The 141,047-nt window shown below is 41.1% G+C and overlaps 1 protein-coding gene across 2 annotated transcripts; it reads right to left on the minus strand.

Moving 5' to 3' along the window:
- Positions 1–3,403: 3,403 nt before the first annotated feature.
- atp6v1c1a (ATPase H+ transporting V1 subunit C1a) lies at positions 3,404–116,973 on the minus strand. Of its 2 annotated transcripts, XM_048529671.2 has the most exons (14): positions 116,920–116,973; positions 75,582–75,843; positions 57,902–58,076; positions 55,592–55,659; positions 45,928–46,013; positions 32,646–32,740; positions 23,592–23,683; positions 22,261–22,359; positions 20,074–20,142; positions 18,383–18,475; positions 18,214–18,307; positions 16,050–16,147; positions 6,764–6,890; positions 3,404–4,930 (listed from the first exon to the last, which is right to left on the minus strand). In XM_048529671.2, the coding sequence occupies exons 3-14, from the start codon at positions 58,031–58,033 to the stop codon at positions 4,841–4,843; spliced, it is 1,143 nt and encodes a 380-aa protein (XP_048385628.1). In that variant the 5' UTR covers positions 58,034–58,076; positions 75,582–75,843; positions 116,920–116,973; the 3' UTR covers positions 3,404–4,840. The 2 variants fall into 2 exon arrangements, with proteins under 2 accessions (XP_048385628.1, XP_048385627.1); XM_048529670.2 differs by lacking the exons at positions 75,582–75,843; positions 116,920–116,973 and adding an exon at positions 71,972–72,187.
- Positions 116,974–141,047: the final 24,074 nt, after the last annotated feature.

Genomic DNA, 141,047 nt, shown 5'->3' on the forward strand with positions numbered 1-141,047 from the left:
GGTAGGGTCCATTAGGGATCAAAGGGGCACCTCCCACTGTAGCCGTAGGATATTGAAAGGGTGGTACATGAATATTTCTCATTGGTCTTCACACTGGAAAAGGAGAACATTGACACAGAATTCAGGAAAAGGGCTGTGACGAACTTACACAGCTTGGCATAGGAAATTGAGGGGTATTGGAGATTGTGGGGTTAAAAAACAAATGGCCTGGCCCAGATGGAATGCACCTCAGGCTGCTGTGGGAGGGAAGGCAGGAAATTGCAGGGGCTCAGACACAGTTTTAATTTCTCTCTACCACCAGAGGACTGAAGGACAGCTAATGTGGTTCCACTATTCATGAAGGGTTTGTAGAGATGAATCAGAAATTACAGATCAATGAGTCTCACAATCAGTGGAAGGGAAACTATTGGAGAAAATTCTGAGGGAATGAATTAATACCTACTTGGGAATACAGGGCTTAATTAGGGATAGTCAGCATGGTTTTGCCAGGAGAGAGGAAGTCTTACAAATTGGTCGGAATTTTTTGAACATGTGTTTAAGTGTGTGGATGAGTAAAGTTCAATTGATGTAGTTTATATGGATTTTAGCAAAGATTTTGACAAGGTCCCACCTGGGAGACTGATTGAGAAGATTAAAACACATGAAGTTGAGGAAAATTTGGCAAGATGGATCAGAAACTGGTTTAGTCATAGGACACAAAGGGTGTGGTGGAAGGCTGCTTGAATGACTGGAGGCAAGTGTCCAGTTGTGTACAAGCTCTAGAACGAGGGCATTGTTTGTTATAAACAAAATGATGTGTATAAATTTGGCAGGAACGTTAAGTAAACTGCAGACAACACCAAGATTGGTAGAGTGGCTAATAGTAAAGAAAATGGTTGTAGATTACAGGAAGATATAGATCGATTAGTCAGATGGGCGGAAGGCATTTAACCCCAATAAGTGCATTGTTGCACTTTGGAAGATGAAACATGATGAGCGAGTGGTAGGGCACTGGGTAGCTTAGAGGAACAGAGGGATCTTGGTATAATCATTCACTGATCCCTGTATTTAGCAGAACACCTGAATAAGATCGTTAAAGTGGCAGATAGGACATGTGCTTTCATCAGCCTTGCCATAGATTATAATAGCAAGGAGGTAATGTTGAACTTGTACACAGTGCTGGTTATGCCGCAGCTGATGTACTGTATACAGTTCTGATCACCTCATTAGAGGAAGGACATGATGGCAATGGAAGGGGTTGGATAGTAGGGGTTGGAGAAATTGAGCTTTAAGAGAGTTAAGACAGACTTGGATTGTGTCAGCAAACAAGACTGAAGGGAGAAACAGGGGTTGAGCTGTACAAGATTGTCAGGGGTATGGGTAGGGTAAACAGATAAGAGCTGTTCCCCTTAGTTGAGGGGTAAAATCAAGAGGGCATGGAATAATATCTCCCTTGGTCCACACTGACCATCTGAAGAGTATCTGACCCAGACCCAACCCCCTCACTCAATCCCAGAAACTCTGCATGTCCCATGGCTAATCCACCTAACATAGAATCTTAGATCACAGAATCCCTACAGTAAGGAAACAGGCCCTTCAGCCCAACAAGTCCGCACCAAACCTCAAAGCAGCCCATCCAAATCCATCCCCTTATAACCCATCGAATATACAACTCCCTGAACACTACAGGCAATTTCGCATGGCCAATCCACCTAGCATGCACATCTTTGGACTATGGGAAGAAACCGGAGCACCCGGAGGAAACCCACGCAGACATACACGCTCCTGGACACTATGGACAATTTAGCACAGCCAATCCACCTTACCTGCACATCTTTGACCAGTGGGAGGAAACAGGAGCACCTGGAGCAAACTCACACAAATGGGGAAGAATGTGCAAACTCCACAGTCACCAGAGGGTGAAATTGAACCTGGGCCGCTGCCACCGTGCTGCCCCTAACCACTGAGTCCAGGATCAGGAGTGAAATGAGTAAAGTAGCAAAAGAGGTCAGAAAGTGAGACAAAGAAATAGAAAAGACAAACAGGAAAGACAAGTGGAACAACACAAATAGACAAAAGAATTTATTTCCCAAATCTCCTTTTATAAGGTCCATTGTTTTAAAGTCTCTGGGTCATTCTTTGCTGTTCAGCTCACAGTAATAAATTCAAATTGCAATCATCAAAAGCAAGAGTGAGCAGTTAGAAAATTAAATAACTACGAACACTGCTGGTTTGTGTTTACACAAGGACCATTACCAATATAGGTTTTTAAAATTTAATTTTGAACTTACCTTAATGTAGAGAGCATGTGTTTCAATGTTAGCAGCATGATAATATTTCCAGCCTAGGTTGTTGCAATGTTCCAGTGAAACTGAATGCAAATTAAAGGAACAGCACCTCATCTTTCACTTAAGAACTTTATAGTTGAGGAACATCAAGGATTTCAACAATTTCACAGCATAAACAATACCCTCCAACCCTAAGTCTTGTTTCTGTCTTAGTGATAATGGGAACTGCAGATGCTGGAGAATCCAAGACAACAAAGTGTGAAGCTGGATGAACACAGCAGGCCAAGCAGCATCTGAGGAGCACAAAAGCTGATGTTTCGGGCCTAGACCCTTCTTCATGAAGGGTCTAGGCCCAAAACATCAGCTTTTGCGCTCCTGAGATGCTGCTTGGCCTGCTGTGTTCATCCAGCTTCACACTTTGTTGTCTTGTTAGCTTTACTCTCAACAGAGTTGACCTATCTTTGCAAAATTTACAAGTTAAGTATTTCACCACAGACATGGCTAGCCTCTTTCAGCTTTTCTGTTTTATATCTGATTTCCAGCATTCTGCAGTATTCTGCTTTGAGATAATTTTGAGATGTTGAGTGAAAGGTTAAGTATTTGCCAAGCCACTGGTGGTTACGCTCCACTTTGAATAGTGCCATGGGATCTTTTTACATCCACCCAAGGAGGCAAACAGGGCCTCAGTTTAATATATCATCCAGATGCCACTTCTAACAATGGAGCATTCCTAGAGTGCTACACGCAGTATTGTCCTTGATTACCCAAGACTCCACAGTAGATCTTTAAACTCAAACCTCTGAGCCAAAGTTCATCCAATTGAACTAATGATAACTGATTAATTACGTGGAGAACAACTTAATGTTAAGGAATTGCTTAGATCAAACTAACATCAACATTTACTAGAATATGGGTCCAGCCATATGCTTTTTAATGGAGCTTCTCTGCATTCCTGCAATGATGGCAAACAGATAAAAAATAGCACTGACAAGACACAACTTGCTAAGATCAATGGAAAAAAGTATCAAGATGTTGTAGCTACAGAGGAATAATTACAGAACAAAAGGCAAAAGCATGTAGAGGGAATGGTAAGGAAAATGGTGAAAGGTGCAAGTACGTATTTCACAAGAGACAAGTTAGTGTAGTGATACATTTATTTTAACATTACAGGCAAGAATAATCTATTCCCATCTCCCATCAATGTGTATCAGAACAAGGAATAGGAGCAGTCCACATGGCCCTCAAGCAAGCTCTGCTGCTCAATGTGATCATCACTGATCTTCTCAACTCCACTTTCCGGCCTCTTCCCCACAATCCATCAATTCTCCAAGACACTAAAAATTTTTCTCAATCTGGTGAAAATAAAACAATAGAACATCCAGAACATCTTTGGGTTAAGGAATTCCAGAGATGCACAGCCATTGGAATGAATAATTTTCTCAGTTAAAAGATTACTTCCATATCCTGAGATTGGCTCCCCAGCCAAGGAAATTATCTTTAAGATCTTTCAAGCCCTTTTGGAATCTTTTCTGTTTCAATTCTTCTAAACTGTGCAGTCTATAAGACAAAATTACTCAGATCCTCAACAACCTTCTCATCCAAGGAGCCAAGCCAGTGAACCTTTGTTGAGGACTGAAACTATTTGGCCTAATTAACACAAATAAGACCTGCAGAATTCCAAACAGTTTTTGGCTTGCAAGTGTAGAGCCAAGCTAAAATTGATATCTCAAAGACAATGCTCGTAGAAATGTCATGATGTAAGGTTATTTCCTTTACCCAAGAAGAGTTCTAATTGCTCAGCAAGAACAATTTGCAAATAAGAAAGCAGTAATATTCAAGTTCTGCTTGCACTAGAGTTCTGTCATTTAAGCCAGTGATCATAAATTATATGATATGCAATGCTAAATAAATTTAGCTGGTATGTAAACAGAACATTTCTGTATGAACCACCTTTGTTTAAAGTTATAAAATTATTCAACATTGAAAGAGACTTGGTTCTCATGGCTTTTCCATTTATTCCATATTTTTTCAGCATGATAAATCATGAATGTAGAGAGTTTTTACACATTGGAGTCATGTTTAAAACATTAGTACAGACCCTGTACATCTCACACTTTTTCAATAAACACGATTGGTTATGACCAGTGACTATTTAAAATTCTATGTATCAAACACAGGTAAATAGGTGAAATGACAAACTCTTTTGCACTATTAATATACAGTTGTAAACAAGGTCTTTCAGAAATATTGACACCAATGCAGTTTACTACACAGCACTTCACAAATGAGTTTTTTTTTTGTTTTTAAATAATTAATTTGTTTCATAAATATAGATCCAGATTATTGCAGCACATAAATTCAATACCTGATTGGTAAAAAAAAGTACATCAATACATGTTTTTAAAGGAAACAGCAGCAGACAGATCACAGGACTGCACCTAATTGAGGACTGAGTAAGCAAACACCAGTTAACCCAGACTTAAAGATGATTAAGGGACAAGCAGGCATCTGTCCATTACTACTGTAACCCATATTCTATAAGCCAAAGTGGCTTGAGAAAATTGTATTAGTATCTATTTGAATTCAAGCAGATTGCAGTCAATCTTGTAATACACATATGGATAGTATTCCTGTTGACTTAGACCTGGTATGTCCATAGCAGCCTGCAAAGAGAGTTGAAAACTACTCAGTATTTACATTATTACAGCAAATGTTAACTTTTTAAAAGCTTTGTTCAATTTCAGATGATGTCAATGGCGCAATATATAGGTCTTTGAATCTGCAGTTTACAGAAGATAAACTTCAGAGTCATCACATATTTTGAATACTTTATTATTATTAGCTACATGGAATACTGCTCCAAAGGCAATATAAAATGAGCATAATCAAACAAAGCAATTCTCATGTTCATTGTTCAAATCTCTATTATACAACAAATGTTCATACTTCAAACAACTTCCAGAAGGAGAGCATCTCTACTTGTTGAAATTTTGTGCAAGAGTTGCAAGGGAGTATTGCAACAATGAATTACTGCTCTGATCAATACATATCTGATCTTCATGTGGAAACCATCTCTAAATATCTTTTCCTGAAAGATAGTGCTGGGTGGCTAGCAGCAAGGAGAGAATGAGTTTAAAAGAGAGTACCTCTGAGGTTTTTAAAAGAATTTCCAAAGAAATTTGCAAAACTTAAATTACAACTGCATCTGCCTTGAGCCGGTTTCAACATTCCACAGATGTCTAAATTGGGGAGTTGGGGACAGAAAGATTCAGGAGGGGTAGAAGAGTCTGTTAATAGTGAGAAACTGTGAATAGTTAATGTGTACAATATCAATCCCAGATAGTTGTGCTGTAGGGTCTATTATTTTTTTCTGTTAGTTTTGCAGCTTATTCTATTGCAAAACTAGCCAGTTCAGAGGGTCACCAGACCCAAAACATTAACTCTCGTCTGTCCTTCAAAGTTGCTGCCAGACTTGAGCTTTTCTAGCAAATTTGTTTTTGTTCCTGTAAAACTATTGTGCAGTCAAATATTTTAAAATAAAACTTCATCTCACTGCTATAATCATTGATGAACCATTCAGAAGACAGAATCATAGTGCAAAAGCAGGCCATTTGGCCCATTGGGTCAGCACCGATTCTCTGAACAGTATCCCATCCAGACCCACCCCCTACCCCAGCCCTGTAACCTCACATTTCCCATGGCTAATCTACCTAACCTATCAATCACTGGACACTATGGGCAATTGAGCATTGTCAATCCACCTAACCTGCAAGTCTTTGGGCTGTGGGAAGAAACCACAGCACCCAGAGGAAACTCACACATACAAGGAGAATGTGCAAACTCCACACAGACAGTCGCCCAAAGCGGAAATTGAACCCTGGTCCTTGGTGCTACAAGGCAACAGTACTAATTACAGCCACTGTGTTGCCCCAGCGGGAGAAATATAAACATGGGATCACAGAATCTAATTAAGGATCATGGTTAGACGTATGTTAGTAGACAAACTCTTCATTAGGCTTTGTTTAGAATGCTGCGCTCAGTTTTGATACTATTATACAGAGGTGAAATGCAAGTCCTTAAAAAACCCAGAAGGAGCCACTAAATTCAAACAGCTCAAAAGGCCTTAGTTATCTGAAGAGGCTTGGAAATGGACTCTTTTACTCTAGAACAGCATTGCCTCAAAAAACATAAGGTATTAAAAATAATAAAGATAAAAATAAAATGCATCCATGCCCATATAGAGCTACGGCACATTTATATCAAGCATAACAACGAAGAACTAGGTGCAATATCAGAAGATATTTTCTTTTCACAATGGGTCAAACTGAAGGACAAGTTTTTCGTTAAATTAAGTATCAATGAAATCAGTGCAGCACAAGAATCAAACGAAAGACATTCCCAGTCTGTATACTTATTATCTATGTTTGTTACTTCATAGGTAGCAACCACTAATACATCCACCACAAATAATACAACTGTCCCATGCATACACTTACATCAATGATGGCAGCTGCACTGCTATCCAAGTGTTTGTACAGATCATTAAGGACCTCTCGAAGCTTCTTCATCATCTTTTTATTGGGTTGTAAAAGCATTGCTTGGAAGTTCACTGGCAAGCCATATCTGGACACAAGAGACAAGACAAAAAAAGTTATAAAAATATTAGCAATCTTTTCTAGACACTATGGGGAAAATGCTGTGTGCCACGCATGGTCAGACACTTCACAACTTATACAATAAACAAAACATTAGCCAATCCCTTATCTGAAGTTTCAAATAAAAGTCTAACCATTTTAAAACTGTTGTAAAACTGAAGCAAAATCGAAGGGTGTGCAGTGAACACAACAGTTTCTCCCAAAGAATTACAAAGTTTCTCATATGCAACACAGCCATTCATTCTTTTTTGGAAGATTGCTATGCAATCTAAGATTCCTACGTAAAGTGCATACACTTGAAATCTTTTCACAACTGCACATCATACATTATCATATTGTCATACCCATGTCCCAATTTTGTCATTACTGTAAATCACTTAACTACATACTACAATTTTTTAAATTGGGTTTGGCAGCACTTCCCCTGGTCCTTCCAGCCCTGCAGCCCTTTCTTAAGGCCCATCTTTGAGCATTATCCTGAGTCTGATTTTCTAGCTGCACTGTAACTAAGATAACATTAACATAAACTGTAAATAGTTAATAATATCTAGCTCAGATACTTGAAGTCATTGAACCATAGAGCACAGAAACAGACCCTTCGGTCCAACAGTCCTTCAGTACATGCGGACCATAATCCCAAACTAAACTGGTCCTACCTGTGCGGTCCTGGCCCATATCCCTCCAAACCTTTCCTATTCATGTATTTATCCAAATGCCTTTAAACATTGTAATTGTGCCCACATCCACCATTTCCTCAGGAAGCTCATTCCACACACGATCCGCCCTGTGTAAAAAAATTTGCATTTATAAATATCTCACCTCAAAAATGATTATCCTAGTATTGAAATTCCCTTGCTAGGGAAAAGATAACTATTAATCCTAGGAATACCCTGCACCCTCTCCAAGATTTTATAAACTTCTCAACTCCTATGCTGCAGTGAAATATATCCCTCTCCAGCTTAATAGTATCCTTCTTATAACTGGATAGAAGAGGCCTCACCAACGTCCTGTACAAAAACCTCAACATGATTTCCAAACTCCTGTACTCAAAGGACTCTGCAATGAAGGCAAGCATGTTAAAACACCTTTTTAACCACCATGTCTACGTGTGACACAAACTTCAAAGAATTATGCACCTGAACCCCTAGGTCCCTCTGCTCTACAACACTACCCAAGGCCCTACCAATTAGTTGTATAAATTGTGCCCCTATCTGTTGTACCAAAACGCAATACTTTGCATTTATCCACATTGAACTCCAGCTGCCATTTTTCAGCCCTTGACCGATTCAATCAAGTTCCCTTTGTATTCTTAGAAAACCTTTTTCACTGTTTACTATGCAAGCAATTTTGGTATCATCCGCAAACTTACTGACCATGCCTTCTATATCCTTATCCAAATCATTTATGTAAATGACAAACAAAAGAGAACCCAGAACTGATCCCTGTGGAACACTGCTGGTGTCAGGCCTCCAGTCGGAAAAACAACACACCACCACCACTTAACGTCTCAAAATCAAGGTTTCCTTAAAAATTGTTGTTGAATTATATTGATTTAAAGAAAAGGTGACTGGCTATGAATTAAAGGAGTACACTTTAGAATCAGACTAGACTATAAAGCTATTTCACCTTGTTTGCAGTGCTAACGTTTCCCCAAATTAACTTGCCAATTAACTGTCAGCTGCCAGTGGAGCTGCTGGCTGTTTGTAGTAAATATCAAATGATACTACACATAAAAGTTATGCCATTTGTTCTAGAGGCATATCTTTTCAGTGGCAGGGCTCAACCTTTTTAGGACAGTGAAACAAAAAAAGGGTCTAGGCCCGAAACGTCAGCTTTTGTGCTCCTAAGATGCTGCTTAGCCTGCTGTGTTCATCCAGCTCCACACTTTGTTATCTCGGATTCTCCAACATCTGCAGTTCCCATTATCTCTGATACTAGTTTATTATACAGGTCTTTCCACATCATGTAAAACTCCATAAAGATAAACTTTTTTTCCTCATTCTCAGGGCAGCATTTACACTCCAAGTAATTTCTCACTGTCTGATGATGCACATGGGTTCCATAGCCAAAAGATTTGTGTTCCTGCTCTTTTCCTAAATCTGAGTGACTTCAGATCAGACTACATCAGAACTTAAATGACTGAGACATCTAGAAAGGAAGCCATCAATTGCGATTTACGGAATCACAGAATTATCTCCTTCTCTGCTGCATTTGCTGAGTCCAATGAGTGCATGCCAGGTCTCTGCAAGAGCCAATTCCTTTCTCCATATATCCAACAAAGTCTCTCTTCGGGTGCTTATCTTTTCAAAAGCCATGACTGAATCTGTTTCCAACACATTCTCAAGCAGTGCATTCCACTTCTTTACAAGACCACCCAGTGTAGCAAGTCTCCATTAAGTTCACTGACATTTAACTACTTGGAGACTTTAAATTAGTACATATATTTTTAAATGACAATGACTTGAAATACATACAAAAACACCTTGGGAGTTAGGAGACACTTTTTCTGAGGTCTGATGGCTTTTTTCTCCTGCACTATTACATTGCTTGAGGACATTACTTTCATGACAAGTTCAATCATGAACAAGTGTTTGGAAGGAGTCTGGGGAGGTTAAGATTAGTGGTAGTCACTTTTCACATTCAGAAACTGGATAGAAGTAATAGGAAACAGAGAGTAATGTTCACCGGTAACACAAAACTTGGAAACTGTCAGGAAGGCAGTGTAGAACTCCAAAACAAGATTGATAAATTGGTAGAATAAGACCATAAGACATAACATCAGAAGTTAGGCTATGCAGCCCATCGAGTCTGCTTTGCCATTCAATCGTGGCTTAAGTTTCTCAACCACATTCTCCTCCTTCCTGCCCGTAACCCTTGATCCCCTTGACAATCAAGAACTTATCTAACTCGGTCTTAAGTACACTCATGATCTGGTCTCCACAGCCTTTTGTGGCAGTGAATTCCATAGATTTACCATTCTCTGGCGGAAGACATCTCTCCTTATCTCAGATCTAAAACCTCTTCCCTTTACTCTAAGGCTGTGCCCTTGGGTCCTAATCTCTCCTCCTAGTATAAACATCTTCCCAACATCCAATTTGTCCAGATCATTCAGTATTCTGTAAGTTTCAATCAGATTCCCCCCCACCCTTTTAAGCTTTTCATTCCTGATACCATTCTTGTGAACCTCCTCTGAACCTGCCACAAGGCCAGCACATCTTTGCTGAGATATAGGGCCTAAAACTGCGCACACAATACTCCAAATGTGGTCTGACCAGAGTCTTGTAGAGTCTCAGAAGTATGTCCCTGCTTTTATATTCAAATCCTCTCAAAATAAATGACAAAGTTTGCTTGTGCCTTCCTAACCAGTGACTCAACATGCAAGTTTAACTCGGGAGAAAACTGGACTAGAACTCCCAAGCCTCTTTGCACTTCAGACTTCTGAATTTTCTCCCTATTTGGAAAATAGTCCATACCTCTATTCTTCTTAGCAAAGTGCACAACCTCTCTTTCCCATATTATACTCCATTTGCCACTTCTTTCCCCACACCTTAACCTGTCCAAATCCTTCTGCAGCCTCCCCGCCTCCTCAATAGTACTTGTCCCCCTATCTACCTTTGCAAACTTAGCCAGAATGCCGTCAATTCCTTCAACTAGATCCTTAATGTATAAAGTGAAAAATTGTGGTCCCAACACTGACCTTTGTGAAACACCACTAGTCACTGGCTGCCATCCTGAGAAAGACCCTTTTAACCCCACTCTCTGCTTTTTGCCAGACAGCCAATCTTCTATCCATGCTGGTACCTTGCCTCTGACATCTTACCCAGCAGCTTCCTGTGCAGTACCTTGTAAAAGGCCTTAAGTGCAGGTAGGTAACATCCATCGGCTCTCCTTCATCTAACCTGCTTGTTACTTCGTCAAAGAATTCTAACAGATTTGTCAAGCATGACTTCCCCTTGATGAAGTCACGCTGGCTTTGCCCTACTTTACCATGTACTTCCAAGTATTTAAAAATCTCATCCTTCACAGTGGACTTTAAAATCTTACCCACGACTGAGGATAGGCTAATCAGCCATTTGCTTTATTCCCCTTTTAAACAGGGGTTAAACAGGAAAGGGCAGGTAGCTGGCGGATGAGATTCAATGCAGAGAAGAAAGAGGTACTGCACTTTGGTAGGGAGAACATTGAAGAACAGTATAAAATAGGGGCTACGATAGAATTCTTAAGGGGTAAGAGAAGTGATTTACAAGAATTTCCCTAGAAATTAGACACTTCAGTTAAGACGATTGACCGATAATGATGAAAATGTTCCCCTTAGAGAGAAGGCAGCTGACAGGAGATCTGATTAAGGGGTCAAAATCATGTGCAGACTGGAGTAAATAGAGTCGACAGTAAATGGAGAGAAGCCATTTCCAGTTTTAAAAGGAACACGAATGAGAGGGTATTGACAAAGTGATGTGCAAAAGTAGTGAAGGTGATGTGAGGAAAAAACACTTACACAGCAAGTAGTTGGGTGCAAAATGCAATGCCTGAAAGTATAGTGGAAGCAGGTTCAATTGAGGTATTCAAAAGGCATTGGATGATTTTTGAATAGAAATGATGTGCAACAGGATAGGGAAATAATGTAAGACATTAGCAAGAGGTAATAATGCTCATTTGAAGAGCCAGTGTGGGCAGGGTGCACTGAATGGCCTCCTCCTGCACCATACCAATTCTGGCATATTGGGTAGTGTCTTAAAATGTGGAAATCAAAATTTCATCTCTGAAGTTGAATTTCTGACTGAAGAGCCAATTTAGAACATAGAAGAAAGAACAATACAGCACAGAACAGACCCTTCAGCCCCTGTTGCGCCGGCATGTGAACTAATCTAATAATGTCCCCCGACATTATCCCATCAACATCCATATGCTTATCCAAGGACTGTTTAAATGCCCCTAATGTGGCTGACTTAGCTACACTGGCAGGCAGGACATTCCACACCCTTACCACTCTCTGAATAAAGAATCTGCCTATGACATCTGTCTTAAATCTATCACCCCTCAATTTGCAGCTATGCTCCCTCGTACAAGCAGACGTCATAATCCTAGGAAAAAGACTCTCACTGTCCACCCTATCTAACCCTCTGATCATCTTGTCTGTCTCTATTAAATCCCCTCTTCGCCTTCTTCTCTCCAATGAGAACGGGCCCAAGTCCCTCAGCCTTTCTGCATAGGGCCTGCGCTCCAGGCCAGGCAACATCCTGGTAAATCTCCTCTGCACTTTTTCCAATGCTTCCACATCTTTCCTGTAATGGGGTGACCAGAACTGTACGCAATATTCCAAGTGAGGCTGCACTAGCGTTTTGTACAGTTGCAGCATGACATCACGGCTCTGGAACTCAATCCCTCTACCAATAAAACCTAACACACCATATGCCTTCTTAACAGCACTATCAACCTGGGTGGCAATTTTCAGGGATCTATGTACATGGACACCCTGATCCCTCTGCACATCCACACTACCAAGAATCTTTCCACTGACCCAGTATTCTGCCTTCCTATCATTCTTCCCAAAGTGAATCACCTCACATTTATCTGCATTGAACTACATTTGCCATCTTTCAGCCCAATTCTGCAGTTTATCCAAGTCTCCTTGCAACCTGAAACATTCTTCCACACTCCACCGACTTTAGTGTCATCTGCAAACTTACTAACCCATCCACCTATGCCTGCGTCCAAGTCATTTATAAAAATGACAAACAGCAGTGGTCCCAGAACAGATCCTTGAGGCACACCACTATTAACCAGACTCCAGGCTGAATATTTTCCATTAGCTACCACTTGTTGCCTTCTCACAGAAAGCCAGTTTCTAATCCAAACTGCTAAATCTCCCTCAATCCCATGCCTCTGTATTTTCTCCAATAGCCTACTATGTACACCACGTCAACTGCCCTGCCCTCATCCACATGCTTGGTCACCTTCTCAAAAAACTTAATGAGGTTTGTGAGACATGACCTGCCCTTGACGAATCCATGTTGACTATCTCCAATCAAATCGTTGCTTGCTAGATGATTATAAATCCTATCTCTTATAATCCTTTCCAAAACTTTTTCTACAACAGACGTAAGGCTCACTGGTCTATAATTACCTGGGTCATCTCTACTGCCCTTCTTGAACAAGGGCACAACATCTGCAATCCTCCAGTCCTCTGGTACTAAACCCGTAGACAATGAGGGCTCAAAGATCAAGGCCAAAGGCTCCACCATCTCGTCCCTAGCTTCCCAGAGAATCCTCAGAAAAATCCCACCCAGCCCAGGGGATTTATCTACCTTCACACCTTCTAGAATTGATAACACCTCCTCCTTAACTAACCTCAATCCTTTCAATTCTAATAACCCGCAACTCAGTCTTCTCCTCTACAATATTCTCCTTTTCCTGAGTGAAAACAGACGAGAAATATTTGTTTAGCACCACTCCAACCTCCAGAGTCCACACACAACTTCCCCCTTCTGTCTTCGACTGGCCCTATTCCTACCTTGGTCATCCTCTTATTCCTCACATACCTATAGAAAGCTTTAGGGTTTTCCCTTATACTACCTGCTAATGTCTGCTCATGCCCCATCCTTGCTCTTCTTAACTCTCTCTTTAAATCCTTCCTAGCTAATCTGTAACTCTCCATTGTCTCATCTGAACCATCTCGTCTCATCGTCACATAAGCCTTCCTCTTCCACTTAACAAGAGATACAATTTCTTCAGTAAACCACGGTTCCCTGACCTTATCACTTACTCCCTGCCTGACAGGGACATACCTATCAAGGACACACAATATCTGTTCCTTAAACCAGCTCCACATTTCGATTGTCCCCATCCCCTGCATTTTGCTACCCCATTCTCTGCTTCCTAAGTCTTGCCTAATCACATTATAATTTCCCTTCCCCCATCTGTAACTCTTGCCCTGTGGCATGTTCCTATCCTTTTCCATCGCTAAACTAAACATAACCGAATTATGGTCACTCTCTCCAAAGTGCTCACCTACCACGAAATCAAACACCTGGCCTGGGTCATTACCAAGTACCAGATCCAGTGTGGCCTCCCCACTTGTCGGCCCTTTGACATACTGTGACAGGAAACCCTCCTGGATACACTGGATGAAAACTGATCTATCCGACATGCAAGAGTTATAGCATTTCTAGTCAATGTTAGGGAAGTTAGAGTCTCCCATAATGACCACCATGTTCCTTTCACTCCTGCCCAGAATCGTTTTGCCGATCCTCTCCTCCACATCCCTCAAACTTTGCAGCGGCCTATAAAAAAACTCTCAAGTGTGTGACCTCTCCTCTCCTGCTTCTGACCTCAGCCCATACCACCTCAGTAGACGAGTCCTCGTCAAAAGTTCTTTCAGCCACCGTTATACTGTCCTTGGCTAACAAAACCACACCCCACCCCACCCCACCTCTTTTACCACCTTCCCTGATCTTAATGAAAAATCTAAACCCAGGAACCTGCAACAGCTATTCCTGACCTTGCTCTATCCATGTCTCCGAAATGGCCACAACATCAAAGTCCCAGGTACCCATCCATGCTGCAAACTCACCTACCTTATTCCGGAAACTCCTGGCGTTGAAGTAGACACACTTCAAATCAGCGTGCTGTCTGCCAGCACACTCCTGTGACAGTGAAATCCTGTCCATGTCCTCCCTACTCTCATCCTCCTGTGCACTGGAACTACACCACAGTTTCCCATCCCCCTGCTGAGCTAGTTTAATTCCACCCAAATAGCACTAGCAAATTTCCCACCCAGGATATTAGTACCCCTCTGGTTCAAGTGGAGACTGTCCTGTTTGTAGACGTCCTACCTTCCCCAGAATGAGCCCCAATTATCCATATAACTGAAACTTTCCCTCCTGCACCATCCCTGCAGCCACATGTTCAGCTGAAATCTCGCCTTGTTCTTTGCCTCGCTATCATGTGGCACGGGTAACAAACCAGAGATAACCACTCTGTTTGTTCTAGCTCTCAGTTTCCACCCCAGCTCCCTGAAATCCTGCCTGACATCCCTATCCCTCTTTCTACCAATGTCATTGGTACCTATGTGGACCACGACTTGGGGCTCGTCACCCTCCCCCTTCAGGACCCCAAAGACACAATCCAAGACATCATGGACCCTGGTGCCTAGGAGGCAACACACCAACTGTGGGTCTCTTTCGTTCCCAACAAACCTCCTATCTGTCCCTCTAACTATTGAGTCCCCACTGACTAACACTCTCCTCCTATCCCCCCTTCCCTTCTGTGCAAGAGGGACAGACTCTGTGCCAGAGACCTGCACCCCAGTGCATGCCCCTGGTAAGTCATGCCCCCCCAACAGTATCCAAAACAGTATACTTGTTTTCCAGGGGAATGACCACAGGGGATCCCTGCACTTACTGCTTTTTCCCCCCTTCTAACAGTTACCCAGCTTTCTTCACGTTTAGGAGTAACTACGTCCCTGTAACTCCTGTCTATCACTGAGTCTGCCTCCCGAGTGATCTGAAGTTCATCCAGCTCCCGCTCCAGTTCCCTAACGCAGTCTAGGAGGAGCAGGAGTTGGGTGCACTTCCTCAGATGTACTTGGATAGGACACTAATGGCATCCCTCACCTCAAACATCATGCAGGAGGAACATTCCTCTCCCTGCACTGCCATCCCTGCTAGTCCCCTTATCAAAAAGTTAAAAAAAGAGAGAAGCTTACCTGATTCATCCCTGGTGTATAAGGTTAGAAGTGGTGGATCGGTGGGAGGCCCTACAAGGGTAGAGTCTCGGGTTTAGAAAACAATCACATATGTAGCTGAGGAGGAAAAAAACCCTGTTTCCCAGAAACCTCTGCTCTCCGAGGTGCTGCTGCTGAAAACAGAAATGGAGGGCTCCAACGCTCGAGGTAAGCTTTTTAAGCTTTTAAGCTTTACCTCTATTAAGGTACCAATTGAGTGAAGAGGCTTCTGAACAGGAGAGAGATAACCAAAACTAAACATTACAAACACAGTTTAGAAGTACAAACATTATGCAATAAATATTAAAAGAATCAAACCTAAATGAAAACTACAAAACGCATTGCTGCTATATTTGTGATTACATTATGAAATTTCAAACTGGTGAATTAACTAATATGCCATACCTTAGAACTGATTCTACGAAAACCCGTAAGGCTTTCACATGAATCCATGCAATGAAAGCTTCACTAAAGTTAACTTTCAACCATCGGACCAACGGACCCTGTAAACAAATAGTTTATACTTGAAACAAAGATTAATTCATTGCACAGCAGGGACATGGAGAGTGGAAACGTAATCACTGTGAGCCATAAGAAGGCTCTACCAAAGTATTCCAACATCTCCGAACAAGTTGATTGAAAAATATCTAAACTAACAGTGTCAGGGTTCTTGTGGTGTAATGGTGGGGTCCCATTTCTAAGCCAAGGGGGCTAGGTTCAAGTCCCATCTGCTCCATATGTGTAATAACAAGCCTGGAAAGACCAATTAAAAACATCTAAAGCAGTTTCACTGGGACCACTGCAGCACAGTGGAGATGTCTTTACCTTTGAGCCAGAAAACCAGAGTTCACGTCCCAACTGCTCCAGAGATGTGTTATAACATCTCTGACCAGGCTGTTTGGAAAATATCTAAACATTGTCAATCAAACGGGGACTACCAAGAGCTCAAACGAGGGACTTTCTGCTTCATACTTTTATGGGAAATATAATTAAGGCAAAGTATATAATTTCCAGAGTCCTTGGTTTACTTTATTTTTAATTATGAAAACAATTTTCAGCAGGTAGAAAATGGGGGAATATCAGGGATAAATGAAAAATGAAAACAGAATCTTATGGAATGGCATCAAACCTAACACATTATGTGTGTCTTCTGCAAGCTTAAAATTTTATTTGTTGCATCATTTTGTTCAGCGTATAATTTTCATATTGTGATGTACTACAAACATAGTGACCACACAGGTACCGTAAAAAGGGAAACTGCAAGTCAAGCAAAACAAGATAGAAGGTATGCTGGTCAATACCATCAACCTTGCAGTTAACCATGATCCACAACAACTTTTTTTGACTAAATTCCTCTTAAATCCTATTAAATTTTAAGAGTCCAGTAATGAACCTGTTTCAAGTCACACATTTGACAGCTGTACAATGCATACTGCCCACACTCTACTGGATGGCAAAGTATCGCTAAGTCACTTTGAATCTTTTAAGACAAGTAAATAATGTGAAGCAGTGTCTGCTGACTCCTAGGGGATGGGCAAGGGACAGAGGGGTTGGGACATACTGCTCCCCACCCCAAACTCAACCCTGAGCACCTTGCTCTCACCTTAAGCCCACCATCACCTTGGTTTCCTTCTCACATCTGACTCCCAGTCCTATTGCTTTGGTCCAGGATAGGCCACCCCCTCTTCCGGGTCCCACAATAGAAGGAATTATTTTTAAATCAGCAAATAGCTCACATCTAAAATCAATAGGAGTGTGGGGGAAGGCAGATTAAATCCCTGCGTTCAAAATGGAAGTGCAGAGCTAAAATGAAAGAATAAGTGGGAGTCAGCCACAGCAACCTAATGGATTGGACACTGGCCTCTTAAGCCAGGGATTGTCAGTTCGAGTCCCACCTTGGTTTAAGGGTCATTCAGTATCATTCAAGGCCAAGGCATATAGATTTTAGGCAATGACCTAGAGGTATTATCGTTGGATTGATAATCCATAAAGCTGGAGACCCAGGTTTGAAGCTCAGCACAGATGATGGAATTTGATTCTAATGATGGCCATGAATCCATTGCCAATCAGAAAAAACCATCTGGCTCCCTGTAGGGAAGCAAACTGCCATCCTTACTTGGCTTACTTGATACCAGGTCCACAGTAAAATTGTCACTGGGCAAATGGGCAAACAAATGCTGGCCTAGACAGCATCACACTCATCCTGTGATTAAACAAGAGGAAATGGGACAAGCCAAGTTGCTACTAGAGAGGTAGCATGGACACACTGGGCTGAAAGGCCTCCCCCTCTGTTGCAACTTGCATCGTTACCCACAATTCTAAGAATAGGGCCATTTGCTAATAGAAGTTTAGAGTAGAAATGTCCAGGCAACTTTAAGATACATTGATCTTCAATTTTCATTATCGGATACAGGTGAAAAAGTCACATTGTTTTGGGCAATTTTTTTGGGTAAAAGATTCTGCATTAAACTGCACTGAATGACAGCATTCAAGACAGAATGACACCTAGTACAAGGCACACAGAAACATGACTTTTACAGCTGCAGAACGTTTAGCTTGTAATACGTACAAATTGCTTCTTTTTGTCAGTTGAAAGTCGAGTCATCTCTTCTTTATCAGCTTTGAGCTCCTCCTCGTTATACTGGAAATCCCGAACAATGAATCTGAAGTGAGAAGAAAACTGAGTGCATTCATATTGAAATGCAAAGTTCTAATGGAAACTGGTAAGAAATTCTTACTTGTTCTCCCTGGCCTTCAGTCGGAAGTCATCAACTGCCTTCCTGAATAACGTTACAGTGTACAAGCCACTATCCATGTCATCACATATTAACCTTTTAAGAGAGGGGGAAGAAATTTCATTTTTAATAAAAAGGAGTACATACCAAAATTTATAATATCATTGCATTAAAGTAAGGCTACAGAGTTTTATGCAATTAGAGTACAAAATGTTTGTTACCCTGCTCACAATTGAACTCACTCTGCAGTTACAACACACCATATGCAAAGTTATGGCTAAGATTGGCTTAATGTTGATTCCCTACAAGTTAATCATACGCAATAAGCAGATGCAACAAGTTTTAAATACAAGTCAGTTTTGTTTTAAGTAAATGCATAAAAAGCAGAATAGATTGCACGTCTACCTAACATATGAAGTTTCCATCAATGTCTCTCTTCTCATTTTGCCAAGATTGAATCAGAAAATAATACAGCACAGAAGGAATTATACAACCAACTGAAATTCCATCAGATCGTTCTTAAAAAAGTCCACCTTTCCCCATTTACTCATTCTTTTATCAATTGGTTTTTACCAGCACCCCTCCAATTTGATTTGAAAGCTACTTGAATGTGTTTCCAGCACCCATCAAGTAGCGCATTCCTAAAAGAACATTTTTATATGGCTAAGATAACAAGGTGTAGAGCTGGATGAACACAGCAGACCAAGCAGCAGAGGAGCAGGAAGGCTGATGTTTCGTGCCTAGACCCTTCTTCAGAAATTTTATATTGCATCTGACTTTTTGAACAATTACCTCAAACCTGCATACTCTGGCTAGAAACCCTTTGGCCAATGGAAATAGTTTCTCTTTACTTTCTACATTTAAACACATTATGATTTTAAAAGACACAATCAAATGGTCTTTTGATCTGCTTTGCTTCGAGGAAAACAGTCCAGTTTGTGTGGTGGTATTGTCGGTGAACTTGTCATCTACAGCCTCAAGCTAAATGTTTGGTAAACGTGAAATGTGTACTCAAATTCTGGGATTAACATCTTTCCTATTGGTGACCATTGTTGATTGCTATAAAATTCATCTGGTTCATGAATGATCTTCAGGTACGGAGATCTGCCATCCTCATCTACTCTGGCCCACGTGACTCCATATGTACAGCAATATGGCTGACTCTTACTCCGTTCTGAAATGACTGAGCAGCTGCACGGAAAGTAAGGGCAGGTAACCAATGCTGGTCTTCCACATCCCAAGCAGGAATAAAAAAATCCATTAAACACAAACCATCAGCATGAAATTGTCAATATACGCATGAATGGCTGTTAATTTAGTGTCCTGCCATTCCACTGCATATCATGCTCAAAGGTCTTTTGGTGCAGAGGTAGTGACCCTACCTCTGGGCCAGAAAGTCCAGCGTCAAGTGGGACTGGTCTCGGATGAGTCTACAATGGTTAATCCATTCTTTTTCCAATCAAAAAAAACTATACAATTTAGTTGCTAATACAGGTATAGCAAGAGCTTCCATCATCCTAAACTGAAAATAATACAATATCAGTCATTTTGAAATTAAGCTGTCATGTACCGGACAGCTTCCAAATAGTTTAAGTGGCTCCTCACCAAAAGCAAAACTAGAAGTTAGAATGGCATTTCACACAACTTCTACCAGTTAGAAAGATCACCAGAATAAAAGAGAGGAACTTCCTTACTTGCTTGACCGTGGAACCACCATCTCAGCGAGAGTTTCATAAGTCTTTTCCCATTCGAGATAATTTGTTCTAAAGAAGAAGACAATAGTGAACAATTATAAAATAGTTCAAGGATCAGGATAATCAAGGTACAATTGGCCATTTGACCAGAATCAATTTTTAGTTAAATTAGTTACGCAGTTGCTAAAGGCTACTTAGAATTCACAAAATGCCTCCTTTGTAGCTTTCTTGTTGATCACTTACTACTAGCTAATTGATACAAGTTTGATAATTGTGATAGTTTTCAGCACTGAATCCATAAAGACAACTTCCAGTTTACAACTACTTCAGTTTATAATGAAATTGTTGCTTTTAATATTTCCTAAATTGTACCATAATAACAGCATCTTACTCATCAGGCCGTCCTGTACATAATTTAAAATTACTGAACACCAATATCAAATGGCTCAATGAAGAGAAAAACACCAAACTACAGTTGAATGAGCATGACAGAAGTCTCTACTTTCCTGTATGTTTATGAATTATTAAACAACATTTCCTGACAAACTTCAAATACTGGCTTTCTTGAAAGCTTGTGCTAGTGCATGTGGTTTCACCGTAACAGCGCACTGTGTTTGAAAGAACAAAGTGACCCAGAATTTTTATTCCAAGTTTAATATCATTTACCACTATTGTTAATGGTTTATTCAGGTCAGTACTTGCACAGCTAAACAGAGAAATTTAGATGATGCTGACCAAATTATCTTGCTCCTCCACATGTTACACTAAAACAGCACCTTGTTCGTAAATGAGATAGCAAAAACTGCAGATGCTGAAGTCAGAGAAAATACGGTGTGGAGCTGGAGGAACAAAGCAGGCCAGGCAGCATCAGACGGGCAGGAAAGTTGATGTTATGGGTCAGGACCCTTCTTCTGAACGCCCTTCTGAAGGGTCCCAACCTGAAACGTCGCCTTTCCTACTCCTCTGATGCTACCTGGCCTGCTGTGTTCCTCCAGCTCCACGCTGCATTGACTTTGCTAATAATGCTTGGATTTGATTACCAAGCTTTGTCATAGAACATAGAACATAGAACATTACAGCACACTCACCGGCTACTTATCCATTAAATATTACAGAAAAAGTTAGAGTTCTTAAGCTACTTTTTGAAGTTTTGAATCTTCTACCAATATCCTTCCAGCCAACACAAATCTGGATAACAATTCTTACTTTCATTTGGCTTTTGTTTTGGCAGTTAGCTTAAATCTGCGCGCTCTGATGACCAACCCAACGCTAGTGGAAAAAGCTTTACACCATCTATCCTGCCAAAATCCATCAATTCTGCGGATCACTGTTAAATCTTCCTCTAGACCTCTGCTCACAGAAGAACAATCTCAGTTTCTCTAATTTTCTTATGGGTGAATTCCCTCATTTCTGGGGCCATTCCAGTAAATTTCCTCTGCACTGCATCAATAACCTTGACATGCCTGTAATGGAGCAAATTTAAGCTAAAGCAATTAGTAGTGACAGCCTCAGAAACAGAAATTGCTGGAAAAGCTCAACAGGTCTGGCAGCATCTGTGGAGAGAATTTACATTTCAGGTTGAGTGACATTCCCTCAGGACTGACAGCAGCTTGGAAAATGTTGTTTTATATGCAGAAGGTAGAGTGGGGGGAGGGCTTAAGGAGTAAACAATAAGTGGGGATAGAGCCCAAACAGACAGAAGAACAGCTGGACACAAAGGAATGGATAATGATCTGGCTAGGTGGGTGAAAAGCTATTAATGGGGACTGTTAGTTGCTAACAATGGGCTGTGTGGAATGGTAGGCTGAGATAACAAAGCCTTGGGTGTGGGGGTTGAGGTAAGGACATGGAAAAGCTCCAGCTCTAAATCTGTTCTACTCGATACTGAGTCCAGAAGGCTGCAGGGTCCCCAAGCGGAAAATGAGTGACAGCCTTATTGACGTGTCCCTCCACCTTCAAAGATTTGTGCATGCAAACTCCTGGATTGCATGAGCCCCTTTCAAAGTGTGAACTTTAGTTTAGTTTTAATTTCTCCTTGCAAAATACATCAATTCAAATTCCTAAAGATGTTTGAGAAATTTCAGCTGTTACCAAACATCTTTTTCGCTCCATTTCAACCAAGCATTTAAACATAGCACACACTTCAAAAGATTTCTTGTTTTTGGAAAATAATTTAAAGTTTCTTACTTTGGGACAACTACCAATAATGTGGTAAGATATTCAGAGTCCATTACAAAGTCTTCCTTCTTCACAATATCAGCCAGGCTTCTTGTCATCAAACTTCCCCTGCAAATGGCCACACAGATCAATCACTAGTCAAATACTATTGTTCTCCTGGAAAAAAGTAATACATTGATACTTATAACTGCTTCTAAAAAAGGATACAACAAAAGATTGAGACCATGGGTGAAACATTCATCTTTAGAACATCATAAAGGTATAGTTCTATTCCTAATTCAAGACAGACAAAATTGGCAACACATTGGTGTAATTCTCTCAAATCCTGGGGAGGCTGAAGCCATTGTTTTTGCTCCTGCTCCAAACTCTGTTCCTTAGTTACCAACTAGATTCTTTTCCCAGGAGACTGTCAAATTAAGTCAATGTTCCCAAAGTTGATGTCACATTTGACCCTAGGTGGAGTTTCTGAACTCACATTGGCTCATTACTAAGTCTATTTTCACTTCAAACCATATGTGGACTGCACCCACCTTAGCTCACCTGCTGCTAAAACCGTCATTCATGCCTGTCACTTCCAGACTAGATTATTCAATGTATTTCGGACTGGTTGCTCACACTCTACCCTCCATGAACTTGAGGTCACCCAAAACACCGCTGCCCATATCTCAAGTCGCAGTAAATCTCATTTCCCCACCACCTCCCCGACACTGTGCTTCATAACCTACACTGGCTTTCACTAATTAACAAACTGATGTTAAAATTCTCATTCCTGCTTTCCAATCGCTCCATGACCATAGCTGTCCACATCAGTTATCTCCTGTAGCCACAGAAAACGTATACCTATAATACTCTAATTCTAGCCTCTTGTGCCTGTCTAATTTTAATTCTGTACCGTTGGTGGCCATGCCTTTTGTTACCCAAGCCTCCAGCTCTGGACTACACTCCATTTTTCTATGCTGCTCTCCTCCTTTAAATTGCTCTTAAGATTTACATCTTTGATTAAATGTTTGGTCAATTATACCAATACCACCTCATATTTTTGATTTATAGTGCACCTATGAATTGCCTTAGGAGGTTTTGTTACATTATATATCTGTATGGATACAAATTATCACTTTTGTAACTACTGAATCCCAAAGTAGTTCCATCATAACTTCAAATAGTTCTTTGACTGTAGTCAATCTCAACTATTTGAGCAAGATCAGTACACAGTCTGGGAGTGAGAGAAAGAAGGGAACAGAAGAGAAAGTAAAAATACTTACAATTATCACTTCACAAGTGAAAATTAAAGGCAACACGATTCATTGTAAACTACAATACCCACACAAAAAATAACTTACACATTCTTCCTCTCTAAATTTTGTAAATTTCCTTTCAGATTGTTGTATGCTGATGCCCTTGCTTTCAGGTCATTGTCAATCTGAGATACTTGCTGCAAATTTATAAAGCATATTTAACACAGTTAATTGATGGTTTTGTTTGTTATCCGGAAATAGTGCACATATAAAACAAGTAAAAATAAAAATGATATCTTCTGTTACATCTGGCTATTAATTATAACAAGTTTATTTAGAAAACCTTTTCACAGACACAACGATTAATCTATAATGTTGTGTAAATTTCTCTGCAAAAGTCATAAATAATCTCAGGCAAAGTCTGTAAAGAATAAAATTCTAAAATCATAGGTCTAGGAACACTGGATCAAGAGGCAGTCATTAGGGCTTTCAAGTCTGTTCTGCCATGCAGTAGGATCATGGTTGATTTGTCTGTGGTCTCAGCTCCATTTTCCTGTCTGCCTCCCACAACCGTCAATTTCCATTAAAAAAAATCAGTTAAATTCAGTGACAAAGTCTGGCAAACAGAATTGCACATTCTAATAACTCTCAGGAGACATACTTTCAATCAGTGTCCCATAGTTCTATTCTTCCCCCTTAACAAGGGGCATCATCCTGGTATAAATTACATCACTTCCCCTCACAATCTCCAACTTTGCAATAAGGTCATCTCTCATCTCCAAATTCCAATCTGTCCAGGCCCAACCTGTTCAACCTTTCTTCGTAGGCTAAGTCTTTCAGAAATGTTTCCAATATGATTATTTTCAAATAAAGGAGACCAGGGCTCCAGAAGGGATCTCACCAAGGCCTTGTACAGCCGCAGTAAAATATCCCTACTTTTATATTCCGTTCCCCTCAACAATAAACAGCTGCATTCTAACTGCCTTCACAATCACTTGCCGTATGCGCATGCTAACTTTTTGTGACTCGTACCAGGATATCCAGATTCCTCCGTACCAATGAGATCTATTTATCTGGAAGGAACTATAGCTTGAGTATACATGAAAAAGGCTGGAAAATGCCATTTAACTCAACAGTAATAATTCCTTAGTGCCAGTTGCATATTAGCATCAAACTACTTTGTGAATGCCTTACTCTTTGTCTCAACCACAAGCCCACATCTGCTTTGTGCATTTACCAACTTAAAGTTCTCAACATAATTTCAAAATCTGTCCTCCATTAGCATTGTGCCAACATGCCCATGTCTTATTCAGAGCTCTTTTGCAATCCCTAGTCTTCCCACAAGCCATTACCAGAATCTCTAGTCACATTTTGTAAATATCAATGAGCTGGAAAGGAAACTAACTTAATAAACATAATATTCCCATAATGTATACTCTGAAAATAGTAATAATCAGATATAAAATGACTTCTAGTATAAACTTTCATTGTTCCAACAACTTTGTTTTGATTTCCCCACCAACAGAAACTTCACTCCCAACTCGGTAGGGACATATGAACATTTTGTGCAATAGAAACTGAAAACTGCAGTTTTCTGAGGGATTGCATGTGGCTAAGAAAAATGCAAGTGTTTGCTCTAAAACAAGAACACTTGAAGGAACTTGACAGTATTGACAGGATGCAGAGATGGGCTGAGAGGTGGCAGATGGAGTTCAACCTGGATAAATGCGAGGTGATGCATTTTGGAAGGTCGAATTTGAAAGCTGAGTACAGGATTAAGGATAGGATTCTTGGCAGCGTGGAGGAACAGAGGGATCTTGGTGTGCAGATACATAGATCCCTTAAAATGGCCACCCAAGTGGACAGGGTTGTTAAGAAAGCATATGGTGTCTTGGCTTTCATTAACAGGGGGATTGAGTTTAAGAGTCGTGAGATCTTGTTGCAGCTCTATAAAACTTTGGTTAGACCGCACTTGGAATACTGCGTCCAGTTCTGGGCGCCCTATTATAGGAAAGATGTGGATGCTTTGGAGAGGGTTCAGAGGAGGTTTACCAGGATGCTGCCTGGACTGGAGGGCTTATCTTATGAAGAGAGGTTGACTGAGCTTGGTCTCTTTTCATTGGAGAAAAGGAGGAGGAGAGGGGACCTAATTGAGGTATACATGATAATGAGAGGCATAGACAGAGTTGATAGCCAGAGACTATTTCCCAGGGCAGAAATGGCTAGCACGAGGGGTCATAGTTTTAAGCTGGTTGGTGGAAAGTATAGAGGGGATGTCAGAGGCAGGTTCTTTACGCAGAGAGTTGTGAGAGCATGGAATGCGTTGCCAGCAGTAGTTGTGGAAGCAAGGTCATTGGGGTCATTTAAGAGACTGCTGGACATGTATATGGTCACAGAAATTTGAGGGTGCATACATGAGGATCAATGGTCGGCACAACATTGTGGGCTGAAGGGCCTGTTCTGTGCTGTACTGTTCTATGTTCTATGTTCTAACTTGCCATAGAAATCTGAATACAAATTTGAAATATGACCATTATGCACAACAGAAAACTAAAAATGTAACTGAGCCTTTAAGAGAAGAAATTGGAAAACTGAAGAGCAAACCTGCTAACCTGACATCAATAGCGGCAGAGAAATTGCTAGAATCAATTAAAAAGCATGAGATAACTGGACACTCAAAACAGATTGAGCACAGTAAACATGAATGTATATAAAGCAGAAATTATGTCTGACAAATTTATAAGTTTTGCTGAAGGAACTCAAATAATAAATTCGCAAGAAATAATTGATATGGTGTATTTGGACTTTCAGATGGATTTCAATGAAGATCCTACACAGCATGTCAAGAAGCAAAATTAGCATTAAAAAGATTAGAAATAATATACTGGCATAGATTGGTTAATGGCCAGAAAACAATAAGAATAAATGAGTCTCCCTCAGGTTGACAAATCAAGACCAGTGAGATACCACAAGGATCAGTATTTGGACCCCAACTATTCAAAATCCATATAAATCACATGTGAAATGAATGTACAGTAACATGGCTCATTGAATATAATGGGAAAACTTGAAGTTACCCATTTTGGGAGATAGCCACTTTGCAGAGTATCTCTTAAATGGCAAAAGACTGGCAATTGTTGATGTCCAAATGAAGTTCTGTACCCTTGCTTATGGGTCACGAAAAGCATGTAGGTCTCATACTTTAGGATTTCGAAAACAAATATGTTGGCTTTTATAAAGTCATAGATTCAGAGAAGTAAAGCATGGAAACAGACCCTTCGGTCCAACTCATCTATGCCAACCAGAAATTTTCAATTAATCTAATCCCATCTGCCAGCATTTGGCCTAAACCCTCTAAAACCCTTCCTATTCATATACTCAACCAGATGCCTTTTAAATGTTTCAATAGTATCAGCCTCCACTACCTCGTCTGGCAGCTCATTCCATACACATACCATCTTCTGTGTGAAAACACTACCCCTTCGATCCCTTTTAAATCTTTCCCCTCTGGCCTTAAACCTATCCTCTCCAGTTTTGGACTCTCCCACCCCAGGGAAAGACCTACTCTATTTAACCTATCCATGCCCCTCATGATTTTACCCACCTCTACAAAGGTCATCCCTCAGCATCCATGCTCCAGGGAAAGCAGCTCCAGTTTATTCAGCTTCTCCTTATAGCTCAAACCCTCCAAATCCGGCAACATTCTTGTAATTTTTTTCTAAGCCCTTTCAAGTTTCATAATATCGTCCCCATAGCAGGGAGACCAGAATTCCAATAGTGGCCATGTTCTGTACAGCTGCAACATGACCTCCCAACTCCTATACTCAATGCACTTACCATTAAAGGCAAGCATATCAAACACCTTCTTCACTATCCTATCTAACTCCACGTTTAAGGAAGTAAGAACATGCACTCCAAGGTCTCTTTGTTCAGCAATTCTCCCAGGACCTTATCATTAAAGTGTATATATCCTGCCCTGATGAACTTTCCAAACTGCAGTACCTCATTTATCTAAATTAAACTCTATCTGCCTCTCATTGGCCCACTGGCCCATCTGATCCCATTGTACTTCAAGGTAACCTTCTTCGCTGTCCACTACACTTCCAATTTTGGTGTCATCTGCAAACTTACTAACCATACCTCTTATATCAATGATTTGGATGTGAACATAAATGATGAAAAGCAGTGGATCCAGCACTAGCTTTGTGGTATATTGCTTGGTCACGGGCCTACAGTCTGAAAAGCAATCCCCCACCAGCATCCTCTGTCTTCTACCTTCGGGCCAGTTCTGTACCAAACAGCTAGCTCTCCGTCTCATTTTGTGTGATCTAAACTTCATGACCAGTCTACCATGAAACTCCTCGGTGAAGTCCATATAGATCACATCTACTGCCCTGCCTTTACCAATCCTCTTTGTTACTTCTTCAAACAACTCAATCAAGTTAGTGAGACAGAATTTCCCATGCACAAAGCTATGTTGACTTTCCCTAATCAGTCCTTGCCTTTTCAAATACATGTAAATCCTGTCTGTCAGAATTCCCTCCAACAACTTGCCCACCACCAACATAAGGCTCACTGGTCTACAGGTCGCTGGCTTTTCCTTATCACCTTTCATAAATAGTGGCATCACGTTAGCCAACCTCCGGTCTTCCAGCAGCTCGACTGTGGTTATCGATGATATAAATATTTCAGCAAGGAGTCCAGCAATCACTTCCCTAGCTTCTCAGAGAGTTCAAGGGTACACTTGATCAAGTCCCAGCAGATGGAACATAATGGGAGAAAATGTGAGGTTAAACACTGAGAGGAAGAGTAGCTGAATATTATTTAAATGGAGGAAGACTGCAGAAAACTGCAGAACAAATGGATTTGAGTGCCCTTGTCCATGAATCACAAAAAGCTAGCCTCAAGTTCAATGGGTAATAGGGAAGACAAATGGAATGTTGGTTTATTTCAAAGGGAATTAAGTATAAAAGGAGGGAGTTTTTGCTATAACTACGCAAGCCTCTAATCAGACGGCAGTGACAGTGAACAGTTCAGTCCTCTTATCTAAGCAAAGATATACTGGCACTGGAGGCAGAGGAGGTTCACTCATAAGGGAATCAAGGTTTATGGGGAACAGGCAGGAAAATGGAGTTGAGGATAATCGGGTCAGCCATGATCACATTGAATGGCAGAGCAGAATTAATTATCTGAACATCCTACTTCTTTGTCTATGTCTTTTGGTATTAAAGAATTCCTTGCCTAATGCTAGCAAAAAGGAGCGGGGCCAAATTCAATGGATGGTGTGTGTACTCAGCACCGGGATATCTGGAACAGTGAGAGACAGAGTGTTAACTACTAGAATTCAGATCTTGGCCACACCATCCCCTTCTCAAGAGGCAAATCAAATCTGAGCAAAGTCACAATCATTCACAAGTCAGAATCTGTGAACTAGCTGTTTTCTCCTTTCAGACGGTCTCTTTCCTGCTCCTCCAATCAAATTTCTTACCAGCATTACTGGTCAGCTGACTAGTATGGAAGCATTGGGGTTTGGGAATGACATTCATGTTTAGAACTTCTTAAACAGTTTATGACACATTAGACCCCATTAATTAAATATAACTCTATTCAGACTGAAGAAGTGATGAACTACCACAGCAAAACATTCAGTCATAAGATGACAGCTCATGATGCTGGAGGTAGTATACTGACAAAGAAAGAGAATTAGCTAATTGACAAGAAATAACAAGTGGGAATAAGAGGTTCTTTTTCAGGTTGGCAATCTGTGGGGTTCCACGGGGTTCACTGCTCAGACTGCAGCTGTTTACAATACATATTAATGACTTGGGGAAAGGAAGAGATGACAAAAATATATTGAAATTCTGGCTGCAGGGGAAAATAAATAGTTTACAGAGAGAAATTGATAAATAAATGGTAAAAAGCTGGCAAATAGAGTATAATGTGGGAAAATGTGAAGTTGTTCATTTTGGAACGGACAACAAAAGAACAGTAGCATTTAAATGGAGAATAACTGCAGAAGTCTGCAACACACAGGTGCTTGGGAGGATTGGTGTACAAAACACAAAGCTAACACATAGGTGTAGCAGGTAATCAGGAAGGCTAATGGATTGTTAGCCCTTATTTCAAGGGGGGTTGCAGCGTAAGAGTGGGCAAGTCTGACTGTAACTATACATGAGACTGTATTTGGCACATGAAAGCAGTTTTGATCCTTTTATTTAAGAAAGGATATTTCATATAAGGCAGTTCAGAGAAGGTTAACGAAGATGATGCCTGGTGTGATGGGATTGTTACGAGCACAAGTTAAAGAGATTAGGATTCTGTTCATTGGAATTTAGAAGAATGAAGGGTGATCTCATTGAAACATGATTCTTAAAGGACTTGACAGAGTAAATATTGACAAGGTATTTCCCCTCATGGCAAAGTCCAAGACAGAGGCTTTAGATCCAAAATTAAGGGAGCAACTTAAGACATTAAAAGAGGAATTTCTTCGAGGATTGAGTGTCTTTGAAACTCCTTGTGCATATTGAAGGCTGAGAAGGGTAGATTCTTGATCAGTACAGGAATAAAGGATTATAAACAAAGAGCAGGAAAATAGATGTGAGAAGTGACAGGTCAGCCATGATCCTATTGAATGGCGCATAAGGCTCAAGGAGCTGAACAGCCTAGTCCTGTCCCTATTTCTTCTGGTCTTAGTATTTCAACAAATTCAAATGCCATCTAAGAAAGACCAAATTGATTGATACAAAACCACTGTAGAACTCAGCTATTGCATTTGATACCTACAGCAGCTCAAGCAGGTAGCTCACCACCATTCTCTGAAGGACAGCTAAGGATGGGCAATAAATGCTGGCCTAGCCAGCAACACCGACATCCCAATAGTGAATAAAATAATAAAAGCATAGGTGTGAAATTGTGCAGATTCCCTTTTAACCCAAAAAATTTTTTGTATAAAATGAACATATGAATTCATGGGAACAAAACATGTTTCAGTGTATGTAATGGATTCATTGTTAACAGCATTTTTAGACAAAATCCCTTCCACAATGAACATGGCTGCAACCATAAAACATGAGAGTTTCTCAAAGCACTTTACAGAAGCATTGAATTACATTTATAATGTAATGGATCAATAAAATCTTACAAAGCAACGCACAGAAATATTGTTTGTAAGGATTGTCTTGTGAGAATATGTAGGTAGTACCCTTTTAATTTTGACACCCTTTTATAGGTTTTGATTTCAATCCATTCTAAATACTTAAATAATCTAAAATTTAGCCCCAAGCAAACATACAAGTTCATCTATTCAGTACTGAGCATTCACAATTCAAGAGGATTTGGAAAAAAATAAGTAAAACTTGAAAAAAATTCTGAAGAGCCTGATGTACTTAGCAGACCACGCAATACAAGATATAACACCTGCAACTCAACCTTAACTCTTTAACAAAGCATATTAATTCAAGAATCCAATACCATCAAGAACAAGAGCATTGCAAAGAAACTCAAATGTTGCCAGCTCCTCACCGTTTTGTATCCTCTGCTGAATCACAAAGGCTGTTACTCCCAGTAGTGCACAGAAAGGGCACTGGTATGTTCTTCTGGGACATAAAATTTAGCATCAATACCTAACTGTTACAAACAATTCTCAAACATTTTTGATTAAGGCACACTTTTTCAAATGGAGACTGATCAGGTTCTGGCTATTCTCCATGGAGAGAAGGTTAAGAGGAGATCTGTTAAAGATTTTCAAAGATCATGACAGAGCTAGATCGAGTAGAAAAGGAAAAGCTGTTCTCGCATTTGGAAGTACAAAAACCAAGGGCAAAATTTGAGGTCACTTCCAAAAGTACTGAATATGAAGTGAGGAAAGGGTTTTTGTTCCAAACTGAGTAGTTAGGGAATGGAATGCACTGTCACAAATGTGATGAAAGCAGGTTCAACTGAAGCATGCAGAAGTTATGATTGGCATTAGGTACAAGTAAGCCTCAGAGGTGAATAGGGCTGCACTCTCATTGGACAGAAATGACTGCTGGTGAGTTTAATCTGATATTCACCACACCTCAGACAAGGGGCAAGGTTGAGAAGATGGGACCCCCATCACCCAATGTTGACTTCAGCCAGTATGGGAATTGAACCTAACCTATTGGTGTCTATGCATCACACACCAGCTGTTTAGCTAACCGAGCTAACCAATCTTCATGGCATTAGGTGTGGATGCTCAATTGAAGTGCCAATGCAGACATAATGGGCTGAATGGCCTCCTTCTGCACTGGAGCACATCTGTCATTAAGTAATCACAGACACGTATCATGAGATAAAAACATTAAACGTTACTCGTTATATACAAATACTACATGTAGAAAGACACGACCAGGGTAATCTTGTCATTTGGTGCCCTTAAGTTAAGGATGTAATGTGCAAATATCTTTTCAAGTATTCTCCTCTCTTGAAAAGGCATGAACTTACCCAGCATCCAGACTTGCTAACTGCTAATCTCTCTCCCCAGGTGCATATGTAGCAACCAGACCCTGCTCCTGTTGTCAATCATGCATTTACTTGTACCACGGAGCCCTAGCCACTCAGGGTGCATTTCCACATTATTCCAAAGAGCCCCAAAAAGCTTCCATGAACAGAACCCCAGGTTAAGAACCCCTGGTTATCACCATGACATTGGCACTCAGCGTTTCTAAGAAAATCACAACAGAATCAACATGAGCTAATGCTAATAAAACATCTAGGAAACATTTGCAGAATAAAAGCTCTATTCTTACCAAACTAAATTGCAATTTCAAGTAATCAAAAAGCTAATAGTATATAAAACACAAACTTGTCAATTTCATTTTCCCGAGTATCACTACAAACCCCTGCAATTAACCCCAGCAAAATACAGTAAATTACACCTGCTCAGAATCATTGACATTAAAGTTATACATATAACTCGGCTACACAAGACAATGCCTTAGCAACAAGAGTAAAATCTGAATTATTAGTGTTAAGTTCTTCCCACAAGCATCCAGTGAGAGTATACCAATTACAAAACTAGAAATTTCAAAACTTTTTGAAGTATCTTTGGCATTTACGTGCAATATTGCTAGGAGCTTGGAATGATGCAGAGTTTGTGCTAAAGCCACATTAAGTTCAAAACAGCAAAACAACACCAACCTTAGTAATGATTTCTGAAATGTTCTTCAGAGACTGTTTGATTGGATACTTTGCCATGTCCCATTGAAATCTTGTGATATAGGTCACCAAGTCAACTGAAAAAAAGAACTTTTGTTTTAAAAATATAAAAAATGACAATTTTCAAGTTTTGTTCCACAAAAAAAGCAATAGTTAAGAAAAAACAAATTAGCCAACATTAACAGTAGTAAATAATTCAATGTGTGCAATCCCTGCATTATAACAATTCAAATCCACAAAGGCTAAAAAAACTTCAATAAATTTCACATCTGAAATATTTTGTGCACAGACAGCACTTCACACAATGTTAACGTAAGCATGAAGTAGGCAAGACATCCATTCATTTAAAAATACGTTTGGCTTTATTTTTGCAAATCAAGATTATTTAAAATCAAAAATAATATCAGGAAGATTATTTGCTCTTAAAAATGAATTCTTTCCCACTCAGTTTCACAAACTCTATTTTACAAGAAACATGACTGACTAAATGCAGTAAAATATTAAATGCACACAATGCAAAAGATTTGGATTATCACCATCTATCTCAGGATATCACAAATCCTTTTATAATCAATGAAAAAAAGTTTGAAGCATTGTTGCTATTGCAATAAAGGAAAGCCAATAGGCATTCATGATTACACAGGCAGCAATTCTGATCAATAAACTAATTTCTTTAATGATTTCGTTGAGAGGAGAATGCCTTGCTCTTTTTCTAACTTTCTTAGAACTGTAACCACACTTCAAACATATACAATTGCTGTAAAGCATCTGTCCTGAGGTCATGTATGGGGCTATACCAATGCAAGCTTGTTTTTAACTGAAATGACAGATAAGGGCTCGTGTTAAAATCTCAGCTGAAGGTCTGCAGGTTTGGCATCCAAGCATTCCTTCAGTATTGCTATGGAGTGCCAGTTTAAATGATATGATCACATTTTAGGAATGGGACTAAAGTCAGCAACCATCTGAAACAGAGTCTCAGACGCTTCTAATAAATCACAACTGACAAGACCAAACACATTAGAACACATTTCAAAAACAAAAGCACTGTACTTAAGATAATAAAAAGTGTGAAGCTGGATGAACACAGCAGGCCAAGCAGCATCTCAGGAGCACAAGCTTTTGTGCTCCTGAGATGCTGCTTGGCCTGCTGTGTTCATCCAGCTTCACACTTTATTATCTTGGATTCTCCAGCATTTGCAGTTCCCATTAGCACTGTATTTATATGTGCTTTCACAGCCACTGAATGTCACAGTCATGATCTACAGTGAAACTGAAATTACTGTGGTAATGTAGGAAATGGGACATCCAATTTGCACTTAGCAAGTTCCCAGAAACAGCATTATGATAAAGACTAGATAACCCATTTCTGAGATTTAAGTCACGTATAAATATTGGTTAGGACATCAAGAAAAACATTGCTGTATGTCTTCATAGTAATCTTACAGGATGTTTTACATTCACCTCAGAAACAGACCATTCATTTTGATTTTATTTCTTATGCAAAAGGTGACATTTCCAACAGCCAAGCACTCCTTCAGGACTGGACAATCAGCCTTGTCTTTTAGCTTGTTACATCCCAGAGCGAAACTTGAATCCAGAACCTTCTAACACAACTGAGATGTCACAAGTCAGATGCTACTCACTCAGGCATGGCTGACACAGGTCAGCTAAGATTAGTGACCACTGCATAAATAAGTTGCAAGATCCTACACAGACTAACAGGGTCAACAATACAAAATCTAGAATCAGTACAGCACAAAACATGGAAAACCAGACAATGTTTTTAAATGTTTTGCTCATTTCTACAGCCTAGACTGCTGAGGCAACTCTAGTTAGCAATCAATAGGAAGTCTGTGAATTAGGAATGTCCACTATTACGCTGTTAGTCTCAGTAAAAATATTTGAAAAAAAGTTAGATAATAAAGTGTGAGGCTGGATGAACACAGCAGGCCAAGCAGCATCTCAGGAGCACAAAAGCTGACGTTTCGGGCCTAGACCCTTCATCAGAGAGGAATGTCAGCTTTTGTGCTCCTGAGATGCTGCTTGGCCTGCTGTGTTCATCCAGCCTCACATTTTATTATCTTGGAATTCTCCAGCAACTGCAGTTCCCATTATCTCTGAAAAAAAGTTAGATCTCGCTTTTTAAACTGGGGATTAATTTCACAATTATTGCTCATCCTCCTCCTCACTGGCCCTAGAATGCTTATTTTATGTTTGGCAAGTTTCTAATTTCACCACATTACAAAAGATTCCACATAATTTTAAACTTGTTTTTTTAAAAAAGATTTCAACTTTATTTTAGTCTTATCTTAATCCAAAAATTTAATTTTTGTCTGCCAAAACAAATGATTTTGTCTTTCTAGTTTGCTGAATCTGAAAGCTTTAATATGATTAGCTGCTAGCCTATTTGCTCACATCATTGCTGCTGCGTGCCAAAAAATTTCAACATGGTGGCAGATTTAAACCCAGGAATGGGAAAAAACTTAACAAAGGTTGCTAGGTATTTGTGGGCAACTTGAGGTCAGCAACAAATACTATCCCTCACTGCTGACTGAAAATCCATCGTTAAGTAATCATAAAATGTGTAGAAGTACAAACTTATCCATGCATGGCTTAGAACAGTCAACCATGAAACTAGAACAGGAAATTAGATTTTACACTTAGTTGTTCTACTTTAATTAAAGTTTAAATTCATTCTGAGAAAGTTTACAACTGGCTCTTGAAACTAGAATGACAATGAAAACCATCATTTAATGTATCACCAGTGACGAACTATTGAAAACAAGATGAGTCTCACAGACTGAAGCCTCAAGTTCAATCCCCAATTTTGGATGGTTTAGCTGCCAGCAGCTGCCCGGGGGGAAAAAAGAATAGGGCTCTTAAGTCTCATTGGTATCCAGATGCACCACAACAAAGATGTGAATGGATCTAACTACAATATCCTTGCAACAGACATGTCATTTTGAACCTTGCATTAAGTAGGAAATGTGCTAAAACACATCAACACCTTCCTAAATGGAATCAAACTGGCACAGAAAAATACAAAGGATCTGTAAACCGTGAATGAGATATAAAGGAACATTCTAAATACTATGTAACACAATTCAACTAACATCAAAATAAGCACATAGCCTGGTACATGTCCTAGGTCAGTAGTTTCTAACAAGCATCAAATAATATTAAAAGTCACAAGAGTAAGTCACAGTATATTGTTGTTGTTCACACCTCTAGTTTTAACCTGTTCTCAAAATTGGATCACATAGTCAGTAAACTGACTAAACAAACAATACAAAAGCAGAAAATACCCAGGCAACATATGTGGAAGATAAACAAAGTTAACATTTCAGGTTAATAAAATTTAGAGAGATGTAATGTGTTGAGTGCAGGGTAGATGGGAAAGGGCAAAAAATGCAAGATTTGCGATATGGTTGAAAGACAGGAGAAATTGTCAGGCAAAAAAAAAGTGTTATCTTCGAGCCAAAGGAAATAATAATGAGGCAAAAAAGAAGAAACAAAAAAAATTCCTTAAACAGCTCTCAGAAAGCAAATACAAACAGCAAGGCCAAAAAGTGCCAAGTAAAGGAAACAAAATGATCATCAGCATCTGAAAATGTTGAGTGCACACGGGTGTAAAGTATCCAAAAGAAAGTGCTGTTCCTCAAGCTTACATTAACCATCACTAGAACTGTGCAACGGACAGTGCAGCAGACAAAGCACAAAGTTGTTAACATGAAAGCAAGGTGGAGAATCAAAATGACAGGCCACAGGATACTCAGGGTCATCCTTGTGGAATGACCTAAGGGTTCCGCAAAATGCAGACCCAATCTGCAATTAGCCACCCTAATTAAAATGAGACTAGTCTGAAAGTGTACGTAACTAATGCTTCAGCTGGATGGCAATCTGGGGCCTTACATTGTGAGGAGAGGATGTAAAATGGCAAGTGTTACATATCCTATGTTCATAAGAAGAGTCTGAAGTAATTGAGGAGTAGACCATGGTATTGTGGAAGGAATGGTCCCTTCAGAATGCTGAAACGGGAATTGCTTCACATTGAAGATGGTGGCATCACATTCAACATGGTAAAACAACTAGATTAGGTAGGATAGGTAACAGAATGGACAAGAAAGCACATGGAATACTCTCCTTTAGCGATTGAGGCCTTGAGTTAAGAGCAGGGAGGTTATGCAAAAATTGTGTAAACACCAGACTTTAGCTACAGTACTTTCTAGTCACTACATTAGAAGAATGCTATCATGTCCAAACCATTTATATAAAATGACAAAAAGGCGCTTTGTACCAATCCTTGTAGCTGGTCACAGGGCTCCAGTCTGAAAAGCAACCCTCCACCACCATGACTTCTACCTTGGAACTAGATTGGTATCCAAATGGCAATTCTCCCTGTATTCCATGTAATCTAACCTTGCTAACCAGTCACCATGAGGAACCTTGATGAACACCTTACTGAATTCTATACAAATCAGGACTACCAATCTGCCTTCATCAATCCACTTTGTTACTTCCTCAAAAAACTCAATGAGACAGGATTTCCCCACGCATAAAGCCATGTTGACTATCCTTAATCCTTGCCTTTCCAAATACACGTAAATCCTGCCTCTCAGGATTCACTACAACATCTTGCCTACCACTAATGTCAGGCTCACTGGTCTGTACTTCCCTGGATTTTCCTTGCCACCTTTCTTTGATGGTGGCACCACATTATCCAACCTCTAGTCTTCCAGGACCTGATCTGTGGCTATCAATGATACAAATATCTCAGCAAGAGGCCCGGCACTCACTTCTCTAGCTTCCCACAGAGTTCTACGGTAAACCTAATCAGGTCCCAGGAGGACAGGAAAACTTGTGGCTGGAACCGCTGCTCCCATTTGAGGTATTTTCAGTGTCAGAGTTGATTTCCTTGAATGCTAAGAGCAGTAATTACTCTTATATACTGCTGCATTCTTTTGGAACTTTGGGAGAAAAGATCAAAACAGCAGCACTTCAAGAAAGGAGGAAGGGAGACAAAGCCAGTGACCACACAGTGAGAAGTGAATCAAAACAGTGAAATAAACCTGCAAAGCTCTCCAACTCAGCCGTGAACCTGCACAACTGACTGCTCCGCTGTTTAGTTTCAAGTATCTCTGGTCATTGGAGTTCCTGACAGAAAGATAAACAAACAGCCAAATTCACAGCTGAGACAACAAAATGTGAGGCTGGATGAACACAGCAGGCCAAGCAGCACCTCAGGAGCACAAAAGCTGACGTTTCGGGCCTAGACCCTTCATCAGAGAGGGGGATGGGGTGAGGGTTCTGGAATAAATAGGGAGAGAGGGGGAGGCGGACCGAAGATGGGAAGAAGATAGGTGGAGAGGAGAGTATAGGTGGGGAGGTAGGGAGGGGATAGGTCAGTCCAGGGAAGACGGACAGGTCAAGGAGGTGGGATGAGGTTAGTAGGTAGATGGGGGTGCGGCTTGGGGTGGGAGGAAGGGATGGGTGAGAGGAAGAACAGGTTAGGGAGGCGGAGACGGGTTGGACTGGTTTTGGGATGCTGTGGGTGGAGGGGAAGGGCTGGGCTGGTTGTGTGGTGCAGTGGGGGGGGAGGGGACGAACTGGGCTGGTTTAGGGATGCAGTTGGGGAATCTCCCCTTCCCCAACTGCATCCCTAAACCAGCCCAGTTCGTCCCCTCCCCCCACTGCACCACACAACCAGCCCAGCCCTTCCCCTCCACCCACAGCATCCCAAAACCAGTCCAACCCGTCTCCGCCTCCCTAACCTGTTCTTCCTCTCACCCATCCCTTCCTCCCACCCCAAGCCGCACCCCCATCTACCTACTAACCTCATCCCACCTCCTTGACCTGTCCGTCTTCCCTGGACTGACCTATCCCCTCCCTACCTCCCCACCTATACTCTCCTCTCCACCTATCTTCTTTTCTCCCCATCTTCGGTCCGCCTCCCCCTCTCTCCCTATTTATTCCAGAACCCTCACCCCATCCCCCTCTCTGATGAAGGGTCTAGGCCCGAAACGTCAGCTTTTGTGCTCCTGAGGTGCTGCTTGGCCTGCTGTGTTCAGCCAGACTCACATTTTGTTGTCTTGGATTCTCCAGCATCTGCAGTTCCCATTATCTCTGATACTAAATTCACAGCTGACCTTGGAAAAACCTGCTCACAGCAGGGGAGCAGCTAAATAGCTAGTTTAAAAGTGTAACCTTACTGGCTTTTTATTTGTAAATCTAAAATATCGAGAGGAGTGGATTCTTTTTTGTTAATATGTATTTTTGAGAAATGTCTCTTGATTAAACTTTGAAAATATAAAACATAGGCAATAAGATAGCCTGGAGTAGTGTTTTTGGAGCAGCAAGACTGTGATATTTTCTGAGTCTGTAGATTGTAAATGTGCAAAAATGGCCTTTAGTAGAGAGTAATGTGCTCTTCCTGTCAGATGAGAGAGATTAGGGACAGTTTTCATGTTACTGATGATTATGTTGCAGGAAGTGTGTTCAGAATGCACATCCCATCAGATCGCTGGGATCATTTGGAGCAGCAGTTAGAAGCAATGAGGAATTCACAGGAGCTAGTGGGTGTGATGGATGGCAGAGAGAGAGAGAGAAAAACAGCACATATAGTCAGGTAGATGGGGTATCTCTCGGCAAGGTAGGAGAGGGAGGCAGATAGTGCAGGAATCTCCTGTGGCTATCCCTACCTCAAACAAGTACACTGTTTTGGAAAATGTTAGGAGTGATGGGGTCTCACGGCAATGCAGCACTGACAGTCAGGTTTCTGGTACCAAGACTAGCTCTAATGTAATGGGGGGTTCAAGCAATCGATTGTGAGAGGGGACTCTCTAGTCAGAGGCACAGATGACATTTCTGCAGCCGACAGCAAGACATCAGAATGGTGCGTTGCCTCCCTGAGCCAGATTCAAGGATATCTCAGAGACGATGTAGAATAGTCTCAGAGGATGGGACCAGCAGGAGGTCATTGCAAACACTGGGCATAACGGCATAGGAATAGAAAAGGATGAGGTTTGGAGAAGTGAATAGAGGAAGTTTTTGGCAGGAATTTAAAAAGAAGGCCCTCAAAAGTAACTACATCTGGATTACTCCCCATGCCATGAGCCAATGAAGGTTGGAACAGGAAGAACGAGCTGATGAATACGTGGCTGAGGAGATGGTGCAGGGGAGAAGGATTCACATTTTTGGATCATTGGAACCTCTTCTGGGGTAGTTGTTATAAGAATGACAGATTGCACCTTAATTGGAAGCAGCACGGAGTTTCACTAGAACTGCTTGGGAGGATTTAAAATAGTAAGGGGGAGGAAACCCAGGGAGATAGGGAGGAAAGCAATCAGTCCGAGACTGGTGCAGTTGGGAAAAGGAGCAAATCAAACAGTAGGGCAGGCAGGAACAAGTAAGGACTGATGCATTGAAATAAATGCAGTTTAATGCAAGAGGCCTAAGAGGTAAAGCAGATGAACTCGGATTTGGTTGGGAACATGGGACTGGAATACCATAGCAATTATGAATGTCCAGAGACAGTATGGTTACTGTTAGGGTGAAGGCTGGAAGGTGTAGGAAATGCTGCATAACTAGAGAAATTGAGGCTTCAGTCAAGAACAATAAGGAAGCATACAACAAGTATAGACAGAGATCGAGTAAATCCCTAGAAGCATATAAAGAGTAGGGGTATATATACTTAAGAGGGAAATCAGGAGGGCAAAAAAAAAGACACAAAACAGCTTTGGCAAATAGAGTTTAGGAGAATCCAAAGGGATTCTACAAATACATTAAGAACAAAATGGGTAACTAGGGAGAGAATAGGGTCCCTTAAAAGATCAGCAGGACTGCTTATGTGTGGAATTGCAGGAGATCGGGGAGATACTAAACATGTGTTTTGCATCAGTGTTTACTGTGGAGAAGGAAATGGAAGTTAGAGAAAACTGGGAAATAAATAGTGACATCTTGAAAAACGTTCATATTACAGAGCTGGTAGCACTGGGCATCTTAAAGCACAGAGGTGGATTAATCCCTGATCTGAGACAGTTCATGATTAATCAAGCACTGATTTAGCAAAGTTAAAAAGAAAGAAGGGTCAAACTCTTTTGATCCCTCACTTACATAATTAAACACATTGCACATGACAAAATGTCCAAGCTTAGCTTTAAACCCCAGACACATTTTCACAAGTGCATATCAATTCTCTCAGCATTTCAACATGCTTGAATATGCAAATTATATACACATGTGGGGAGCTGGTCTTGGGTTCCAAATTATGGAGTTGAGATGAGTACACCGAAAGAAGCAGATCCCTGATGTGGGACATAAAAAGTAATATATGTGTTGCTCATCCACCAGAATCCAGGCCAACCACAAAGAGTAAACACACCTGCAGTTTATTTTTCTCCCATAAAAACAATAGCTAGCAACAGGAGTTATTACATGCACCAAAGTCAAACAAAAACAGGCTACGAATAATAAAACTGCTCTGTCTACATCAAGGTTTCAATTTTGAAACAAACACAGAAGGTAATCATTTATGAACAGTGCAAAAATAAGTGAATCAAGGACAGAAGGACACAAAAAAAAAGATTGTAAATCAGGTTCCAACAATCTGCATTACAATCTTCAGAAATTAATTCAAAACAAGTAAAGGCTGTAAGTAAAGGCTATAATTGCAATATATAAATAGTTATCTCAAACAAATTCAAAAGTCCAGAACATCATAGATTAAAAAAAGAGCAGATATAATTGGAGAGGAGTTGATAAATTTTGAGCATTTAATCAAATTATAGCCATTTTCTCAGAATCACAGAATTGAGACAGCACAGTATGTGGCTACTCAGCCCCTCTGTACTGGCTCTTCAAATGAACATTGTTATCTGGTATGAATCTGTATTCTTTCCTCTCACCTTTGCACACTATTTCTACTCAAATAATTATCCAATGCCCTCTTGAATTCTTCAAGTAAACCTGCCTTCTTCACACTTCAAAGAAGCGCATTCCAGATTCCACTCAGTAAACAAGTTTCATCTTGCATCACTCTTGCTCCTTTCGCACATCACAGTAAATCTATGCCCTCTCACTCCTATTCCTTTTCTCACTCCTTACTACTTCATTCGCCAGTCCATGATTTTGAAAACCTCTATCAAATCTCCTCTCAGCGACCTCCTCTCCAAGGAGAAAAATCCCCTAATTTCTTCAATCTATCCTCATAACTGAAGTTTCTAATTCCTGGAACCATTCTTGTAAATTGTTTCTGCACACACTCCACGTCTTTTCTATAATGTGGTGCCCACAATTGCATCCAATAGTCCGGCTAAGATAAAACAGGTATCTTATAAATGTTCAACATCACCTATTTGCTCTTGTACTCTATTCCCCTTGTAATTAAGCCAAAGAACTGTATGCTTTACTCAGAGCTCTCTCCACTTCGGTCCTACCACCTTCAATGATCTGTGCACATATGTATTCAATTCCTCTGCTGCACCCCATTTAGAGTTGTATTGAACCCCTATTGTCTATTGTCTTTCAATGTTCTTCATACCAAAGTACAACACTCCATACTCCTCTGCATCAAGCATTTGCCACCCTTCTGCTTACTCCTCCAACTTGTCAATGCCGTTTTTTGAATTCCACTGTCCTCCTCTCAGGAGGAAATTCTGCCAAATTTTGTGCCATTTGCAAACTTGGAAACTGTCCTCTGCAGACCAAGATCTAAACCTTTAAATCTATATCACAAAAAGCAAGGGTCCCAATACCAATTCCAGGAGAAATTCCACTACAAAGCTTCCTCAAACCCAAACATTACCTATTATTGAACATTACTCTGTTTCCTATTACTGAGCTAATTTTGTATCCACACTGCTACTGTCTCTCTTACACCATGACCTATAAAACTTCCTTCATAAATCTGTGAGGCACACTTTGTGAAACACCTTCTGGGAATCCATGTACACCACATCAATGGTGGTATCCTCATCTAGCTTGTTTGCTCTTCAAAAAATGCCAGAAAGTTATTCAAGAAACATTTTCCCTTTAGAAATTCATACTGACTTTTCCAAATCAATCCACCTTTTTCTTTGTGGCTATTATCTTCATGCCCAATAATTGTTTCTGGAAGCTTCCCCATCACTGAAATTAAACTGACCGATTTACTTTGAAGTAAGCAAATTTATGTCAGGATATTAAAAGCTGGAGATCCATAAATTACATAACGGTATGTTTTAATCTTGTACATCACAATTTGCTAAACAAAAATTGAAGTTTTAGTATCAGCACAAAGATAATTATTCTTGTAGGCTGTGTTTGAAATACAGCAAATTTTTCTTCAGTAACAGCTTCTTGTAATCCGCAGGTTTGTTAACGATGGATACATACTCGCCCCAAACAGAAGTTCGTTTCCATTAACTCAACCAATCCAATTGCACGGTCCTTCACGGTTACCAGGAGGTGTACATTATAGCAGTAGCCATGCTTTGTTACCTGTGGGAGGTCATTACTTCTAATCACCCTCAGACAAAGAGGATTTGGTGTATGACAACTTTAACAAAATAAAACTTCCTAAGGTACTTCAAGAGACATTGTTAAACAAAATACGACAATGAGCCACATTAGCTGATATTAGGGCAGATAATCAAAAGCATGATCAAAGCAGCAAATTTTAAGAAATATCTTAGAGAAGGTAAGTGAGGTGGGCGGTTTCGACAATAGAATTCTAGAGTTCAGGTCTATCTGGATGAAGGCACAGCCTCAGAGAATATTTACAATCAAGAATGTACAAGACTAAACTTAGAACAGTGCTAATATCTAATCGCAATGGGGTTAGATATTAGAGAAACACAGGGGACCAAGTTTAAGGTGATCTGAGAACAACGACGACTTAAAAATTGAGGCTTTTTTTAAAAACCAGCAGCCAACGTAAGTCAGCAAGTATGGGGTGGCAGTGGGGGGGGGGGGGGGGGGGAAGAGAGAGAAGAGGGGGTGCAATAAGTGAATGGGATTCAGTATCATTTAAGTCACAGGCAGAATTTTGGACTGCCTCAAGTTCAGTGAGCAGATCCATGTCAGCCAGGAGTACATTCAGATAATCAAGTCTAGAGATTACAAAGGTATGGATGACATTTATAAACATGAACTCTAATTAGTTAAATAAGCACATGACAGATACACAGCAGATGACACTTTGTAGCTGTAGTACATGGGGCCTAGAGCAAACCATTTGTCTTGAAAGCAGAAATTCAAGGAGGAGAAAAGTTACCCGGACACATTGTTCTTCAAGGCAGTCACATCCTGTAGGTTAAGTACTTCTGGCTTAGTCAGTGATAGAAGGGGATCACTACAAGTGAAGGTAGAATGGGGCTTCACACGGTAGAAACAAAGGAACCTCAGCCTTACACTTATCTAACAGGGTTGACAAACTTGAAGCTTGCATGGATGAGACCAAAGACCGCAGGGAGAATGAACAAATTGACCACAGCACTCTGGTCTAGAGGGCCATTCAAGACAGAGGAATTAAAAACAACTAGAAGTTGTAGAAGACAGGATGCTGTTCTTAGCAGCCAAGAACATGAATCTAAAGGCTGTGATGCCTGTCTAGTGCCAGTGTTAAAGACATCTCAGAGCTGGAGGGAAATGTGCAATGGGATAAGGAGGATCCTGTTGTCATGGTCCTCATGAGTACCAATGATATAGAATCATAGAATCCCTATAGCGTGAAAACAGGCCCTTCGGCCCAACAAGTCCACACCGACCATCAGAGCATCCCCCAGACCCATCCCCCTATAACCCACCTAATCTACACACACCTAAACAGGCAACTTAGCACGGCCAATTCACCTAGCCTGCACATCTTTGGATTGTGGGAGGAAACCAGAACACCCAGAGGAAACCCACGCAGACATGGGGAGAACATACAAACTCCACACAGACAGTCGCCTGAGGATAGAATTGAACCTAGGTCCGTGGTGCCGAGAGGCGGCAGTGCTAACCACCAAGCCACCCCACTAATAAGTCCACACCACACCTCTGAAGAGCATCTCACCCCGACCCATTCTCCTATCTCCTCATTTCCATGTCGAACCCATCCAACCTAAACATCCCTTGACATTATGGGCCAATCCACCTAACCTGCACATCTTTGGACTGTGGGAGGAACCCGGCACACCTGGATAACTTCCAAATCAGGATGATGAGTGACTTGGAGGAGGACTTACAGGGTGGTGATATTCCCATGCATCTTCTGCCGTTCTGGAAGGAAGTGGTCATGGGTTTGGAAGGTTTTGTCTAAGGATCGTTGGTGAATTTCTGCAGTGCATCCTGTAGATGGTACACACTGGTACTAATGAGCAATCGACAGTGGACGGAGTTGAGTTGATGCTTGTGAATGTGGTGTCAATCAAGCTGGCTGCTTTGTCCTGGATGGTGCCAAGCTTTGATTGTTGTTGAAGCTGTGCCCATCCAGAAAGTTAGGAGTATTCCATCACACTCCTGACTTTTGCCTTTTAAACTGTGGATAGGTTTTGAGGAGTCAGAAGGTGAGTTATTCACTGCGGTATTCCAAGGCCTCAGTCTTGCTCTTGTAGCCAGTGTGTTCATGTGGTGAATCCAATTGAGTTCTGATCAATGGTAACCCTCAGTACGTTGATAATGGGGGAATTCAGTGATGGTAACAATATTGAATGACAAAGGGACGGTGGTTAGGTTGTTTCTTATTGGAGATGATCATTGCCTGGTATTTGTTGGATGCAAACATTACTTACCAATTGTCAACTCAAGTCTGGATATTGTCCAGACCTTATTGCATTTGAACATGGATTGCTTCAGTATCTGAGCTGTGAATGGTGCTGAACATTGAGCAATTCGTGAACATCCTCCATTCTGACTAATAAAGGGAAGGTTTAAGAAAGCAGTTCAATTGGACCAAAGGATAATGGCTTCAGTTTTCCCAACATTTAACCAAGAGACTTTTTTTGTCTGTTACTGGATGTCAGGCACGTGACCTGATTTTTTAAAAAGATAGATGTTCAGGCTGTCATCTGTAAGCAAGTGTTTTTGTTTCAGATTTCTAAATTTTCTGAAACTTAAACTAGAGCAATGCTCAAAGAACTTGATCACAATGGCAAGAAACCTAATTTACCAGTCTAAGTTACAAATAGAACAAACATCGACGTATGAAGCACGGACAGAATTCAGTTTCAACACCTGTTATGAAACACCCCAACAAATACTAAATACAACAACCAACAATAACTCTTTTTCCCACCCTTCTTACCTCCGCTGGCTAAAAGGTTCTCTTGTACTTTGTCCCTACTGTCTTCCAACACATCAGCCATGTACCGGGCCACCTTCTTCACAACACTGTAAAATGAGACCACAATAAAGGCTTACACATTTAACCAATACATCTGAACACAACAAAATAAAGCAGTACACTAGATTGAGAGGTTGAATGTATATGCTCCACCAAAACTGAATTAAGAAATTCAATCATTTATAAGCCAACACCCAAAGGTTGCACAAAAGCCGCAGATTATTGTGAAAATAAAACTCATCCAGTTCATTAATGTCTCCAGTGTAGCTAAGATCTATATAACACAGTTGGTTCTCTATGCTTTCTTTAAAACAAAAGCTTTGTTTCACAAACAATAAACCTTGCTATCTTCCATGGATAATTAATGACAGGTAATAAACGTAGCCTTGCCAATGTCACCCACGTCGACAGACAAAAGAAAAACATTTAACAAATCTTCTGGTGCACTAATTTCCTGTGAAACAAAGTATGGTTTTGGATTGAAGTGCTAGAGTCTGAGCTGAGATTGTCCAAAGTCATTCAACATCAAGGAATACAACTTCTTCAGGTTGAATGACTTTGAATCCGAACCTGGGAGTCAAAGAACAATGGACCAAGCAATTATTCAAAATGGCAAGCTTACACATCTACATTAAAGAGAATTTTCACCCAACAAAACTGAACAATTATCACAAGACAATTCAAGTTTGAGTGGACGTTCATGTTGCTTAGTATACTCATAGGTTAACATCCAGCTCAAGTCAAAAGGTCTTCACCTGTAAGCGCATTTTACATTCTGAATTTTGGCTTCTTCCAATTTATTACGTACTCTTAGCTCGCCACATTTGTTTCCCTCCCCCACCCCTGCCAGTTAAAAACAAAACTGACCTTCCTCAATGTATAAAATGTACTTAAATTTCAAAGCTAGCAAAGTCATAAAAAGATGAAAAGTAACTTAATTGGATCCCACTGTAAAACAAAACCTTGCCAGATGAGACAAAAGTCACATTATAAAAAAATTTTGATTTCACACTTCAGTGTTGATAGTCAACAACCTGCTGGCACCACATTGACTGAAATAATGCATTCAACTATTTTGATTACCGAAGACAGTAAATTTTCCATATATTTACACATTATTTCAGTAACCAAAAGCAAATGGGCCACAAATTGGATCTAATAAATAGTAACACCATAATGCAGCAAAATATGGCTAGACATGAACTGCTCACGAGGTCACTAGTTTCAGTAGACCATTAGAAATACAAACTGACTCAATTTACAAGCTACTAGACTTCCAGTTCGGACCTGAATGGTGTACGCACAACATCTAAAGTTAATCATTCTTTAACAGAAGGATGAGAGAGAGGGCAAACTAGAGTGCAAAAATGCAATGTCAATTCAAGTACAAAAAAAACAGAAAAAGGGAAACAATGGATTTGGTGGAGAGAAACAAATGAAATGAAGGAAATTAATCTTAAAATCTGATATTTTAGTCCAACAATTCAACACGTAAAGGAATGGGATTCTGCATTTGACTGTATTCCACAGAGAATTATTGCCAGTTATCAATTAATAATTTTCACCAATGAGTTTAACTTTCTATGGTAATTAACGTGAAAATGCAGTCACTTAACTCAACACACTTTCCACAAGCAAAGAGTATAATGTCATTACTACAAAACTAAACAGCACAGCAGCTTAAATGTGCCTTCATTTGTGTGATTCGCAATTCATAGGGTATCACCTCCAGACAATAGGTTGCTGGTCCACCTGCACATCAGCAATGGCATGCATCATTCACACATTTTATCTTTGAATCCTAGGCTAATATTAAGAAAGGGCTACATTTAAAGGGCTTAAGTCACTAGCGTCAATCTGAAGCAGTCCAAAGGATTAGTCAACAGCTCTTAGTTCAGGTAAATCTAAGTTTTAAAGTTCGCAAATAAAATTGACCGTTTATGCTGCTGTGTCAATATATCCCCAGCACTGCCTGTCCACTCTGTTTGTGGCACTCCTTTGACCTGTGACAGTTACTGAGCTGTCTGTTCTCTGGCCAGAAGAGTGTGATCGAGTTGTGATCCAATAAAACTCTTGTCTTCCAACACAAGGAGAGGCCACTTTTGATTCGGTGCTTGGTAATGAACTGGGCCAAGTGTTAGGCCTGTTGATAGGAGAGCATTTTGGCAGTAACAATCATAACTTTTTACTTTTACAATAGTCATGGAAAAGGTTAGGTACATACAGCAGCACAAGGTTTATAACTGGAGCAAGGGTAAGTACAATTCTGTTAGGCAAGAACTGGGTAACATAAAATGGGAACAGATGCTGTCAGGGAAGAGCACTATTGAAATGTGGAGATTGTTTAAGGAATGCATACTGCGTGTGCTTGATATTTTTGTCCCGAGCAGGCAAAGAAGATGCAGTCGAGTGAGGGAGCCTTGGTTGTCAAGAGTGGTCAAACGACTGGTTAAGAGGAAGAATGATGCTTATATAAGGTTCAGGAAACAAGGGACAGAAAAGGCTCGAGAGGAATACAAGTTAAGTTATCCAGGAAGGAGATGAAGCAAGAACTTAGGACAGCTGTAAGAGGGCAGGAGAAAACCTTGGCAGATAGGACCAAGGAAAACTCCAAAGCTTTTTACGTGTACGTGAGGAATAAGAGAATAACCAGAGAAAAAGGTACAGCCGATCAAGGGTCGTAAAGGGAATTTGTGCACGGAGCCTAATGAGATAGATAGGAGAGGTCCATAATGAATACCATTCTTCGGTATTCACAACTGAGAGGGACCTAGTTGTAGAGGAGGAACATGTGAAACAGGCCAGTAGGCTAGAGGAGGTCGATGTTAGTAAGGAAGATGTACTAGGAATTTTGAGTAACTTCAAGATAGATAAGTCCCCTGGGCCTGATGGGATTTATCCAAGGATTCTACAGGAAGCGAGGGAAGAGATCGCAGGGCATTTGGTCATGATCTTTTCGTTCTCATTGTCCACAGATATAATGCTGGAAGATTGGAGAGGGCAAACGTCATTCCTTTGTTCAAAAAAAGGGAATAGGGATAACCCTGGAAATAGCGAGTTTTGAGAAGATTTGTAGCTCAGGTTGAGTTTCTGGATGTGAGTTTGCTCGCTGAGCTGGAAGGTTAGTTTTCAGACGTTTCATCACCATTCTAGGTAGCATCATCAGTGAGCTTCCGATGAAGTGCTGATGTTATGTCCTGCTTTCTATTTATCTGTTTAGGTTTCCTTGGGTTGGTGATGTCATTTCCTGCTTTGTGATGTCATTTCCTGTTCTTTTTCTCAGAGGGTGGTAGATTAGCATAAGCACATTGGCTCCAAATCAATGAACTTAAAAGACCTATACAGACAACAAGCAAAACAAACGTCATCTACGAAATACCTTGCAAGAACTGTGACAAACACTACATTGGACAAACAGGCACAAAGCTAGCCACCAGGATACATGAACATCAACTAGCCACAAAATGACATGATCCACTATCACTAGTATCCCTACATACAGATGAGGAAGGACACCACTTTGATTGGGACAACACATCCATCCTAGGACAAGCCAAACAGAGACACGCACGAGAATTCCTAGAAGCATGGCATTCCAACCGGAACTCCATTAACAAACGCATTGGCTCCAAATCAATGTGTTTGTTAATGGAGTTCCGGTTGGAATGCCATGCTTCTAGGAATTCTCGTGCGTGTCTCTGTTTGGCTTGTCCTAGGATGGATGTGTTGTCCCAATCAAAGTGGTGTCCTTCCTCATCTGTATGTAGGGATACTAGTGATAGTGGATCATGTCATTTTGTGGCTAGTTGATGTTCATGTATCCTGGTGGCTAGCTTTGTGCCTGTTTGTCCAATGTAGTGTTTGTCACAGTTCTTGCAAGGTATTTCGTGGATGACGTTTGTTTTGCTTGTTGTCTGTATAGGGTCTTTTAAGTTCATTAGCATAAGCACATTGATTTGGAGCCAATCTACCACCCTCTGAGAAAAAGAACAGGAAATGACACCACCAACACAGGAAATGACATCACCAACCCAAGGAAACTTAAACAGATAACTAGAAAGCAGGACATAACACCAGCACTTCATCGGAAGCTCACTGATGATGCTACCTAGAATGGTGACGAAACGTCTGAAAACTAACCTTCCAGCTCAGCGAGCAAACTCACATCCAGAAACCCTGGAAATTACAGGCCAGGTAGTTTACATCTGTGGTGGGCAAATTATTAGAAAGGGTTCTGATAGATAGGGTTTATGATCACTTGGAAAGCCACAGTTTGATTCGTGATAGTCAGCATGGATTTGTGACAGATAGATCAGGCCTCACATACTGAATTCTTTGAAGAGGTGACCAAACACGTGGATGACGGTACAGCAGTGGATCAGGTATACATGGATTTAAGTGAGTCGTTTGATAAGGTTCCCCACTGTAGGCTATTGCAGAAATTAAGGAGGCATGGGATAGGGGGAAATGTGGCAGATTGGATTCAGAATTGGCTGACCCCTAGAAGACAAAAGGGTGGTAGTGGAGGGAAAATATTCAACATGGTGCTCAGTTACGAGTGGCGTACCACAAGGATCTGTTCTGGGTCCTCTTCTATTTGTGATTTTTCTAAATGATTTGGATGTAGGAATAGAAGGGTAAATTAGTAAGTTTACAGATGATACGAAGGTGGATCGAGTTGTGGATAGTGCAGAGGGCTGTTCTAGGTTACAAAGGGGCATTAATAGGATGCAGAGCTGGGCTGAGAAATGGTAGATGGAGTTCAACCCTGAAAAGTGTGAAGTGATTCATTTGGGAACGACAAATTTGAAAGCAGAATACAGGGTTAACGGAAAGATTCTTGGCAGTGTGGAGGAGGAGAGGGATCTTGGGGTTCGTGTCCATAGTTCCCTGAAAGCTGCCAACCAGGTGGATAGAGTTGTTAGGAAGGCGTATGGTGCATTAGCTTTCATTAATAGAGGGATTGAGTTCAAGAACTGTGAAGTTATACTCCAGCTATACACAAGCCTGGGTCGGCCACGTCTGGAGTATTGTGTCCGGTTCTGGTTACCTAATTACAGGAAAGATGTGGAAGTGTTGGAAAAGGTGCAGGGGAGATTTACCAGAATGTTGCCTGGAATGGAGGGAAGGTTGAGAGAGCTAGGGCTTTTCTCTTTACAACGTCGAAGGATGAGAGGTGTCTTGATAGAGGTGTACAAAATGATCAGAGGTGTGGATAGAGTGGACAGCCAGAGGCTTTTTCCTCGGGTGGAGGTAACTATGATGAGGGGGCATAGTTTTAAAGTGAGTGGAGGTAAATGTAGTGGAGACATCAGAGGTAGGTTCTTTACTCAGAGAGCGGTTGGGACATTGAATGCATTGCCAGAGAGGGTAGTGGAGTCGGCCTCTTTAAGGGCATTTCAGCTGCTATTAGATCAGCATATGGATGATAGTATAAGGTAGGGGTGGAAGTTAGATAGACCTTAGGATTAGGGTAAAAGTTTTCCACAACAGCGTGGGCCAAAGGGCCTGTACTGTGCTATACTGTTCTACGTTCTACGTTCTTCCATACGTTACAATTACATAGAGACCAATAACACTTTAAAACTTTAGAGCTGAATTTCCCAAACAACCAAGGCAAAGAACCTAAAAGGCAAGATTTAGCATCAAGGCTTTGGTGAACAAGCTAAAATCAAGATGGATCAAATATTAATTAACAGGAAATGAATATCAAACTGGCCTTTCCCGTATCCATGCAAATACATCACTGCAACACCAAGAGCTTTTACCATGTGCAATAAGTTTGTCACTAATCCAACATATTTCTTCTGAAACTATCAACATCCTCTCGTATCTAGAGGGCATTAAAAGGAATTCAAGCTCACTTACAACTCTTCAGCCAAGGTCATCTTTCCACTGTGACTCCAGGTCAAAACTTTCAAAGTCTTTCAACAATCATTCTGCGCTCAATTTTTTTCAGATACAAATACCAAAAGTAGCCCACCTTGACAAATCCCCCTTTTCCTCAGATGACAACATTTTTTACATTCCAGAATTTGAGATTTCAGGTACTGGAATCCCTAAATGGTTTAGGTAGCTCTGATAAATGTTTTTCTGTGTAAAGTACTTTCATATTCCTCTTCACCAGAATACCTGTCCTAACAGAGCTCCAATACTTCTACTAGCACGCTTGTAGCAGCTATCCTCTATTTTGTAAGACACCATGAAACATGTTGAAGTGTCAGGTGGCAGTTTTAACACGTTTCCATTTGAGCTTCCCACCCTAATGCAACAGAACTGATATGTTTATTAGGAATTACAATCACACCTTTTTCAAAATTGGTTAATCACTTGCAATTTAAAGTAACATTTTAAAACAATTGCAATGCAAAGCTCAGCATTCACAAACACAATCCTGACAACTGATTTCAACTAATTAGTTATCCAACGCCCAAAGACCACCTGTAGCCCACCCACTTGGCAGTCCCACCATCCTTGCCTCCTCACTGTCGTAATTATTTGCACACTATCATGGCCTACAAAGGGAAAATTGCATTGTATCACCCGACAAGATTCCACACCCAAAATTCAACAGCATACTTCAGATTGAGCTCTACTGACTAGCACATTCGACAATCTTCAACTTGGTGCCAACAAAGCAGCATCTGAGCAGCCACTTCCTCCTAGGTGAGTGGAATTGCAAGTAACCTTTCCCCCCCATCCATGAGGATGCCCAACTGCTCACCACCACTAAAAACATGATCTGCCCTCCAGCTCTTTCTCTTTGCTTCTAAATTGAACATATCAAGTTTTGTACTGCTTCACTAAACTACTTTTGGAAACTTGCTTGAGCTGCAAACACATCAATTCTCAAATCTTCATTAATCTCTGTCCATCTCAACAGCCCCATTCAAAAGGCACACCTAGTTCTGACTCTCCATGTGCAACACAAAGGATGATTGACCAGTGTTTTAAGAAATGTATACTGTAGTGAAAGCAAAGTACTATTTTCAAACAAAGCTGCACAAATGTTGAAATATGCAAAGGTTGTGTCAACAGAAAATATAATAGTGCTACCATCGTTGTATGAATCTATAAAGAATGAAATTTCACTGCTAGTTTCTCCATTCACACTTCCGCTTTAAAGAGCGTAAATTCAAAACAAATCAAAATGTTTCACAATGAGTTCTAACACTATGGAACAGATTCCAAAGAGAAGTGAAAACAGAAAGTAGTGATTTATCCATATACAATTAGACGGACGCACAAGATAATATTTTGAGAGATTTATCTGGTCAGTGTGAGACATAAACGAAGTGACTTCAGCGCCGAAAGCTTTCCACCATTGGGAGCTTGCTCATCTCATATCTAGTTTGATGTAGACTGATTAATTAATAGATTGATTGCAATGACTCCATTAATGCTGTATTATGCATGTAATATCAGAGTGACAGAAGATGAATCAAGGTGCTCTTTCATCCTGCAAATTTTAGATTTGCTTTCCTCTACTTCAGAGCATTTCAGTTAGCTTTTGACTTTCTAAAAAGTTTGAGGTAATCATTTCTTACTTTTTCCTAACTTGCTTTCACTCACATTATAATTTCAATTTGCAGTTTCTCTTTGCATTCATCTTAAGCAAACTTGACTATGCCCATAGTCAGTCCTAAAAATTTTTTTTTCCTGGAATAGAAACCGAACTAGCTGGAGAAACTTAACAGGTCTGGCAGGATGGATGGAGTGATCTCTCCACGGATATTGCTCGACCTGCTGAGATTCCCCAACACTTCTTATTTCAGAGCTCCAGTGTTTTGTTTTTATTCTAATTTTTCTTTTCCATTTTCATATACGGGCAGGTACACTTGTACTTTTCATTTTCCATCCTTGTTTTGTTGTTCTTTATTTCACCATGTATTAAATCATTTTTTGAAACTCAAATTAGGTTTGGGAACGGAACTCAGTATGCAGTTCAAATTAACAAACCTGTTAATTCACCGAGTTCAACCACAAATATTTGATCATTAAAATTAAAACTTTGAAATCCCTTGGGTTGTTGTGAAAGAGATTATTTTCCCTAGGAATCAGTGTAGTGTCCAAGAAAGAAAGAGGAAATATATTAAATGTTTACTTGTTTACTTTGATATCCAGCATTGAGAGCCAGTGCTCAACGCATCCTATCCATGCCACAATAAACACATTACTTTCAAAGTGGAGTCATTCTTGGCACAGTCAGGAATTATTCCCCTGGTATTCTCTAGTGTCAGTTTTACAATCTCATCCATAAGATAGCACCTTTAACAGCACTCCCTCAACACTGCCAAGAGTAGTCAGACAAGGTTTTTGTGCTGAACACTGGAATTGGGAATTTAAATCCACAGCCTGACATAGTCAAGAGCACTACCAACTGAGTCACATCTAAAGCTGTCAATCACTTCTCCAAGTAGTAGATAATCACTTGGATAACAAAGGAAGATTCTGGTTAATAGAATTAAATATTATAAATCAGAAGTATCCAGAGTCCAGAATACACAGGCAATGAGTGGGGTGCCGGTTAGCTAAATCTGATGGTATGTATAGGTGCTGTACCTTCTATATGTATGAGAAGTGATTAATGGTGATCGAGAGAACTTGACTTGTCCATGCCACAAAGTGAACATGAAGTTTTAAAATCAGGCAGTTTTAAATGTCGATATACATAGCCCTAATAGGGGATTCTGTCTTTATCAATAAAATAAATTCCAACGAGCTCTAATAAAGCATCTGATCCGTTATTCCCTTCCAACAGGTAATATCAGAAAAGTCCCAGTTATCCACAATTCAGATTTTTCATGCAACCAGTATCTGAGATTCAAAAGAGGACTTCTGCATCATTGGAAACCAGGTAACGAGGATTTTGCCATTTATTTTTGCGCACGTCACCCCAGTCACCCTGAACCACATTTTGCTTTTGTTACGTTATCTTATATGTATATCTAATATACATTTAGTTTAGGTTTATACCACTAAACTAAATGTACAATGCAACACATCAAAATGTATTTAAAAATCACTAAGCATTTCACAGGCTTATAATTTCTGCAAAGAAAAAGCAATGCACGATTTTGTAACAAAATAAATCAAAGCACATCATTTAAGCCCTACAACTCTATCTATTGGTTGGAATGCATTGCAAACCAAATCGCTGAGGTAAAAATATCTTATTGGCATAAAAAGGTATACCAGCTGGTTTTTAAACAAAGTCTCAGAGAAACAGTCAGTCATCACCATGAATGCTTGAAAAGCTCCCTGCACAGGTGTATTTTTCTATGCTACATCATAACAAAGCTGATGTACAATTCTTTAGTCTCCAAACCAGGGTCACTTAGGACAATGCTTCAACGATTACATGTGGTTTATGTAAACAAACTAACTGCATGCTATCAAAGACGAAGCAGAAACCCACATATGATGATATTCATGCTCAAAAAGGGATAGCAATAAAAGTGTACAATTGCTGTGAAAATCATAACTCCTAAGGTAAACTCAGCACCTATTAACTGACATGCAAAACCTTCTATATTTGTTTTAAACAGAATGCTCCAGAAATAAACAGACAACAAACTTTGCAAATTTAATTTCAGCAACAGCAAGAAGTATTCAACAAACTTACCCCTCCACAAATGAGTCCAACTTGGCCAGCTCGTCAGATAACCCCACTAAGACATCTAAAGTTCCAACCTAAAAAATGTAAAATTAAATGCGATACAAGAATAAGTAAAAGCATTTCCATCTAAGGACTAGAAAGCAGGCTGACCGTTTTCCTAGATAAAATAGTATTAACTTTGCCAGGGCAGCATGGTGGCTCAGTGGTTAGCACTGCTGCCTCACAGCGCCAAGGACCCAGATTTGATTCCAGCCTTGAGTAACTGTCTGGATGGAGTTTGCACATTCTCCTCCCGACTGCTCCAGTTTCATCCCACAGTCCATAGATGTGTAGGTTAGGTGGATTAGCCATGGGAAATTCAGGGTTATGGGATAGGGCAGACAGTGAGTCTGGGTAGGATGTGGACTCAATGAGCCAAATGGCCTTTTCCACACTGTAGGGATTCGATGATTCTATGTATCCTCGACAATAAGAAAAAAAATGTTTCAAGCATTGGAATATTTCAATTATTTAAATGTATGATTAACACTGCCAACAAGTACAAGTAGTTAGAAAGGTGAAATGACAGAATGCAGAACATTTACAAAAAATATTTCCTCTTAGATGAGCATATCGGCAACTGCAGAATGATGTGGAATGGATAAGCCATTGAAATGAAATGCCTACTCAAAACTTTCATCAGTTCATCAGAAATTCCTAGCTTATTGCTAATCATGACTTGAAATACAAACTGTCCAGTCAATAAAAACTAGTACTCAGTAGCTTCCGTCCAGTAAACAAAAATTGAAGAAAAATTGTTTGCAATTATGCAGTATAAAATGCAGGAAATTATGAGAATTACGACTTATCTTGTGTTTCAAAGCAAACAGTCCAACCAGATGTTTTTTCATACTTGAAGAATTAACATAACAGCACTGTTTTATGACAATGAATCGAAACTGTAACTAATAAACTCACACACTCTAATGGTGTTTTCAGGTATGCCTCTTATTGATCATACTTCTATCTTGACCATCAGCTCAAAGCCACGCGGTGACCAGTTAAAGAATTAGGGTTCATTATCATGGCCATCTGCACTATATTTTTCTTTTTAAAAATTTGGCATACAACCTTCAGCTCTAATTATCCAATGCAAGCTAAGAAAGATTTGGATTACACCTAATTTTGTTCTTGACAGTCCATGTAATGACCCAACTATTTCAACCTTGCATGGTGGCCACCTTAAGCTTCAGTCTTCACTTCTGCTAGATCAGTCTCAAATACTTCAGCTGTTTTCTGCTTCACCCCTTCTACATCGCACAAACGTAACAGGTGGGTCATTCACTAGTTTAACTTCTTTTACATAACTCAAAATGTCACTGTTTACATTTAACCCTGATCTGAAAAAACACTCACTCAAGAACGAAACATATAGACATACATTCTTGTTGCGCTGGAGTCAAAACAGCTGGAAGGCTCCTCTTACCTCAACTGGGCCTTACTGGTTGAGAACCTCTTTGAATTATGCAAATATCAACCAAATACCTGTAAATTAGTAGTATTCAAAAAATGCATTCCACAACCATAATTTTCTACCCAATACTAACTGTTAAAGGAAATTTTGAGGGCTGCCAGAGGCTACTCAACTGCACTAGAAATAAAGATTAAAGTGCAGTTTAGCTAAAACATCCATCATTCTCCGTAATTTTTTCTACGAAATTAGGCATCAGTTTTCAAAGATGCCCTTTTCGAAAAATTGTTACCCGAGTTATAGATGCTAAGTCTTCAGATACATCTTGGGTTTAACTGAGCTACACTAATGAACTTATATAGTTAGTTTAGAACTAAATATTCAACTTAATGCTGCAGTCTGCAAAGCCTTTCCATTCAATGCCTGCACCAAGATTTGAATCAATGGAATACAACAATGGAAAAGATTGTATATGTGAACTGACGAGAAAAGGTTTCACCACAGCTTCACGTTCACATTCACTTCAGATCACAGAAAACAAACTTATTAATAGCTGTGTGAAAATTAAGATTCTTTTCTACCCAATAGGATTTTTATCTTTTTAGCATTATGCATATTTCTGTGCTCCAATTTTCACATTCTAGAATTGACATCAATTGCTGAATAAGACCAACCAATGTGTTTTCACCTTGTATCAAGTGAAAAATAGACTTTTAATACAGATTTCTTTTGGGGGAAAATATAATTGGTTTAATTGCAACATAACTTTAGTTGAGGGCATAAGTTACAAATTTGCATAATGACGTCAAGATAGTATCATCTGAAAATGCACAAATTCAACAAATAATTTCTATTTTGTTACTGACCTTCAAATCTGGAATTGAAAACTTGTAGTTGGTAGAGAGATGGTTGTTCCTTGTTGTTGCAGCATTTAATTTGTCCCATGTCTGTTGACATGTTTTTTCCCCAGGAGCAGATATTAACCAAAATTCTGTCATCCTCAAATGAGTAAACTGTTTCAAGTAAATTGTTGGAAGGAAACTGAAATAAGACAATAAAATCCAGTTAATACAAAAGTATCTTCACGCTTCGCTGTGCATGCAAGTCACAGAATTAGCCTTACTTTGTTTAATCATTTCATATCACCCCTGCAAAGTTAAATACAATTTACAAGGCCAGGACAACATCATATGAACCATGCATTCAGACCTACAGCAATCAAAACTGAACATTATTCTGGCTCTCTCAAATTATAGATCCTAAACTAGATATTTCTAAGATATACACTCAACTATTGAGGAGTTGTGAGGTCATGTTGTGGCTGTACAAGATATTGGTTCAACCACATTTTGAATACTGTGTTCGATTCTGGTCTCCCTGCGATAGGAAAGATGGAATGAAAAGGTTTTGGAAACGTTGTTACAAAGGTTAGAGGGTTTGAGCTATAGGGAGAGGCTGAATAGACTGGGGTTATCTTCCCTGGAGCGTCAAGATTCTGAGAAGTGACCTTTCATGAGTTTAAAAACCTCTGGGAAGCGTGGACAGGGTGAATAGTCAGGGTCTTTTCCCCAAGGTGGGGAGCACAAAACTACTGGGCATAGGTTTAAGGTGTGGGGGGTGGGGGAGATTTAAAAAAGGGAACTAAGGGGCAATTTTTTTCATGAAGATTGTGTTACGTGTATGGAATGAGCTGCTGTAAGTAGTGGTGGAGGCTGATACCTTTTAAACATTGCCATTGTATCTGGATTAACTTATAAATAGGAAAGATCTAGAAGGATATGAGTCAAATGCTGGCAAATGGGGCCGGTTTAGTTTAGAATATCTGATAAACATGGATAAATTGGGCTGAATAGTCTGTTTCCGTGCTGTACATCTGTATGAGTGTGGCAGCAAATGAATAATGCTTAATGCAAACAGCTCACAAAACATATCATAACCACACTGTTCATTGCAATCTTAAAAGGGAGATGCCAAAAAGCAGCATAAAGCACATTCTTCTCCAATTACCTTTAACATAAGAAACAGGAGAAGCATTAGGCAATTCAGCCCTTTGAGCCTGCTCAATTATTCAATGAAATCACGACTGATCCAACCGTGGCTTTCCCTATCAAACATTGTCATGCCCCTCACCAATCAAAAGTCTGTTAAACGCAGTTCTGAATATGTTCAAAGACCAAGTCTCCATTGCTCTCTGACATAGTGAATTCAGAGATTAAAAACCCATTGAAATAAATCTTCATCTCCATCTTAAATGGAAAACCTTTCATTTTAAAATAATGCCCCTTATTTCTAGATTTCCAAGTCGGCATCCTGCCCGGGCAAGCTCCCGCAGAGTTTTTGCTCTTTCAAAAAGGTCACCTCTCATATTTCTAAAGTCCAATCTTTAGGCTCATAGCATGGAAGATAATGCAGTCATATAACAACACATTTACCTTTTCGATTTTGTCAATTTATTGTCATGTGTACCGAAATACAGTGAAAAACTTTGTTTACGAGTGGTACGGGCTGATCACAGCTAGCAAAGGGTGTACAAAAAAAAAACTTAGAGGCATACAGGTTATATTATTTTGGGTCAGAGTCCATTCAATAGTCTGATAACAGCAAGAAAGACGTTGTTCCTGATTGTAGAGAGTCAATACCAGGGTCAATGGGTCTTTGATGTTGTTGGCCACCTTTCCCAGCAGCAAGCCATTTAAATAGAGTCCGTGGGTGAATACTGGCTTCCGTGGTGGACTGGATTGCTCACACCACCTTCTGTAGTTTCTTACAGCCTTGGGCAGAGCAGTTGCCATGCCAGGCCATTGTGCATCAGGACAATATGCTTTCAATGGTGCATCTGTACAAGTTGGTGAGGTTCCTTATGGACATAATATAAACCAAAAGAACTGTGGATGCTGTGAATCAGGAACAAAAACAAAGTCGCTGGAAAAGCTCAGCAGGTCTGGCAGCATCAGTGAAGGTGAAAACAGACTTAACGTTTTGGATCCAGTGACCGTTCCTCAGACTTCCTTAATCCAGGACTGGTCATCAGTTAGTGTCACTCTGAGGAACTTGATGCTCATCACTCTCTCAACCTCAGTTCCTTTGATGTAAACATGTAGGCATGTTCTCCTTTCTTTCTGAAGTTGATGATCAGTTCTTTAGCTTTGCTGACATTGAGTGGCAGATTGTTTTGATTATACCACATCACCAAGTCCTCTATCTCCCTCCTGTATTTTGACTCATCATTGTTGGCTATCTGTCCCACTACGGTGATGTCATCAGCAAACTTGTAAATGGCGTTCATTCAGAATTTGGCAACACAGTCGGAGGTGTGCCCGGTGTACCAGGGCTGCTTAATGCTACTGATAAGCCTGCATTTTATAGTGGCTTTCAAGGCCTCTGGGCATCACAAAGACAAATAAGTGATTTAACACAGCAATTTCAAAGAATTAAGTAATGTAACAAGCAGAAATTTCTGGAGAAACTCAACAGATCTGGCATCATATATGGAGTGAAAACTGAATTAACAATGAGTCCATTGAGCCTTCTTCAGAACAGAAGAACATGTTTTCACTTGTTTAGTGAAATTAGTTGAAAGCTAAATAATGGTCATAACATGAAGACATCTCTGCTGTTCTCTGAATAGAGCTATGGAACCTTTTATGTTCACAGGAGGACAAATATAGTGCTGTCTAATTTATCATCTATAAGAAAACACCTCCAATTATTCAGCACTTAAATATTAAATTAACCTGTAATTTGAAAAGTATTACTTGGAACTTCAGTGCTTGCAAACACATAGTAATGAAAACAAAAATGTTCAGAGATTGGAAAGGAGTTGGTAGTTTGAAGTTGTCTAACCTTGAATTTCCTTGACACTACATCTTTAAAATTGATGTATTGTATTTTATCTGACATGAGGCATCAAGTAGTTGCTCCAATTAAACTACTGAACTGTAATTTGTGATGTATTGATAGGGAATCGTTCTTAACATTTTGATTTTAAAATAGTTATTGTGCAAAAGTGCTTACAAGTGTCAGTCCACATTATGACAGCTTAGATTGTGTAAGAGTTAGACCAAATCCAAGCCAATTCAAGAGACCAGAATGCTCCAGACAGCCATGGAAGTTCAAATGTTCTAGTCATCAGATGCAATAAACACCAGCTAGTAATTGAGTAGTTTACTAACTATATCAGTAGTTTCTATGTACATAAATGTATATTAGAACTCTTTTAGAGCTTAATGCAGGCACTCAACCCAATCCAACAGGCAAAGAAAAAGTAGGTAGTAGAGATGAAGTGATAATGGGAACTGCAGATGCTGGAGAATCCAAGGTAATAAAATGTGAGGCTGGATGAACACAGCAGGCCCAGCAGCATCTCAGGAGCACAAAAGCTGACGTTTCGGGCCTAGACCCTTCATCATAGTAGAGATGAAGGCAGTTAAAGCTTGAAGCCTTGACTAGTGCCCAATACTTCAGTGTATTAAATTACAGTTCAGATGAGGTACTTAACACCTGCATGCAGAAAAATTAAAAATTGATTTGAAACAAGCTACAAATTGAGTGCCAAGGCCAAATGTTGTACTTTCTTCTAATCTAACAATAAAACTATATGAGCATTATACAGACAATATATAAAACCCTGCCGTTCACATAGAAAACAAACAAGTGTAAAATTGTTTCAAATAAATATCCATTGCAAAACCCAACTTTTACATTCTGCTGACTTGGAAACGTGATGATAAGCAGCTTTTAATTATACACTTTAGCCTTGAGACTTGAATGAAAAACTGCCAATTTTGTTCCAAGATTATAATTCAACCTTGATACCCGGAGGCTTTTTTTTGAAGAAAACTACCTATCCATAACTAAAGAGACTGACATCTCACTATCATAATCTATATTAACCTGATCCTTGACAGTTTACCCAATAAAGCCAACAGATCTTTATCCAACAGTTAAAAGAAACACAGTACAAGTCTGGGGCTCAATTACCAAGTAGTGCAAGTTGGCTATAATCAGTTATACCGACTACAGGAATAGACCAGAAGACCATAAGACACAGGAGTGGAAGTAAGGCCATTCAGAATCTTAAAATTTGCCTCATCATTCAGGAAAGGATGACAAAAATCAGCCAGGATTTTAAAATATGTCATGAAGTGTACGTGTGTAAATGTTGGATGGAGGTAAGACTGGGATCAGCTGTCATGTAAATTAGCATCATTCAGGTTCACATGGCATAGCTAGGTAGGGTTGCCGGTATGTTTGGAATCATGTTGCAGTTTGACTCGTCACCCAAAAAAGATGCACAGAAAATAGGCTAGAAGAAAAGAAAAGCATGGTAACTATATACTGTTTCAAACTGTGACAAGGTCTTTGAGATGACAGCTTATTAGTTCTTGATGATGACACATACTTCTCTCTCTCTCTATCCACAATAGCAAAAGCATTTCAAATATATTCTAGACGAAAAATTTTGGATTTAAGAACTTGCATTCACTATTTCAAGAATGAACCACAGTAAAATAGGAGTTCTAAAGAAAAATCAAGGACATTATCTAATGAGAATCAACAAATCACGTGTATGTGACACAGCAGAACTAGAGCTGAAATCACCAAGTTTTCACTTCTTTAAAAATACCCAAGCCTTCCAGCAACTTCCTGACCAAAGTCTTATGCTAGTTGTTTCCTTTCCCCCCTCCTAGTCACAGAAGCAGCAAATAAGTGGAATATAAATTTATACTCTTCCCTTACATTCTAGTCTACTTTTATTAATCTGAAATTGTTCAAAGTAAACTAACTTCATGAAACTGTAAAACACCATTAAATATTATTAAAACATTAATTCCCATTCTAAACGTACAAAGACAAATAAAATCTACCATTTAGTATCAGCTCAATCTGGTTCTAAGGGAGCACAACCAGTAAATCTCCTGACCTAACCATGTCCTGTCGGAAAAAATGATTCAATTCACCAAGACATTCTGAACAAAAGGTATTTTTATATTATGGATTAGAGCTTCAACAACCATTATAAAATCTTGGGCCATAGCAAGGTTCCCTCATAAATTGTTGGAGTGCGCAAATGAGAAAACAATTGATTTTACCCTCTTAAAAGCCCAGTAACCTCTTTAATGCTGATAAAACTGATCTTAAACTGCACCTCAGCAAAAATCAAGTTTTTTTTATTTTAAATGCACAAGGGCAAATGGAGAGGAAAAAATGCTAAGTAAGGGTTTTCCATCAAAGTCTGCACCAGTATGCTTGTCGAGAAACACAGCTGCTAACTAGTAATCCCAAACATCAATGTTTTCCAGATGCTGGTACCCTCCATGTAATGCACAGAAATAAAAGGATGTGGACGATAGCTTTTTTCTCTTTTGAAGAGAGACACTGATTCTTTTGCTACATATCTTGAACCAGTTTCTTCTGATTCCTGATCACTCTGCAACTGCCAATAGTTTCACTCCATTTACTCTGTCTTGATCAATCACTGTTTTGAACTCCTCTCAACTTTCACTTGTCTGAGGAGAACAATCTCAGCTTCTCCAATCTATCCAAACAACTGAAGTCTCTCATCTCCAGTATCATGCTCGTAAATCTTTGATATGCCATTTATAAATTCCTCACATGCTTCCTAAATTAGTGTGCTCAGAACTGTACACAATACTTCAGTTGAGGCCAGTGTTCTATGAAGGCTCTCCATAACTTCTTTGCTTTTGTATTCGATGCCTTTATTTACAGGCCACAAGATCCAATATTAACCAATTGTTCAAATTTACCTGGAACCTTTAACAATTTGGCAAATATACTACTAGATTTCCCGGATCTTTTACTCAATTAAAAAAGCTAATCCTTTATTTTACCTCTTTATGACAAAATGTATACCTTTACACTTCTCTGCATAAAGTTTCTTCTGCTATTTTTCCATACATTCCACCAGCCTAACCTACCCTTTTGAAATCTTCATTATCCTCCTTACTGTTCTATTCGCAATACTTCCAAGATTTCCATTATCCAAATTTTTGAACTTTTTCCCCTACACAACCAAATTTGGGTCATTAACATAAATCAAGAAAAGTACAGGTCCCAGCACTGATCATCAGGAAACCCAGTGTTCACTTCCCTGCATGCATTCTTCTCATCCAAACAACAGTTACTGTTCCCTGCAACCGCCGGAAGTGCTACATCTGCCCCTACACCTCCATCCCAGGCCCCAGGAAAACCTTCCACATCAAACAGATGTTCACCTGCACATCTGCTAAAGTAGTGTATTGTATCTGCTGCCCCTGATGTGGCCTCCTCTACAATCGGTGAAATCAAGTGGAGGCTTAGAGACCCCTTTGTGGAACCCCTACGCTCGGCTTGTGGCAAATGACTACATCTCCCAGTCGCAAAACACTTCAACTCCCCCTCCCACTCCTTGGATGACATGTCCATCCTGGGCCTCCTCCACTGCCACAACAATGCCACCCATAGGCTGAAGGAAGAGCACCTCATATTCCATCTGGGACCCTGCAGCCCAATGGTCACAATGTGGACTTGACAAACTTCAAAATCTTCCCACCGACCTCATCCCAAGACCAGCCCATCTTATCCCTGACTCCTTAACCTGTTCGACTTTTCTCCCACTTATCTGCTCCTCCCACCTCACTGACCAACCCCCATCCCAGGTCCCTACCTACACTCACCTGTACTGGTTTCATCCCTGCCTCCTTGACCTGTCCGTCTTCTCTCCACCTATCTGCTCCTCTACCCATATTCGATCATTGCCCCCCCCCTTCATTTGTTTCAGAGCCCCCTTCCCCTCCCCCATTTCTGAAGAACGGTCCAGACCGGAAACATCAGCTTTCCTGCTCTTCTGATGCTGCCTAGCCTGCTGTGTTCATCCAGCTCCACACCTTAGTATCTCGGACTCCAGTATCGGGAGTTCCCACTATCTCTGAGTTACTGCTTCCTGTCACTCAGCAAACTTCACATCTCCGTTGACACCGTCCTTTTCACACCAAGGACTTCAAATCAATTGTCAAGATAGTGGTGGAGTAGCAGAGTCGTGTCTGAGCTCCTTGTCTGGAGCTCTTTCATTTCCGGCTGCTTTTTTTTAACCCCTTTTTGCCTTTGCTCTTTTCTTTTGACATCTTTCTTCTTTCTCCATTTTTCCTCTTTGGAGTCCTTTTCAGTGTCTTCAGCAAGGTGAGAGCAGGCCTGGCCTCCCAAGCATGTGCAGCAGCAGTGACAGGAGTCAGCTCTTCAAGGAGACCGAGTCCAGTGTGGGGCAAAGCAAACCCTCAGAGAGCTTGCGACAGCAGTGATTGTGAGCCCAACAGCAAGAGTTGGCACCAGAGCTTGGGCCTAGTGCAGGATTTGTGGCAGTGGTACCAGCACTGGTTTTTCACAAAGGCAGTGACAGCTAGGCAGCTTTTGCAGTTGGTGAAGGCAATGTGGTAGGCCCAAATAGGTACCGCTGGCAGACCTCAGCAACAGTGTAGTAAGCCAGGTGTGGCAGCACATGGGTGTTGGCCCTGGAAGCAGGACTTCTGGAACGGACCACGATGCGGAATAATGGACAAAGAGCCTGTTGTGGGGAACTCCTCCCCCACAATCCGCCCCCACTCTGACCTCAATCCCAGCCAATGTCAAGCAGAGCACAAGAAAAGAGGGAGAACTCTGTTTATAGTGATACTTTAGTTATCTCTTCAAATCTTCTCTAACTCAAACTGGCACCGGAACATGCCAACATATTACACATTTCACTATGACAATTAATTATTCAGTTCAATGCATTCAACCCTATTATTTCATTTTATCAAATGCACTTTGGAAGTTCATGTGAGCCATTTCAACACCTGTAACCTCATCAAAAATTCAACCAACTTAGTTAAACGCCGTTTGCCTTCAAAAAATTTGTGCTGGCTTTTCTTAATTAATCCATATTTGTCCAAGTACCTATTAAATTTGTCCCTGATCATTTCAAAAAGCTTTCCCATTACAAGTGGTTGGGTTAACCCTTGCACCGACTGAATTAATGGTCAACGTCATTACCAGATGAACAACAGGCATGTGTAAAATTGGAGGGATGCTTTTAAATTCGTAGCCAGGAGCAAGGCACCATTTATCAAACAAATCACAAAACCCCATATATATACACACACAACTCCAATACCTTCTATTAGCCAGTCAATAAGAACTGCTCCTTGCTGACAGGAATTGTAATTAACAAGAATTAGATAGCTCAAAGTCACACTGGCTGACAGAAGCAGTAACTGGTATTCTGCAATACTCTGTCATTCCTGAACAGACAGTCTACTGAAAAACCTTCATATCTCCAAATCCAAATGCCTTCAATCAAATACATCATTTATGTGGTGGCTTTCTGTACTGTTTTGTATCAAGCATGGTGGATATTTACTAATACCAAGTATTAAAAATTTTGGGTGGAACTGCACCCATGCTGGTGGATCACAGAAGCCATTTTAGAACATAGAACATAGAACACAGAACATAGAACATTACAGCACAGTACAGGCCCTTCGGCCCGCGATGTTGTGCCGACCTGTCATTCCGATCTCAAGCCCATCTAACCTACACTATTCCATGTGCGTCCATATGCTTATCCAATGACGCCTTAAATGTACCTAAAGTTGGCGAATCTACTACCGTTGCAGGCAAAGCGTTCCATTCCCTCACTACTCTCTGAGTAAAGAAACTACCTCTGGCATCTGTCCTATATCTTTCACCCCTCAATTTAAAGCTATGCCCCCTCGTGCTCGCCGTCACCATCCCAGGAAAAAGGCTCCCCCTATATGTTTCAATTAAGTCACCTCTCAACCTTCTTCTCTCTAATGAAAACAGCCTCAAGTCCCTCAGCCTTTCCTCGTAAGACCTTCCCTCCATACCAGGCAACATCCTAGTAAATCTCCTCTGCACCCTTTCCAAAGCTTCCACATCCGTCTTATAATGCAGTGACCAGAACTGTACACAATACTCCAAGTGCGGCCGCACCAGAGTTTTGCACAGCTTCACCATAACACCTCTTGGTTCCGGAACTCGATCCCTCTATTAATAAAAGCTAAAACACTGCATGCCTTCTTAACAGCCCTGTCAACCTGGGTGGCAACTTTCAAGGATCTGTGTACATGGACACGAGATCTTTCTGCTCATCTACACTACTAAGAATCTTACCATTAGCCCAGTACTTTGCCTTCCGGTTACTCCGACCAAAGTGCATCACCTCACACTTGTCTGCATTAAACTCCATTTGCCACCTCTCAGCCCAGCTCTGCAGCTTATCTATGTTAAGTGCTTTATAAAGTACAGGGCTAAGCCACGTAAGGAGATCTTGCATTAAATGACCAAAGAATTCATCAAAGGGTTTTAAAGGGTTTCAGAGATAGCAGGAACTGAAGATGCTGGAGAATCTGAGTTAACGAGGTGTAGAGCTGGATGAGCACAGCAGGCCAAGCAGCATCAGAGGAACAGGAAGGCCAACGCCTCGGGTCCAGACCCCTCCCCAGAAACGGGGCAGGGGAAGGGGGCCCCAAGTCATTCCTACATCTTGCATTGGGGATACACTCTTGTTCATAAATGCAGTGTAACAATTTTGCAATTCTCTAGTCCTCTGGCACTACCTGTGTCCAAGGAAAGTTAGAATATTATGGCCAACCTTACTTCCCCCAGTATCCTCAGAAGTATCTCATCTCAACTTGGTGGCTTACCAATTACTTCAGACAGTTTTTCCAACACTTTCTCTGTCAAAATTTTAACCCATTCTGTGTCACAACTACATCCTTGTACGCTACTAATTTGGCATCATCCAGGCTTAGATTCAAGTTTAATAACTTTTGCCTCCAATCCTATACCTCTAGACTGAGGCCTCATAAATAAGCTTGCTTTAATTCCGGCCTTGTTAACCTGGTTCACTATTTTTCATGAGATAACAAGGTATAGAGCTGGACAAACTCAGTAGGCCAAGCAGCAGAGGAACAGGAAAGCTGACGTTTCGCGTCTACACCCTTCATTTCTATTTTTCATGATTTGTGTATTTGTACTCAAGTAAGTTGCATCTTCATTTATTGTGCCAAAATGTAAAACTTCAAACTTTATCTATTGTGAATCTACATGAATTCTGCAAGTTCAAAAAATGTTTTGTAATTTGTTGCATTCCTCAATTTGGTTCCATCAGCAAATTTTGGTGAACTTCTGTAGTGCACCTCGTAGAGGGAGTGAATGCTTGTGGATGTAGTGCCAATCAAGCGGACTGCTTTGTCCTGGTTGGTGTCAAGCTTCTTGAGTGCTGCATGGCTGCACTCATCCAGGCAAGTGGGGAGTATGCCATCACACTCCCGACTTGTCCCTAGTAGATGGTGGGCAAGCTTTGAGGAGTCAGGAGGTGAGTTACTCGCCATAGTATTCTGGCCTAGTCTTGTAGCCACTATGTTAACGTGGTGAGTCCAGTTGAGTTTCTGGTCAATGGTAACCCCGAGGATGTTAATAGTGAAGGATTCAGTGAGAGTAACACCATTGGCTATCAAGGGATGGTGGTTAGAACATAGAACATTACAGCACAGTACAGGCCCTTCGGCCCTCAATGTTGTGCCGACCTGTCATACCGATCTCAAGCCCATCTAGCCTACACTATTCCATGTACGTCCATATGCTTATCCAATGATTACTTATATGTACCTAAAGTTGGCAAATCTACTACCATTGCAGGCAAAGCCTTCCTACTCTCCGAGTAAAGAACCTACCTCTGACATCTGTCCTATATCTTTCACATCTCAATTTAAAGCTATGCCCCCTCATGCTCGCCGTCACCATCCTAGGAAAAAGGCTCTCCCTATCCACCCTATCTAACCCTCTGATTATTTTATATGTTTCAATTAAATCACCTCTCAACCTTCTTCTCTCTAACAAAAACAGCCTCAAGTCCCTCAGCCTTTCCTCATAAGACCTTCCCTCCATACCAGGCAACATCCCAGTAAATCTCCTCTGCACCCTTTCCAAAGCTTCCACATCCTTCTTATAATGCAGTGACCAGAACTGTACGCAATACTCCAGGTGCGGCCACACCAGAGTTTTGTACAGCTGCAGCATAACCTCTTGGTTCCGGAACTCGATCCCTCTATTAATAAAAGCTAAAACACTGTATGCCTTCTTAACAGCCCTGTCAACCTGGGTGGCAACTTTCAAGGATCTGTGTACATGGACACTGAGATCTCTCTGCTCATCTACATTACTAAAAATCTTACCATTAGCCCAGTACTTTGCCTTCCGGTTACTCCTACCAAAGTGCATCACCTCACACTTCTCCGCATTAAACTCCATTTGCCACCTCTCAGCCCAACTCTGCAGCTTATCCATGTCTCTGCAACCTACAGCATCCTTCGTCACTATCCACAACTCCACCGACCTTACTGTCGTCTGCCAATTTACTAACCCATCCTTCTACGCCCTCATCCAGGTCATTTATAAAAAAATGACAAACAGCGGTGGACCCAACACTGACCCTTGTGGTACACCACTAGTAACTGGTCTCCAGGATGAACATTTCCCATCAACCACCACCCTCTGTCTTATTTCAAGCAAGCCAATTTCCGATCCAAACTGCTATATCTCCCACAATTCCATTCCTCCGCATTTTGTACAATAGCCTACTGCGGGGAACCTTATCGAACGCCTAGCTGAAATCCATATACACCACATCAACCGGTTTACTCTCATCTACCTGTTTGGTCACCTTCTCAAAGAACTCAATAAGGTTTGTGAGGCACGACCTTCCCTTCACAAAACCATGCTGACTATCCCTAATCAATTTATTCTTTTCTAGATAATTATAAATCCTATCCCTTATAACCTTTTCCAACACTTTACCAACAACTGAGGTAAGGCTCACTGGTCTATAATTACCAGGGTTGTCTCTACTCCCCTTCTTGAACAGAGGAACCACATTTGCTATCCTCCAGTCATCTGGCACTATTCCTGTAGACAATGACGAGTTAAAGATCAATGCCAAAGGCTTGGCAATCTTCTCCCTGGCTTCCCAGAGGATCCTAGGATACATCCCATCCAGCCCAGGGGACTTACCTATCTTCACACACTGTAGGATTTCTAATACCTCTTCCTTGTGAACCTCAATCCCACCTAGTCTAGTAGCCTGTATCTCAGTATTCTCCTCGACAACATTGTCGTTTTTTAGAGTGAATACTGTTGAAAAATATTCATTTAACACTTCCCCTATCTCCTCTGACTCCACACACAACTTACCACTACTATCCTTGATTGGCCCTAATCTTACTTTCATCATTCTTTTATTCCTTAAATACCTATCCGCCAACAACTTCTCATGTCTCCTCCTGGCTCTTCTGAGCTCTCTCTTTGGGTCTTTCCTGGCTACCTCGTAGCCCTCAAGCGCCCTAACTGAGCCTTCACATCTCATCCTAACATAAGCCTTCTTCTTCGTCTTGACCAGAGATTCCATCTCCTTCGTAAACCACGGCTCCCACGCTCTACAGCTTCCTCCCTGCCTGACAGGTACATATTTATCTAGGGCACAGAGGAGCTTTTCCTTGAATAAGCTCCACATTTCTAATGTGCCCATCTCCTGCAGTTTCCTTCCCCATCCTATGCTCCCTAAATCTTGCCTAATCTCATCGTAATTGCCTTTCCCCTAGCTATAACTCTTGCCCAGTGGTATACACCTATCCCTTTCCATCACTAAAGTAAACATAACAGAATTGTGATCACTATCACCAAAGTGCTCACCTACTTCCAAATCTAACACCTGGCCAGGCTCATTACCCAGTACCAAATCTAATGTGGCTTTGCCCCTTGTTGATCCCCCTTTTACCATCTCTTATTGGTGATGGTCATAGCCTAACATTTGTGTGGCACGAATAACATGAAAACCTTATGGAAGTAAGATCCAAGTTAGATTTCTGGTAAAATTTGATTTATATATCACTTGGTCATATTTTATAATAAAGAACCAGAACTTCTAGAAAGTCAAGGAATCAAAGTCACTGGACTAGTAATGCTGAATCCTAGGCGTGTACTCTGGGGAACAAAAACAGAAGTTGCTGCAGAATCTCAGATCTAGCGGCATCAGTGGAGAGAAAGCAGAATTAACATTTTGCATCTAGTGACCCTTGACGTGTTTGGATCATACCCTGGTCACTGAAGGAATTTGCATTCAATTATTGAAAATCAGAATTAAAAACAAGCTATTCAAATGGCAACCATATAACCATCGTTGTAAAAATTATTTGATTCATTAATGCACTTCAGAGTATTTCCTTTAGAGAAGGAAATCTAACATCCTTAGGTCTGGCCTACATGTGACTCTGGGCAATAAATGCTGGCCCAGCCGGTTTGCCCATAATCCCACGAAATACAGGAAAAATATGAACACTAGGATCTTTGATTGCAAATAACTCCCAACAAATGTGTTAACACCGTACTCCAAACTGGGTTGAATGCACATGCGTACTGCGGGTTCTTCGACAAGGATTAACAACAGAGAAAACATGGACTAACCAGATGGATGAATTTTATTTTGTTCAAAAACATTCCATACTCAATGGCATACAGACGACTATATCTCCAACTAAAGCGAGTGGACTATTTCAATGATTGCTCAACTGATGTTTACACTTCCCTAAACCTTGTAGCCCTCGGCAGAAATAGGAAAGGGCACTGCTCGCACAGTGACAGCCCGAAGCTGGGGCCTTCAATAGCAATGACAGCCTCAGCCTGTCAACTGATCCCTCACTGGGGTAAAAAGAAAGGACGAGCCAGTCTCCAACGGGGCCCGAGCCTTCTTCCCGCATAATTAATCCCTCTCTCCATTTAACGAACAACCGTCCCACGGCCCCCACCGCCGAAACCCAACCATGACAACAAGGCAGCCACCAACTTTCAAATATCCCACATCTGCAGAAACTAGAGAGACGTACCGCCTGTTAGACTTGCGGTGACGACTGCGCTACTCCGCTCCTGATTGTCAATATTTTGGCTACCGTTCCCCTCGCCGCCTTCTTCCTTCCTCACATTGCTCGAGCAAGCCTTGATCGGTCAGCTGAACACCACACACTTGCGCAATCGCCAGCCTCTGTGGGTCAGCTGAGCTTCATGCGCCTGCGCGGCTCCCAGTCTCCATCGGTCAACTCAGCCTCACGCGCCTGCGCAATCCCAGTGCGGGTCCGTCAGTCTGCTGGGCCGTTCTGCACTTGTGCAGCCCTGGCTTCGGTTCCGTTTGTTAATTGAGCATGCGTGACTCGTTGTTTCTGCTGCCTTGGCATATTTTAGGATGCGAGTTGTAATTTTGTTAGAGGTGGATGCTGTACTGTTACTAATGTGAACTAGTATGTTAGGTACATATTCCCATTATCTAAATTACTCTTCCTGACGTTTCAAACATAACGTGTGTGCTTGGGCATTTTCTTTGCATGGACAGCAACAGGTAGCAAACATTCTCAGTTGATGTGGGTAACTTGATTGTGAGTGCAATATTTCTATGATTGCGCATAAATTTGTATTTGTGTATTGTGGTTTTCTGCAGCCGGGCATGAAAGCAAAGGCCATTAAAGCAACCACCTGGAACAGAAATCATGCAGGAATGGAATTCAATCAAAATTGAAACAAAAGACATAAATTTCTGTGATAATAAAATGTGAGGCTGGATGAACACAGCTGGCCCAGCAGCATCTCATGTGCTCCTGAGATGCTGCTGGGCCTGCTGTGTTCATCCAACCTCACATTTTATTGTCTTGGATTCTCCAGCATCTGCAGTTCCCATTATCACATAAATTTCTGTTTTTGTTTCTGATTTATAGCATATGCAGATCTTTTGGTTTCATTCAGAATTGAAATGTGCTAAACATAAGTACTGGGACCAGGACTAAGCAAAAATCATAAACGTGAGCGCAAGATAACTAAAGCACAAAAAACAGGAATAGTGCACATAGTACCACTATTGATTTTTCAGGAGAAGGCTCTTAATAGCACCGTTCTGATGCAAATTTTGGGGTGTTTTACAGAAGACTTATAAAACAACTTGAGTTGCAAAATTAAGGAGCATCTTGAGGGAGGAAATTAGAGGCAATTCCAGATTTTTGTCCAAATAATTGTAAGTAAACCAACAATGTCAATAAGACTTTAAACGAGAAAGTGGGGGAGAAGGAAATGGTGAAACTTGCCCCAGTGGGAAACAAAGCAGCAGGGTGACATCTGTAGTGGTGGATTCAACTGTAGTGGTGGATAGCATAAAAGCGGAAGAGAAAGCATATAATATGGCGAAGGGCGGTGAGAAACCAGAGGACTGGGGAACTTACAAAGACCAACAAGGGCAACAAAAAAAGAAATAAGGAGGGAGAAGATTAAGTATGAGGGTAAGCTAATCAGTGATATAAACGAAGATTGTATGAGTTTCTTTAGGTATATAAAGGGCAAAAGTGGACATTGGACCACTGGAAAATGACAGTGGAGAAATAGTGGGGTGCAAGGAAATAGCTGAGGAACTGAATAATTACTTCGCATCAGTCTTCACAGTGGAAGACACAAGTAATATCCCAAAAATTCAAGAGAGTCAGGGGACAGAATTGAGTCTGGTAGTGATCACCAAGGAAAAGGTGCTAGAAAAACTAATTGGCCTGAAAGTGAACAAATAACTTGGAACAGATGGACTACACCCCACAGTTCTAAAGGAGATAGCTGAAGAGATAGTGGAAGCATTAGTGTTGATCTTTCAGGAATCACCAAAGTCAGGGAGGGTCCCAGAGGACTGGAAAATCACTAACGTGACACCCCTGCTTAAAAAGGGAGTAAGGCAAAGGATGGAAAATTGCAGGCCAATTAGCCTAACCTTGGTCGTGGGTAAGATTTTGGAGTCCATTGTAAAGGATGAGATTTCTGAATACTTGGAACTGTATAGTAAAATAGGGCAAAGTCACCATGGTTGCATCAAGGCAAGATCACACCTGACAAATCTGATAGAATTCTTTGAGGAAATAACAAGCAGGGTAGACCAAGCAGAGCCAATGGATGTAATCTACCTGTACTTCAAGAAGGTCTTTGATAAGGTGCCACACAGGAGGCTACTGAGTAAGATAAGGGCCAACGGTGTTAGAGGCAATGTGCTAGCATGGATAGAAGCTTGGCTGTCTGTCAGAAAGCAGAGAGTGGTCAGTGCTGGGACTGCAACTTTTCACTTTATATATTAATGATCTAGACGAAGGAACTGTGGGCATTCTGGCTAAGTTTGCAACTGATGCAAAGACAGGTAGTATTGAGGAGGTGGTGAGACTACAGAAGGATTTGGACAGGTTAGGAGATCAGGCAAAGAAGTGGCAGATGGAGTACAACATGGGGAAGTGTGAGGTCATGCACTTTGGGAAGACGAATAAAAGCATAGACTATTTTCTAAATGGGGAGAAAATTCAGAAGTCTGAAGTGCAAAGAGACTTGGGAGTTCTAGTCCAGGATTCTCTCAAGATAAGCTTGCAAGTTGAGTCAGTAATCAGGAAGGCTAATGCAATGTTGGCATTTATTTTGAGGGGACTTGAATATAAAAGCAGGGAAGTACGACTGAGGCTTTATGTGGCTCTGGTGTGGCCATATTTGGAGTATTGTGTGTAGTTTTGGGCCCCATATCTCAGGAAGGATGTACTGGCCCTGGAGCAGATTCAGAAGAGGTTCACGAGAATGGTCCCAGGAATGGAAAGCTTAACAAATGAGGAACATTTGAAGACTCTGGGACTATACTCATTGGAGTTTAGAATGATGAGGGGGGATCTAATTGAAACTTTCAGAATACTGAATGGCCTGGACAAAGTGGATTTTGGGAAGATGCTTCCATTGATAGGAGAGACTAGGACCCGAGGACACAGCCTTAGAGTAGAGGGAAGACTTTTTAGAACAGAGACAAGGAGAAACTTCTTCAGCCAGAGAATGGTAAATCTATGGAATTCTCTGCCACAGAAGGCTGTGGAGGCCAGGTCATTGAGTATATTCAAGACTGAGCTAGATAGGTTCTTGATGATCAAGGGGATCAAGGGTTACAGGGAAAAAGCAGGAGAATGTGGTTGAGGAACTTATCAGCCATGACTGAACATTGGAGCAGACTCGATGGGCCGAATGGCCTAATTTCTGCTCCTATGTTTTATGGAATTACGCTGGAGTATGTATAGTTAAGGCGCTAGAGAAGCCAAAGTTACATCAAAGTAGCATCTCAAAGGGTATAGAATAGAATATCCTTTATTATTACAAGCACTCTAATGAGTGCAATGAAAAATCTGCAATGTCGCCTCTTTGGTGCCAACTTAGGCACAGTGCACATAGGTACAGATACTTAAGTGTTTGTTACAGAATTGAAAGAGTAAAAGAAAAGTCTAGCATAAGAATACAAAGTTTTAAAAAGTCCTCAAATTACTCAAAAATCCAGAATAAGAATAAAAAGTAACTTTAAAAGAGCTCAAATGATAGTCCTTTTCATTGAGTATGTGTGCACCAGTCTTCAGAACACAAGGCCTCACTGCCTCCACGCACTGGCCTCCAGCCCAGACTCACCTCCAGGTCTCATCTCCCAGGCCAGCTTGGGCTTGATCTGCTCCCACTCCGGCTGGGACTTGCCTCCCAGGTTGGCCTGGACTCGGACCGCTCCCGCTCCGGGTTCTAGCCACGACTCACTTCCAGGATTCACCTTCTGTGCTGGCATGAACTCGGACTCATCTCCCGTGCAGGCTGGACTCTGACTTGACTCCATTCCCCATTCCGTCTGGGTAGGGTTGTTTAAGCAGTTAAAAGTAGTTGGTGGGGCGGGGGGGAGAAACTGCAGAAAAGAGGGAAAAAAAATCAGAAAAGGAACTGGCAAAGCTGAGGAGCATCCTACTCTGCCACCGTCTTTACATCAGTAGTGGGGCTCATGGAGATTAGACAAATAAGGAGTAAAGCCATGGAGAAATTTAAAATTAAGATCTTAATTGACTGAAAAATCACCATAGATCCATGAGAAAAACAGTGATGGACAAATGGGGCATGATGAAGTTATGACATGAGCAGCAGAGTTTTACACGAACTCAAATTAGAGACAGTAAAATGTGAAGATAAGCAAGATTTCCATGCACTGAAACAGCCTAGACTGAAGGTAACAAAGGATTGAATGAAGGTTTCAGCAGAAGATAAACGGGTCGGGAAAAGTCAGGCAAAACAGGTGAAGGCAGAAGCTCATTGCAGGATCAAATATAACACTCAAATGAAAGTAAAATATTGTGGATGCTGGACATCTGAAATAAGTACAGAAAGTGCTGGAGAATCTCAACAGATCTGGCAGTATCAGTGGAGAGACAGTTAACATTTAAAGTCTCGTGACTTATTCAGAATTCAAATAAGATAGGGTTGAAAACAATCTGATTTAATCTCTCACTGTTGATCGGGTCCCAGAAGATAATACGACTGGACGAGTCAGTTCTCGGAGTGAAATCTGGCTTGATAGATCAAAGTTTTATTTTTGTAGTTTGGTTACTGTGGTAGTCAGCCACTCATTTTAAGCAAGATTGCCAACTTTTGTAACACACATTACACAAAATATAAATACAAACCTGTACATATAAGTGACAATTTAGAAAGATCTTACATAACAAGCAAAAAAAATCTTTTTTTTTCCCAGTAATGTCCTTTACAGTCATTTAATCCCAGTGAAGTATCACCTCTGTCTTAACTCTTTAACTTGGTATTAAACTGATAAGGTAGCAAAAAATTCCTTTTGGTCTCTCTGCACCAAAGACATAAAAATACAGACTATCTCCCTCACTCTTACCTCTGAATCTTAAGACAAAATTAGGGTCTTTCTTTAAAAAACCGAAAGAACTGGGGATGCTGTAAATCAGGAACAAAAACAGAAGTTGCTGGAAAAACTCAGCAGGTCTGGTAGCATCTATGAAGAAAAATATCAGAGTTAACGTTTCGGGTCCAGTGACCCTCCCTCGGAACTGATGGTGTTTGGGAAAACGTCACATATGTTCAGATGAATTCAGGCCAGTTTTGACAAGCAAGTCTCCAACATGTCCACCTTCTTCAACCAAGGATTCCCCAGCACCGTTGTCGACAGGGCCTTCAACCGGGTCCAACCCATATCCTGCACTTCTGTCCTCACCCCTCCTCTTCCCTGCTGCAATAGTGATTGGGTTCCCCTTGTCCTTACTAACCAGCCAACCAGCATCCACATCCAGATCATCTGATGACATTTCTGCCACCTCCAGCGAGATGCCACCACCAGACACATATTACCCTCCCCTCCCTTATCTGCATTCTGCAGGGACCGTTACCTCTAGGACACCCTTGGTCCACACTTCCTTCAAATCCAAACATCCGCCTCCCCTGCACACAGTCCCACGGCACTTTCCCCTGTAAACAGCAAAGGTACAACACCTGCCCATTTATCTCCTCCCTCCCCACTATCCAAGGGCCCAAACATACCTTCCAGGTGAAGTAACACTTCACCTGCACTTCCCAGAATCTAGTCTACTGCATTCGCTGCGCACAATGTGATCTCCTCTACATTGTGGAAACAAAGCATAGATTGGGTGATCACTTCACATACATCTTGCAAAAGCTACCTGTTGCCTGCCACTTTAACAGACATCCTGCTCCCTGGCCAACATTTCTGACTCTGGCTTGCTGCAGTGTTCCAGTGAAGTTCAATTCAAGCTGGAAGAACAACACCTCACTTTCCACTTGGGGACCCTGCAGTTCTCCAAACTCAATATCGAGTTGAATAATTTTAGGGCCTAAACTTTCCCATGTCCTAGCCCCCTACTTCACACATCAGGCCTTGTTATCACATAGCCCTGCCTTTACAAAATACCCATTGTTAGTCACTAACAGTCCCCATTGACAATTATTAATCCTCCCAGCCAGGCTGTTATCAAATCCTTTGTCTATCCAACTGCTCTTCTCTCTTCAGACTCTATCCTTGTTTACTCCTACCCCATTCCCCCTCCCTATTTTCTGCACATAAGCCAACATTCTCCCAACTACCATCAATTCTGAGGAAGGGTCACTGGACCTGAAACATTAACTCTGATTTTTTTTCTTCACAGATGCTGCCAGACCTGCTGAGCTTTTCCAGTAACTTATGTTTTTGTTCGAGTCTTTCTTGGTCTGTTACATTAAACTGCTAAACTAACTAAATATTTCTTTCTATTCCAAAGGTTTCACAAACTAGCTGCCCATCAGCTGATATTAAACCATTCTTCTGAGCTGAAACGTGATTCTAGCCTTTGACCACCTCTCTCTCTAGTCTCAAGTTACTTAAATAAATGCTTCCTTCTTAAAATGATGTTTGAACTTCAAAAATGACATTAATGACCTCTTAAAGAAAATCACTTCCACATAACTGACAACTAACAAAGATAACAAGGTGTAGAGCTGGAGGAACACAGCAGGCTACGCAGCATCGTAGGAGCAGGAAAGCTGATGTTTTGGGCCTAGGCCCTTCTTCAGAAATGGGTTCCATAGGCAGGTACTAAGAAAGTTGATGTGGCTGTAGTACCTTGTTTGCTTCATGATGTGGTCGAGCAGTTTCAAAGCCGAAGAGATTACGAGAGAGTTGCAGTGGGAGAGAGATCCACTGAGGTTTTTCCGGTGGGGGGGAGAGGACAATTTCTTCAGGAAAGGCATCCTTAGAAGAGGCTTCGCAGTGGGGTTAAAATTGTTTCAGAGATAGTAGGAACTGCAGACGCTGGAGAATCTGAGATAACAAGGTGCAGAGCTGGATGAACACAGCAGGCCAAGCAGGATCATAGGAGCAGGCCGGCTGACATTTCGAGCCTAGACCTTTCTGAAGAAGGGTCTAGGCCCGAAACATCAGCTTTCCTGCTCTTATGATGCTGATTGGCCTGCTGTGTTCATCCAGCTCTACAGTCACTAACAAAGATATGCAGGTTAGATGGATTGACCATGCTAAATTGCCCATTGTGTCCAGGGATTTGTAGATGAGGTATATTAGCCATAGGAAATTCAGAGTTATGGGGATAGGGTGGGGTGTTAAGCCTAGGTGGGATGGTCTTCAAAGAGTTGGTATGGACTTGTTGGGCCAAATGGCTTGTTTCTACCCTGCAGGGATTCTATTCTAGCATCTATTTTTCTCTTCTTTACATTCCAAATTCACAACTGCTGATAATATTTTGCAAATCTTTATCACAATGTTGCCAGGGAGATGGCTAATATTGATAGTTAAGCACAGCATAGAGCATAGAACTGTACAGCACAGAAATGGGCACTTCAGCTCACAATGCTGTGCCAAAAATGACACCAAGTTAAACTAATCTCTTCTCTCTGCCTTTTTTCCATTTCCCTCCATTTTTTGCATATTCATATGCTTTCCCAAAAGACTCTTAAACGCCCTTATCGTATCTGCCTCCACCACCACCCCGGCTTCACATTCCAGACCCCTACCACTCTCTGTGCAGAAAACTTGCCCTTCACATCTCATGTGAACTTTCCCCCTTCACCTTAAATGGATGCACCCTGGTTTTAAACACTTAAACTCTGGGGAAAAGGTTCTTACCATCAACCCTATCTATGCCTCTCATAACTTTACAGATTTATATCAAGTCTTTCCTCTGCCTCCTCCACTTCAGAGAAAACAGCCTGAATTTTTTATAGCCTCTCCTTATGGTTCCTACCCCCTAATCCAGGCAGCATCATAGTATGTCTCTTGTGTACCCTCTCCAAAGCCTCCACATCCTTCCTGTAATGTGACAACCTGAATTGAACGCAACACTCTAAGTGTGGCCAAGCCAAACTCTTGTAAAGCTGCAACATGACATCCTGAGTCTTGTACTCAATTCTTCAACTAATAAAGGCAAGCATGCCATATACCTTCTTTACCACCCCATCTACTTTTGTGGCCACTTTCAGGGAGCTATGGACGTGAACCCCAAGATCCCTCTGTACGTCAATGCTGTTCAGGCTCCTGCCATTAACTGTAGAGTTTCTGATGAAGGGTCGAGGCCCGAAACGTCAGCTTTTGTGCTCCTAAAATGCTGTTTGGCCAGCTGTGTTCATCCAGCTCCACACTTTGTTATCATGGTAAAAAAATTAATTGTCATGTGGACTTCCACAGATTATTTAAGGAAAGCCAGCATGGTGTTGTTAAAGGCAAATATTGAACTGACTTGACTGCTTTTGTTGATGAAACTGAGAGGGTTAATTTGCATAACTGGTCAGATACAATGTACGTGGACTCCCTAACTGGATTTTGTGTGTCACAAAATAGGCTTGAGCACAAAGTTGAAGTATTTGGAATAAAAGGGACAAGAAATGGCATTGTTAAGAAGTTGGCTGAATGACAGGAAACATAGAGTAATAGTAAATAGTTATTTCCCAGATTCAAGAAACATGTACAAAGAGTTCACCCAGAATTGGTAATAGGACACCTGTTTTTTCTTAATACATATTGTAGTCCTGGATTTGGATTTACAGAGCACAATTTCAACATTTCCAGATGACAGACTTGGAAGCAATATTTCTTCTTGTTGCTGTACAGACCTCCAGGGTCCATGTACAGCAGATGATGAGCTGACAAATGTTCAAGAGCTACATTTAAATCTTTTTTTTTAAGAAGAATGATCATAATAGGGACAGAGGTAATGCTAAGTAGTCTAGGTCAAGTTGACATAAGGAAGGAGGAAGTGTGTATCCTAAAAGACATTAAGGTGGACAAGTCCCCAGGTCCGGATGGGATCTATCCGAGGTTACACAGGGAAGCGAGAGACGAAATAGCCGGGGCCCTAACAGATAACTTTGCAGTGTCCTTAGACATGGGTGAGGTCCCAGAGGACTGGAGACTTGCTAATGTTGTCCCCTTGTTTAAAGAGGGCAGCAAGGATAATCCAGGTAATTATCGACCGGTGAGCCTGACGTCAGTGATAGGGAAGCTACTGGAAAAGATACTGAAGGATAGGATCTATTCCCATTTGGAAGAAAATGGGCTTATCACTGATAGGCAACATGGTTTTGTACAGGGAAGGTCATGTCTTACCAACTTAATAGAATTCTTTGAGGACGTGACAAAGTTGATTGATGAGGGAAAGGCTGTAGATGTCATATACATGGACTTCAATAAGGCATTTGATAAGGTTCCCCATGGCAGGCTGATGGAGAAAGTGAAGTCACATGGGGTCCAGGGTGTGCTAGCTAGATGGATAAAAAACTGGCTGGGCAATAGGAGACAGAGGGTAGTAGTAGAAGGGGGTTTCTCAAATTGGAGACCTGTAACCAGTGGTGTTCCAGAGGGATCTGTGCTGGGACCACTGTTGTTTGTGATATATGTAAATGATCTGGAGGAAGGTGTAGGTGGTCTGATCAGCAAGTTTGCTGATGACACTAAGATTGGTGGAGTAGCTGATAGTGAAGGGGACTGTCAGAAATTACAGCAGAATATAGATAGACTGGAGAGTTTGGCAGATAAATGGCAGATGGAGTTCAATCCAGGCAAATGCGAGGTGATGCATTTTGGAAGATCAAATTCAAGGGTGAACTATACAGTAAATGGAAAAGTCCTAGGGAAAATTGATGAACAGAGAGATCTGGCTGTTCAGGTCCATGGTTCCCTGAAGGTGACAACGCAGGTCAATAGGGTGGTCAAGAAGGCATATGGCATGCTTTCCTTCATTGGGCAGGGTATTGAGTACAAGAGTTGGCAGGTCATGTTGCAGTTGTATAGGGCTTTGGTTCGGCCACATTTGGAGTACTGTGTGCAGCTCTGGTCGCCACATTACCAAAAGGATGTGGATGCTTTGGAGAGGGTGCAGAGGAGGTTCACCAGGATGTTGCCTGGTATGGAGGGTGCTAGCTATGAAGAGAGGTTGAATAGACTAGGATTATTTTCATTAGAAAGACGGAGATTGAGAGGGGACCTGATTGAGGTCTACAAGATCATGAGGGGTATAGACAGGGTGGATAGCAAAAAGCTTTTTCCCAGAGTGGGGGACTCAATTACTAGAGGTCATGAGTTCAAAGTGAGAGGAGGAAAGTTTAAGGGAGATATGCGTGGAAAGTTCTGTACACAGAGGGTGGTGGGTGCCTGGAACACGTTGCCAGCGGAGGTGGTAGACGCAGACACGTTAGCGTCTTTTAAGATATATTTGGACACGTACATGGATGGGCAGGGAGCAAATGGACACAGACCATTAGAAAATAGATGACAGGTTAGACAGAGGATCTTGATCGGCGCAGGCTCGGAGGGCCGAAGGGCCTGTTCCTGTGCTGTAGGTTTCTTTGTTTCTTTGTAAGTAAGCAGTAGTTCCCCAGTAGCATGATTAATGATGCGAAAATGTCTCACTGAGCAGGATAACATCCAAAGAGGATGAATGAAGATGTCCAATGTACTCAATAAGTTGAATTGCTTAAACACATATATCAGCAGACTGAGAGTAAAAGTTTTCTTGAAGAAAATGGAGCTAAGCTGCATGTAATGCTATTGCAAGTCAGGCCAGCATCCACAGATTCAGCATGGTCACAAATAAGGCATTGTCTGGTTTGAATACTGAAGTTATTAAAAGGGAGAAAGGATTTGTTTCTACAGAGAAGCCATTTTCCAGAATGGACATTTATGATGTTCAAGGTCCTCCAGATGGTATTATTGGGGCAACTACCTGAGTTCCTCAGTAAGGGTAATTCAGAAGATTAGGAGTAAAGATAATGGACAACTATTGGCTTTAGCAGGTACCTCATTCCCCACAAAGGATAGCGGAGAGATAAGAGGCCATCCGGTGAAGCAATAATTCATAGATCAGAATCAAGGTAAATAGTCCTCAAGCCAAAGACCTATCAATCTTTCAAGTCTGAAGAGAACCAGTTCTGTAGAACTGTGAACATTCCAGACCAACTGAATTTGTGGTGTCAGAGACGTGGGGCTAGATGGGTTTGTGGTAAATGTAAAATGAGTTATGTATGCTGCAATGTCCAGGTTTTTTTTGAGGCTGTTAGTGAATACACTCCCTTTTTAACCTCACTTGGTTAGCCACGATAAAGATTTTTAATTTATGTTAGCATGCAGTTATATCTCACATCAATTAAAATACAATTCTTCTTAAACTTAAGGAACCAATCACAAAGTTTCCAAAGTGAAAGAAAGGAATTTTATTACTGACTAGTGCTGAGAAAAATAAGAATAATAAAAATAATAATAAAATGGCATCAAACACACACACAAATAGTAGTCTAAAGACTGAGTAAAAATTGAGTATGTCGAACAATAAAAAGATAAAGCACATGCAGTTTAACATTTCCTAGTGGCTGAGTTGTTATAAGTGAACCTAAGGTCATGCCTGTTTCTTAATGTCTTCTATCCGCAGAAGTGGCAAATTTGTAGAATTTTTCAGTTTTTGGCAAAAGGGTGTTTCTCCAATTCGTTTAACATTGGTACTAGCTCTCAAGAAGGAAACAGGAGAGAAAAGATCTTCCAATCATTGCTATTGCCAATCTTTCTCTCTCTGCTGCTGCTCTGCCAAGCAGCTCTTAAAGTATATGATGTGAAGCTGGTTGAACACAGCAGGCCATGCAGCATCAGAGGAGCAGGAAAGCTTGACGTTTCAGGTCAGGACCCGGTCCTGCCTGGAAACGTCAAGCTTTCGTGATCCTCTGAAGCTACTTGGCCTGCTGTGTTCATCCAGCTTCACACTGTTATCTCAGATTCTCCAGCATCAGCAGTTCCTACTATCTCTGTAGCTATTAAAGTATAGTTCATTTTCGAATTCCCAATATGGCTAAAATGTCTTGCAAGTTGGATGGTTGTGGGCAACCATATCATGTTCAGCACATGTAACCTACAATAAAAGTGTAAGTTAAAACAGATATACAAGTTTCTTGATTGCTGACTCAGTTGACTTATTTCAATATCTTCAGTTCAGATGATTTTGTTTACTCCACATTGGTTACCACAACTTGCTTCAATCAATGGCTGGATGCTGACTGCAGCCAGTTTAATTCCATATCTCTTCATTTTCAAAACCAGTTTTGTTCATGAAGGTCTTGGGTATTAAAATCAAATGATGGAATCTGATATAGAGGGTTCATATTTTTCACAATTGAGACAACTCAGTTGTACAAATGTTAATGATGGTTCTGAAAAAGGTTAATGTTGAAAACTGCATTAGGCTTAACCGAATCTAAACATGTCATACAGTTTTGGGTGGAGAATTAAGGAGACTACCATGAAATTTCAGTGAGGTCAGACTTGTCAATCCTGTCTACATTTTTTTGGCAATTTTGACTAAATAGCAAATGTAACTTGTACTTATTGCTTTCATGGAATGAAATACATCTTGTTGTAAAGATGAGCGCCTTTTCTTGTTAAGGCTCATAACTGATTCATTCACTCCCACTGTTAAGCAAACAGATATACATCCAGTATAAAAAGTACAACAGTAGACCAGTGGGTACCACTGGGGTAGGATACATCATCATACCAGATAATTTTAGTTTGGTTTGATTTTGATAAACTTCCATTCTAGTTTTGTACATTGCTAGATTTTGTTTTTATTACGGTGCACCACCGGGACCGTTTGTTTTAAAGAGTAGAAAGGACAACTGTTTGAGGTGTGCTATTCTGACCGTTAGTTAGTTGTGGTTGGATCCAGAGTACATATACCAGCCTTCACATTACTGCACCAAAAAAAAACTCCTGAACACAACAGAACCTTCGCACTGACTGTCCAGAAATCACAACTGTGCTGAATTTCACTTAAATAGCCAGGCCTCAATAACACTGTCAGCCAACTGCCTGTGACAACAGTCACCCACTAGCTTTGACCTGACAAACTCTGGATCATTAGGCAGACTTAATAACATGACTTCTGTATTGCTATACCCTATTTTGTCTTTTAATACTCAGCTATGTCTAGATTTTAGTATCTCAAATTTATGCCCAATCTTTATTATTGTAAGATTTTCATTTGTTTTTGTATACTCCTTACAATACTAACAAAATAAAATTTATTGTGCAATTGGAGGGATTTCTGCTGAAGTAAATGTAACTTCTAAAATGGGTCATTCAAGACCATGGTATCTACTATCTCCGTTCAACTTAACCGAAAAGGTTTGTTTTCATTTCATTATCTATTTTCATTTTAAGAATTACTTCATTGGCTAACCATTAAATTCAATGGAAAAGAAGATTAACAAATTCATTATGCATGTTTTATAAATACCTATTTTAGAGTTTAATGCTGATGAATGATTCTGATTTCTATTGCCACACTGGAGGTTAAGTTAACTGAGGGTTTTACAAACATTGTTAATTTATCTCGCGCATAATCAGTTTAAATTTTGTTCTGCGATAATAAAATGTGAGGCTGGATGAACACAGCAGGCCAAGAAGCATCTCAGGAGCACAAAAGCTGACGTTTCGGGCCTAGACCCTTCATCAGAGAGGGGGATGGGGAGAGGGAACTGGAATAAATAGGGAGAGAGGGGGAGGCGGACCGAAGATGGAGAGAAAAGAAGATAGGTGGAGAGAGTATAGGTGGGGAGGTAGGGAGGGGATAGGTCAGTCCAGGGAAGACGGACAGGTCAAGGAGGTGGGATGAGGTTAGTAGGTAGCTGGAGGTGCGGCTTGGGGTGGGAGGAAGGGATGGGTGAGAGGAAGAACAGGTTAGGGAGGCAGAGACAGGCTGGGCTGGTTTGGGGATGCAGTGGGTGGGGGGGAAGAGCTGGGCTGGTTGAGTGGTGCAGTGGGGGGAGGGGACGAACTGGGCTGGTTTAGGGATGCAGTAGGGGAAGGGGTTCAGTAGTTAAGATCCATATGGTAAGGATATTATACAGTTTCATAAAAATAGTACTTAAGCACCAAGTGAAAGAACTTTGAGCAATTTCTGCCCAGACACAAAGGCCACTAGGTGGAGCCTGTCTGCTATGTTAGTTCAACATTTAATTTGGAGAAAAGGTGTAGAGCTGTTACAGAGATAACAAAGTATAAAGCTGGATGAACACAGCAGGCCAAGCAGCATCTCAGGAGCACAAAAGCTGACATTTTGGGCCTAGACCCTTCATCAGACCCTTCATCCAGCTTCACACTTTGTTATCTTGGATTGTCCAGCATCTGCAGTTCCCATTATCTCAGAGCTGTTACAGAGATAGCAGGAACTGCCGATCCTGGAGAATCTGAGGTAACAATGTGTAGAGCTGGATGAACACAGCAGGCCAAGCAGCATCAGAGGAGCAGGAAAGCTGACGTTTTGGGCCTAGACCCTTCACCAGAAATGGGGGAGGAAAAGGGGATTCTGAAATAAATAGGGAGAGAGGGGTAGGCAGATAAAGATGGATATAGGAGAAGATACGTGGACAGGAGACAGGCCGGTCAAAGAGACGGGGATGGAGCCAGTAAAGGTTGAGTGTAGGTGCAGAGTTGGGAGGAGATAGGTCAGTCCAGGGAGGACGGACAGGTCAGGGAGGCGGGATGAGGTTAGTAGGTAAGAGATGGGGGTGGGGCTTGAAGTGGGACTCCAACACCAAAGACATTTTTCCTTCCCCACCCTTATCTGCCTTCCGGAGGGATAACTCTCTCCGTGACTCCCTTGTCAGCTCCACACTCCCCTCCAGCCCCACCACCTCTGGCACTTTTCCCTGCAACCGCAGGAAGTGCTACACCTGGCCCTACACTTCCCCCCTCACCTACATCCAAGACCTTCCACATCAAGTAGATGTTCACCTGCACATCTGCTAATGTGGTAATTTTATCCACTATTCTAGATGTGCCCCCAAGAAGACTTTCCACATCAAGCAGATGTCACCTGCATATCTACTAATGTGGTAAACTGTATCTGCTGTTCCAGATGTGGCCTCCTCTACATCAGGGAAGGCTTGGGAACCACTTTGCGGAACACCTACGCTCAGTTTGCAACAAACAACTGCACCTCCCAGTCGCGAACCATTTCAACTCCCCCTCTCATTCCTTAGATGACATGTCCATCCTGGGCCTCCTGCAGTGCCACAACGATGCCAATCGAAGGGTGCAGGAACAGCACCTCGTATTTCGCTTGGGAACCCTGCAGCCCAATCGTATCAATGTGGACATGGCAAGCCTCAAAATTTCCCCTCCCCCTACCGCATCCCAAAGCCAGCCCAGTTTGTCCCCGCCTCCCTAAGCTGTCCTTCCTCCCATTTATCCCCTCCTCCCACCTCAAGCCCACCGCCATCTCCTACCTACTAGCCTCATCCCAACCTGTTGACCTGTCTGTCCTCCCTGGACTGATCTATCCACTCTCTACCTCCCCACCTACACTCACTTTTACTGGCTCCAGCCCTGCCTCTTTGACCTGTCTATCTCCTCTCCACCTATTTTCTCCTTTATCCATCTTCTATCCACCTCCCCCTCTCCCTATTTATTTCAGAATCCCCTTCCCCTCCCCCTCCCCCATTTCTGAAGAAGGGTCCAGGCCTGAAACATCAGCCTTCCTGCTCCTCTGATGCTGCTTGGCCTGCAGTGTTCATCCAGCTCTACACCTTGTTATCAGATTCTCCAGCATCTACAGTTCCTACTATCTCTGAAACAATTTAATTTAAAGCTAATTTTTATTCATTTGCTGGATGTGAACATTACTGGCTGGGCCAATTTACTGCTTGTCCTTTGCCAGCTTTCAGAAGGTAATGATCTCCTGCCTTCTTGAAATATTGTAATTCCTATGTACCACTGTGTTATTTGGTGTCGGGACCTCCAGGACTTTGATCCCACAATGATGAAGGAAATATAATGAATCTTACACTTTTTAGCAAATTGTCACTTTCGTCAAGTTTTTTGGAAAGTTTCTTCACCGTGAGATCTAGAAGTTCGCTTGTCATAACTTATCAAACTCATTTCATTAACTACCTACCCTGCTGCATCTTTCTCATTCCAGGAGAAGACTGCTCATAATAAGGCAGAAAGGGCTCAGACAGGTGGAGGGCAATGCTCCCATAGGCAGCAAAGGAGTGTGCATGTCTCTTAGTGGGGTCCGCAAACTGATCGACCAGACCAAACCCCCTCAGAATATATTAAGAAGATAGCCTACATGCCAACTTTTTCTTATTTTTTTTAAAGGCAAGCATGAAGCGTTGCGTTCTGGATGAAATTCAATTGGTCAAACTGCCAGGCTTAAAGCAAAGCATACTTTATTCTTACACTATAGTTAAAATACATGATAAAATAAGAATAAATGAAATTAGCTTAACTGTACCTCCATTTTAATACTTATCATGATAATATATATATTAACCACCACGGATTAGCTGTTCCAAGATGGTAACATCTCATAAATACACCCTGGGCAGAGGCAAATTCGGTAAAATAGACTGTCTCACATGCAATGTTTCTCCAGTCCAGGAGGAACGAACATTAAGAGAAAATTCTGAGAGAAAAAGAGAAGAAAGATCTCAAGTATTTTGCTGTAGCAGGGAAAGATGTAAAGCAGCCTCCAAACTCCAACAACTTCTGAATGCTGAACGACAATCCTGGTTCTGTGAGAGCTTGAACCCACCCACTCATGTTTCTTTTGTCTGCTTTTTAAACAAACCAAAGCTGGCTATATTGTTGGGCCCAGAGCATTTAACTCAGCTCCAAGTTACTAACACTTGTTTTCAAAAGGAACATTACAAAACAATTCATTCTCAAAGGCTCATCTCATAACACTTCACCCCTTAAGAAATGAGCCATCAATATACAAAGATGGCTTAATTTTTAAAACTTCTAGTCTCGTTATTAGAACATTACTATATATCATCCATATATAAAATTACATAAATCTAAGCACGCCAAAGTTTAATTATACAACTCGTCTCAGTCTATTTTTTTCCACCACAGAATGCTTGTCTTCATTCATCTAAGTTGTGAAAATGCATGAGCAAACACGTTCTCTCGTCATCATTTTGTACAAGTGCAGCACTAATATCCACATTACTCATATCAATAGCTTTGAGTAATTAGGTGTGACTAACACTGCAGCAGTTGAAATCAAAGTTTTTACGTTGTCAAATACCTTCTGACACTGCATTTCTACAACAGGTCAGTCAGTGGAGTAATCACACTGCTAAAATTTGGTATGAACTTCTGATGAAAACCACACAGTCCCAGAAATCATAGTACTTCCCTCTTCATTGATGGTGCAAGAAACTCCCCAATAACCTTTGTCTTCACATCCTGTGGAGCCATCTGTCCATGTCCATTGACATGGTCCAGGAACATGACTTGGGCTTTTGCGACCTCACTCGTAGCAAGGTTGCTCCCCAAGCTCACCTCCTGAAGTCAATCAAATAATTCTGGTAGATGTTCCAAATGTTCCATATGTGACTAAAAATCAGCAGATTGTTTATGTACACCATGGAATCGGGTAATCCCAAAATGACTTTATTAGTCTGTTAAATGCAGCTGACACATTCTTCATACTAAAAGACATGACCTTAAACTGGGAGTCCATTTGCTGTCATGAAAATTGAAATTTCCTTCGCTCTTTCAGACAAAGGTACCTGCGAGTATCCTCTGATTAAGCCCAATTTAGAAATATCAGCTGCTTGTTCCACCTTTGCAATACAGTCTTCCAAACATGGAATATGACATGAATCAGATTTTGCAACTGCATTGACTTTGCAATAGTCCACACACAATTGTTGGGAACCATCCGGCTTTGGCACCACTATTATAGATGAGCTCCATTCACTGCAATTCACTTTGATTATGTCATCCCTGAGCATGCTTTTGAACTCATGAAATCTGCCAACTTTAAAGGGTTAAGTCTATAAGGATGTTACTTAATTGGAACAGCATTTCTATATCTACATCATGCATAATTAAATTAGCTCCTCCCAGCTTATTCCCACATATCTCCCCATGTGATTTTAATAACCCTTTCAGGTCATTTCAGTTTTCCTCTGGAAGGTAGCTCAATTATTTCTCCAAGTTTTTGAGAACTTTTCCATTGTCCAATTTAATTTGAGGAATGTCCAATTTAAAATTATCTCAACTTGGCTCTTCGCTCTGTGTTGTAACTAATAGCACATTCTCCCTCTTCTTGCCTTCCCGATCAAAATACTTCTTGAACATATTCACATGACACATCTGAGATTTTTTTGCATCGAGTATTCTTATCAAATAATTCAGCTCACTCCATTTCTTTTCAATTTGATGAACCCTATCAAAACTTGCCCTTAAAGATTCACTGGTGGGAGTAACATTAACACTTTATCTCCACTAACAAAATTACGAATTTTGATTTTTTTGTCTGCTTCCTGTTCAATCAAATACTGTGCTACTTTGAAATGCTGTCTAGCCAACTCACCCGTTCTATTTACTCTTTTCTTAAAATTTGACACCATGTCCAAATATGTGGTCTCTGAAGTCATATTCAATTTCTCCTTAATTAATTTCAATGGTCCTCACACGTCATGTCCAAAAACTAATTCAAATCTACTGAATTTAGTTGATTCATTAGATGGATCCCTAATTGCAAAATATAGAAATGAAATTCCTTTATCCCAATCCTCTGGATAGTCTTGACACTAGGCTCTCAAAGTGGTCTTTAAAGTTTGATGCCACCGTTCTAATGCTCCCTTACAATTCTGGATGGTACGTGATGGATTTGAGTTGTTTTATTCCGAAGCTATCTATAATTTCCTTGAATAATTTTGATGTAAAATTTGATCACTGATCTGACTGCATTTCTGTGAGTAATCCATATCTAGTAAAAAAATTTGAGTACCTCTCTTCTACAATCCTTTTAACTATTATACTGTGTAACGGAATGGTCTCTGGAAATCTAGTAGACCTATCCATTAAGGTCAACAAATACTGATGCCAATTTTTTGTTTTAGGTACACAATCAATTAAGACCCTTGTAAAAGGTTCCTCAAATGTAGGAATGGGTATGAAGTGTGCCAGTTTTATCACTGCCTGACCTTTTCCAATTACCTGACATCTATGACATGCCTGGCAAAATTCAACCTTGATACAGTCCAGGCCAATAAAAATGTTTTTATATTTTGGTTTGAGTTTTCCTTACTCCCAAATGACCTCCTACTGATAATTCACATGATACCCAAAGCACCTCCTCTCTATAACCCACCGATAACACAACTTGATGAACTTTTCCGAAGAAGGGTCCCGACCCGAAAAGTCAACTTCCCTGCTCCTCTGATGCTGTTCCTCCACCTCCTCACTGTTATCTATTGATGAACTCTACCCATTTGTCATCTGCTGAATTTGTGATGGGTTCCATTTTCTCATCAAGACTTCACTTTTAGAATAGTAACATTCTGGGATACACTCAGATTCTGCTTCTGTCTATGCTTTTTGATACAACTGCTTTATTTTTGCACCTTTCTATTGTAAATCAGTTAATTTCTCTGAACTAAAATCTTTCACTTTGTCCTCCACCTGCTCTTGTTTTTTTTTTCCAAACCATTTGATTAAACATAGTCTCTGAACAGAGAACTTCAATTTCCTTACCTTCACCCTTTGATTTCTCCTGTGGCTTTGTGATGTTTTTACCACATACTCAGGAAAAAATCCCAGGATATACTTCCTGTAACGCCTTGGTTGCCTAATTTTCCACTGGTTTTCCAGCCACAGAAGGCATCCCACCCACCTATGAATCTCGCTATATCATTACCAAGGATAAATTGTATTTCTGCAACCGAGAGTTTCTTTATTAGACTCGCCAACCTCATTTTATAAATGGAACACTGTTGTTCTCATTATGAATTCAACATTTCATGACCTTTTTCAGCAATACTCCTTTCAAATTACATATCCCATCATCTCTCACCATCAAAAATTAACTTGCTTCCATTCCTCTTAAAATTTTAATTTCTTTATCTGCTCCTGCTGGCATACATGAGTAAATCTTATCCACACAAGTAAATTCTTTAAAGAGATCGGGCACTTTTTTCTCAACCAACTCCTGATCAAGTTGTACATTCTTTCGCAGCTTTTTAACTTCCCCTGTATTTTCCTTTACCACTTCAACAAAACTCACTGGTTTATCCTGTTTCTCACATCTGTCTTCCCAGTACTTTTTGTAAGTCGCCAACACTGTGATTTCACGTGGCCTACTTTATTACAGTGAAAGCATTTTTTTACTTCTCTTCCCCTCTCATCAGTTTTTAGCCCACAGTAAACTACCTGTAATGAGATCTCCTTTTCCCTTACCACCTGAGATTTCTCTTTTCCCTAATTTCTATCTGTCACAGATTGAAATTGATACCAAAAGACAAACTTTGATTGATGAACTAATTCATAAACATCTGCCGCTTCTGCTGCTAATCTTGCAGTCTTAACTCTCTGCTCTTCTAAATGAATTCTCATTACTTCAGGAAGTGAATTTTTGAACTCCTCCAACATAATCGTCTCTCAAAGAGAATTATATATTTGATCTATTTTCGTTGCCTTTATTCACCTGTCAAAATTACATTGTTTGATTCTTTCAATCTCAGAGTATGTTTGACCATGTTCCCTCCTTAGATTCTTGAAACATTGTCTATAGTCTCCTGGCACTAATTCATATGCACTTAATATGGCTTTTTTAAACCTCATCATACTCCCCACACACCTCCTCTGATGGTGATGCAAATATCTTACAAGATCTACTGACCAATTTATTCGGATCAACAGTACCCATATGGTCACTGGCCATTTCATTTGTCCAGCCATTTTCTTAAATGTAATGAAAATTACTTCTACATTCTTCTTGTCAAACTTAGGCAACACTTGAAAATATTTAAACAGATCTCACCATGCCTTTGACTATGATGGAATTGATATCCACCACTGTCATTGTCACTACTCCCACCTTTCACCTCTACGTCTCCTATTTTATGTCAACTTCAAGTTTTCTGTTCCAATCTCTGAAATTCAACAACTCTGTCTTACTCCTTTTCTTCTCTCTCTTTTTGTTTTTGTTCTGCCAGGGCCATTCTATTTTTTTCTTTAGCCTCTTTTTCCCTTGCAATCACTTCGAGTTCAAGCAGCTTCATTTGAAATTGAATTTTAGCCATTTCCAAAGATTCTAATGGCATTTTGATTGGTCAATTTACCTTGAAGCAAAAACCCACTTTGTTTTTACACTAGAGTTAAAATACAGACAAAATAGGAATAAAAATATTTAGTTTAACTGTAACCCTATCGCAATACTTAACAAGATAATACATACATAAACTACCACTGATTAGCTGTTATAAGATAACAACATTCTGTAAAACACACGCTTGGCAGAGGCAAAATCAGTAAAATAGATTGTCTGACATGCTACGTTCTCCAGTCCAGGAGGAAACAACATCAAGAGACAATTCTGAAAGACAGAGAGAGAGCTCAAGTATTTTGCTATAGCAGGGAGAGATGTATTATAGCTTCCAAACTCAAACAGCTACTGAAAGCTAAACTAAATTTCTGATCCAGTGAGAGCTTGACCGCACCCACTCATGATTCTTTTGACTGCTTTTTAAAAAAAACAAAGCTAGCTGCATTGCTGGGCTCAGATCAGACAACTCAGCTCCAAGTTTATAACACTTGCTTTCAAAACAAACATGACAGAACAAATCCTTCTTAAAAACACACCTCATAATGTTTCCCATTTCAGAAGTTGCCTCCACACATGAACCTCTGAGGTCAGCATACCAAGTAAAATCATTACAGGAAGTATTGGCCCAACTTCAGGTTCCCCACCCACTATGAGAAGAGAATCCTGTCCCTCACAGGAGACAACTGCAATGGGTTTTGCTGGGATGTCAGGACACACACTTTCCTGCCACCTGACTAAGTACATGGAAGCAATAGGAATAAATCATATACAGGGCAATGAGTCCCACTGACACATTACCCCTCATGGTCAAATATCCCTATTCTTCCCCTAGCCTCTGTTTGCAAAACTGTGAAGTAGTCAGTGATATGTGAGGCAGGGAGGTAGGGTTTAGGGACCCTGCAAGTGTATGCCCTGTACAGCTCAACTATCCGTGTAATATTGTTGCCTTCTAAAAGGGCCTCACACTCTTGCAGCTGCCTCCCTTGCAGATCAAGAAACTAAACCAACCCACTCTGGGTGCAGAGCAGCCACTTTCCTTTTCATTAAATACTTTTGATTTTTTCCTTAATGGAAAGCGACAGTGAGCACTCATCACCCAGGATCTTCCACGCATCACCCAGCATCTTCCAGCTTCTGACTCTATGTGTTGGTGAGCCCCCAAACAACCACAACACGCATCCTGGTACCTTATCCCATAAACCCCATAGTCTTCACACCTCCTCATAAGCCTGCACTGTCCAAATCCACCAAATGACATATGAGGTGACCATGCCTGGTGCCAGGTGTCCTCTTCTGAACCATTGCACACTATCCCCCTCCCTCTCCCTACCCCCACCACAACCAACTTGTCTTTAGATTTTTTGGATAATCTAATGGACTGGCCATGAGTCACTTCCCAGACAATACAGGAAACCCCACCTCCCCCACCAACTGAAAAAATCCCAAGCAGCTGCCTGTCTGGGGGCACTACTCTGGACTTGTAGAAAATGCTTCCTTTGACTTACAGTGGTAGGTCTCCCTGACTGATGAATGCCTCTACGGGCTTCAGTAAGGACCACTCCCCTAAGACTAGCAGACGTGGCTGCTTGCTTGAAGGTTCATGCAGAGTATTTGCACTGTAAGCTGTTGGCACATGGTGCTGATGTGAAATAGGTATAGCACACTGCCGTACAGCAAGATGCGTCTTCCCTTGACTGAGGATTCTAACCAGCAAGGTAAGCTTCCTGGCTGTGCGACTGCACTAATAGACAAGGCAAGGCATGGATGCTGTGAGCATGCAGATAGGTGTTAAGTGGGTGTGTGCTAAGAGAGAAAGTGAGCAGCCCTCAGATGCAGCTTGGCCGATCTATGAGCTGGTTATCTGTCCTTGTGTGCAAAATGTCCTTGCAGTAGCCTTTCAATGCTAGTTGCTGGTGCACCCCTCAATGTAGCCCTCTGTTTCCAGGATGCTAATGCCTGTGAACAGGGGCTGCTGTTATGTGGTGAGAAACATGGGCGGTCTTCAAAGCCAGAGGCATGCGGAGATCACAAGGCACTCACTCTGACTTCCATGTCAAGAACTGAGGTTGTCTGGATTGCACATGGTGAGATAGGCAGTTAATAAGGTTAACAAGCAATAATCCCCTTAAGTAGGTAACTCACTGCTGCCTAATGACAATATCACCTCAACACCCAGAACTTAGTTTGAAGATGCAGTGAGTTGTTCCCAACATCAAGGTAGGTTTTCCAGTCATCTTGTGTCTGAGAGCTACATTTCTCACCATAGCTCACATTGTTCAGACCGCTATGAGATTCTGTCCATTATAGTTCCAAGTCAGAGGCTTGGAGCGGAAGCTGCGGATGCTAGTGTCGCCAAGGACTGCTGCCCCTGTCTTTCTAAATAGTAAGGCTTGTGATTTTGCCAAGGTGTTGTCAATGAAGCCTTGGCATTTTGTATCCTTAAGTTTTTATAGTCAGCAGTTGTAATGCACATTTGTCAACAATGTAATTGTTTAAGGTGCTGGATCAGGTCCAAACAAGTCCTTAAGAGGTGCACACATCCAGGAAATGGAGAGCATTCTATGGCACTCCTGACTTGTAACTTTTCAATGATTGAAAGTCTTCAGGAAGTTAGGAGAAGAGTCACTTGCAGTAGAAGAGCCAACTTCTGATCTAGACTTGCAGGCACAGCATTTAGGTCACAGTTATATTTTTGGTGAATGGTCACTTCAGGATATTGATGATGTGTCTACCATAATTCCATTACTATTACTTTATGAAGATAGTTATAGTCTGGCAATTGCGTGATACAAAAGTCACTTGCCACATATTAGTCCATCTTCTGACTTTATATCGGAGCAAACGACATTAAAGTAGCAGCTGAATATAGATGTATTGTAATCTGCTGAGAAACTCCAGCAGCAGCATCCTTAGACTGAAATGATTGGGCACCAACAATTATACCCATTTTCCGATGAAGGGTCTAGGCCCGAAACATCAGCTTTTCTGGTCCTAAGATGCTGCTTGGCCTGCTGTGTTCATCCAGCTCTACATCTTGTAATGTCTATACCCATTTCCTTTCAGTTTTGGTATGATATCAGCCATAAAGTCATAGAGTCATCCAGCACAGAAACTGACCCTTCAGTCCAACCAGTATATGCAAAACAAAATCCCAAAATAAACCAGTATCACCTACCTGCACCTAGCCCTTATCCCTGCAAACCTTTCCTATTCATACACTTATCCAAATGTCTTTTAAACAATGTAATTGTACCCACATCGACCACTTCCTCAGGAAGTTCATTCCACACTTGAACCACCCTCTGTATAAAAAAATTTACCTCTCCTGCTTTTATTAAATCTCTCTGGTCTCACCTCAAAAGGTGCCCCCTCATCTTGAGATCCTTCATCCTAGGGAAAAGATAACTACTATGAACTCTATTTATACTTCTCATTATGTTATAAATTTCTATCCAGTCATCTCTCAACCTCCTATGCTCCAGTGTAAGAAATCCTAGCCTATCCACTCTTTCTTTCTAACTCAAACCTTCTATAGCCAGCAACATCCTGGTAAATCTCTTCTGAACCCTCTCCAACTTGATAATATCCTTCCTATAACTGGGTGAGCAGAACTGGACACTATTCTAGAACAGGCCTCATCAATACCATGTACAACCTCTACATGACTTCCCTACTCCTATACTCAAACAACTTAGCAATGAAGGCAAGTGTGCCAAACACGTTTTTAACCATGTCTAAATTGACACAAACTTCAAAGAATTGTCTATCTGCACCCCTAGGTCCCTCTGTTCTACAACACTAACCAAGGACCTACCATTAATTGTATAAGCCCTACCCTTATTTGTTGTACCAAAATGCAATACCTTGCATTTATCCAGATCGAACTCTGTCTGCCATTTTTCATCCCATTGACCCATTTGATTAAAGGTCCCTTTGAAATCTTAGAAAACCATCTTCGCCGTTTACTATGCCACCAGTTTTGGTGTATTCCACAAACTTACTAACCATGTCTTCTATATTCTCATCTAAATCATTTATAAAATGACAAACACAACAGGATTCAGAACCAATCCCTGAGGGACACTGCTGGTGACAGGCCTCCGGTGCAAAAAGCAACCCTCTACCTGACTCTCTCTGTCTCTTCCCGTTAAGCCAATTATGTATCCAATTGGAAAGTTCACCCTGAATCACGTGACCTACTTTACTAATTAGTCTACCATGCGGAACTTTGTTGAAGGTTTTATTAAAATCTAAATAAACAATGCGTACTGCTCTGCCATCAAAGTGAGGAGTTTTCTCCCCAGTATTAGTGAACTTGAATTATACTTGGATTCTCTATTGCTGTGCTTGGTTAATCATTCTTTTGGCAGTACAAATAAACACCAAATAACTTAAATCACAAAGGACCATGGAATGACAAACATGAAATATCATACAAAATGCCATTAATGTAAAAATCTTCTGTGATTTATAACAATTGAACTTTTTGATACACACTGTCGTCAACTGATGGAATTTAATTGATTTAAGTGAAACTAAATGAATCTCATCATTAATAATTTCTTGTACGTGTTAAGTAGAAATAGAAGTTAAATTACAAAATGTATGTTCTCTTTCCACTTCATTATTAGTAATAGGTATGGTTAACTTTTTTAAAAACAGTAACTTCATGTTAATTGTTAACATCTAATTTCTGGTCTGTATCTGCAGGATTAAGTACATTCAGAAGCCTTCTCTATTTTTTGACATGTTTTACAAAACTTTAATCTTAGAACAATATGGCACTTCACATTTTTAATCTTGTTATGATCAAATGAGGAGGGATGAAAGAGAAATGGGACACGCTGGAGAAATCTAACTGCTATGGCAGCATTTGTGGAGAGAGAAACAGAGTTAATGTTTCTGATATCACTCTTCCTCACAACTGGAGAAGCAGAGTCTGAGGAAGAATGGTCCTAAACTTGAAATATTAACTCTGTTTCTTTCTCTCCACAGATGCAGCCAGATGTGCTGAGTTTCTGCAGCATTTTCTGTGTTTGTTGCAGTTTTCCAGTGCCCACATTATTTTGCCTCTACTTGAGGATGGATGAATCAGCTCATCTTTCTTTTACTTCCTTTGTTGGCCACAACAAAAATTTAGTTTTTTTAGCATACATTACTCCATTAAAAAAATGGGTTTCATTAGTTCACCAGAAACAAATAAAGAAGCAAACATAATAAAGGTGCGTTCTAGGCCTAACAATTTTCAGCTGTTTCATCAATGACCTTCCCTCCATCATAAGGTTATAATGTTTAGCACCATTTTCATGACTCCTCAGATACTGAAGCAGTCTATGGTCAAATGCACCAAGACCTGGCCAATATCCAAGCGAGGGCTGTAAAGTAGCAAGTAGTGGAAAATGGGATTGAAATAATAAATGTCTCATGACCACACGGACACAAAGGGTCAAAGGGTTTTTTTCTGCGCTGTAAAACTCTATAGCTTCTATAATCCTAAGTAACATATGTGCCGCAGAAGTGCGAGGTAATGATCATCTCCAACAACAAAAAACCACAGCCTCAACACATTCAATGGCATTACCACCACTGCCAAATACTGGAAGTGACCACTGATCAGAAACCAAACTTGACTAGACATATAAATACTGTGTCTACTAGAGCAGGTCAGAGACGAGGAATGCTGCATCAAGTAATTCACCTCTTGATTCCCTAAAGCTTGCCCACCATCTACTAGGCATAACTCAGGAGTATGATGAAGTAGCCCGCACCTGCCTAGATATATGAGGCTGCAACGACAATCAAGATGATTGACACCCTCCATGTCAAGGCAGCCAGTTTCATTGACATCATATTCACAAACATTCACTTTCCACACCACCAATGCTCAGTAGCAACAATTTGTACCATCTGCAAGATGAAGAGGCAATGGCCTAGTGGTATTCATCGCTGGACTGTTAGGCCAGAGACCCTGATAATGTCTAAGGATCCAGGTTCGAAAGCCACCATGGCAGATTGTGGAATTTGAATTCGATAAAATAGCTGAAATTAAGAATCTAATGTCAACCATGAATCCATTGTCAATTGTCCGGAAAAACTCATCTGGTTCACTAATGTCCTTTAGGGAAGGAAACTGCTATCCTTATGTAGTCTGGCTTCCATGTGATTCCAGACCCACAGCAATATGACTGACTCTGAACTGCCCTCTGGGCAATTAGGAATGGGCAGTAAATGCTGCCTAGGCATTCCATTAATGATTTCTTAAAAAATTCACCGAAGATCCAAACCCACAATCACTACTAGCGAGGACATGAGCAACAGATACATGGGCACACCAGCACCTGCAGATTCCTTTCCAAGCCACTCACCATCCTGACTTGGAAATATGCCACTGTTCCTTCAGTTTAACTGTGTAACTGCCTCTCCAACATGATTGTGTGTTCACCTTCAGCAAATGGATTTCAGCAGTTCAAGAATGCAGCCCATCACCACCTTCTCAAGGGCAACCAAGGATGGGAAATAAATCTCCCAGCCAGTGAAACCAACATTCTGTGAACAGTTTAGAAAAAAATAACAGTTTTCTTAAGTGAAAAAACAGTAATTTTATTACTTGCTAAACCAGTGAATAATATAATAAAGGATGCAACACCAAACATTGACAAAAACATTGGTATACAGGCAATTACCATGTTATGAATGGATTCGGCTCTTGAACACATTTGTAAGCCAATTTGAATGTAGGCCAGAACACGATACAGGGTGATATAAAATAGCTGTTTGTAAATACAAGCAAAGATCTGCATGTTGGATCTTTAATACTAATACACCCTTGTGTGGGATCTTGTTCATAATTATAAGCATTCCTAAGTCAGATGTTTGTAAATAGGGGACATCCTGTAAAATTTATAAAAGAAATAGTGTCCAATAAACAAAGGAAGATAAAAAAATTTGCAATTCTAAAGTCTTAGAGTGCCCTTGTGGAGTTGGGTTATAAACTGAAACCTCGAGTTTTTTTTTAATTCATGTTTCTTTCCTCAGCTGAAGCAAGGGTCGCAGAATCTTTGATATCTCAGTAAACAAATGTTGCTCCAATTTTCTTTGTCCTTCAAGGGAGACGGAGAGAAAACAGGGAAAGAGAGATCAAGTCTTCCCAATTTGAGTTACAAATCCATCTTTCCCTCTGCCAAAGCAGCTGCTTGAAATCCAGTCAGTCAATCTGTATATTTCCTTGTCTGAGCTCATTGTTTTCTGAGTTGGATAATTTGAAGTGATTCTATCATCTCCCAACATGAGAAACTTATCCACAAAGGTGTAAATCAAGCAGGAGCTCTGGATTTGAGTTTCAATATCTTTTTAAAGAGTTATTTTCAGTTCAAATTATCATTATCACGCATCAGTTTCACAAAACTTGACTAATCTGTGGGCAGTTGATAGCTGCAGCCATTTTAAGTTAATGCTTTTCCTGTTTAAAATCCTATTATTCCTTGAAGGTCCCAGGTATTAAATAGAAGTCAAAATTGTTTGCCCATATTTTTCCAATACCTATTTAACTAGTCCAACCTGTATATCTCTCCTTTTAAACTTGTGTAAGCTCACGTAGAAACAATGCATTTGCTATATCATTCAAGTTACGAGCTTCATTTATCTGAGCAAAGTGCAAATGAATATTTCAAAATATTGAAGAGTTTTTTATCATTCATAGTTTGAACGGTGACAGATGTCAAATGAGAATTGGGTCTGGAGTCGTTATAACACATTGTTATGATTGAATAGTCAGCCAATATTAGCTGCGCAGGCACACAGATAACGGAAGGCCCCCGAGCAAAAAGTATGACCGGGAAGGCATGATTGCTTAAGTGGGAATTGGAATTTTTTGATGCCATTTGCTCAGTCTGTGGCAGTGAGCAGAATTGATTTATGTGGCAAATGGCATTGGTATTAATGTTATTTACATAACTTTCTTGGAGGAAGCTTTCACTGATATCATTCGGTTGCACGCATTTTCATGACAAGTTTGTGTTGATTTTGACCTTAGATTCTCCTCAGGATCTAAGTTTTAGCAGCTTACCTGCTTTTGGTTTTGAGCTGTAATCTGACTGAACATACCGAAATAAATAAGATGCTGTACCTTGGACAACCAAATATATTCAATCCAGAATATATTGCAGTACCTGTAAGATAGCTAAAAAGCAGCTGATGGGAATGTATTACAGCCTAGGACAGAGCCACACTAGGGTGTTTCAATCAAATTTCATGACCTGACTTCTGTCAAACATGTTATGGGATCATATCTCAAAACATCCAAGTTGATGTTTGTTGAGAGAGATTCTGTTGTGCTCGTCAAATCTAACACATTCAGACTCTTGGACAGAAAATTTGACAAATTTCCCAAAATGAATTGTGGGTTTGGGTTTGACCTCTAATTCATAACAGTCACATAAATTCAACCCTGTGTAGATTCTCAATTCAATTCACATATTTCAGTTCCTGAAAGTAAGCACACCCAAATACCTTCCTATGACTGAAGAGAAACTCCAGAACCCCTATTTACACATCTACTGCACTGTTATGATATACATACAAGCACTGAACAGAACAGAAAAGGGCTAGCTTCCAAGTCACGCCTGTCCTATGCTAATGTCATATTATAATTACATCACCTCCTCCCACCTCTCAATGGAAAGGGTCAATGCTATGGAGGTTATTCAAAACAAGGATAAATTTTTTTTTAAAATCGAGATGCTGTGACACTGACAGTCAGTGAATGTGAACAGGGGTGTTGTATGAATAGGACAAGATGCGAGTTAGGCTACAGGCAGCATAGATTTGGATAAGCTCAAGTTTACAGAGGATGCAAAGTTGGAAATAAAGCAAGAAAACCTTGGGTCCAGCAAGCACAGAAGCAACAAAGGCACAGATGAGGTTCTCAATAGCAGACGTGCCAAGGCAGGGACAGTAACAGATAATGTTAAAGAGGTGCTAGTAGGCAATCTTTTTGTCACCTCAGGACAAAATAAGACAGTAAGTTTGTCAACAGTACTTTTCCACTGAGGTGACAGAATAACACAGCAAACATTGAAAGTGGATCCTTAACCCAATCCTAATCAACTGTGCTCTATTTTCACAATAAACGCTGAAGTCCTCTGCCAACTTTGAGAGGTGAGTAATAATGCCCTCTTTCAGACACAAATCTGCCATTGTGTTTGCACCCAGAAACTGTATGTGGCGGGAAACTTCACTGCTCAGTCTAATTTTCTCAACCTCAACCTTTTTCCTAAATGTTGCAAACTCATCACTCACTTACAGTATGGCTGTGTTGCCCTCCTTATACTGATAGTCTCAGTGTCAGAGTTGGCAAAAATGTCAGCAAGCTATAAAAGTTTTGTTATCCATTACTGGTCAGAGAAATTTCAGTAAATGCAGACATACACAGAAATTAAAACATCTGGACATCGAGCAGTTTTTCCGATGCCTCCGCCTCCATGCTTACTTCTTTAACCGGGAGCCTAACCCTCCCTCCACTGACCCCTTCTCCCGACTCCAATACAAGTCCTCGTCCTGGACACAACCCCCAGGCCTCCTACCCTCCCTCGACCTCTTCATCTCCAACTGCTGTCAAGATATTAACCGCCTCAACCTCTCCATCCCTCTCACCCACTCCAACCTCTCCCCTGCAGAATGGGCAGCCCTCCGCTCCAATCCCAACCTCACCATCAAACCCACAGACAAGGGAGGCGCAGCTGTAGCATGGCGCACTGACCTTTAAATTGCTGAAGCAAGACGCCAACTTTCCGACACCTCCTCCTACTGCCCCCTTGGTCATGACCCCACTCCCCAGCACCCAACCATCATCTCCCAAACCATCCATGACCTCATCAACTCAAGTAACCTTCCACCCACAGCCTCCAACCTCATTGTTCCCCAACCCCACACGGCCCGCTTCTATCTCCTTCTCAAAATCCACAAACCCGCCTGCCCTGGTTGACCCATTGTCTCCGCCTGTTCCTGCCCCACCGAACTCATCTCCACCTATCTGGACTCCATTTTCTCCCCTTTGGTCCAGGAACTCCCTACCTACATCCATGACATCACCCACATCCTCCACCTCCTCTAGAACTTCCAATTCCCCGGTCCCCAACACCTCATATTCGCCATGGACGTCCAGTCCCTACACACCTGCATTCTCCATGCAGATGGCCTTAAAGCCCTCCGCTTCTTCCTGTCCCGTAGACCTGACCAGTCCCCCTCCGCCGACACCCTCATCTGCCTAGCGGAACTCGCCCTCACCCTCAACAACTTCTCTTTCGATTCTTCCCACTTCCTACAGACTAAGGGGGGTGACCATGCGTACCCACATGGGCCCAAGCTATGCCTGCCTCTTTGTAGGTTATGTGGAACAGTCCCTCTTTCGCACCTATACTGGTCCAAAACCCCACCTCCTCCTCCATTACATTGATGACTGTACCAGCGCCGCCTCATGCTCCCAAGAGGAGCTCAAACAGTTCATCCATTTCACCAACACCTTCCACCCCAACCTCAAGTTCAACTGGACCATCTCCAACACATCCCTTACCTTCCTGGACCTTTCTGTCTCCATCTCAGGCAACCACCTACAAACCGATGTCCATTTCAAGTCCACCGACTCCCACAGCTATCTGGAATACACCTCCTCCCACCCACCTTCCTGCAAAAATTCCATCCCCTATTCCCAATTCCTTCGCCTCCTCCGCATCTGCTCCCAGGATGAAGCGTTTGACTCCCGCACATCCCAGATGTCCTCGTTCTTCAAGGGCTGCAACTTCCCCACCATAATGGTCGAGAACGCCCTCGACCATGTCTCCCGCATTTCCCGCACCTCATCCCTCACACCCCACCCTCGCAATAACCACCCAAAGAGAATCCCCCGAGCCCTCACATACCACCCCACCAACCTCCAGATACAACGCATCATCCTCCGACACTTCCGCGATCCACAATCTGACCCCACCACCAGAGACATTTTTCCCACCCACCATTGTCTGCCTTCCGGAGGGACCACTCTCTCCATGACTCCCTTGTCCGCTCCACACTCCCCTCCAACCCCACCACACCCGGCACTTTCCACTGCAACCGCAGGAAGTGCTACACCTGCCCCCTCACCCACATCCCAGGCCCCAAGATGACTTTCTATATTAAGCAGATGTTCACCTGCACATCTGCCAATGTAGTGTACTGTATCCACTGTACCCGGTGTGGCTTCCTCTACATTGGTGAAATCAAGCGGAGGCTTGGGGACTGCTTTGCAGAACACCTCCGCTCGGTTCGCAATAAACAACTGCATCAGTCACGAACCATTTCAACTCCCCCTCCCATTCCTTAGACAACATGTCCATCCTGGGCCTTCTGCAGTGCCATAATGATGCCACCCATAAGTTGCAGGAACAGCAACTCACATTCCGCTTGGGAACGCTGTAGCCCAATGGTATCAATGTGGATTTCACATGCTTCAAAATCTCCCCTCCCCCCACTGCATCCCAAAACCAGCCCAGCTTGTCCCTGCCTCCCTAACCTATTCTTCCTCTCACCTATACCCTCCTCCCACCTCAAGCTGCACCTCCATTTCCTACCTCCTAACCTCATTCCGCCCCCTTAACCTGTCCATCCTCCCCGGACTGACCTATCCTCTCCCTACCTCCCCACCCTTACTCTCCTCTGCACCTATCTTCTCCTCTATTTATCTTCAGTCCGTCTCCCCCTCTCTCCCTATTTATTTCAGAATCCTCTCCCCATCACCGTTTTCTGATGAAGTGTCTAGGCCCGAAATGTGAGCTTTTGTGCCCCCGAGATGCTGCTTGGCCTGCTGTGTTCATCCAGCCCCACACCTTGGATTCTCCAGCATCTGCAGTTCCCATTATCTCTGAAATTAAAACAGTATGTCTTTACAAAGTCTAAAATTATTATCTGAGCCTGCTGCAAATAACCAACACCGTCTCCACCCCAAAGTTTGCAATAAACCTGGCTTTGATTGACTCCACCTCATTTGCTTAAACTTCATTATAGTTGATATGTTCTACCCCTCTCATCTCTCAGGGAGCAGTGTCCTCAGCATTCCCTCAACAGCAAGCCTCTCACAATGCATGTCTCCCACCTCAGTCTATGTTCTCAATTCCCTCTTGACCTGACCATTCTCCAGTATTATCTCCATTTTTCCAAATAAACATTTTAAAACAGAATCACGAAAGAATTATTTCAGTCAATGAAAATGGAAACAATCAAATATTAGAAAAGAGGAATTAAGTCATAAAATCATTTATAACAGAGAGCAACGAATGTATAAATGATTTGAACATCAATCAGTAGTTTATTTTAACTCCCTGGTCAATATTTTTATCTATGAGCACCAGCCCACAGGCAGTCTGAGTGTGTGACGCATAGGTTGTATTGAACAAGAAGGGATTGGGCCTGAGGTGAGGCAACAAACTTATTTTTCAGCAGACGTTCACTTTCGACTGAAGATTTAGCATTCACTCTTTGAGAGTGCTGATTTTAAACAAAAAGATACTTTCAGAAAATCAAAAGAGACAATGTACAGAATGTGTTACAGATGATGGCAGCTCATTTGGAGGAATCCGCCAACAATATTAGCATTCAAAGATAGCATGTGTCAACTCTGGAATGATCTGCACAGAAGCTGACAGGATGATCCTTTTAGCATTGAATATTGGCTGCTATCGTCAAGGTGTTGGAGTGGAGAGGCTAGGCTATTCTAGAGTTCAACTGGCTGTGGTTAGAACATAGGCAAATGACTAATATGAACATGGCAGGTATCATTTGGGCAGCAGAACCTGGGCCCAATATTAACGATGCAGCTGGCAGGTCCCACATGACAATCACTCTTCCCTCAGAAAGCTCCACTAGTACAACCTGACACCAATGCCCTTAGACAACGAGTAGAAGACAAAGCTGACAGCAGATTCAAAATTGGCTTAATGATAGGAAACAGAGAGTGATGGTAGAGGGTTGTTTCTCAGACTGGAGGCCTGTGGCCGGCAATGTTCCGCAGGGATCAATGTTGGGGCGTCCACATTTGTTTGTCATCTATACAAATAATGTTGATGATAATACAGAAGGCATGGTAAATAAGTTTGCAGATGGCACCAAAATTGGTGGTATAGTGGACAGTGAAGAAAATGATCTAAAATTACAAACAGATCTTGATCAATTCAGTGAATCGGCTGAGGAGTGGCAGATGGAGTTTAATTTGGATAAAAGAGCTATTGCATTTTGGTAAAACAAACAAGGCCAGGTCTTGTACAATTAAAAGCAGGGCCTTGGATAATGTCGTAGAACAGAGAGACCTAGGGGTTCAGGTACGTAATTCTTTGAAGTTTGCGTCACATTTAGACAGGATAGCCAAGAAGGCATTTAGCATGCTTGCCTTCATTGCTTAGACCTTTGAGTATAGGAGTTGGGACGTTATGTTGAGGTTGTACAAAATGTTGGTGAGGTCTTTTCGAGAGTACCGAGTCCTGTTCTTATCACCCAGTTACAGGAAGGATATTACTAAGTTACAGAGGATTCAGAGGAGATTTATCAGGATGTTGCTGAGAATGAAGAGTCTTAGTTATAAGGAGAGGCTGGATAGGCTGGGACTTTTTTTCTCTGGATCGTAGGAGGTTGAGGGGTGACCTTATAGAGATTGAGAAAATCATGAGGAGTATAGATAAGGTGAATGGTAGGTATCTTCCCTAAGGTGGGGGATTTCAAGACTAGGGAGAGAGATTTAAAGAAAAATGTGAGGCAATTTTTATACACAGAGTGATTCATGTATGAAATAAAATGCCAGAGGAAGTAGTAAATGCAGGGACAGTTAAAGCATTTAAAATAGATAAGTACATGAATAAGAAATGTTTGGAGGAATATGGACCAAGCACAGGCAGGTAGGACTAGTTTAGTTTGGGGTTATAGTTGGCATGGACTGGTTGGACCGAACAGTCTGTTTCCATGCTGTATGACTCTATGACTCTAATGACTCTGTGGCCTCAGTTACTGTCAAAAGCATGTCTCTAGAATCACAAGTAGTTCTGGAGGAATGCTGCAGCCATCAGTCCATACCCTCCGGCCACCGAGGAAGCAGACTGGTAGGACTTCGGTTTACCACATGAAGGGATCATGGTAGCTGCCAGGAAGGAAGATCTCAACTTCCTTGATCTGAAATAAGCTGAATTTTACACAAAACATTATGAGAATCTATGGTGTTGTGAACATACACACAAGTATTACACATGTGCTGTCATACATATGAAACAGTAATATCTCACACTATGATGGAAGATCAAGGAAATAGTGCAACTATTGGACTATCATTAGAAATATTCCCAAAGTCACGCTGAAATGACTTTGTTGTGATGAAATTTATGGCAGCGGTATCACAGTCTCTGGCTGGACAGTCAAAGCATGTGGTAAAAATATAGCTAATTTCAGAGTTACATCTGCCATTGCTCATTTTATTCAAACATGTAAAGGTAAATAAAGGGGATATGATGGCCAGCACAAGCAAACAAGATGCTATGACAAAGTTCACATTATTTTATCCGGGTCTGACCCACTTCTTATACTACCTTTGGATACAAGCATAGCATTTCTCAGGTAAACCTAAGGTAGCTTATTTAAGCTAGGTTGCTATTTCAATGATTCACTCTAGTGCTTTCTTTCTTTGTCTAGTATTGATGTCTAGTATATCTAATATCTAGTACGTTTCTCACTGCATTTTATTTTGGTGGCTGTGTAGCACACCATTTATGTATTTGGATTTTCCCTAGCTGTATCGCAGAATTGCTGGTTTCTGACACAGTTCAACATGCAGCAGAGTGCTGAGAATTGGAATTGCTCTGGGGATTCTTGTTGTGTTATTGAGATGACAAAGATTATTTCCTGAGGAGATATCAAATTAGGCTGCCATGCAACCCAGCATCATCAATCCACAGCAATCAGTTCTCTGGGATCCTGCACATAGTTTTACGTATCCTACTGTTCCAATAACTATGGTGTCTTAGAATCAGGTAGATGTACAGCACGGAAACAGACCCTTTCGTCCAATTTATCCATGCCGACCAGATATTCTGTATAAGTCTAGTCCCATTTGCCAGCTCTTGGCCCATATCTCTCTTAAACCCTTCCTAATCATATTACCATCAAGAGGCCTTTTAAATGTTGTAATCGTACAAGCCTCCACCACCTCCTCTGGCAGCTCATTCCTTACATGCATCACCCCTTGCATGAGAAATTTGTCCCTTAGGTTTCTTTTGTGTATCTTTCCCCTCTTACCTTGGACCTATGCCCTCTAGTTTTGGACTCCCCCACCCCAAAGAAAAGATCTTGCCTGTATAACCTATCCATATCCCTCATGATTTTGTAAACCTCCATAAGGTCACCTCTCAGCCTCTAAAGCTCCGGGGAAGTTTCCCCTAGCTTATTCAGCCTCTCCCTATAGCTCAAACACTCCAAACCTGGAAATGTCCATATAAATCATTTTGAACTCTTTTGGTTTCACAACATCCTTGCCTATGAGAGGAAGTCCGGAAGTGCATGCAATACTTCAAAAGTGGCCGAACCAATGTTCTGTACAGCCGCAACATGACCTCCCAACTCCTATATAATGCACTGATCAATAAAGGCAAGGGTACCAAACACCTTCCTCACCACTCAGTCTTCTGCAACTCTCAACTTCAACGACCTATGAACCTGCACTCCAAGGTCTCTCTGTTTGGCAGCACTTGCCAGGACCTTACCATTAAGTGTAAAAGTCCTGTCCTGATTTGCCCTACCAAAATGCGGCACCTCATTTTTATCTATATTAAATTGCAAACAACAACAAAGCTTTCATGCTGTTGTAATGAATATGTTATATTTGAAATATTAATTTAGAATATCATTGACTGGATATATATCAAAAGCTTGAATATTTTGGAGAGAACACTTTGCATTACGTAAAAAGACTGAAAGATAGTGCATTTTCAAAAAATGTCAAGCTGCTCAACTGGAGTCCCTGAATCCACAATATTTTCAGAGAGAGGTCACAATGACCCATTTTGTGTGTTTAAGAAAGCTATTTGATTTGAACATAGTCAGAGGCATTTTACATAAAGCAGCCTTTGTCCTCTCTCTCTTTTCTTTGAAGTCCCTCTTATCAAAGGTTGTGAGTTGAAAATCCACTGCAGACCTCAATAAGTGGAGGGTTCCGACAGGAATGGTCTTTATTGCTACAACCGGATAAACGTTAGAGAAGAATCTGGAATCTACCACCATTGTCAAATGATAAAATTAATTCATACAACATTCTATTCAGCAGTATACTCCAATACTATCAACTTGTGTGCAAAGTGACTGGCTACAGACCAACATTGGACAATGTGTAAATAATTTTTGTTTTGACTTTACTTGGCAAAGTATTTTTAAGATAACACTGTACAGAAGTTTATGCGCTTATTCTAGACGTGGAGTTTTCAGCTGATGGTTTGTGTGTGGAAACATCGCTCTCTCTCTCTCTCTCTGCATTTACCCTAACAAGAATCTTATAACTGTCAATGTTCTCTATTTCATAGAAAACAACCCCAAGATAGTTCAATTTTTTGTAGTAGATCGTTCTAATTAAACTGTTCAGAGATGTCTGAAGCAGTTGGAACTTGAACCTGTGCCTCTCTCTCTTTTCTTTGAAATCCCTCTTATCAAAGGTTGTGAGTTGAAAATCCACTGCAGACCTCAATAAGTAGAGGGTTCCGACAGGAAGGGTCTTAAAACACGTCTGGAGCAGTTGGAACTTGAACCTGTGCCTCTTGGGCCAGAGATGGTGATGCTACCACTGCACCACAAGAAGCCTTGGTTTTCCATAACTGGTATCCTGATGTCCAGTTGACTGGCTTATAGTTACCTGTTTTCTCTTTCTCTCCTTTCTTGATCAGCTGTATTACATTTGTGACATGACAGTTCATAGGGACTGTTCTTGGATCTAAAGATTTCTCAGTCACTATTTCTGCAGCCTCTATTTTTAAAATCTTACAAGCCATCAGGTTCAGTGGATTTATCAGCTTTTGTTATTTCAGTAGTTACTCTTAAGACTAAGGGTCCTGACACCCATTCGGTGCAAATTTCAGTGATGGAGGAGCCCTCACATCAGGGCAAAATATAAGGCAGAAGCATTCACAGCAATCTTCAGCCAGAAGTGCCAAGTTGATAATCCATCTTAGCCTCCTCCAGTGGTCCCCAGCATTACAGAAACCAGTCTTCAGCCAATTTGATTCACTTCACATTTGGTGACACTGGATACTGCAAAAGCCATGGCCCCTGACAACATTCCAGCAATAGTATTGAAGACCTGTGCTCCAGAAATTGCTGCTCCCCTAACCAAGCTGTTCCATTACAGTTACAAAACTTGCATCTACCCAACAATGTGGAAAATTGCCCAGGTATGTCCTGTACACAAAAAGCAGGGCAAATCCCATCCAACCAACTGCCGCCCAAACAGTCTACTCTTGATCATCAGTAGACTAATGGAAGGTGTCATCAACAGTGTGATCAAGCAGCACCTGCTCAGCAATAACCAGACAGTGACACCCAAGTTGGGTTCCGCCAGGGCCACTCAGCTCCTGGCCTTATTTATAGCTTTGGTTCAAACATGGACAAAACAGCTGAATTCCAGAAATGAGGTGAGAGTGACAGCCCTTGACATCCAGGCCACATTTGACTGTGTGTGGCATCAGCCAGCCCTAACAAAACTGGAATCAATGGATATCGGGGGGCAAACTCTCCACTGGTTGGAGTCATAACTGGCACATAGGAAGATGGTCATGGTTATTGGAAGTCAGTCATCTCAGCTCCCAGACATCTCTGCAGGAGTTCCACAGGGTACTGTCCTAGGCCCAAGCATCTTCACCTGCTTTGCTAATGACCTTCCCTCCATCATGAAGTCAGAAGTGGAAAGCTCTCCGATGATTGCACAATGTTCTTTCAGAGAGATCTGGGTGTGCAGGACTCCTCAGACACTGAAGCAGTCTATGTTCAAATGCAGCAAGATCTGGACAATATCCAGACTTGGGCTAACAAGTAGCAAGTAGCATTTACACTATACCAATTTTAGGCAATGACCATCTCCAATAAGAGACAAACTAACCAACGCCCCTTGACATTCAACAGTGTTATCATCACTGAATCCCTCACTATCAATATCCCGGGGGTTACCGTGGATCAAAAGCTCAACTAGATTTGCCACATAAATACTTTCCACTCTACCTATGCCATTTACAATTTTATAAACATCTATTAGATCGCACCTCAAACCCCTGCATTCCAGTAAAAACAAACCTAGTCTATGCCACCTTCATTCATAGCTAAAATCCCCATATCAGGCAACATCCTGGTAAACTTTTTCTGTGTCCTCTCCAAAGCATCCATATCCTGCTGGTAGTGTGGTGACCAAAACTGTACACAATATTCCAAGTATGGCCTAATTAAATTTCTATAAAGCTGGAGTATAACTTGTATTTCTTTATAAAAACAGAAAGAACTGCAGATACTGTAAATCAGGAACGAAAACAAAGTTGCTGGAAAAGCTCAGCAGGTCTAGTAGCGTCTGTGAAGGAGAAATCAGAGTTAACTTTTCGGGTCCGAACAAAAACAGAACTGAGGAAGGGTCACCAGACCCGAAACGTTAACTGTGTTTTCTCCTTCACAGCTGCTGCCAGACCTGCTGAACTTTTCCAGCAACTTTGTTTTTGTTGCTGTTGTTGTCTAAGTTTATACTCAATGCTCCTTCAGTTGAAGGCATACATGCCATAAACCATTTTTATTACGTTATGTACCTGTATAATTTCCATCTGTACTTGATCTTGCAAATGCATCACCTCACATTTGTCTGAATTAAATTCCATGTGCCATTTTTCTGCCCTTGCTTCCAACTGATCTATATCCTGCTGTATCCTCTGACAATCCTCCTCACTATCTGCAACTCGTTCAATCATTGTATCGTCCGCAAACTTACTAAATAGAACAGCTACATTTTCCTCTAAATCATTTATGTAGACCACAAACAGCAGAGGTCCCAGCACTGATCCATGTGGAACACCACTAGTCACAACCCTCCATTTCGAAAAGTATCCTTCCATCTATCCCTCGGTCTCCTATGACTAAGTCAGTTCTGTATCCATCTTGCCAGCTCACCCCGATACCGTGTGACTTCACCTTTTGTACCAGTCTGCCATGAGGGACCTTGTCAAAGGCTTTACCAAAGTCCACGCGGACAACATTAACTGCTTTTCCCTCATCAATCATCATCATCACCTCCTCAAAAGACTCGATCAAGTTAGTGAGGAATGACCTTCCTTGCACAAAACCATGCTGTCTATCACTAACTAGTCCATTTGCTTCTAAATGTGTATTGATCTTGTCCCTGAAAATCTTTTCCAATAATTTCCCTACCACTGATGTGAAACTCACAGGTGTATAATTTCCAGGATTCCTGCTACCCTTCTTAAACAATGGGACAACATTAACTATTCTCCTGTCCTCTGGGACCTCACCTGTAGCCACTTGCTTTGCATTTGCAATGTATATGCACTACAGTTGAAATATAAGTTGTCAAATATATTTGCTTCACCATTCTGCACACCTTACATTTTCCAATCCTGGGTACTTTGCTGTGCCCCTACTTTGTGTATCCCCAGATTCAATTCAGATAATATAATCACCCTAATTTATATGTAATCTGCTCCTTACCTTCATTACATTCATCAATCTCTGTCCTCATGAAAATAGGTCAAGTAGTATTAGAGCATTGGATATACATTGTTAATTGCTGCCTCCTTCAACAGGGCTTCAGCTGTATCAGCATCACCTCATGACTCTGTCCCAGAAGCAGAGATAGGTCAGTACCCTCAGAACTGCACTGAACCAGTTGCTGGCTGCTGCACTCAACATTCCCTTTTGAATATTTCCAGAGTTTAAATCAGAGGAGACTGATATTACATGCCTTTAAAGCATTTTGTAATATAAACATCTTTAAGATGTTTTGAACATTATTTCTTTTTAGTGTAGACTTTTTTGAAGGCAAGTATTAAAATTTTTGGATGTGTTGTTGATATTACCCAATTTATGTTGGTACTAGTCACTGTAATAAATAATCTAATAAGTAATTATTTATATTCAGAAGTGTGCTAGCACTGTTACGTGTTACCCAGTGTAAATAAGGGTATCAACAGTAGAATTCCCTATATCCTCATGTGTACTTCTCCAATCTTTTTAAATATGAAATAGATAGCCAATGAACATATAAACAAAACATATTTAACAATAAAGCAACATAGTCACATTTCTTTCCTTCCTAACATGCTTGTTTTTTTAAACTAAACTTTCTTTCCAGATAATTTCCAATAGCTAAACTGATTTCCTGGATTAGCTTCCAGATCAAGGTAATACCCCACACCACAAAGTTTACAATGTAAAACCTGACACCTGCAACACTGATTCCGTGTTTCCCGCCCCCCACTTTATTTTTCATGTTTTCTGACCCCAATGAGCACTGGGCGTTCATGAGCAGAATTATTCTCCGAAGTGTGCAAACAGTGGTTGGCCATCTGAAATAACAATTTGTCTAACACACATCATTGGGACTAATAGATTTATAAAAACCTGCAAGCATAACAGCTGTGAAACATCAAAAATCATGCCTGGATGTATCCTGATTAGGACCCCACGACCCATCAGCAGCACGTGATCCCCAGTGAGACACAAAACAGACTGACAAAACCTCAAGACCAGTTAATGGAAGGATTTTTTAAAAATCTTTTCCAATATTTAGAAGTTGCATAACTAGTCTTGAAACCCATGTTTACCATGCTCACATTACCATAAACTATTCTCTGCAGTGTTCACACCAGATAACACAAACTGCTCTGAAATGCTTAGGACATGGTCACTTAAAAATCTCACCGAAAGAGACAAGCAAGTCACAGAACTTTTAGACTGGAAGACTTTCTAAACAGAGTGATATTCTGAGAGAGTAGGAACTGCAGATGCTGGAGAATCTGAGATAACAAGGTGTAGAGCTGGATGAACACAGCAGGCCAAGCAGCATCAGAGGAGCAGGAAGGCTGACATTTCAGGCCTAGACCCTATTTCTGAAGAAGGGTCTAGGCCCAAAATGTCAGCCTTCCTGCTCCTCTGATGCTGCTTGGCCTGCTGTGTTCATCCAGCTCTACACCTTGTTGTCTCAGAGTGACATTCTCATATATTTTGTGTATTGTCACTCTTGTACAACATATGAATCTGCAATACTTAGCAACTTAGAAAGAAAAATTGAGATTAATACTGAAACAAGAAATGCAGCTTTGTAAAGGACATTAAAACCATAAATACTAAAAATACTAAAAGTCTAAAATGATGCAAGAGAAGGAAAACAAGTTATGAGGAAGGACTTGAAATATTATTTATATTGGAGCAGAGATGACCAAGAGATTTAACAGAGGTTGTTAACATTTCAAAGAATTTTTCTCAAGTGAATAAGACAATTTCCTCCAGTTTCAGAGTCAAATATTCAAAGGTTTATCAATTTTAATCTACTGAAATGAGTTGAGAGGTATGGAGAAATTTATCTACACAGAGAAATAAGGAGTGGCTGAAGCAGGGGCCATTTTATCTGTTAATGGAAGGGTGGATAAATATTTAAAGAAAAGGAAGATGCAGGGCCAGATGAATGTTACAAACAAGGACACAATCACAGGATAACAAAGTGTGGAGCTGGATGAACACAGCAGGCCAAGTAGCATCTCAGGAGCACAAAAGCTGACGTTTCGGGCCTAGACCCTCATTGTGACTGCTTAGAGTCATACAGTAGACTCTTGAGTAATACAGCATGGAAACAAGTCCTTTGACCCAAACTGGTCCATGCTGGTCAGCCAGTTCCATTGCCCACATTTGGTCCATATCCCTCTAAACCTTTTCTATCCGTCTACCTATTCAAATTTTTTTCAAATATTGCTATTATACCTGCCTCAACTACTTTGTCTGGCAGCCCATTCCATATGAGCCCCACTCAATGCATGAAGAAGTTGCCCCTCATGTCCTTCTTAAATCTCCCCCCTCTCACCTTAAACTTATGCCCTCTTGTTCTCAATTCCCCATCCCTGGGAAAAAAGACTATATGCATTCATTCTATCTAGGCCCCTCATGATTTTATACACCTCAATAAGGTCACTCCTCAATCTCCTATATCCCAAGGGATAAAGTCCTATCCTGGCCAACCTCTCCCTATAACTCAGGCCTACTAGTCCTGGCAACATTCTCATAAATCTTCACTGCACAATTTCCAGTTTAACTAATTCTTTCCTATTACAGGTGGTCAAAACTGTACACAATACTCCAAGTACAGCCACCAATGACTTATGCAACTGTAATATAATGTCCCAACTCCTATACTCAATGCCTTGACCGATGAAGGCAGGCATGCCAAATGTCTTCTTCACCACCCTGTCTACCTGTGACACCGCTATCAACAAACTATGCACTTGTACTCCGAGGTCCCTCTGTTCCATAACACTCCTCAGGACCTTACTATTTACGTATAAGTCCTACCTTGGTTTGACTTTCCAAAGTGCAAAACGTCACATTTATCTACATTGAATTGCATTTGCTAATCCTCTGCCCACTTCCCCATCTGATCAAGATCCCTCTGTAATTTTTGATAACCTTGTTCGCTATCAACTATACCTCATAATTTAGTATCATCTGCAAACCTATCAATCATGCCCTGTACATCACATCCTGATCATTTATGTAAATAACAAATAACAAAGGTCCCAGCACTGAGCCCTGTGGAACACCACTAGTCATAGACCGCCAGTCCAAGAAACAACCTTCAACCATCACCCTCTGCTTCCTACCATCAAGCCAATTTTGATTCCAATTAGCTAGCTGTCCCTGGATCCCATGCAACCTAACCTTCATAATTAGCCTAAAGTCCATGTAGACAACATCCACTACCCTACCTTCATCTATCATCTTGGTTACCTCTTTGAAAAATTAAATTTGTCAGAAATGACTTACCATGTGAAAATTCATGTTGACTATCCCTAATCAGGCATTCAGTATCCAAATGGTGGTTGATCCTGTCCCTCAGTATCCTCTCCAATAACTTGCCTACCACTGATGTCAGACTCACTGGCCTGTAGTTCCCTGACTTGTCTTTGCTACCTTTCTTAAAACAATTGAACAACATTAGCCACCCTCAAGTCTTCCAGAACCTAACCAGCAGCTAAAGATGAAGCAAAAATCTCTGCAAGAGCCTCTGCAGTTTCTTCCCTAGCCTCCCACAACATCCAAGGATGGACTTAATCAAGCCCAGGGGATCTATCCACCTTAAGGCGATCTAGGGCTACAGATGCCTCCTCTCTAGTAATATCTACGCATTCAAGATATCCCCACTTGTTTCCCTTCTTTCCCTAGCATCCATAATTCTCTCCTCAGTAAACATGGAAGAGAAATATTCATTAAAAATCTCCTTCATCTCATTTGGCTCCACACATAGACAGCCATGCTGATCTTTAAGAGCGCCTATTCTCTCCCTAGCCACCCTTTTCCTCTTAATATAGCTACAGCGCCTCTTGCAATTGTTTTTAACTTTATCTGCCAGATCCATCTCATACCCTCTTTTTACTCTTCTGATTTCCCTCTTAAGTGTGCTCCTACACTTCATGTGCTTGTGCAGCGTCCATGTTCTACAGTTTTTTTTAAACCATAACAGCATAGATACAAACCCTTTGATTCTTCAACAATGTCAGATAACGATTGTATAGATCAACTCTTCATAAAATGGTTATTTCATATATACTTACAAATCCCGTGCTGTTACGTATTCATTCATTGTGATTCTTAGCCATCTTTGTCCTAAAGCACAAACAAGATATTAATATGTTCAAAATTAGCACAGAACTGATATGCATCCTTGTAACCTTATCACATTGCTCCTGTTGTTGTGCATTTAAATTGCTAGTATGTCAGTACAAATGAGTTATTGAGTATCGCTGTGAAAAACATCCATTTTGTTGAAGCTTTTTATCTCGAACTCATCGGGAAATACCAAATCAGGTGGAAACAACACTCATGTTGTATGTAATGAGATTGCTGATAGGCTGGCAAGTGAACTCTAATTGGTAGAGGTGATGCCATGAGAATGCATCAGTTAACTGAACTTGACTAGCAAATTTTGTTGAAATTTTAAACCAAGCAGTTTGATTCTGATTGGTCAACCAGGCCATGCTTGCAAAATGCCCAACGCAGTTCCAGATTAGATGTGATTCGACATTTTGATAGCATTTGCTAATTAATCCTGAGTGTTTAAAGTTTTTGAGAAGATTTGTAGCTTGGATTGTGGATGAGGTTGTAGACATGCTTGCTGAGCCGGTGTGTTTCGTTGCAAATGTTTCATCACCCTGCTAGGTAACATCATCGGTGCGCCTCCGGTGATGCATTGGTGTTCTGTTCCGCTTGTTATTTATATGCCTCGGTTTGCTGGAGTGGTTGGCATTACTTCCAGTTCTGTTTTTCAGCGGTTTGTGTATCAGGTCTAGTTCAATGTGTTTGTTGATGGAATTCAGATTGGAATGCAGGCCTCCAGGAATTCCCCAGCATATCTTTGTTTGGCTTGTGCTTTATGGATGTGTTGTCCCAGTCAAATTTGTGTCCTTCTTGGTCCATGTGTATTGAGACCAGTGAGAATTAGTCACCTCACTGGTCTCAATACACATGGATAAAGGAGGACATGAATTCAACTGGGACAACACATCCATAATAGCGCAAGCCAAACAGAGATATGCCGGGGAATTCCTGGAGGCCTGCATTCCAATCTGAACTCCATCAACAAACACATTGAACTAGACCTGATACACAAACCACTGAAAAACAGAACTGGAAGTAATGCCAACCAACACTCAAACTGAGGCATATAAATAACAAGCGGGACAGAACACAATGCTTCACCAGAGGCACACTGACAATGTTACCTAGCAGGATGATAAAACGTTGGCAATCAAACACATCAACTCGACAAGCAAGTCTACAACCTCAGTCCTGAGAATTAAAAGAATTACACTGATACTCAATTTAGGATATAGTGTAGCAGACTGCAGTGTATTGAAAGCTACAAATATTAATACACAAGCCTGTTTGTTTTTAGACAGAAAGAATACGTATATGCACTGCGCCAGTTAAAAATCAACTAATCGGGTGACAGTGATTCTCTTGTTCATTTCTCATGGCAATGCCTTGACCAATCAAAATCAACCTGGCAGCTAACTATCAATAACACTTCTACCAATCAGCACTGTCCTCTTGTACAGGATTAATGTTGTTTTTCTTTTATTTTGGCATCTCTTGCAAATATCCTGATGAATGCAAGATGGAAAGCTTTGATAAAATGTGTTTTTTTTTCAGTAAAACTCAAGTTCTTTGCTAATAAACAAAAATTTGAAAATTATTTGTGGGCTGAACAGACTGTGCCTGCGAGATTTTTTTCTGTAATAAAGGTGTATTTAGAAAAAGTGTGTTGTCTATGTACTCTCCCTGGATTATGGCAAGTCACAATTTTGTTCATAATCACTGAAGAGTGATAATATGTGTGAAAATGAGGACACATACTTTGGCTCATCTCAGAAATTCTTCTCCCTCATTTGCCATCAGAGCTGCCTGGTTTCGTTAACTCTAAACACTAATGAGATCCAGGCAGTTTGTTCCAGCTCTGCAAACCTTTTCCAGCAAAATATCAAGTCATCCACAATAAATAGGAATATTTATCAAGATAATGGGAACTGCAGATGCTGGAGAATCCAAGATAACAAAGTGTGAAGCTGGATGAACACAGCAGGCCAAGCAGCATCTCAGGAGCACAAAAGCTGACGTTTCAGGCCTAGACCCTTCATCAGAAGGGGTCAAGGCCCGAAACGTCAGCTTTTGTGCTCCTGAGATGCTGCTTGGCCTGCTGTGTTCATCCAGCTTCACACTTTGTTATCTTGCTTTTGGCCCATATCCCTTTAAACCTTTCCTCTTCATATACTTGTCCAAATTACTTTTCAATGTTGTAACTTACCTCCATCTGCCAATTCCTCTGGCAGTTCATTCCACATATGAACCACTCTCTGCATAGAAATATTGCCCTTCAGGTCCCTTTTAAATCTTGCTCCTCTCACCTTAGCAATATGCCCTCTAGTTTTGAACTCCCCAACCCCTGGAAAAGGCCTTTGCTATTTACAATATCTACATCCGTCATGATTTTATAGTCTCTATAAGGGCACCCCTCAACCGCCTATGCTCTAGTGAAAAGAGTCCCAGCTTATTCAGCATCTCCTTGTAAGTCAAGCCCTCCAGTACCAGCAACATTCTTGTAAATCTTTTCTGCACCCTTGCCAATTTAATAATATCCTGCCTATAGCAGGGCAACCAGAACAATACACTGTACTTCAAAAGTGGTCTCACTGATGTCCTGTGCAACTCTAACGTGACATCCCACTTCCTATATTCAATGGTCTGAGCAATGTAGGCAAGCATGCCAAACGCCTTCTCTACTGCCCTTTCTAACTGTGATGCGATTTGCAAAGAAATATGTACCTGAACCCCTCGGCCTCTCTGTTCGACAACATTCCCCAGAACCCTTCTATTAAGTGTATAAGTCCTGCCCTTCTTTGTTTTACCAAAATGCAACATCTTGTATTTATCTAAATTAAACTCCATCTGCCACTTCTCAGCCCATTGACTGAACTGATCAAGATCCTTTTGTAATCTTAGATAATCTTCTTCATTGCACACTATAACAATTTTGATGTCACCTGCAAACTTACTAACCAAGCTTCTCAAATTCTTATCCAAATCATTTATATAAATGACAAACAACAGTGGATACAGCACCGATTTCTGTGGAACATCTCTCATCACAAGTCTATGGTCCAATAAACAACCCTCCACCACCACCCTCTGTCTCCTATCTTTAAACCAATTTTGTATGTAAGTGGCAAGATCTCCCTGACTCTCATGAGATCCAACTTTACTAACAGGTCTACAATGCAAAATCTCGTCAAAGGCTTTACTAATATCCATGATTTCAATATCTACTCCTCTGCCCTTATCTATCTTCTTGATCATGTCCTCAAATAAATCAATTAAGTTTATGAGGCAAGATTTCCCACACACAAAGCAAAGCTGACTATCCCTAATCCTTGCCTCCCCCAAATGCATTTAAATTGTATCTTTCAGAATCGCCTTCACTTACCCACCACTGATGTCAGATTCACCAGTCTAAAGTACCTACGCTTCTCCTTCTAGCCTTTCTTCAATAAAAGCACAACATTAACCACTCTCCAGGCTTCCAGCACCTCACCCATGGCTATAGATGATACAAATATCTTTGCTAGGGACCCCGAAATTTCTTCCCTAACTTCCCATGATGTCCTGAGATACAGCTGAGTAGGTCCCAGAGATGTATCCACCTTTTTTTTTAAAGACCTCTAGCACCTCCTCTTCTATGTTTTCCATGAGTTCTCTGTCACAAAGATGAGGGTCAGTGTTGCCAGAGGAAAGGTTGTGCAGATCCAGCAGATTCTAGTTCACATTCTTCTCCATCTGCAGAGCTCTCTGCATTAAATCCAGACCATTGCTCCACTCATCCTACTCTGGCTTCGTGATATCCTGCAATATGATTCAGCCCCCACGTTTATTTTGAAATTCTATCAGTTTCTCAATATGTTCCCATTCCTCATGGGGCTGCTCCTTGATGAACTCAGCAAAGTGAGATAGGCAACTTTACTCAAAGTAAGAGGATGTGGAGAAGTGAACATAAGATAGAGTTCCAGATTGATCTGCTTCTTAGCAGCATCCTCATAGTCCTTGTCTTAGTACTGACACACTTGAAAGGCCATCTTCACATTTAATGTCTGAAGAGGATAAGATCAACCAACGACCTCATACTGATTAAGGGTGTACGTAACAGAACCAGATAGAACAGAAGTCTTGATTTTTCAAGCTTGGTCTGTTCCAAATTAACTCAATACATTTGTGAGACAGACACAAAAACTATAGATAACTAAGTTTGGAGCTGGAGGAACACAGCAGGACAGGCAACATCAGAGGAAAAGGAAAGCTTTCCTGTTCCTCTGATGTTGCCTGGCCTGCTATGTTCCTTCAGCTCCACACTTTATCTCTAACTCCAGCACCTGCAGTTCTTGCTATCACAAAACTATAATTGGCTTTAGGGAGGGAAAAATTATTCAAGTTTTCACTTTTTCGACATTAGCCAGCAATGTCTACTCCAAGTGCAACAATCACATGACACCAGGGTATATTCCAACAGGTTTATTAGTAAACACAAGCTTTGGGAGCCTCACTCCTTCTTCAGGTGTTAGTGAGAGAGGTAGTATCAGACATAGAATTTATAAGTAAAAGATCAAAGGGTCATACCACTGATGACGATGTATTAAACAAACCTAAGATGCAGTTAAATCTCAAATCAGTTGGAAGGTTTAAATTGATTAATATGTACATGTTTTCAAATAAACTTGCTGGACTGTAACCTGGTGTCATATGATTTCTGACTTTGTCCACCCAGTCCAACACTGGCATCACCACATCATACTCCAAGTGCATTTGTGAACAGTAGGTGAGAAGTAGGATTGGTTCGACTATCAACAATAGTTATTAAGATTTACACACAAATAATGGTCACTCAGATGGTTCCGCAAAGACGGAATACTTTTTCAGGAACAGTACCCAAGAAATGAGTTAACACCTCTAGGAAAGGGAAGAAAAGAGGCAGGAAATGGGAAAATAAAGCAAGTTAACAAAAATAATGAACAGGAGCTACACTAGAGTCAAATGATTGCAGCAAACAGGAAGGTGAGAAATAGTAGATTAATACAAACAAAAATTTGCACGGTAATTTAGTCGGCCCTTTAAAGTGAAAAGATGGAGTCTGATGAAGAGATTTTAAAAGGGCAATAATTTTAAAATTGATGTATTGCTGAACTGAGAGCCAATATTAGGTCAGTGAGCCCAGAAGTGATGAGTGAATGGGACTTTGTGTGATTTAGGACATAAGCAGCAGAATTTTGTTTGATGTCAAGTATTCAGAAGGGAACTACGTGGGAGCTCAGCCAGGAAAACAATGGAATTGTTGATGTAGCTTCGTTATAAAATGGTACAGGAATCTTGAATGGAAAAAAAAGGCTGACAAAATGTTACAGTATAAAGTAACGCCAATTTTTTATCGAACACATTTGTACATACTTTGTAGAAGGTAGTGTTATACAAACACACTTGCATGTCTGGCAGGACAAAGCCTCAATGTTCCTCACAATCTGATCTGGCAAATTAATGTGCTTGTAACTGATGTCCATTTCAAGCCCACCGACTCCCACAGCTACCTAGAATACACCTCCTCCCACCCACCCTCCTGCAAAAATTCCATCCCCTATTCCCAATTCCTCCGCCTCCGCCGCATCTGCTCCCACGATAAGACATTCCACTCCCGCACATCCCAGATGTCCAAGTTCTTCAAGGACCGCAACTTTCCCCCCACAGTGATCGAGAACGCCCTTGACCGCGTCGTCCATATTTCCCGCAGCACATCCCTCACACCCCGTCCCCGCCACAACCGCCCTAAGAGGATCCCCCTCGTTCTCACACACCACCCTACCAACCTCCGGATACAACGCATCATCCTCCGACACTTCCGCTATCTACAATCCGACCCCACCACCCAAGACATTTTTCCATCCACACCCCTGTCTGCTTTCCGGAGAGACCACTCTCTCCGTGACTCCCTTGTTCGCTCCACACTGCCCTCCAACCCCACCACACCCGGCAACTTCCCCTGCAACTGCAGGAAATGCTACACTTGCCCCCACACCTCCTCCCTCACCCCTATCCCAGGCCCCAAGATGACATTCCACATTAAGCAGAGGTTCACCTGCACATCTGCCAATGTGGTATACTGCATCCACTGTACCCGGTGTGGCTTCCTCTACATTGGGGAAACCAAGCGGAGGCTTGGACACCGCTTTGCAGAACACCTCCGCTCAGTTCGCAACAAACAACTGCACCTCCCAGTCACAAACCATTTCCACTCCCCCTCCCATTCTTTAGATGACATGTCCATCATGGGCCTCCTGCACTGCCACAATGATGCCACCCGAAGGTTGCAGGAACAGCAACTCATATTCCGCCTGGGAACCCTGCAGCCTAATGGTGTCAATGTGGACTTCACCAGTTTCAAAATCTCCCCTTCCCCTACTGCATCCCTAAACCAGCCCAGTTCGTCCCCTCCCCCCACTGCACCACACAACCAGCCCAGCTCTTCCCCCCTACCCACTGCATCCCAAAACCAGTCCAACCTGTCTCTGCCTCCCTAACCGGTTCTTCCTCTCACCCATCCCTTCCTCCCACCCCAAGCCGCACCCCCATCCACCTACTAACCTCATCCCACCTCCTTGACCTGTCCGTCTTCCCTGGACTGACCTATCCCCTCCCTACCTCCCCACCTATACTCTCTCCACCTATCTTCTTTACTCTCCATCTTCAGTCCGCCTCCCCCTCCCTATTTATTCCAGTTCCCTCTCCCCATCCCCCTCTCTGATGAAGGGTCTAGGCCCGAAACGTCAGCTTTTGTGCTCCTGAGATGTTGGTGGGCCTGCTGTGTTCATCCAGCCTCACATTTTATTATAATGTGCAAAACAATTAGCTTGTGAAATGCCGATATTAAAAGCAGTATGATTCTGAACAAAATGATTTCCTTGCCTGTAACATCAAATATTCAACTGTAGTGTTAGAACATTTCAACAGCTTTTAAAATACTGCATTGGACCCTCTATTAATAGTGTCACCATTTAAAGATTTCAGCGTACCTAGCACAGATGCTGTCATGTTCAGTTTATTCCTAGGTACACTTAGCATGATACAGAAACTGACCTGAAGTGGGTGTGCACCTTCATGATGAATTATTAGAGTCTGAGTCAAAGTGCAATCAGTGTGTTGTGCAATATTTTGAAAATACTGTAGCTTTCAGATGACGTGTAATTATTGTTAACTATTCTGCTCACCTTCGTTAAAATGGATAGGTGGATTTGTCATGCTAAATTGCCCATAGCGTTGAGGGATGTGCAAGTTAGGTGGGTGAGTCATGGAAATGCAGGGTTACAGGGTCAGGGCAGGATGCTCTTCACAGGGTCAGTGAAGATGTATGGCTGAAATGAAATACAAACTAGGGGCATCTGTCTATAGGGGTCTCTAGAGCAGCACACTGCATGAAACAGTGAGAACACATTGAACTTGAACTTCAGCCATTGTCCTTAACTACACAAGTAAATATACATATGTTTTATCAGAGTCATTAAATCATAAATTAAAGGTGACAATGAAATAAAATTCCAAAAGGTTAACATGGTACAGACAGGTCCTGTCTTTTACTCATAATCTGTCAAATCATTAAATTAATCATCATCTGAAGGTCAGCAATCCAACAATTAAACATGGCATGCTATAACAAAGAGAACAAAATTACATACAAAACCAAATGAAGCAAACACAATACATTGGACAAAACAGTACATCAAACTGTTCAAGATAATAAAATGTGAGGCTGGATGAACACAGCAGGCCCAGCAGCATCTCAGGAGCATCAGGTTGCAGCTAAGTTATAATTCAGCTACTTTCGGATTATGCAGAGACACACTTTTATTCTTGACTTCTGAGACAATTTGATCTCAATGATACAAGTCAGTGCTAGGTTCATTTGATCACTTACCACTTTTCAGATCTTTTATTGGGTCTAGTACTTCTATGTCCAGTATAGCACAGCTGAAACATGTCATATCTCAGCTTTTAGTCAATTTTAGAGAAGTGCTCTCTTTTGCAGCTGCATTATCTGTATTTCCTATTCATTTTCGCATGTGATTGTACTAATTTACAGCCCATGAACTTTGTAAACCTAAATATACTGAGAGCTGAAACAGAATTTTGTTCCTTTCAGCTTGTTGGAAAGATTTCCCTCATATCAGTCTAGGTGGGGCTCAAAATTAGATTTCAGTGATGAAAGCCAAGGCTCCCACCACACGCATCATCTAATTTCCTCCACTTCCGTATTAATAGCCTCTGCTTCTAAAATCACAAGCAGACCATACACTGTCTCACGCTAACATTGGAGCTGATTCTTGTTGATGGATCAAACATCAAAGCCCAAAAGGAGCAGCATAAATCCACAACATCTACCCGCTAAGATTAAAAACTTAAAATGTAAAATTAATATTTGACTACAGAATACCTTCTAAAGGATCTCTGCTGGATAATGTTCTTACAATGCATCAACATGAAAGCATTTGTAACCTGACAGATGATATGCATAACAGAAGTGTAACAGAACCATTGGAACCATATGTTCCCTGAGATAAGGAGATTTCTCACAATATTCCTGGTGTCGTCTAACCAAGCCCCTATACAACGCAAAACTCAACTTGTGTGCTCAAATTCTCTTGCAATAGTTTCACTTGTGGATTTCCACGGGTTCAAGGTCTTTTCCAAATAGGTGTGGTTTTGATGTTCGTTCCAGATCCTGTGTTATGTGTTATTGTATTTGATTAAGACCCAGTCTAAGTTGTTTGGGAGGAGGCGATCATGATATGACAGGAAATTTCAATATTTAGACCAATATGAAAGACGGAGATGGGCAGTCTGCAAACATTATCATCTTTTTCTGGTGTCCCATCCTTAAACAATTGTATAAATTCCCTGGATGGCTATGAATGTCCAAATTGGGTTAGGTATTTGCTGGAGACATCATACTATCTGTAATCTAGACGACAAAGTCACATGATTTGTGATAGCCATCTGAACAGCTTGTTTGTGTCCAGTATTTTATAGCACACATACATCAATGTATGTATCTTAATAATTTGCACATACAATTGATCTTCCCCTTATCATTCATAATGCACAACACCACTGCCCAACACCTAGCTATAGCTCTATTCAGACTGTTTGTTGTACTTTGAGTAGACAAAATAAACAGCAGTGGTAAAGTTAATATTACACACCATTCAGTGAACAGTACCATCGAGCCTGTTAAAAATCAAGAACCATCTCGCCTTCCCCCACTGCATCCCAAAACCAGTCCAGCTCATCCCCTCCGCCCACTGCATCCCAAAACCAGCCCAGCCTGTCTCTGCTTCCCTAACCTGTTCTTCCTCTCACCCATTCCTTCCTCCCACCTCAAGCCGCACCTCCATTTCCTACCTACCACCTCATCCCACCTCCTTGACCTGTCCATCTTCCCTGGACTGACCTATCCCCTCCCTACCTCCTCACCTATACTCTCCTCTCTACCTATCTTGTTTTCTCTCCATCTTCGGTCCGCCTCCCACCTCGCCCTATTTATTCCAGTTCCCTCTCCCCATCCCCCTCTCTGATGAAGGGTCTAGGCCCGAAACGTCAGATTTTGTGCTCCTGAGATGCTGCTTGGTCTGCTGTGTTCATCCAGCTCCACACTTTGTTATCTTGGATTCTCCAGCATCTGCAGTTCCCATTATCACATCAACACACGACACTGTGATATACATAGTAATGCTTGAATTTATGATGTTTTCAGACTGGCAGTTAATGATAGTTACTCTCATACTTAGTGAAATCCTTGGAACTTAAATGTGGATCTGTATATCAGGATAAAGTATTACTTCACATATTTCTGAGTTTGATGGCTTTTATTGAAGATCCTGGCAAGACATTAACTAATTCACTGACTAATCTAAACAGCTCCACTGTGGTTTATAGAATTGCAGTTAATGTACTTTGAACCTGATATGTTAAAAAAAAGCAAGCTAACTCCGAGATATCTTATAGGCCAAACAACAAGATGAGATACAAACAACTAATTACTCTGTTGCGTAACTGCAGTAAATCGATTAAAGATTTGCATGATGCTCACGAACTAATGACATACTCAGGACTGTTATGTTATGAACATTTCTTTAATGCTGTATAATACTGGACTCAAACAAGCTATTCAGATGGTTGCCACAAACCATGTAACTTTGTCATTTAGATTACAGACAGTATCACATCTGTAGTGAATATCTAACCCAATTTTGACATTCACAGCCATCCAGGGAATTTATATAATGGTTTATTTAAGAATAGGCCAGCAGAAAAAGATGATAGGCAGTTTGCAAACACTATCTTCATCTTTCACATTGGACTTAAGATTGAAACTTCCCATTGTATCATGATAGCCTTCCCCCAATCAACCTAGATTGGGTCAAAATTAAATACAATAACACATTACAAAGGATCTGGAATGAACATGAACACCACATCTATTTAGAAAAGACCTTGAACCTGTGGAAATCCAGATGGTGAAATCATTGCAAGAGGACTTCGGCACACGCATAGAGAGTTTTGCATTGTACAAGAGCTTAATTAGACCACACCTGGAGTACTGTCTGAGGTTTTGGTCTCCTTGTCTGAGGCATCATGTTATTGCCACAGAGGGAGTTAAACTAAGGTCACTGCATTTGTTTCCAGGTTGGTAAGACCATCCTATGAAGAGAGATTGGGGAAACAAAGCCTGTATTCTCTGGTTTTGAAAAGTGAGAGGTGATCGCATTTGAACTTATAAAATAGTTAAATGGATAGACAAAGTAAGATGTTGCACCTGGCTGAAAAGTCTTAAACAAGGGGGCACAATTTAAAAATATGCCACGTAGATCCATGATTAAGGGCATTTTGTTTTTACATAGACAGTAGTGAACCTTTGGAATTCTCTACCAGAAAGGGCTGTGGAGTTTCAGTCTTTGTGATGTTTAAGGTTAATAAATTAATATATTTCTAATTACTAATGGCATACTGGGTTATGGGGATGGGGTGAGTGAAAATGTTTGATTAGTCATGATCGTATTGAATGGTGGAGCAGTTTCAAATGGCTGAATGACCTGTTTCTGTTTATATATTTCTATGAGACAGGTATACTTTCTTTGTCTCCTTAAAGGATCAGCTAAGGGCTCATTGCAGGATGATCCACTGGAACCATCAGTTCAGCCAGTCTAAAGAGACTTGAAAAGTAGCTGCAAAACAGGCAGCCAAAGTACTTTCAGTGTTCCAGTTTAAAGTTCACCTGACTGCACAAAAACCTCACAAAGTGAACTTCAACTTTAAAGCTTTAAATCCATTCAGGAAAGCATAGGCATGCCACATGGATGATTGAAGATTTCTAAAATCTTTGTTTATGATGCACTAATTCTGGATAAATGCGAGAAAATAGATAACCTGCTTTCAGTGTGAAACTCATGAATTCTTAAATACTGAATTATTTAATTGGAACATATACTTTAAAGGCAAACAAAAGACACACTTCTTTCCACATAAAACATACTGATTTCAAGCAGTAACAGAGCACATACTTTCTATCTACAACACTAGTGTTTTGTAAATTAATCCTCATCACCATGAAGATTTTCTTCATTCTTCTTAAAACACTGCAATCCATATATTACCTTACTACAATCATTGAGTACAATGTTTAGCTCCAGGATTCTATCAGAAACAAATCGGATTGGGCACAGTATATGAAGCATCTGCAGGACAAAAGAGTAAGTTATACCAGGTTTCAGTTTCCCACAGGACCATTTTTCTGTTTCTGCATCATCTTAGCCCAATACTAATATTAGTTGATGCTTTCACACCCACAAGTACACAACTTATTAAAAGTTCATGATTTAATTTTGAGGTTTGGCTGTAGTAAATTTGGTCAACACAGATACGTCCGACTCTGGAGATTGAAGGCATTCTCATTATGAGAAAGTGAGTTAAAAACTGTTTAATACAATCTTTTTCTGAAATGAAAACTATTCCATCACTATCCAATGATACCAATCTTCTTCCAGTGACAAAGTCGGCTACTGAAAAGCAAATCTTTTTTCCAATAAATTGTGAATTCAGTCGCTGTTCTCCTAAGCTGATTGTCAACATTCTTCCTCACACTAAGCATCAATAAGCTTCTGTATCATCGTCAGAATCCAGCTCTTAAGCAGTTAACATTTCTAACATGTCTATTACTTCAAAGTAATGTTTATAATCCATCAAAACAGAACTTTCTGTCCTACCCATCCAGAAGAAATAAAGATGTTTCAACCACACCAATCCTAGTGTCTTCCTACAATCTGTAATCTTAACCTGCCCTTTCAAGCTGATAAATGGAAGCAGTAGCAGCAGGAGGTCTTTTTATCGAATGTGCGTATCGGCCTTCACTAGCATCAATGGGGTTCCGTGTATCACTGTAATATTGAATCTGCACAAGGAAGCGCTGAAGTTGTCTTGCCAGGCCAACTATGTGACTGGAAAAGCTAGGACCAGAATACGCAAAGAAAAGAAGATTGCTTTTTGACTCCTTATGGATCAGAGCAAGAGGAACATAAGACATTAGGCCTCCACTTCCTTTGGCTTTATTCCACTGATATTGATATTTATCCAACTTCTACATCAATCACTTACCTAATGCTGGGATTATTTCTTTGTGTCCCTAGTGGAGCCTTGTGTTGTACAAAATTCCACTCGTGACCATCAGCCAGCTGATACGTCAGGGTCTGTTTCCATGCTGTATGACTCTATGACTTGGTATTGATAGAGTCTACACAGATACTACTGTGGAAAATACCACCTGCTTCAGCCCTAACTAACACAAGTTTCCATTGAGGATTAAAAGTCCTAATGCTTCCAGCTACTGCAATGTGACTTTTTTTTGGAATAACATTTTGTTTGGTGTTACTTTCCCAAATGAAGATACTGGGATTCATCAGTTCTACCTTATCACCATGAAGATTTTCTTCATTCTTCTTAAAACACTGCAATCGATACAGCAAAGGTACTCCCATAATATCAGGACATGTGGCTTTCTAAGATTCTGACTTCAGGTAATCATCTTTCTCTGCTGAAGTATTGTTCTGTTTACCAATACGTAGGCTTTCCTAAAGTCTGTCCTTGCAGTCTTCTATCCAGATGCCAACCAAATAAGGAAATTCAGTATTTCCATAAAGACTCAACTACTTTCAGGGATGCACCATTGAAAGCATTCTATCCAGATATATCACAGCTTGGGGGTACGGCAACTGCTCTACTCAGGACCATAAAAAACTACAGAGAGTTATGAATGCAATCAAGTAGAGCACACACGCCAACCTTCCACCCATCAATTCCATCTATACTTCTTGCTGCCTTAGAAAGGCAGCCAACATAACTAAAGACTTGTCCCACCCCAGTTAGAATCTCTTCCACTCTCTTCTGTTGGGCTGAAGATATAAAACCTTAAACACACATACCAAACACTTCGAGAACAGCTTCTTCCCTTCTGTTATCAGACTTCTGAAAGTCAAATTTTAAATTTAATGTTAATCTTGCACTTTGTGCACCTTCTCTGCAGCTCTGTTCTATTACCCTAATGCAATTTGTATGGTATGATCTGCCTGTACTGCTCACAAAACAAAACTTTTTACTCTACCTAGATACACGTGACAATAACAAACCAAATCAAATTTTAAAAAAGCTAACTTGGTATTCTTGGAGAATGGAATAGAAAGCCTCCCCTCCTCTGAGCTGCCCTCTTCTGAATTATCCAAATTCCATACCAACCACTTACCTGATGCTAGCAACTGTCCCTGGAGACACCACCTGCTGAGCAAAATACTATTACTGACCAGCAGATTGAGTTTAAATGTGGTACATGTAATAACCTCCATAGAGGCCGTTATTGTGTCATCAAGTTACCCTTTGTTTTCTCAGGCATTGTACTTGGCACTGGCCTGGTTTCCACAGAGCCAGCTCTCAGATTGAACAGAACCTTTGACACTCCTGTGTAAATGTCAGCCAGGGCTCCCTGATTGGACCAGGTTAATGGCCCCAATCAAGGTGGTAAAGGCATAGAGGCTCTGAAGCCTTCAGTTTCTTTGGTTCTAGGTGGAGGGGGAGAGTCCATGGGACCTGACTTTGCATCAGTCATGCCTCTTATCCAAGTAGGGCCATTTCCGTGGTTTCAGAACCAAACTTCATCCCATGAAGTAAACTGTCTCTCTCACTTAGAGAAGTCTTGTGTCCAGCACTGGCATTTGTAATGCCGTTTCACCCTCCCCACACAATCATTTGTCTGGGAAGATCGGATTTAATCTGGTGCAAAGTCGTCTGCCTATTTGCAACTCTGCAGGATCCATCCCCGTAGTTCTTGAGGGATGGTCCAATAATTAATTAGCAACTCGGACAGTTTGATATCGCGTGAAGCTGTAAGCTGTTTCCTTAAGCCTGTCTTCAAATTTTGGACTGCTCTTTCTGCCATACTATTCGATGATGGATGGTCTGAAGCTGTCCTTATATGCCAAATGCCACCCAACTTTAGGAAGTACTCAATTTCCCTGCTACCAAATGATGGCCCGTTGTCTGAGACCAACACTTCTGGGAGCCCTAGCATTGTAAAAGTTGCTCACAACTTTTCTGTCATCATCCCCATGTTTGGCAAATGAACTCTATGCATGTCCAACTGCTTTCGGGGGGGCATGGAATCCGCAATGACTAAGACCATTGAGCCCATGAAACGGCAAGCATTGTCGAAGTCTAACTGAGGTCAGGGTTTACCTGGCCATCCTCATGAACGTGGGAAAGCTGCTAGCAATAATTTTTGTCCTTGTTGCACTCTGGGCACTGCTACGCTAATGCAGCTATGTCTGCATCCAATCCTGGTCACCAGACATACTGTCACCAATATCTTATTTTTGGAACCCCCTGGAAGACCCTGGTGGAATTCAGCCACTATCTGGTGGTGATCTTTGTTCAGCACAATCACTCTTGCCCGCGCCCCTCCATAATAAAATGCCATCCTCTACAGTGATCTGCTCTCACCGGGTCCAGAAAATTTTCAGTTCTGGTTGCGATGGCCTTTTTGTTTCAACCATCATCGCCAACTATTTTAGTTTTGCCAGGTCCAGATCTTTGTACAACCGCAATCTGATATTGTCAGCAGTGACCAGAAGGGTATTATCCATTAAGTTTAAAACCAGGATGGACTCTTGCAGCTGTAGCACCATCGGTGGCATATCTGCCAGCAGGAAGCAGCACAAGGCATCCACATTTTCAACTTGGCCTCCTGGACAGTGTTCCAACTTGTAAGTGTATGGACTTAGAATAACAGCCCACTGCTGAATTCGACCAGCAGCTATGGGTGGCATGGTATTGTCCTCCTTGAGTAGCTCTGGCAGGAGTTTGTAGTTACTATTACAATTTACGTTAGTCAAGGTATTGGTGAAGCTTTCTCATACAAACCTTCCTTCTCCATTTAGGCATATTTGCCCCTGCATCAGCCAAAGTCTGGGAAACATACACTATTGGGCATTTCTCTCCATTGGATCATCTATGACTCAACATTGAGTCTGTATGGGGAAACATTACGTGTTAGCACCAAATCTCATTTGGGATCATAGTGTGCCAACATGTTAGACGATGACAGCTGCTTCTTCACTTCCCTGAAGGCTATGTCTTGCTACAAGACCATTTCCAAGGCTGATCTTTTCTCAATAGCAGATGGAGGGGTGCCAGGATGGAGGCCACCTTACATATGAACTATCTGTAATAATTCACCAGTCCAAGGAAAGATTTAAGCTCCGGTGCAGATGTGGGAGCTGGGGCACCTTTGATCATCCTTACTTTACCTTCCAACGGGTGTAACCCAGTCTTGTCAACTCCGTAGCCCAAGTAGGTCACTTCGGATGCCTGGAAAATACATACTTCCCTTCTAAGGCATATGCCCACCTTGGTAAAATGTCTAACGTCTATGTTCAAGTTCTCCAAGTGCTCTTTGTTGGTCTTCGCTGTTATTAGCACATCATCCAGATAAATGGCGAACTCGGGTGGACCTTGGAAAATGTTCTCAATCATCTGCTGAAAAATGGCACACACCGATGATACTCCAAACAGCAATCTCATATATTGTTACAAACCTTTATGGGTATTAATTGTAGCATACTTCTGGGAAACCTCATCTAACTAGAATTGCAGGTATACATGGCTCATGTCCAGCTTTGTGAAGGTCAGCGCTCCACCCCCGCCGGTTTTGTGTACAAGTATTTAACCAGTTGCGACAAGTGGTTTGCTGTTTGTTTAAAATCCCCACAAACACAAATCAACCAGTCGAGCTTCACAATCAATATGACCGTTGCTGCCTACTCCACAAACTGCACTGGTTTCATGATTCCTTCGCTTTGTGGCCTCCTGCTTTCTACCTCTACTTTTGCACATTTGGCAAATGACACTGGGTGGATCTTGCAGAATTGTGAAATTGCTTCCTGGTCAACATGCAGGTGGCCTTGGCTCCTTTGATATTCCCTAGACCTTCCTGAAAAATATTTGGGTATTTGATTAGGACTTACTCTAGCAGCCATTCTTTTATCGAAAAATGGTGAACTAATCAAAGTGAACGTTTTTCAACCAATTTCACAACCACCAGGCCACCACGCCTTTTACCACAATCAGTGGTAATTAAACCTGCTGCTTCTCATACAAGACCAGAACCAAAGTTGTATTCTTAATGTGTATAGGTATAGGTTCTCAGTCTAGCCGAGGTTTTATGCAAACTTAGGTATTGGATTCCAGAGCAAATTTTGGTAAAGACTTGTGTTGTGGTCACTAAAACGGCTACGCCAATTTCAACCTCCATTAGAACTGGGTGACCATTTAACCAGATATTCATTTTGATTGGTTCTGATTTTGATGTTGCAATGCAACTTAACTGATCCAAGGCAGATGTAAATGGGCTTTCCACGGTGTTTACTCTCCCAGATACTGGTCTATGAGTTCTCTTACTCAGTTCAGGCCTCATGAAATTCTTTCACTGTCTTGAGTCTGCATACCAGCACCAACCACAATGGCTTGCTGGCCCAGTTTCTGAAGTAAATGTTAACTATTTGGCCAAGGCTTAGCTTTGCTTTTGGAGTATTGCTGTGGGCTGACCCAGAGTCCCTCTTCACTCAAGTGGTTTTCCCCAAACTAAATCAGCCCAGCAATGGTGTTCACTTCCCTCAGCATACCCTGTTACTCACAGCCTGTGCCAGGTGCTGCGTTTTCTAATGACAAAACCAGTTGTAGTACCAGTTTGAAGTCCTGTTGGAAGCTTCTATCATTAATCCCACATACCAAATAGTCTCTCAGCATCGCATTTTTAAGGGTTAAACCAAAGTGATGTGTCTTTGCCAGTCATCTTAACTGCATCAAAAATCCCAAAACAGATTCTCCTGGTTCTCAAACTGCTTAGAATTAAAGGAGGCTCGGGGTCATAATATTCCGAAATTAAATCTGTCAACTCTTGAAAGGTTTCAGGAATTGGCGGCTCAGGAAACATTAGGCTCCAAATAACCAAAAAAGCTTATGTGTCCACAAGCTGTCAGAAGAATTACTCATTACTTTTCATCTGCCCCAATGTCATTTTTCCAGAAAAAAAATCACATTCGTTCCACATTCTGGACCCAGTCTTCAATGGCAGGATCGAATGAGTCAAGTTTCCCAAATAACAACATGATGCCAGAGATGCTTACCCCAACTCAAAGATGACTGTTACAATCAAATTTCTTCAGCACCATATTTTTTTCTTCCTTCACCCCACTGAAATAACTCCATAGAGGCGAGTATCCCTTCACCAATTCACCTTTTATTTACATGAGCACATTACTTGATCCTGGTCCGGCTTTCTCAGAATCAGCTCTCAAGACTAAAATGAGCTCTAATACTCCTGTTTATATCTGTCAACCAGGGCTCCCTGATTGGATCACTTTAACCACCCCAATCAGGGAACTCATATTCTGTGATACCCATCCAGGCGATCTCGTCACTATCAGTATAGTACAGTGAAATGTAATCCACATTGGACCAAAGAAAAATACATCAGAATGTTTTCTAAATAAGAAGCATCTAAAATAGATTCAACTTTCACGTTGTATTTGACCCTAAGTAGACCTGCTAACCACATATTTGCATCATCATTCAGAACATCTATTTCCACCTCAGGAATATTCCTGATTCCACCATTATATCCACATTTGCACCAGTTGAACCGATTTTTAAATTCTCATCCTTGTTTTCAAGTTGCCTTGTGGGCTCACCCTTTCTAACCTCTGTGATTTCCTCCACCCCTCTATTCTCTCCTGTCCAGACACTGTGCTCCATTAATCTTATTCTAATCAGCATTCTTGATTTGAATCTCACAGCTTGGCACCATGCATTCAGCTGATAAAAGTTGGGCTGTGTGATCCTCACATTTAATCCCTCTTCCTTCTTTAAGCTGCTCCTTAAAACCAAGCTGTTTAACCAAACTTTTGGACATCTGGCCTATATACGTCATTATATGGGTTAATGCTCCCTGATATTTGGTTTGTGACCAATCAAGGCCACCCAGCTCCTCTCCTCATCACAATTCTGGTTCAATCTTGGACAAAAGAGCTGAATTCCAGAGGTGAGGGGAGAGTTCTACCTTATTAGACAGAATGTGACACCAACTAACTCCAGCAAAACTGGGTTAATGAGTATCAGGAGAAAACCCTCCAATGGTTGAAATTGTGCCTGGTACAAAGTAAGATGGTTGTTGTTGAAGTTCATTCATCTTAGATGATCTTTCTGCAGAGTTCCTCAGAGTAATGTCCACAGCCAACCATCTTCAGTCATTTAATCAATGACCTTCCATCCATTGGAAGTGTGGATGTTCACTGATTTTTGCACAACGTTCAGCACCATTTGCAACTCCTCGGATACTAAAACAGTCATGTCCAAATGCAGCACGATCTGGAAATTATCCTGGTTTGTGCCAACAGCAAGAAACAGTCTCACCATTTAAGTGCCAGGCAATGATCACCTCCAAAAAAGACAATCTAACCATCATCACCCAGCATTTCCAAGGCATTACTATCACTGAATACCCTACTACCAGCATCCTGGAGGATGTCATTGAGCAGAATATATACTGGACCAGTCACATACATACAGTGGCTACAAAAGCACATCAATTCTGCAGTGAGTAATTGACCTCAAAGCCTGTCCACCGTCCATAAGGCACAAATCAGGACTGTGATTAATATTCCCCACTTGCCTGGATGAGTGCAACTCCATCAAGACTAATGAAGACTGACACCATCCAGTTCAAAGCTCATTAGATAGTATCTTCCATAACTCTGGTCACTTACAAGACAAGGACAGCAGAAATATGGGAGTGCAACCACCTGCAAGTTCCCCTCCAAGCTAGATATGGAAATGTATCACCGTTCCTTCTGTATTACTGGGTCAAAATCCCAGAACTCCATTCCTAACAGAATTGTAGATCTACCTGCACAACATTTCAACGAATTAGTGGTGAGCTGCTTTTTTCAGGAACTCTGGAGTAATATATGCTGACTTAATCAGAGACAACCACACCCCACGAATGAGAGATAACAAGGTGTAGAGCTGGATGAACACAGCAGGCCAAGCAGCTTCAGAGGAGCAGGAAAGCTGACATTTCGGATCTAGACCCTTCTCCATTTCTGAAGAATGGTCTAGACTCGAAGCATCAACTTTCCTGATCCTCTGATGCTGCTTGGCATGCAGTGTTCATCCAGCTCGACACCTTGTTACCTCAGATTCTCCAGCATCGGCAGTTCCTACTATCTCCACATCCCACGAATGACTTTTTTTTTAAGGATTATTCAATATTGCCAGAACTGGTCCTATTGTGCAGCTTGGGATATTTTATTACATTAAATGAGCTATATTTAAAAAGGGACAGAAATTCCAGACATAGTTGCAGAGAATAGTATCTATCTTCCTGACTAAACTAAACCTCCAAATTCTGCCTTTATTCCCCTGTTTAGTTAGCATCCTGTCACTCTGCTGCAATGGTCAGTTTACTCACCCACCTGCAGACATGCCTTCATCATGCACTCAAAGGAATGTGTTCATTAGGGCAAAGATAAACCTTACACTCTATTTTCCCAAGCTTTTGACTATCTACCCTTCCTTTTTTACTTGTTCACACGATGTCACCGGCTGGATTAAGGATTATTACAAATCCTTAAATGCTTTACAAGGTGGTGGTGAGCTACCTTCTTGAACTGCTGCATTCCTTTGGGTGTAGGGACACTAACAATGCCATTTGTGTAGCCCAGAAAAAGTGAAGGAATGGCAGTATAGCCTCAAGTCAGGATGGTATGTGGTTTGTGGGGACTTGCAAGTGGTAGTGTTCCTATGCACCAAATGCCCATATCCTTCTAGGCATTACACATTGAGGGTTTGGAAGCCTCTGTTGAAGAAGCCTCAGTGATATGCTGCAGTGCATCTTGTGAAAGGTAGGCACTGTTGCCACTGTGCATCTGTATGAAGAAAGTGAATGTTGCAGCTAGTAGATGGAGTGAAAAGTCAAATTGGCATTTTATCTTGGATAGTGCTGAGTTTTTCTGAGTGTTCTTCGAGCCACAGTCATCCAGACAAGTGGACAGTATTCCATCACGCTTCTGACTTGTGCCATGTAGGTAGTGGACATGCTATGGGGAGATATGAGGGTTGTTATTTGCAACAGAATTTGTGGTCTAAGACATGCTCGTATGAGCACAAGAATTATATGGCTGGTCCAATTCAGGTGACACCCAAGACGTTTAAAGTATTGGCAAAGATCTGTAGCTCGAGTCGTAGATGAAGTTGTTGACTTGCTCGCCGAGCTGCCTTGTTTTTGTTCAGACATTTTGTCACCATGCTATCATCAGTGAAACCTCCAATGAAGTGATGTTATTCTACTCCACTTGGAATTTATACTGGGACAAAGTAACCATAGTAGCCTAAGCCAAACATAGACATGCACAGGAATTCCTACAGGCATGGCTCTCCACCCATACTTCAGTCAACAAATATATAAAATTAGAACCCATGCATAAACCCAAACAGATCAAAACCAGAAAAGACAGTACTCACCATAATGGACCAGACAGTATAAATTCCAGGCGGAGTAGAATAACATCGCTTCATCAGAGGTTCCATCAGTGATGTCACCTAGCATCGTGACGAAACATCTGAACAAAATCAAGTCAGCTCGGCGAGCAAGTCAACAACTTCACCCAAGATGTTGATGGTGTGAGTTTAGCAATAGCATTACAATTGAACAACAATAGGCAATGATTAGATTCGGTCTTGTTAGAGATGGCAATTATCTGGCTTAGATAACAAAGTGTGGGGCTGGATGAACACAGCAGGCCAAGCAACATCTTAGGAGCACTGTGACATGAATGCCACAACTTGAGCCTGCATGTTGTTTAGATCGTGCTGTATATTGATATAGACTGCTGCAGTATCTAAAGTCTAATGAATGGTGCTGAATATTGTGCAATCATCAGTGAGCATCCCCACTTCTGATCTGATGACAAGAAGGTTGAAGCAGCTGAAGATGGCTGGGCCTTGGCCATTACCCTGAGGAATTTCTGCAAAGATGTCCTGGAGCTGAGATGACTGAGGTCCAGCAATCATAACCATCTTCCTTTATAGACCAATAGAGATTTTACAACACAAGAGGCACTTAGGCCCATCATGTCACCACTAGTCATCAAACACGCATCTATTCTAATCCCATTTTTTTTTGCACTTCACTTGTAGTTTTGTACATAATGGCATTCCAAGTGCATATCTAAGTAGTTTTACACTATCAAGGCTTCCTGCCCTTTCATGCAGTGAATTCCGGAAACCCACAACTTTCTGGGTGAAAGAAGTTTTCCTCAAATCTGCTCTAATTCTCCTGATTCCTACCTTTAAACTTTGCTCTGGTTAATGACTATTTTACTAAGGGGAAATGTTTCACCCTATCTACGCTCCTCATAAATTTGTACTGAACACCTCAACCAAATCACCTCAGTCTTCTCTGTTCTGAAGAAAACAGCCGCAGCCTATCTAGTCTCTCTTCATAGCTGAATCACTACTGACCAGGCAACATCCTGGTGTATCTCTTCTGCACCCTCCCTAGCAGAGTTACATCCTTCCTATAGAGTGGTGACCAGAACTCCACACTGTATTCCAGCTGTAGCCTAACTAATGTTATATAGAGGTCCATCATAACCTCCCTGCCTTGACCAATAAAGACAAAAATGGCACAGATCATCTTAACTACCTTATCTACTGTTACATTCAAGGATCTGTGGACATATACGCCCAGGTTTCTCTGTACCTCCTAGGGTGCTACCATTCAATATGTACATCCTTGACTTGTTATTCCTCCCACGATGCACCACTCAATACATTTCAGGTTTAAATTCCATTTGCCACTGCTCAACACACCTGATCAGTCCATCTACCCAGTTCCATAGCTTAAGGCTATTTACCATATTCCCACTAAATACTTTGTACCAGGTATAACAACAATCAGCTGAGTTTCCTTCCCCAAATCCCATCCATTCTAATTTTACTAGGGATTCTAGGCATCATACTTTGTTTAATGCTGCAAGGACAGTTCCTCTGGCCACATCCTACAGGAAGGATGTAACTCTGCTAGAGAGGGTGCAGAAGAGATACACCAGGATGTTGCCTGGTCAGTAGCGATTCAGCTATGAAGAGAGACTAGATTTGAATCAAGGTTGTATTAAAGTCAGAACCCAAGCTGAGCATCAACGATCATTTGCAAGTGCGGATTAATAGCACCATTCATGACAATTTCCTTCACTTTACTGGTGATCATATACACTCGAGTTGGTAATTGGCTGGGTTGGATACTCCCTGCTTTTTCTGTACAGGTGTATCTAGGGAATTTTCCACATTGCGATTATTGTAGATATACTGAAATAGTTTGGCTAGAATACACTCTGAAAAAGGGTGACTAGACCCGAAATGTTAACTCCGTATTTTTCCTTCACAGATGCTGCAAGACCTGCTCAGCTTTTCTGGCAACTTTGTTTTTGTTCCGAATGTACAGCATCCACAGTTCTTTTGGTTTTTATTTGGCTAGGATACACTGTTGGTTCTGGAGCACAAATCTTCAATATTGTTGGTGGAAAGTTGTGAGGCCCATATTCTTTGCAGTATCCAGTGTCCTCAGCAGTTTCTTGTTATCATACGGAGTGAACTGATTTGGTTGAAGACTGGCATCTGTAAAGCTGGAGCCTTCAGGACTGAACGTTAGTGTGCATGAGTTAGTGAATAAATAGGATGGCAGGGTCATATTAGTAGGGTGGTAGTCACTTAGAGGTGCAGGCAGGCAGGCTAGAGGGGTTATCAGCTAAGGGTGCAGTCAAATTAGGCCAGACCATGGAGATTTAGGGCAGAGGATTTTTTAAAATTTTTATTCATTTGTGGGATGAGGGCTTCGCTGGCAATGCCAGCATTTATTGCCCATCCCAAAGGACATTTACAAGTCAACCACATTGCTGAGAGTCTGGAGTCACATGTAGGCCAGACCAGGTAACGATGGCAGTTTCTCTTCCTAAAGGACATTAGTGAACCAGATGGATTTTTCCAACAATCAACAATGGTTTCATGGTCATTATTAGTCATTAAATTCCAGATTTTTTTATTGAATTCAAATTCTACCATTTTCCATGACAGGATTCAAACACAAGTCCCCAAAGATCACGTGGGTCTCTGGATTAACAGTCCAGTGATTGAACTACAAGTGCTTTCCCAGTTGGGGAGGGGAGAGCAGGAGACAGACCAGGGGTCAATGAGAGGACTGGGTGGTCAGTTGTGGAGTTAGACTAGGATTTTATTCATAATATTTCCTAGGTAACTGTTCAATTAAATACTCTAAAGTGAAGTTGGAGACATTTTGGACGGTTCTGTGGATCAGGAATTTTGCTCATCAGAAATTCAAACATTGCTCATAATACCGACAGAGTCAGTGCGTCATAACCTTTGCAGGATCCCGATAGGCATCATGGGTCATGCATCTAGTCTCCAACAATCAGGAGCCCAG

The sequence above is a fragment of the Stegostoma tigrinum genome, chromosome 5 (assembly GCF_030684315.1).
Source record: "Stegostoma tigrinum isolate sSteTig4 chromosome 5, sSteTig4.hap1, whole genome shotgun sequence".
NCBI classification, from domain to species: domain Eukaryota; kingdom Metazoa; phylum Chordata; class Chondrichthyes; order Orectolobiformes; family Stegostomatidae; genus Stegostoma; species Stegostoma tigrinum.

Coding starts and splice junctions, on each gene's coding strand:
- atp6v1c1a (XM_048529671.2), bottom strand. CDS start 58,033: ATGACAGAATTTTGGTTAATATCTGCTCCTGGGGAAAAAACATGTCAA. Junction 55,660..57,901: donor TTTCAATTCCAGATTTGAAG/GTCAGTAACAAA, acceptor TACATTTTTTAG/GTTGGAACTTTAGATGTCTT. Junction 4,931..6,763: donor GTGCAGCTGCCATCATTGAT/GTAAGTGTATGC, acceptor CTCTCTTTGCAG/GCTGCTATGGACATACCAGG.